The sequence below is a fragment of the Cyprinus carpio genome, chromosome A2, assembly GCF_018340385.1.
Source record: "Cyprinus carpio isolate SPL01 chromosome A2, ASM1834038v1, whole genome shotgun sequence".
Lineage (NCBI taxonomy): Eukaryota > Metazoa > Chordata > Actinopteri > Cypriniformes > Cyprinidae > Cyprinus > Cyprinus carpio.
Window position 1 is genome coordinate 4,164,679 of NC_056573.1, and position 129,480 is coordinate 4,294,158.

General features: G+C 36.3%; 5 protein-coding genes across 7 annotated transcripts; 1 reads left to right on the forward strand and 4 right to left on the reverse strand.

The window, feature by feature from the left end:
* Window positions 1–2,291: 2,291 nt before the first annotated feature.
* On the reverse strand, window positions 2,292–26,602 carry LOC109056777 (gap junction gamma-1 protein-like). 2 transcript variants are annotated; one of them, XM_042769702.1, is made up of 2 exons: window positions 26,363–26,602; window positions 2,292–4,543 (listed from the first exon to the last, which is right to left on the reverse strand). In XM_042769702.1, the coding sequence occupies exon 2, from the start codon at window positions 4,512–4,514 to the stop codon at window positions 3,270–3,272; it is 1,245 nt and encodes a 414-aa protein (XP_042625636.1). In that variant the 5' UTR covers window positions 4,515–4,543; window positions 26,363–26,602; the 3' UTR covers window positions 2,292–3,269. The 2 variants fall into 2 exon arrangements, with proteins under 2 accessions (XP_042625636.1, XP_042625644.1); XM_042769710.1 differs by lacking the exon at window positions 26,363–26,602 and adding an exon at window positions 8,933–9,248.
* Window positions 26,603–28,313: 1,711 nt separating this feature from the next.
* On the reverse strand, window positions 28,314–30,255 carry LOC109056779 (5-beta-cholestane-3-alpha,7-alpha-diol 12-alpha-hydroxylase-like). The gene has a single exon (XM_019073965.2). It carries the CDS (start codon window positions 30,188–30,190, stop codon window positions 28,658–28,660), a length of 1,533 nt encoding a protein of 510 aa, XP_018929510.1. The 5' UTR covers window positions 30,191–30,255; the 3' UTR covers window positions 28,314–28,657.
* A 5,488-nt stretch (window positions 30,256–35,743) lies between these two features.
* On the reverse strand, window positions 35,744–37,021 carry LOC109056780 (C-C chemokine receptor type 4-like). The gene is made up of 2 exons (XM_042714125.1): window positions 35,974–37,021; window positions 35,744–35,887 (listed from the first exon to the last, which is right to left on the reverse strand). The coding sequence occupies exons 1-2, from the start codon at window positions 36,307–36,309 to the stop codon at window positions 35,744–35,746; spliced, it is 480 nt and encodes a 159-aa protein (XP_042570059.1). The 5' UTR covers window positions 36,310–37,021.
* A 16,338-nt stretch (window positions 37,022–53,359) lies between these two features.
* LOC109056787 (GREB1-like protein) lies at window positions 53,360–95,694 on the forward strand. Of its 2 annotated transcripts, none has more exons than XM_042769736.1 (34): window positions 53,360–53,413; window positions 67,412–67,496; window positions 68,483–68,642; window positions 69,925–70,101; window positions 70,332–70,508; window positions 70,683–70,859; window positions 72,482–72,604; window positions 73,163–73,279; window positions 75,888–76,028; window positions 76,197–76,322; window positions 76,798–76,938; window positions 77,298–77,483; window positions 77,659–77,961; window positions 78,142–78,270; window positions 79,240–79,374; window positions 79,488–79,685; window positions 81,297–81,477; window positions 81,566–81,755; window positions 82,773–82,909; window positions 83,636–83,975; window positions 84,057–84,172; window positions 86,251–86,501; window positions 86,588–87,117; window positions 88,150–88,252; window positions 88,336–88,491; window positions 88,598–88,743; window positions 88,890–89,051; window positions 89,904–90,108; window positions 90,852–91,020; window positions 91,101–91,307; window positions 91,407–91,548; window positions 92,290–92,490; window positions 92,735–92,873; window positions 93,617–95,694. In XM_042769736.1, exons 3-34 carry the CDS (start codon window positions 68,486–68,488, stop codon window positions 93,778–93,780), a joined length of 5,826 nt encoding a protein of 1,941 aa, XP_042625670.1. In that variant the 5' UTR covers window positions 53,360–53,413; window positions 67,412–67,496; window positions 68,483–68,485; the 3' UTR covers window positions 93,781–95,694. The 2 variants fall into 2 exon arrangements, with proteins under 2 accessions (XP_042625670.1, XP_042625664.1); XM_042769730.1 differs by lacking the exon at window positions 53,360–53,413 and adding an exon at window positions 63,373–63,655.
* Window positions 95,695–104,083: 8,389 nt separating this feature from the next.
* LOC109051544 (phospholipase ABHD3-like) lies at window positions 104,084–121,253 on the reverse strand. Its single transcript, XM_042769742.1, has 9 exons — window positions 120,936–121,253; window positions 119,451–119,614; window positions 112,338–112,520; window positions 109,525–109,570; window positions 108,798–108,910; window positions 106,620–106,688; window positions 104,772–104,820; window positions 104,522–104,687; window positions 104,084–104,338 (listed from the first exon to the last, which is right to left on the reverse strand). The coding sequence occupies exons 1-9, from the start codon at window positions 121,095–121,097 to the stop codon at window positions 104,157–104,159; spliced, it is 1,134 nt and encodes a 377-aa protein (XP_042625676.1). The 5' UTR covers window positions 121,098–121,253; the 3' UTR covers window positions 104,084–104,156.
* Between the last annotated feature and the right edge of the window lie 8,227 nt (window positions 121,254–129,480).

A 129,480-nucleotide genomic window follows, 5' to 3' on the forward strand; every position in this document is an offset into this window, starting at 1 on the left:
GAAGACCGATCTTGGGCTTTCAAGATTCAAATCAATTCAAGTGAAATAATATATATATATTTTTTTTTTTTTTTTTTTATACACACCAGTAAAAATGCCACATTTATATAACAGTTATATAAATCCAGAAATTTAATAGAGGCTATATGAGTACTTTTACATTTCTTTCTACATTTTGCCAAAAATCCTTATTTAATTTTTTTAATACAGGTCTTTTATTTGTAGTGGAATGGGGTATTAGTAATTTTACTTATTTATATCTGAATACATCTAGTTTATCAAGAAAATAGCCTATTGGAAAAAAAACAACTGGTAATAAAGATCTAGTAGTAATTATGGTTGCCGACATGCAGGGTTGTTACACTAAAGCAGCGGTGTCAAACTCAATTCCTGGAGGACCGGAGCCCTGCAGAGCTTTGTTCCAACCCTACTCCAACACGCATACCATGTAGTTTTTAAATAAGCCCGAAGGACTTGATTAGTTGGATCAGGTGTGTTTAATTAGGGTTGAATCTAAACTCTGCAGGGCTGCACTAAAGCCTTCTTGATTATATTCGCAGACGGGAGACAGATTTGTTGTGCTTCCTTCAGGTTTTGTGATCATTCTTCCTAGGGGCAGAATAAAGCTAATATGTGCTTATCTAATGTTATTCATATGCTTATCCACATTATCCGTTTACGTTTATATATTTAGCAGATGCTTTTAGCTAAAGGAACTTGCAAAAGAGAAAGAAAAAAGCAGTTTGTTGAAGAGCCAACATGGAATGTTTATTAGGTTGTTTATCCATGAGCTTATCCATACATACCTTACCCAGGCGCAAAAGTAAAATATATATATATATATATATATGGATTTCTCAGCTACTGTATATTGATGCCATGCCACCACACATTAAGCTCATTTCTGACATGCTAAGTGATCCAGTTCTTTGTCAGCTGTCACACCATATACACTCAGAAAAAGGTACGGCAATGCCTTTCAAAAGGGAAACCTTTGTACCTTATTTACCCCTAAAGAGTACCTTAAAAGTACATATTATTTCCTAAATGATACATTTTAGCACCTTTTGAAAAGTTATGCAACCAGTGACAACTTTTGTTATTTTTTTCTGAAAGTGTTTGTGGATCTCTTGTGTCTTTTTGCGGATTACCATTCACACACGTGAATTTATAGTGTGTGTTTGTGTAAGGTTTAGATACTGTTTTCACTCCATACATGCTCTGTTAGATATTCATATTTATGCATATATATATATATATATATATATACACACACACACACTTTCCATAGTTTTCTAACAGTAATCAGTGAATCTGTGCTACTAATGAATTTACATGTTACCTGTATATTGTCTCTTCTGCAGAGCGTTATCACCTTTTGCTATTTGAAATATTTATAATAATGCACATAATAATGCACATCTCTGAAATAATGTTAAACTAAAAAAAAAAAAAAAAAAAAAAAAACTCAAAAGATAATTGCATAATTTAATCAACACCACCCACCCAAGGAACAAGAACATGGAAAATCATTCGAGTGAACGGTTTTTAAGATTTTCAGTGAATAATGCTTTGGAAAACTGCTTTGGAAGACTTGGAATATAACACACAAGTCATATGGATCAGTCCTCATTCACTGTCTGTAATCAGATCTTGTTCCACAGGAGAAAAAAAGTTGAGGGTCAATGCATTTTGGGGTGAACTGCTCCTTTAAAATACCTTTGTAAGACAATGGTACAACTTATCATTGCAGTCTCAATCCATCATTTTAGTGCTACATAATATAAATGCATATAGAATCTATAAATGCACAGTAATATTATATGCACATCCATGTTTTTTGATAAAGAAGAAACCAGGAAAGTCAGAATCATCTTTTTTTAGACTAATTAAAGGGATACTCCACTAGAACATCTCATGCCATTCTAGATAAGACTTTCTTTCTTCTGTGGAACACAGACAGAGATTCTAGAGAAATAGTTAATCTCTGCAAGTCCATGTAATGCAAGTGGATAAGTCCCTTAAAGTTGACACTTCAAAAAAAAAAATTGTCAGATGCAGGTCCTTAAGTTCACACTTGATGTGTGACGTAAGTGTGTTGAGACACTTGCACAAGAAGTGACACGGACCCATCCACTTGCACTATATGGACTCATAGATGGATTATTTCTCCACAGAAGAAAAGACAGTCATATATATAAATATATATATATATATATATATTATATATATATATATATATTATATATATATATATATATATATATATATATATTATATATATATATATATATCTGGGATGGCATGAAAGTGAGTAAATAATAACAGAATTTAATTTTTGGGTGAAATATCCTTTTGATTTAAAGACTCTGTTCTAAAACCTTGTGAGCTGTCTCACTTTCTACTGTCTTTTAAGCATCCTATACAAAGAGAAGCTACTTTACATAGGTAGTAACAATAATGATCAGCACAAATAATTCACAACTGATTGCAATTGAATTCAGCAAGCCAAAAATACATTTAGCATATACACATTGTGTGAAAGTGCTTTGATCATGTTTTCATCACAATGCATTCTGGGATTGCTTTATCCATAAGGTATGCATGTGGAGCCTCAAAATCTGGCCAAAATGAGGAATTTTATAATGCAGCATAACCTTGCTGCTTACTGACTGGAACAGCCTTTGAATCACCAGTATGCATATACTTTAACACTTAGGGATAGTTTGGCAGCTCACTTTGGTTTGGAACAGAGCCACAGAATAATAATAATAATAATAATAATAATAATAATAATAATAATAATAATAATAATAATAATAATAAAAGGAGAAGATAAAGAGGTGAACATATAGCTCTTACAGGTACAGTATAAGGATGGAGTTGATACATAGGGGTTGTTCTTAGTCAAATTAAAGCAATGATCCATTAAAGAATAAATAGTTTGACATACTTCCAATATGGTCAATACACTTGCATGCATTTGAATTTAGAGAAACGTCACACTTAATATATGTAACATACTGTATGTACAGAAGCACATAAAGAATTATTCTGAGAAAGGGAGAACACAGTAAAGCAATGTAAAGAGTTTCAGAAATGAATACTAACCTTCTATAATATATTTATTTTTCAGTATTTTTTTAATGTTTAAAATAACTTGGGTACATAATGTTCAATCATGCCCTCACTAACTGAAGTTTGCATTGGCTGGAAGAAAATGTTTTCTGAGGATAATGGTTCATGACTAGTCAGGTAAGAGTTTACCATTAAATCCACACAGATGTCTTTCCATTTTTTGCTGTTGTCCCTGCCCTCTCAGTGCTGGCTTTCGGTCGTGCACCCTGTTTCTCCTGAGCTGTATTGACCCGGTTCTGTTCTGTCATTGTGCCACCAGACACAGGGCTGCTAGCTCTGGAGATATGAGCACTTTTTGTGTTGCATGTCTGAAATGCCATGTCAAGTTGTTCCTGAGCTACTCGTAAATGGTGGTGCAGAGTAGCCAGGTCAGAGGGAATATTCTCATCAGGACTTGTGCAATGCTGTTCTGGAACCACTCTGGGCATGTTCTGGTCCTGTAGGATGATGCTGTTGGGAATGCGACCCGGTTTGTCAGATTTAACCACCAGGTTGTATCCAGGCGGAGAACTAGAAATATTCCTGGAGTAAGGGTAGCCGTATGGAGGTTGTTGACCATGGCTTCGACGTTTACGAAGAGTGTCACGGAAGGCTCCAATCCCCAAATGGAACATCTCACAAACATTGAGCAGCAGACAAAGACAGCTCACCACATACATGATGAGTAAAAAGATGGTCTTCTCGGTGGGTCGTGAGACGAAGCAGTCTACCTTATGCGGACATGGGATCTTGTTGCAGACATACGAAGGGTTAACACGGAAGCCATAAAGGAGATATTGACCCGTGAGGAACCCCACCTCAAAGACGGCACGGGATAAAAGCTGAAGCACATACATCCTCATCAAACCTTCTTGCATAATCCTACGGCGGCCATCATGCTTTGCTGGATCTTGGCCTTTGCCCTTGTCTGTCTCTGGTTTGACCTCCTGCTCATCCAGCGTGTCTTCTTCATAGATCATTGGCTCGGCGTCATCTTCCTCCAAGACCTCCTCTAGGTGGTGCCCATTTCTCCACCGATTGTGGCAGTTCCTCTTTTGATAAATCTGGTTCTTGCACCGTTCCTCCTCCGAGGTACGGGCGATCTTATGGATGGCGTATCCCAGATACATGACGGAGGGGGTGGATATCATGATGATCTGGAACACCCAGAACCGGACGTGTGACAGCGGGGCGAAGGAATCGTAGCATACGTTGTCACAGCCGGGCTGCTTAGTGTTGCAGGTGAACTTTGTCTGCTCATCGGAGTAGATTGACTCACCTCCCACTGCGGTCAGAACGATCCGGAAAATAATTAACACAGTCAGCCAAACTTTCCCCACAAATGTGGAGTGGTTGTGGATTTCCTCCAGTAGTCGAGTGAGAAAGCTCCAACTCATGTTGGTGACAGAGACTCTTTACTTATGTTCTGCAAATAGGAGAAAAATGAGCAATGTAAGCCAAATAAAAATTCTACATGCATACATATACAAGATATTGGAAAAATTACAGTTTTTGACACAAAAGACTTATTTGCTGAAGCTTTATTAATGAGGCAACATTCTGTTGATGTTTGCAGGGTGCAGCATTGTTAGATATACAAGATATTGGTATATATAACAAACACTCAAATATCTAAAAGATCTTTAAGATAGTTGATATTTAGATAAATGTGTCAAGCATGGCAAAACTGTTGGGCAAAATGAAACGTATCCAATTTACACACTATATGTATTGTGAGGGTGTTCCAAACAGGCACCATACACCCTGAAATCTCACTTCTACTTGTCAGCTTTCAGAGTAAGTAGAACTTAGTGATGATCCATTTTTTAAACGAGTCATGAATTGAGAAATCACATTTTCTCTGATCTTTTGAAATATAGGTGATCATTGTACTATAAAACCATACTGCAAGTTTCATTAGTCCAAAAACATTCACATTCACTCAAAAACACTTTCGATCTTCTGTTGAAGACAAAAGAAGATATTTTGAAGAATGTCCACAAATCTGTCTTGTGATGCAGCCTAGAATCATAAATCACACTGTGTTCATTTCATTAAGGCCAGAGGGGAACTGACCCCCTGAATGAGCCTGGTGTCTCCCATTCTTTCTTTTTTTCTCCATTTCTGTCACCTAGAAACAGTTTGGGTTCCTTGCCACTGTTGCCTCTGGCTTATTTAGTTGGGGTGTAAAAGACACTAAATATTTAGTAATATTAATGTTTTGACTGCACTAAGTCTATCGGATGAGAACAAAACTTGAACTGAATTGAGCTGAATGAAGACACTTTTGCTACAGTAAAGCTGGTCCCAGGTATGATGGTCCTGCAGTCCCAAGCCCGGTGTTCCTCTGTGGAGGTCTCCGTCTCTGTTTATCCCGTGATATTGGATTCCTTCATTGTGTAAATAAAGATTGCTTACAAACAGATCCTTGCCTTAACATCACTCTCTTCTGGACCAACCTGTGACTGGTGTAAAGCTGAAAGAACACCTCTACTTTTCTTTAAAGACTGATTGATGTCTGATGTGTTTGGGGTAGTGGAGAACGAACATAATGGACTTTGCTACAAGTATGTATATACAAAATCCTTAAAATAGCCTATCGTAAGTTAAATACAATAAGAGGTACAACATTCTTCGTATCAATCAAATATAGTGTGCAAAGGAGCACTGTGAATAATACAAACTGTACAAACACCTTATACTCATTATTAATGCACTTCGCTCTGTTTATTCCTGAGAACTCTTCTTGGATTAGGACGGTACCAATAGTTTCCTATGCATGTTGTTTTGTGTGATTTTTCTGTTTCTCAGGTAAGATAACAGCATGTGCAGTTCTTTGATATTGCCTGTCAGGCAATGGTGCAGCAAAATCTCTCACTACACACAAATCAAGTCATTTCCAAACTAGTTTATTTCAGGTCACAGATGAATTGTTCCTAAACAAGACCCTAAGGACAAAACTTGGCCACAAAATTTCAGTCAAAGCTCAGCCCATGGGTATGCCTGACAAAGATTATTCAGAACATGATCCAACACATAAGTCTTCAGCTCTTTGAAAAACAAAGCAATGTTATAGCAAACATTAATATTCATGATTCATGACATTTTTCATTTTAAAAAAGTTTTATACTATTGGAAAATTCAAGTGTGTTAAACATTTAGTTATTACAATTTTTTAACGTGCGCATTTTGAATGTGAAATGCTTTAAAAGTCGTAAAAACTGAGAGTGGTGCAAAACAAGCAAGACCAATAGAATAGCATAGAGTGTTTTTTGTTGTTGTTGTTGTTTTTTAATCATATGTTCTAGCAGTTTATACTATTCTATAGCACTTACTATTCAATATTTGTATTTTTTTTTTTCTTTTTAGGAATTATTTACTATTTAAATGATTTAAATCTAATTGATATATTATACTAACCAACCCCTAACCCTAAACATAACCAGAAACCCTTTTGAATTTTTTAACCTAATATGTTTTTATATTCCGGCTATTCCCTATATTCTGGTTTTACATTCAGTTTTCTTGTTCTATTCTATGTTTTCTACAAGAATTCTATTTTATTTTGTGTGGCATGGCACTTTTTGTCTGGAGTGTGACCAGCTTAAGTGCAGTAAGGGGTAAAACTGTTTGCACTACAACTTAGCATACAGCATAATGAACTGTTTTTGCACTGCCAAAATAACTGAAGAGGCTGAAAACAAAAGTTCTTGATCACTTGGAATCAAATTTGGAGCTGATTTAAATTTTTTTTTTTTTTTTTTTTTGGAAAAATATTGTGCAAGAAATGAAACTGCAAAACAATTAACAAACAGAATACTTTAACAATAGGAAATGGCGTTACCGCACTAGAGTTGTGTATGTGTGTGTGTGTGTGTGGGGGGGGGGGGTGGTGTGGTTCACATAAACTGTGATATCAGAAATGTTGCATTGTGATATATAGCAATAAACTAACAAACAGACTACTGTCTGACATATGCATAGACTCACTCCCTAAAAATGCCAGTTCATGGCAATTTCAAATTCATTCCTATCGGATGTAAAGTCTGAGCAAGCGAGATCAACCAAGGGGTGGAGCTTTAGCAAAGGGTTAATTAAAACAGATTTAAGTGGTAATGTTTGCAAAAATGTTTCTCCCTGAAGTCTGAACTGGCCCCTGTTCGTGTTTTCAACATGCCATTCCCTAATGTGGGATTTGCCATCTCCCATACCATCTGAACCGGCAGGAATGGCTGCCACAGGCTCACATTGTGTATCTTAGAGGAAAGCAAGGATAACTGGACACAGATGGTACTCACTATTCATGGAACCTCATAGCCTGAGACACCTCAGGGAAAATAGGTGTTTGGTTGAGTGGATACTTTCAAAGGAACATGTAAAAAAAAGTGTGCAATCTTTAAATGCAGTTGCTAAAAGCTCAGCAGGGATTTGAGTCTGAAATGAAATGATTCATTTAGCTCAAGTTTGCTCAGTTTAATTGATGGGATCTTTTCAGTTATCAGGTTGTGCACATGGGTTAAAGAGTACAGTCATATAACAACATTAATCCAGGTCAATTTAGGCAAGGTCATTTTGAGTTCAATTACCGTTGTGCATTATTGTTAGTCAATCTTTTGCCACTCAAATCATTATCAGTCAATGAAAAATAAGTCCCATTGTTAAAACTGCATTTTATATTACATTCGGTATCTTTCATAACCTTATTACTTCAATCTCATTCGTGGAATAAAATGAGAAATTACAAAGACTTTGGCATGCTGGCCCAAAAAGTTGTCTTCTATCACTTAAACACACTGTATAAGCCACCGAATGTATATGTTTAATAACTGCCTATAACAAAAACATAGAGTAAACGTGCAGATCATAAATATAAATATGTGTCAAAGGATGACAGAGGAGGCAGTCAAATAAAGACAAACAATTTATAGTGTTATAATAATTACCCCTTTCTCTTTTTCCAGAAGATAATATCACAGATTTGAAAAAGAGATTAGATGATTCTGTTGTAAATATTTACATGTCTGTGAACAGGGGCTACATCTTAGGCAGCTACGCTACTTTGTGAATCTGTGTGTGCTATCTGTTCTGTCCATAAAACTGCAAAACACAGACAAAATGAAAGAAAATCTGAATCACAGTGTGCAACTAAACACAAATATTTTCACAGCCAATTCAGTGAGGTAAAACATGTTTATTTGAAATATTTGCCCTTAATTAATGAACAAAATCGGATGGCAGTAGACTCTCAATCAGCAGTCTTCAATCAAGCAGCTTGAGCTCATTTTAAATTATATTTAACAGTACAGATAATATGTATAAAAATAATTAAAAGCTATGAATTTTGTGATAAAACAAATTTTATTAAATAAATGTTGGTTATCTACATTTCTATATTAACGGGCTATAATTATGATATATTGTACATTTCACACATTTGTTCATGTTTCTTCAAATATGACTTGTAATTGTTTTGTAATTAAGTCACTTAAAACATATTCTACTTGAACAGCTGCAAAATGTACATGCCAAATGTATCAAAGTCAGAGACCATTAAACCTGGAAATAAACAAACAATTAAAAAGTTTATTTTGAAAAATGAAAAACAGGATATTGGGGTGCTGTATTAATATGAAGGAATTTTTCGTATTGATATTTTTACAGTTTTTTTGCCCTTTTTTTACTGTATTTTGAACTTTAATATGCAATGCGTTCTAGAAATAAATAGGCCTATGTATATATATATATATATATATATAAAAAAAGATCGCAGATATCATTCGTCTCTCACACGTGTTATAGGAGATTACATACGGACCTTGGGAAGCTGCGCCGAGGAAACACCTCCCGAGGACGCGCGCTCCATCCGGTCATAACTTTCCGCCAAACTGCAGCGAACTCTTAGCTTTCCACTTCAGGTGCGCTCAGTGAAGCGGTCGCCTGTCCACAGTCAACTGGAATATCGTGCTCCATTATTATCTACCAGCCACAGAGAGCGCTCCGCATCCCGTGTGCCCTCTGTAGACAGCGCACGAGAGCGCGTCAGCCTCATTGACGCCTCACACTCATCTCTGACTCGAGCTTGTTTTGCACCCACCGCCGGGAGAGAAAGTAAAAAGAAAAAAAACTGCGAGAGAAAGTGTTCCTCTGGCTAATGGCCCTGAATCAAGGGTTTAAACTCCCAGACTGACCGCTGGTGTGTTCCAGCACAATTGCCATGACAACCTCATGCACTGTTATTATATAAAATCACCAGAAAATGGTACACAGAGTAGGTTTACTATAGAAAACCTAAAAGCGTGGCCTGTGTAGTGGCTCAGTGTTTTACATTTGTGAGGAGGAGGTCCATTATTATCCAACTATTGTTTAATTTACAGAGGAACAAAACCTATAAATAGAATTTAGAACACAATTATCTATTTTCAGTAAGATTTACTGAATATGAAGCATTTTGTGCCTGCCATGGTACGCTGTCATGTATGTCATACTGTAATATTTACATGTTCTGCCCAGGCAATGAGCAGGATAGAAAGTGTAGGATGCAAAGGATGCACTGGATGCACTGCACTGTGTCTTTTCCAATATAGTACTTAGATGTTTATTACGTTGTAATTATTTAAAAAAAAGGTTCAATTTTGGGAAGCGGCCTCAGCATGTACCGAATTGCATTTCACAGAGGCCAGAATCTTATTTTAGGTCAAATATTTATTAAAGCATTTATGTAATCAATCATACTGTGGGCTGTTATCGGTAAAATTTTATCAACATCTGTTGGAAAATTACATGTCATATTCTGATAGGCTACATAGACAAAACAAGCTGAGAAATGTTTATAATTTAGTTTATTGCTTTTTACCTTTAAAGGATCAAAACTTTACTTTATCTTAGCGTGAAAAACACAATATTAAACATTGAAGCATTGAACATTCCCCATCCCTGAAGCGCTCAATGACTTTAATCACGACTTTAGTTCAATATTGTGTGGCCTTCTTTTGTTGTAACATTTTTGTTCATTTTGGTGCCATTTTTGCCCCATTCCCAGTTTATTTCCAACACTGCAGATAACTTAAATTCTGTATACATCTGAAAAAATCATGTGAATATATAATAATTTTACTTTGCAGCACATCAGAAATGATGCAGTATTGTATTTACCTGTATAAACCTGTAATTCTAACAGTGTTAATTATTGTTCAGACCTACACGAATGCAGAAAGACTGAGCCAAACCTTATCTTCTTGTGTTGTGTAAGGGTTTTAATTTGTTCTGCTCATCACAGCTCTACAGAAGAAAGGCTGTTGTCTGGAGGGAGTGCCTTACTCATTCACAATAGACATAGTGCCGTGACAGAGCACTGTATGTTCAGTGAGCAGAAAAATATCAGTGGACTTCCATGGACGTGTGTGTTCTTAAGCCTCTGTGGACTGAATGCCCACTCACTCAGACGGGCCGTTGGCCTCCATCCTCCAGAGGCCATGCCTCTCTGCCCACTGACATGACAGAACACATCTCAAATGCCTTGAACCCCTCATAGGTCATTTCCAAGATAAGTGTCTGCTAAAACTTCATAGCAATTTAGGTACAGCACCCATTCATGTCACCTCTCATAGATACATCAGTCTACAGGTCTACAAAAATGTAAATATGCAATCCCCAAAATCATTAAAATCATTCTATATGCCATCAACAAACATCAAATATAAATAAATAAATAAATACTGATATTGTATACAAATGTATGTATTCTGTAAATACCCGTGGTTTATCATGATCAGAGAAGACATTTGCTAGATACCTTAGTCAATCTGTAATCATATAAAAATAAATGAATTCAAAATTCTTAAACTAATAGTAATCTGGAAAAGCTCATCATTTACACACTCTTTTGTGGTTCCAAAACTGCTTCTCTCTCTCTCTCTCTCTCTCTCTCTCTCTCTCTCTCTCTCTCTCTCTTTCTCTCTCTCATGTAACACAAAAGGTGAATAGTTGCTCTATTCCATGTAATGAAATGGAGAGTGGAGCTCAAAATGAATAAACAAGCACCATCAATATCATAAAAGTGGTCCATCAGTGACTCAGTATGCACATCACTTTCATCTGCAACTAGATCTATAAGTATAACACAACTGGCCGAGAGCAAATCCACCCTTCTTGACTGTTAAGTATACATTCATGACATGATCTACTGTAAAAGGTGGAGTTCAGCTTGACTAAATGATCACAGTCTCTGATAAATTGTGGCGAATTTACATTTAATTAATAATTGATTAAATTTGTAATATATGTAATGAAAAAAATTATTGTGATCTACTGATTTACAACATCATGGTTGTCAGGGACGTCATTTCATACTCCACTAGAATTCATAATATATTACTCAAACATTCTCTTTTTGTGTTTAATAAACAAACAAACAAACAAACAAATAAAGCAGGTTTGGAATGAAATGGGAGTGAGAAAATGATAACAAAATTTAGATTATCACATTAATTACATTTAAATTCATGCTATTTTGTATTCATTTATTTATTTATTTTGGTTGCTGCATCACAATGATACAGTTGGACTGGCTGGTGAAGTGAGCAACCAGTATTTGCTCTTTCTAATGTCAACTTTAGTTTCTCCAAAAATCTTAAGTTGATGGGGATGGTCTTAGGTCACAGATGTCAGGGTTTATGTAATAAATCAAGTTCAACTGAGAAGTGCCCTCAGAGAAACACTGACAGAAAACCCTCATCTAAACAACAGGCATGTATCTCCAAAGTCCTTCCAAAGAACCGCTTCCTTATATCATCTCTCTCTCAGTCACAGACAAACACACACACACACACACACACACACACACACACACACACACACACACACACACACACAACACACACACACACACACACACACACACACACACACACACACACAGGGTGGAACCGTCAGCTAGTGTGGCGGCTAACCTATAGGCGGTTTTTGTTGTGGCAGTCTCATTTGGTTACATCTCGTCATTGAGCCAGGCTTAGGGCTGCCTTTGGGTCAATGCCACTTACACAGAGTTTGATGAAAACATGAATCTACTGAGGTGACTTAGAACAACTGCCCAAAGGTTCATGCCAACATTGCCAGTGAAACTTCCCTCTGAAGTCTGAAGTCTCTCATCCGTCTAGCAGTATAATCAAGTGCAGAAGGACATCGCTGGAACATCACACAAATTACAAGATAATACATATCTACAGCTGCAGCCAACTCGGCATGCTGTTACAAACGCATTCTCATATCCAAGATCAGTGGGCTCACTTAAACTGGTTGTTTGAGGACAAAATGTAATAATAAGATATAAGATAATAATAATAAGATGTTTCAGAGACAGAGCAAGTTATTACATTTAAATGAAAGATTGCAAAGATACACTTTATTTCTCTACTGGATAGTATACACTAATGTACAGTTCACAATTAGTCTAAAAGTTGACTTTTCAGCACCTTAATCTGCATAAGATAAATAATTATTAAAACTTCTGTGTACTTCTCTAGTACCATCACATATAATTCTATATTTCAAGCAAAAGAAAGTCCATAACATTAATGTGGCCTAGAGCAAAATGAATCCATTTAGAAAGTGTTCAAGCACTGAGACACCGCTGCCCAACTCTGTCAAAGCACTCAGGGTGTCACGCTGCACTTCTGACATTTCAAGTGGTAAATGTAAATATTAAAAATACTTATGTAAACCCTGGAAATGTATAAAGCACAAGTAATAGTAATTCACTAATTATCCTCCAAAGCTTAGCTGCTGAAGGAAATTATTTTTCTGTCTGTTCAGTGATTCATAAAATGCTTCACTTTCCTTGCAAAGTGTCCGGATAGAAATGGTTTCATCATGAAACTGTTGGCCATATTTCAGACAAGACCTCTTAAAACATGTAAACTGTAAAACACATTTAAATCGCAGATATCTTACCGAACTTTGTTGTTCTGAAAGGCATCTTGCTTTTTTCATAACTCAACATCTGCAGATGTCAAATAACAGAAGGAAAAAAAAACATGTTTTCCTGGATAAGAATCTTTTTTCCATTTCCTTTTATCCAGCTAAAGTTAAAAACAATATTCCATAAACAGCAGTTTAGCAGACACAGGCTGTTCTGTTTGCCATAGCTAGATCTGATTTTAACAGTCACAGATAAGCATTGCATATAGTAAACACAAAACTAAATAATAGCATTAATAGATGAAACTTTTACATATTCTGAAGAAAATGTGAGTGTTTGCCCATGCAAAACTCACCGCCACAGGTTTACTGTGTTATATTTTGTTGCCAAGCCATTGCAATAAGGTGTTCTGAGCATGCTTGTATTCAATATTTTGGTCTCTGAACATGGCTTGGGTTCATCCTTAATTGTAAGTCTATGGATTTTCACTTTTTTTGTTTAAAACAGCCGTTGCACGCATGCCGACACAATCATAGACACTGCGCTCGTCATATGGAATTGTTTTTAACACTCAACTTCAGCAAGCCTGAGGTTATTTCTCTCTCACATGATCTTGTCAAAACTGCCCGTGTCATGTGGGGGGTGAGGCGAAGCCTAAGGTCTCTTCTTCACTCCCGGGTTCACCAGGGTTGTAATAGCAACAGAGAGCCAGATCTCCTCCTCAGAGGCCCAGCAGAGCTGCAGCATTCTGGGTGAACTCAGCCAACTCACACCGCAGGCCTCCCCACTTCAGCTCTGACAGCAATCACTGACCAAGATTATTACGCTCACGACTGCTTATCTTATATATCTCATGACATGAGCGGTAGATATGAGCATAATTTATGCAGTGATACTTCTGTGATACTGATAAACATATTGGAAGGCATGCTGGTCCCACAATATTTGGTAATAGTTCTTGAGAAACTAAATTTCCTGTAATCAGAAGGCTTGTGCACTGGAAAGTGCCTGTATCCGTTTTGGAATTGGACTTTAAAAACATGACCACTTCGTTGGTTAGATTTCCCTGATTCTATTGAAGTGCACAACATTCTTTTTGCAACATTTTAAACAATACTGGATAATATGATCTTCAGGCTTGGCACAAACTTGTGAAGTCCATGTCAGCTTGAGTGCATGATCATTAAAGCATTACATTAATGTTGACATTGTGGCAAATAATAGGGAAAAAAAAAGAATTATCTTTAAGTTATTTTTCAGTACATACTCATAAATGTATAAATAGTATCATAATTTGCAACTATACTAATTTGAGGCCACTAGATGGCAGGGCTTGTAAAATTTAGAGTGACTTTTAGGGAAGACCCCATGCACCATGAGCTTAGAGTGACTTTGTCGTTCCTTCATATACTGTATATTGTTTAATGGTTCCCATTTGTGTTCATTTAGAAAGATCCATAACCAAAAAAACTATTTATTCAATTGTACTTAACTAACTACATGAAGACACAAAATGTGTATGAAGAAAAAGTGAGACCTGTGCTCTAGAATGTCTCATCAGCAAATAACCTCAGAAACACTGATCAGTTCCCCACTCTTAGCCCGAATTAGTTGACTTTACTAGAAATTTGTGTGAAAACCTGTTGCATGAAACTTTTTAAGTTTTGACACAAATTGAAACTAAACAGCTTTAGTTGAATTAACATAGAACCTTAAGTTTATGCAGTAGACAAATCAAGTTTACATTAGTAGTCTTTACTCAAAATCTTAAGTTCACATCAATTATTACTTGGAGTATACTGTAGGTTGCATAAAATAACTATTGTAAGTTACAACTGCAGTTGTATATTTATGTTTATATTTTTAGTCTTATATATATATATATAATACACATATATATGTATATATATTAGCAAATAACCTTAACAAATGTTTTTAAGTAATGATAAATGTTATATTTATGTAATGTCAATGTAATTAGACATAGATTGAGATTTATTCTGTGAAACATTTTTTAAAATAAAAAAAAAACGAAGGAAAACAGATTTCAATGCACTTTTTTATTATTATTGTTTACCAAAGAAATGGTAAAATGACAATGCATGAAACTTATCAGCCACAGGACAAGTAAAAATAAGCTTCGAAAGCACTTACTAACAATTGTAACTCGTTTGTAGAAGAAACATGAGCACACAGTATTCAACAATATATGCTATATCCCTTGAAGAATTATGTGAACACACATTAGCTGAGCACTAACAGCACTAATATGCAGTGACAGAACACACTTTAATGTCTTGTACAGCAAAACACAAGTGGCTTCTCATGGCAGCTTCATGCATTTCCTTACATTGTAAGCGGTTTTTTCATGAGAAGATCTTGTTGGATGAACTGGAATGTGTTTTTCATAGATTTAGGGTAGTTGAGATGCAGTGTGTATGCAAGTCCATACAGAATGTACATAGCTTTTGGCAAGTCGTCAATATTGTCCATCACAACTTCTCCTTCAGTGATGATCTTCAATGAGGCTGGATTGAGATGGAGAGAAGATGAGAGCCTTTATGCTCAATGAGGAGGATTCCAATGTCATCAGTAATCGTCCTAACAACATTAGAGCACAATCATGAAATTTCTCATTACATAACCATCAATAATGTTAAGCAATTTGTTATGACTGCTGGAGTTCTGTCTTCACAATGATTATTTAAATTTTGGTAACATGGACTTTTAATGCAGGAACAGAAACTTATGATGTTCCATTAAAAACAGTTCACACAAAAATGAAAATCTGCTGGTAATTTACACATCCTCAGGCCATCGAAGGTGTAGCTGAGTTTTTCTTCAGTAGAACCTTAAAAGATTTTTAACTGAAACTGTGGTCCTTGGTGATTGATATAAAGCAGTCAATGGAAACTATTTTTGATAGTTAAAAAAAACATGCACAGGCAAAACAAAAGTAATACCTGTGGATACCCCTGACCATGCACTGAGTTCTTACGAAGTAAAACAATTGGTCTGAGAAACATCCACAACCTCTGCAAGCGGTCCTGAATGCATTCACAACAGTCATGAGTTTCCTGTTGCATATAATAAACTCACACATGAGCAATCTTCCTGAAGCTGACTGCACAAGCAAATCATTTTTAATTTGTATATAGGTTGTACATGCAAGTATCATTTTGATGATGACCAATACAACACACAATGCATGCACTCCAGACATTTGTAAACACCTCAGGACTGTTTGCCGGGGCTGTGGATTAAAGGTAATAATCCTGAAATTATTGTTCAGTTTGTGCACAGACTGATTGTTTTGCTTCATAACACCTCAATGTATATCATCAGGAGACACGGGTATTAATTTTGTTTTGCCTGTTTATTTACTCCAAGTGATGGTAGCCATTGACTTGCATTAAATGTATCACCGAGGACCACAGTTTCAGCTAAAAATCTTTAAAGTTTAAATTTTACTTAAATTAATTTTGTGTGTGAACTATACTTAAAATTGTATTTCAGAAATTAACTCTTAAAAACTTGAGTTTGTAACAACATGAGGGTGAGCAAATGTTGGATGAACTAAACCTTTAAGCAAGCAGATCACCCAAAGAGGTTAAAAGAGCTATTGTAATAATTTAATGGTTTTAGACTTTCTCAGAGGTTTTATAAAATACAGGAACTATCAATTAATGGTGAAATGATTATGTTTTTAATTTTTTTTTTAGATACTCTGAGAGAAAACAGAGGTTACTTACAAAGAATACTTTGTTGAAATCTGTAGGTTTGTGGCCAAGGATGATAGAAAGTCCTCTGAGCACCAGAGACATCAGTCGGCTCTTTAGTCTGTTAGGGAGTAAAATGAATCACTGATGAATAAAATGAAAGAAATGATCACAAGAAAGCAGAACCAATCAAACACAATTTTGATTGCATTCCCCAACCAACTGTAAACGTTTTGTAATACATTTTCAGTACTTAAGCTGTTAAAAACTATGCAATGCAAGTCTATAACTGATATGGACCAACCTTGTTTTGTTGTGAAAGCTGTCAACAGCTGCCAAACTTCCTCTCTCCTAAACTGAAATATCTCAGTTAGACTATGTCGGTCATTGATTTCATGCATGAGATTCTTGCTCACAATCCTGTAACATTAACTAGAACTCCATGAACACCTAAAACAGAGAAAAAAGTGTTACATTTCAAGACAACTGAAACTTTCAGCATAAACTTTTAGCATGTAAGCATAACCCTTTAAGCTCAACAACTCAGTTGCAGTTACTATAAATATTAGACACCAACAAAAAGCTAATTGATGCACACATGCTGATGTTAAAATATTGAAGCTAAGGGTAATGAAATGTTAATGTTACAGCTAAAATGAACATGCAAACACAGTTGCTGAACTTATCTTAACTGTGAACCAAAAGAAACACCGATTTAAATATTAGCATTATAGCTAAACTGTGAACCGACAGGGGAAAACCGTCGATCGGCACATTAAAACTACTTTAGATTTAACTACAGTAACACTGTCATCAAACCGGTCTTTTATGGCAAGCCGTTTTAACTTTTTTTCATTATCAGGATATGAATTCTTCATATCAACAATTAAATTTTCACTAGTTAAAGTGTTTATTCTTGATATCAGGAATTAGATTTCTTCTAGTAACAATTGCTATTTTTGATATCAGCAATTAAATTTCCACTAGTAACAATGTTAATTCTTGATATCAACAATAAAATTTTCACTAGTTAAAATGCTAATTCTTGATATCAGGAATTACATTGCAACTAGTAAAAATGATAATTCTTGATATCAATAATTTATATCCTGGGAATGGCAATGGGCAAGCTGTATTGACTTTTATTTATTCGCAGGATATTAATACTTGATATCAGCAATTCAGTTTTCACTAGTTAAAATGTTTATTCTTGATATCAGGAATTGGATTTCTACTAGTAACAATTAGAATTTTTGATATCAACAATTCAATTTCCACTAGTAACAATGTTAATTCTTGATATCAACAATAAAATTTTCACTAGTTAAAATGCTAATTCTTGATATCAATAATTTATATCCTGGGAATGGCAATGGGCAAGCTGTATTGACTTTTATTTATTCGCAGGATATTAATTCTTGATATCAACAATTAAATTTTCACTTGTTAAAATGCTAATTCTTGATATCAGGAATTACATTTCAACTAGTAAAAACTATAATTATTGATATCTGTAATTGTATTTTCACTAGTTAAATGTCACCATAGGCTGCCATTCAAATTTAATTGTTGATATCAAGAATTGATTTCTTCCAATTTCACATATCAGAAATACAATTCTTACTAGTAACAACCGTTGTTTGTGATATCAGTAATCACATGGTTACTAGTACAAATTCTTGATATCAACAATTTAATTGCCACTAGTGACAATGTTCATTTCTGATATCATGAATGTGATCGTTACTAGTAAGAAACCAATTTTAGATATCAGAAATTATATTGATATCAGAAATGCATTTTCAGATATCAGAAATAACAAATGTAACATGTTGAAATAGATTTACTGATATCAAGAATTCACATTTTTACTAGTAACAAAGTAATTATTGATATCAACAAAAGCAGTTGATATCTGAAATTGCCCTTGCAACTAGTGAAAATAGAATTACTGATATCTTAAATAACATTTTAACTAGTAAAAATACTTTTCCAGATATTTAGAAATGCCATTTTTACAGGTAAGAATAGCTATGGTAATGAGATCATGAATATTAATGAGATCAGGTTTTCCCACAATCCTCGTTTTACCATCAGCATTGGCCAAAGTTGTGGAAGAACATCCATGCGCAGAAACAGCTCCTTGAAAATTATATTATGGCTGGATTCATTTTTTTATTATTATTATTTTTTGCTAATTGTAAAAAAAAAAAAAAAAAAAAAAAAAAAGTAAATTTATTCTGTTTCTTTTTATTGGCCACCAAGTTTTTTGGATAATTAAACGAAAAATGAACAAGGCATTTAAACATAAAACATAAAAAATAACTTCATGTCATTTTTTCATGTGTTTATTTTGGGTTTTATTACACTTTCTTCTAAAACATCAAATGAAAAATACAACCAAAAGGAAAAATATAACAGATGATAATGCGCCATGCAAATGTTTTACTGGACCTTTTTTTTTTTTTTTTTTTTTTTTTTTTTTTGTAATATCGTTGGCTACATGAATGAGTCGTGTCCTAATAGGCATTATTTTTATATAACATGTTGTCCGGTTCTTGAAGTATCGGTGGACATGATGAATGATAAAGTCTATTGAACCTCTTTCTCATGTCTGTCTCAGCCATTTCAATGTTACGTTAAATATGGCACTGCACTGATACACTCTTCTGAAAGTTAAGACAAATCACTAACAGTCTCTCAATTGTAGTTGGTTCGGAGAATGGACAACGATTTAATTAGAATTGTGTAATCTTGCCCATCTGGTTCATTGCTTATTGTTATTATTATTATTATTAGGCTATTATAATAAATTGTATTATGCTATTTTATTGGTCTATATTGTTGTTGTTGTTGTTTTAAGTTTGTAACTATAAATGTGTTTACTTTAGACCTAACAACAATTGTATCATTAAATAATTAATAAATATTTTTTTCTGTTTTGGAAATGTGCTTGTCTCTACTATCCCTTTCAACATTAAGTGTTGTTTTGGCAAAACAACACAAAATAAAAAGCATGATCTAGAACCGTCCCTGTAGTACAGCACTATACAGTATCTCACAGAAGTGAGTACACCTCTCACATTTTTGTAAATATTTTATTATATCTTTTCATGTGACAACACTGAAGAAATGACACTTGCACCTCATTATTGTAGTAGGCCACATTATAAAACAGTGTAGGCTACAATAATAACATATTGAGTGTAAATTATAATTTTTATTTAAAAATTATTAAATGGATGCCGCCCCTACAACTAGCCCTAACCTTGGCCAATATCCACGTTATTTTCAACTTTTCGATAAATTCGTTAATTTTTATTAAAAAATTTATGCCTTTCCGGTTTTGAAACGGGTTTTTTTAAAGTTTTAAGAACGAGTCCGGCAGAAGGCGGAATTGAACCCGGGTCCAACGCATCAAAAAACAACTGCTTTGTGCTCTACCATCTGCACCACAAAATCTGATATTTTGTTCAAGTCTTTTTGTAGTGTTGAGTAACACTACCACACGTTGGTAGGCGGAGTTAGTGTAAGTAGTCTCTGCCTAAATAAAAACAAAATAATGATTAAAAATAGCCTACAGGAATGTTTTATTTTCATGAGAGGGCAATCGAGTGTGCCCGTTCTCTTTTGGGCTCTGTACCTTGTCGTCTATCCGCCATAAACATTCATAAAGGGTTGCACTCGCCATTAAACTATGTACATAACCAAAAAGAAATTCATTACTATGCACATATCCAAAAAGAAATTCATGATATCTTAAATAAACATTTTTACTAGTGAAAATGTAATTTTAACATGTAACAATTAAGTTACAGATATCAAGAAGTATGTGTATTACTATGTAATTTCATTTTTAATATGATAAACGTATTTCTGCGAGTGATGACGTCATTTTTGATATCAAGAATCTGTGTTGGTACTAGTGGAAATGTAATTCCTGATATCAAGAATTAGCATTTTAACTAGTGAACATTTAATTGTTGATATCAACAATTCATATGTTTAAATGTTAAAAGGGTGCCAAAACTATTACAGATATCAAAATGCATTTCTTACTAGTTAGGATTCTAAATGCACATATCAGTTTTGTATTTCTTACTAGCAGAAATATAATTTTTGATATCAACAATGACATTGTCACTAGTTGAAATGTTCATTTTTGATATCTGAACATGTGTTTCTGATATCAACAATTTGGGGGGTAATTTCTGATATCTAAAATGGCTTTCTTACTAGTAACAATCACATTCATGTTATCAGAAATGAACATTGTCACTAGTGACAATTAAATTGTTGATATCAAGAATAGCTGTCTGTACTAGTAACCATGATATTACTGATATAAAAAATAAAGGTTGTTACTAGTAAGAACTGTATTTCTGATATGTGAAATTGGAATTTCAACTAGTAAGAAAGTAATTCTTGAAATAAACAATTCAATTTGAATTGCAGCCTATGGTGACATTTAACTAGTGAAAATACAATTCCTGATATCAAGAATTAGCATTTTAACTAGTGGAAATTTAATTCCTGATATCAAGAATTAGCATTTTAACTAGTGGAAATTTAATTGCTGATATCAAAAATAGCAATTGTTACTAGTAGAAATCTAATTCCTGATATCAAGAATAAACATTTTAACTAGTGAAAATTTAATTGTTGATATTAAGAATTCATATCCTGAGAATGAAAAAAAAAAGTCAAAATGGCTTGCCATAGTCTTTTGGATAATCAATTTTTTCCAGAAAGATAAAGATATAGAAGTTAACACACTCACCATTACATGCTGCTTTCCAGCTCCATCGTGTGCATCATCAGCCGGAATCTTCAAACAATCGCGCGCTCACTGCTCAAACATGTTCGAACGGGGCTCCTTCCCTTGCAAAAACTCATCTCTAGTTAAGTGCATTCAACATTTCGTCTGAAAAGTTCAAACAACTAATTATATTTAGTAATGTCAACGTTTTTTACAAAAACAAGAAAGAATAATTAATGACTTCTAGAAATGCTTATTTAAAACAAAATCCGGGTTGGTTGAGTAGTTAATTGAAAACCATAATAGCATTTCACATAGCGGTCCTTTCATGTTGCAAATGACTGAATTCAGAACGCTTGAACTGACTTGTTGACTTGTCGTAGGACACTGTCTGGATATATTCCAATTAATGGTTTAAGTTCAACTGAGCTTTAAAGGAATCTTGAAAAAAAAAAAAAAAAAAAAAGAACGAAAAAAAGAAACTTAGTGTTAAAATAAGAATGTGTGTTTTCATTATATATATATATATATATATATATATATTATATATTATATACAAAGTGTGGTTCTACCACATGTACATTTACTTATCTGCATAGGCTCCTTCTACCTTCACATTTATTTAACACATTTGGCTCATTAACCTAATTTTCTATTTCATATTTCATTCTGTTCTGTGTGACTTCTTAACAGAATCTCAGCCTTTTGAGATTAAATTAATAACAGGATTAATAATATTATAATAATTTTAAAAGAGCTCTTCCAAAAGCACACACACACACACACACACAGATTTATGTACAGGAAACCTTGACTCACTTGTAGGTGGTTGTTGTTGTATGTTAACAAGAAATGCTGATATAAACCTTCTCTTGCAGATGTAGGAGCTATTCCAAATAAAGATAAGAACTTGTCACATGTTTTCCCTTGAAGAGGTCAAAGGCCTCATTTCCTAGTTTATCTTGTTTAATGTTATATAGCTTACAGAATATACAGTAAAGTCATCATTAATTATACAGTGGCCCAAAATATTAGGGTGTCCACTTAAGCCATTTCGCTTCATAAGACCTCAATATAGCATCAGGAGCCACGGGTATTAATTTTGCATTCCTTGATGTGCTTTTTTGACTCTCAAAGTGATGGCCACTGACTTGCATTTTATGAAACACCATTGACCATAGTTTCAGATAAATTTATTCTTTACTGTTCTACTGATGAAAAAGGTGACTTACATCTTGGATGGCCTGAGGGCAAGCAAATCAACAGCAAACTTTCATTTTTGGGTTAACTATACCTTTAAGAGTCAGAATTTTCTTCAAAACTGTCTCCAAATGTTCAAAAGGACACCCCATTAAACTTTTAAGACTATAGATCCCAAGAAAAAACATAAGCAAGATGGAAAGATCTCAGCCGTCTGGTGCTAAATACCTCCCCAAAGAAACACCATCAGTTGGTACATGTCCAGCAGTGAAACCAACAGAAATGCATTCAAAATGATCTTTACAAAATTAGCAAATAGGCAGGCCACAGAGGCAAAGGAAGAGAATGAGAGATCCAAAGGGAGCACTGTGCTGTCTTGCTTGAAGTAAAGGAGATCCACCTCTTCCCTTGCGGTTTGAGGATGCACCCTCCATTCTCCAGGCCTCAACTCATGCAGAAAGTGAAAATCTGCTCCCAAATTCAATTGACCTAGGATATGCACAGCCCTGAGTGACAGAAACTTCTTCTGCATCCAAAAAATGTGTGTGCTAACCTCCACATGAGGCCAGAACACATTTCCCCTTGATGGTGTCCTGACAACTTCTTAACACTCTTGAATGTCCTGAAGGAAATAGCTCAAAACTAGAAAAACTGCCATTGTTTCCAGGCAATTTATGTGCCATGTGAGATGATCGCCCTTCCAAACTCTGTAGGCTGGGCAAATTTCGTAAACAGCACCCCAACCTACTTACGAGGCATCTTTCGTAATCAACTTGTGTCGACAGATTCCACCCTAAAGTCAAAAACTGAAATTTTTCCAAGGTAACAGGGTCAGATAGCATCTGCATGTAACCCTCATTGTGAACTGAGGACGCAAACAGGGTTGAAATCCTCAACTGCTGACAACTACTGAACTGAAGGTCTAATGGCAAAACCTGGGAAACTATTGACATGAGACCCCAAAATCTACAACCAGACCTACAGGAATGTCTTGCCCTGTTCTGATTCGATCAAAGGTGAATAGACTGGAAACAAGTAGTAGAAAGCTGCATAGTGCATGAGTTCAGCTCCACACAAATGCATCATAACAGTTTGAGTGCCACATTTCATCAAAGACAGTTTTGTGATCCTGACACCAGAAATGTAAGAGGATATTATTGAATGACTGAGTAGTACAAATTATACTGGGTCTAACAGCAAACAAACTAGAATTCATTTACTTCTTTTTCAGTTGAGGCAAATGTAGGATTCTTTGCTTCTATCAGAGCATAGGAATCTTTCTTACCTAAAGTGCAGGAGGGAGTTTTTTAACCATGGATGATTGTCAGTTATATATGTATAGTGTATCAGTAATGGTGGCATATCTGGCTGCGTTATGTTTTGAGATTTCACTAGAACAGAGAGCATTGAATGTTAAGTAAGGGATAATGTACATCCAGCTGGTTGTTATCGCAGAATAATGGAGTGGAGGGGTCTTGTATCACACTGAAGGGGGTTATTCTGCAATAACAACCTGCTGGATGTACATCATCTCACTTCTTACAAGGCTACTTGGCACATAATTAAATAATTAGACACAAAATATTGATTTGAGTTTAAACATTTGAACGCAAAGCTTCTGTGAACACAGCAGTTGCAAGCAAGGGGCAAGTTCAAACTAGACGGACATTTAAGGGAAACTGTGCAGTCATACCACTTATTACACAACATTTTACAACATAAATAATTAAGGTAACAATAGCTTATAGGTGATAAACCAGGTTTACTGTGTTATCGAGTTGCAACTCGTAACTGACCAATCAGAATCAAGTATTCCACGGAGCCGTGTAATAATGAAACATTATCATCTGGTAAAACTGCCCTGGCAACTGCTGAAATAACAACACTGGAGAGCTCACATAATCCGACTATTTTAAGGTTGGTAAAATGCAAAACAGATGGCAGAAACCCTGAACAAAGGAATGGCATCTTAATGAAAAGAAGCTCAACAAGTAGTGTAATATGAACACAACACGAGTGAACACAGCGTGTTTAAACCTCTTTGAACCTGCTTAAAGTACACCCTGGGAATGATTGCTCTCGATAAGCCTTCAAAAAAAAAAATACCAAAACTGGTTGTAATACCCAAAGTATACCTCCTTCAAGGGATGTTGCCCAGCCACCATTCCCGGCCCCAGTATAAACAACAGTAAAAGCTCTGTTGTATTGCCATGATATTAGTTTACAAAGTGCTCATTAGATGTCCAAACACTGAAAATGTTTCTACTCTGATGTAATGTTTGGGTCTGCTCACAGTGGAGTCCATTACCCTCATGTTTGTGCCTGGCACTGTCAGTGGATCCAGGCCACACAGGAAGCAGAAAGGAGCAGCAGATGTTACAGTTTGGACTCCATTTTAGGGTACGTTTACACGCCAACAATGTACTAAAAATGGAAATGTTTTTCCATTGTGTTTTTGATCCACCCCACACGAGTAAACAAGTTCATTGTTGTTGTTCAAGACCACATGTGGCTACAGCATAGCAAATAACTAGGGTTACTTTAGGTAAAAATGTAAATAAACTTTATTAAATTACATGCACTTATTTGTGACACTGGACCACAAAACCAGTCTCAAGTGTCAATTTTCAAAATTGAGATTTATACATCATCTGAAAGCTGAATAAATAATCTTTCCACTGATGTATGGTTTGTTAGGAGGACAATATTTGGTTGAGATACAACTATTTGAAAATCTGGAATCTGAGGGTGCAAAAAAATCTAAATACTGAGAAAATCACCTTTAAAGTTGTTCAAATGAAGTTCTTAGCAATGCATATTACTAATCAAAAATTAAGTTTTTATATATTTACGGTAGGAAATTTACAAAATATCTTCATGGAACATGATCTTTACATAATATCCTAATGATTTTTGGCATAAAAGAAAAATGTATAACTTTGACCTATACAATGTTTTTTTGTTTGTTTGTTTGTTTTTGGCTATTGCTACAAATATACCCCAGCGACTTAAGACTGCTTTTGTGCTCCAGGGTCACATTTTTATAACATGGTTGTTAACTACAGTATGTGAACATTTTACTGTGTAGATTTAAGTGGTTGAAATGATGTACTGCCATAGTTTTATTTCATGTTTTATTGGCTGTTAAATTTTGAGTAATGAACATTTTTTGTAGTTTGATTTTCAGTTAATTATAATAGCAACAGACACTTTTTTCCAACTTCTGAACAGTTAAAGACTGTTGCAATGGAATCCTCTTATATACACCCTTAGATAACACATTTAGATTGCAGTTTACATCAACCAGGTGTGAATTGTAAAATATTAAATCAAGCCATTTGATGTCAAATACATCCTGTGAAAATAGACTTGGCACACTGCATCCCAATTTTTGTTTGGAAGACAGGTTGTGATCTGAGAAACATCCTCCGATATATAGCATCCTGATATTAGAATTATCTAGGTTTTTGCATAAAACACATTATCCTGATTATTTGACACTGGTTACAAGGAAACATAAAAAACAGAACCTTGTACCATTAAAAATATTCAATAATGTTATAAATGAAAATTATATTGTTAAAATAATACTCTTTCAAGAGTATTTTTCCATAGTGCATGCAGAATAAACACACTGAAAAGTTCACATACCTCCCCATAACGATGGCAGATCTCTTCACTGATTCTTTGTAGAATTAGCAGGAATTGATCATGAACCCACAACCTTTGACACTATCACACCAGTGAGAAGTAAAGAGACACAATGGATCATTTTCCCTCAAAGCCATTCACCACCAAGTACAGGCAGTGACACTCAGGAGCAACACCACAGGCCAACAGAGCCATTGTTCTCCCTTCTGTCTGTATGTCTCTTTTATTGTGGTTTCCGATGTGATTCAGTCAGAGAGCTCTCATCTCTGTTACATTCACACACTCTTTCAGTGAATTTTTTGTAGAAATTCTAAATGGGGACTGATTTTAACACTAATTATTGTGTATTGTATAGTTATGTCTTTCTAATTGTTTTTTTTTTTTTTTTTTTTTTTTTGCTTGTTTACAATGATATGAAGTATTATACAGTCATTTCATAATTCAAAGAAATAGCAATATTCTTGAAAAAATAAATAAAATAATTACGGAGCAGCATTGGGAAAATAATTCAAACTTGCGTGTGCAATAAATGATTGTCATGGCAAGTAATGTAGAAACATGAATGAGATGTGAGACCTGCAGCAGAGAAGAATAACAGCTTATTAAGAATAAAGGTGTGCCACCTTTGATTTGTGTTCAGAAGACATGGAATAACAAGTTTTTATTATTTATGTATTTATTTATTTTTAATGGTCATGGTATGTATTAATTGTATGGAAAAGATCGGCTTAGAAATTCTTCAAATTATGCTATTGGGTTTCATGAAAGAACAGCACAGGAACAGGTTTGGAATTACAAGGAGGAAGTAAATAAAAGGAGAATTCACAGTTTTATCTCTAACAAGATCTTATATTTTCCACTCCCATAAAAGGCAAAAAGAATGTACATGCTGTCAGGAAATAAACACTTGCAAGGAGGTAAAATGAATAAACACAGGGCAAACAAAAGATAAAAAGGTAAGAAGAAGTGCACAGTCTTGACCATGTAAAGTAATATTTGAACTGTTTGAAATAATTAAATTTGAAATATTATGCAATATAACACATTGGGGTATAAAACAGTTTGAACTCCACTAGCTCCCATTGGGTTCCACAAAAGAAAGCCACACATGTTTAGCACAACATGAGATTGAGTAAATAATGTTGGAATTTTCATTTCGGAGTGAACTATCCCTAAAACGTTTACTCTAAAAAGCATAGCCAGCTTTACCTCCCTTGCACACCAGGGTCATAAATGACCTTCAGAGGCAACAGTTAGGTGCATAATTATCATGTTGTCAATGACAATAGATTTAAATGATCATTTAGATGTATTTTAATTTGGTGAGGTGTATTTTATTCATTTTGAGTAGATTCAAGCAAATTTGAAGCACTACACACAAATCACCAGCTTGCCATCATGCTTTTTGCAGACTGGGATATTGCATTAAAAATAATAAAGCTGTTCATCTTCTAACTTGTACAGCTGAACAGCACATCAGATTCTCTGTTTGCACCAGGAGTGTTAAAGAGTTGTCTTTATATATATATATATATATATATATATATATATATATATATATATATATATATATATATATATATATATATATATATAAAAATATAAGATCCAGCTTAAAACCAGTTTAAAATCTTACAGCTAAGATGTAACTCTTGTGATATATGGTCCATGTGACAACTAGTCCCAGTCTGTCCTATATTACATTTACCAATAATATATGAAAACTTATATCTCTGATATACTGTGGATTAAATGAAGTGGACAGAACCAGTGTTTTATTTTCCCACTATATTCCACTATTTTCAGGCCTTCCAGACTGAACTTTTATGTCAAAGAGTTCTTTTTATGTTATAGAGTTCTTTGGTGCAAAGGTCAAGACGATAAAGTTAACCCTACAGTATATGAGTCTTATTCCCAGTTCAGAATCACAATAAGGAACAATAAAAAGACAAAGAGCTTAATATATTTATTTTATATATGATATATACCTCATTTATCTTGTTTTCTCTCTCTCTCTCTCTCTCTCTCTCTGAAATTGCACATAAGCAATCAGCACAATGTGTTGATATTTTTAAAAATATAGATTAATTATGCACAAAATTACCTTTTTACAAATATCTTGTTCTTATGTATGCTGTATGACTTCTGTTCGTTGCATAGATACAGTCTTTGGGCAAAACAGAGTAAATGCTAGCTCATTAAACAGTTGAGGCATTCAGGTTGTGAGATAAGTAAAAAAAAAAAAAAAAAAGCTGCAGCGTATGAGATCATAAAATAAAATTAACATGAAATGTTTTAAAATCTGAGTCTGTATCTAAACTGGACGTCTTTAGTTGGCTGCATGGTTCCAAAACCCCATCGTCTGATATCAATACCTGGAATCTCTTCATTTGGATTGTTCAACTCAAAGTCAAAGTAGGACAACATGAGAAAAACAAACTGCTTCAGCTCATTTGTGGCGAAGAATCTTCCCGGACACATAGTGGTTCCTGCTCCCCAAGGCATGTTGTAGTACTTGAGTTTCTTTCCACCCTTGTAGAAATCAGTCTTTTTGCTTCCATCTGGCGTGAGAAAACGGTCGTACTTGAAGGTGTAGGGATCTGGGTAAACTTCTGGGTCTACCTGAACAGCTGTGTAGGGGAAAACCGCCACTCTGTCGCCCTTACGGATCTTGTACTCTTGTCCGCTGGCCATGTTGATGGTCATATCCTGCAAAACAGCTCTTGTAAGGACCGGGGCAGCTGTCAGACGGAGGGTCTCCTCGACTGCGCTGTCTAGGATGGGAGTTTTAAGGAGCATATCCCTAGTCAGGTCAATCAGCGGCCCGTCTCGTTTCACCTCCTGTCCCGTTTCTCTGAGAATCTCCTCGACTTCTTTCTTAACGGCGTTCATTGCATCAGGGTGCTTCATCAGATACAAGAGCAGCCAGAATGCCGCAGGACCCGTGTTTCCTTGAGACGCCCACAGAAGCAGAAACATGAATCGATCCTGCATGTACTCCTGCATGCCCTGTTCGTCTCTCACCTGTTGCTGCTCACTGACCCAGCCGCTGATGTTGTCTCTGGATCTCATCTTCTCTACTGAAAGCGTGCTCCAGAACAGCCTCTTCAAACGCTCCGCCTCCATCTTCTCACTAAGTCCCAGGACACCATAAGCCAGATTCGGGAATAGCTGGTCATATTTTCTGAATTCCTTGAAAAGTTCGTCCGAATTCTGCCGGTCAATTTCCTTCGCTTTGTCCAAAGTTCCTGTACTTTTGACTGACTCGTTACCAAACAGAGCCAGATAGCCAGCGCGAAACACAATATTGTAGCTGTACGCAAAGAGTCCAGTTTCTTGCCATTGCTTGTCATCTCCAGATCCAACACTGTGGAGCATCAAATTCTGAAGATTGTACATCATGGCCTGAGTCATGACAACCAGACCATCCCCCATGAGATGTTTGGTACTTGTTGCCTGGAGAAACTTGTGTTCGCTTTCCACGGAATGATAGCCGAATACTCTTGCAACCAGTTGCTCTGCAAATTTAGTAAAGTCCAGCTTTGTTCTGGCCTCTTTGACCACAGAGCCAAAAGAGAGTGGATCTGTGATAAAATGGAAATAAAAGCCTCCCAGCTGCACTGTGAAAATATCTCCATGTTTTTCCTTCATCCTCTGCAGGAATTTGGCCGTGTTCTTCCTGAACTCCAGCACATGGCCAAGCCAGGGAATAGGGCCCTTATCTAGAGGTGGTTCTCCAGCTCGTCTGCGCCGAAATGACCCCAGAAGGTAGAGAGCACCTATGACAGAGATGCATAGAGCAAGCAGGATTTGGAGGAGGTTGGCCATGTTCCTCTTTCTGCGTTCTCTTGGCTGCACTCTGCTCTGTTTCTAATTCCTCTTTCTTGGCAGCTGTTTATGTCCCACCCCTGCAGTCATCATGTGACTTCATGCAGTCCAGGAAATGACTGTCAGGGACTCTCGGGATTTTTTACAATGTTGTTTTTGTGTCTGTACTTATAATTTTTATGTCCTTTTTATGTGTTTTTTTTTTTTCTCTCTATTTTACAACATCAGTTGACTATTCAGAAACGTTATGTAATCAGTTTTTATTCAACTTTTTGCTTATGTCACTGAGCAATAAGAAATGTTAGATGAATTATATTATTAGATTGCCATAATGTTTAATATCAGGGCTTCTCTAAATAAGGGAAAAAAGGAATCATGGTATAAAAATGTATCATTTATAAATATAATCATTTCTTTTTGCAAACTATTGCTATATTTAATAACAAATGGTCTGTAAGAAGGAGAAATAGGGGTAACACTAGTTTAGGGGCCATTTTTCACGATTAACTATTTGCTTATAATAATGCATATTACTAGCATATGGACTGTTTATTAGTGCTTATAAAGCACATATTAATGTCTTATTCTGCAGGACCATATTTTTGTTCCCTTAATCTACCCCATACCTTAATTTAACAACTACCTTACTAACTATTAATAAGCAACAAATTAGAAGTTTATTGGGGCTAAAATCATAGTTAATAGTTAGGTAATAGTGAGAATTGCTCCCCAAACTAAAGTGCGGCCAAAACCAGATTTAAATTACAAATTGTAAGTACAAAAAAAAATTATTAATTTATGAACTAATTTAATAGCTTAATACTAATTATTTACATATACTTATGTGTATTTACAAGTTGTTAGGAACTTATGCTGAATTCAGAATAGCCTGCATGTCTAGCTCCTATACATCACAGTCTGCAGATAATGTAGTGATGTAGAAGGGAAAGGATCAAGGCTATTCTTATCTATTATGATAAGAGAGATCTCACTGCAGTACTTATGACCTTGATGGTGCAATAAAGGTTACCTTAATTCATTGCCTTCCAGTAGCTGCATTTACTTTATATACAGCAGAGCAATAACAAATAAGCTGAATAATATTCACATTAGTCAGGTCTTTATCCAAAGTGACTTTTAATTGAGGAACAACACAAACAATTCACTAAGAGTCGACCATGTTTTCAGTATTACAGTGCCTTATAAAGACTTATAAAACTCTGCAAAATGACTAAAAAATTAATAGAATGCAAAAACTGTTAAGCAAACACTACCCCAGGCTCCTGGTTGTCCTGGTTTGGTTTAATGTTGTAGAACACAGTTGTATAGTGATGCTGTGGTCAGCTGATGGGTTGGCTGGGATTACAAGGAGCTGTCTTCAAAAGGCTGAAATGGAAGTTGTGTTCTTTGTCCAGGTGAACAGGGACAGGAAAAACACAAGCTGAAATGGTGGAGTTTTCAAGTTGTAACAACAGGTAACACTATAAATCATCTGTATAAAGAGTAGTTGTGTTTTAAACACTAAAACAGGTCATAAATGAATGCCTTATTTAGTAAGACTTTGCCTCCCTTTGCACAATAAATCATGATGGGTGGAGGACTCTAGAGTGTTTTTAAGCCCAAATTCAGCCTGCTTTGCTAATAAAATGTAAAACAAGTAAACAATATAATGTTGTCGGAATAAACCACTCAAAGTTCCTAGAAAGAGCGTAACTCTAGTTTGGTATCTGAATATAAACACACATTACTTTGGAAATACTTTAAGGGGTAGTTTACCCAAAAATGAAAATTCTGTCATTGATTAATCCATGTTCCAAACCTGTGAGTCTTTCATTCATCTTCAGAACACAAATGAAGATATTTGTAATGAAATCTGAGAGGTTCCTGTCCCCAGTGATGGGAGTAACACATTACAAGTAGTACAAAAGTATAAAGGGCCCTAACAGTTGCCAAAAATATAACTTATGGGTTTTTTCTTATTAAAAAACAAAAAGCAAGCCTCAAAAGTGATTGAAGAAAAAGTCAATGCAATACTTTCTATAAAAAGTAACTTTATTAAAAAACAAAAAGCAAGCCTCAAAAGTAATGCATCAATCTCTGACGTGTGTTTACGAGAGCACCATGTGTGTTGTGTTGATGTGAGAGCGTTTTCATGATACAGCCCGTTTTGGAAGTGCTGCACTGTTTACATGTGTGTTGTGTTGATGTGAGAGCGTTTTCATGATACAGCCTGTTTTGTTTACTGCTTAGGTCTTGGTTAATTTATTTTAAATTTTATTTTTTTTAAGTTCCCCAATCAAGTTTTGCTCATTTTAATGTTGGTCACTTAAATTCAGAGCACTGAGCAACAAAAACCTGCTTGGTTTGAAAGTGACTTCTGTGTGAACTGGACAAGAAACAGTGGACCTTTTTTGGCTCGCAAAATTCCACTGCAGTTTCGCTAGTGTTTTGTGCTATTGTTTACATTCCTCCTCTGTCCATCAGTTGGTCCGTCTGTATAACGCTGTGTCAGTACAGTCAACAGTCATCTGGAGAAACACTACTACCACTGCCTATAGGCTCTAAACTGTGCCTGTCATTGACTACGAGTGAGATTATGACCAATGCCTGCCCTTGATCTCGTCTCATGTACTGACGCTGCTTGTGGACTGATTGCACAGCTTTGACCTCTACCCACCTGACCACTATTCTGTCCTCCAATGAACCATCAGAGAAACGGCTTTATTTACCTTTTAATAAAAATTTACCAATAGCTAGCACCAGCGCAAATACTCTTTTGGCATTAAAAAAACTACTGTCAGGATTTACTAAAGACATGCAGTGAAACATTATCAATGCAAAGGCGTGGGCAGATCTTTTTGCCGCTGACCTTACTGTATTTACATTTGTAGGAGTTTCTCTTCCAGATGCAATATTTATGGGAGGAGAGTATTTAAATAAATCATGCAATGTGATGTTATGCAGTTACAGGCAGAATAGACTGGATACAAACCAATGTGTACAGGATACACATGTATTGCGGTTTGACTTTAGCATCCGTCCATTCTCCAAAACCTTTCATTCTCTGTAGGGGCGCAGGAATGCTGAAACCTAAGCCAGTGACTCGGGTCATAGGGCACACACACACACACACACACACACACACACACACTGACAATTTAGTGTCTCCAAATTCACATATGCCACATGTTTTTGAATTGTGAGGGGAAACCCACACAGACACAAGAACATACAATCTTCACACAGAAAGTTCTCCTGCCTACGACTTGAACTGGTGACCTTCAGAACAGACAGAAGAATTTGACAAAACAATTCTAGGAATTGAAACCCTTTTCTTAGAACTGGAAGAGCCTGTTAAGGAGTCTGACCAAGTCTGGTGAGTCAGTCCAGTAAAAAGTGTAAAATTGAAAGAATTTATGGAAGTGAGAGGAGACATCAATTATATGTGTGGGAGGAAGGTGTTGCAACACACCTTGTCTAAACCTTTGTCACTTTTGAAAACATTTACTAAACAATTACAACTATACAAATTTTACCTTCCTTAAAAATTCACCATTCACTGTACATTTGTGCTAGAAATATTCTTTGAAGGCCCTAATGATTGCCACATTAAGTTCTAATACAACACAGCTGATAAAAAAAAAAAGGGTAACACATTCATAGGTGGACTGCTGCCACAAACTGTAACCTCACTCTGTTTGAGCTAGAGAGCGATTATTTAAATAGGCCTTGAACTTTGCATTATCGATACAGGTTTTTTTTGTTTGTTTTGTGCGATGAGAGACATGACCATTAAACTTAGAAAGACTGAATTTGACATTCCATTGAAATTTTTAGTGATAAGACAAAAAAAAAAAAAAAAAAAAAAAAAAATTGTAAGTCAAAAAATGGTATGCCTTGGATCTTTCATTTGGAATTTAATGTCTAAATTTTCAACTATTGTTTATTAAAATAAATCCCAGAAAAGACTGAAGAAAATGGTAAAAAGGTGTGCTGCATAAAATAACTGTAACACACAATAAGCAAATTATTAGTCATATGAAGCAGCCTTCTTAAGGTATAAAGCAGGGGTGTCAAACTCAATTTCTGGAGGGCCGGAGCACTGCAGAATTTAGATTCAACCCTAAATAAACAGGAACAAGTCCTCCAGGCTTATTTGAAAACAACATGGTATGTGTGTTGGAACAGGGATCGAAACAAAACTCTGCAGGGCTCCGGCCCTACAGGAATTGAGTTTGACATCCCTGGTATAAAGGCTCATGTGGTTTGATAAATCTACTCCGGCCCTACAGGAATTGAGTTTGACATCCCTGGTATAAAGGCTTTTTTCGTATGATATAGTTTAGTTTGGATATTCTTTTTTTGTTATAATTTTGTCTAAAATGTATATTCTTTTTAATTAATAATTTGATGGATAGTGTATAATTTTTTCTTTTTGAATAAGAATGTTGGGGAAAGATGTTTGGGTGAAGTTTTTCTAGTTATCTTGGTATGATTGAGCTGCGAGTTCAACCCACCATTGAGATACGAGTTCAAACACACACATAGAGGGAGATTAACAGAAAAAAGAGGAGGAGATGGGGAGGTGGAGGAATGCAGGAAGAACTGACAGTGGCACGGTGCAACTGAGTGAATTATTAGGCTCCTCCTGAACCTATGCTGGGAACTTCATGTCAATTCATAATCATTTTAGTTTGACACCAAAAGGGTGATATATACAGTATTTTTTCTTATTTTTGGACACCTCACAGGGTCTAAGAAAATCAGAGACACATGCATGAATTTGAACTTTTAATGCATGGTTTTCTATTTGCTAGATCAACCATTGCTTATGGAAAGAACCTTAACAAATTTTATTAAAAGCATTATGTATTAGCATATAAAACCAAGATAACATAAACTGTACAGTGTACGTGTTGATGTCTGCCATTATATATTATATATTTTATTGTAGATACTTATATATAAATTGAAGTATAAACAGCATTGTTGGCATAACTATTAAACTGCGATAAACGAAACATGAGCTTTTACATGGGCTCAGGTAAGAAATTATTAGGTGGTTCACCACTAATGCTCAGGACATGAGCTTGATATCGCTGAACTGCCTTCAACTCAATAGCTCCCTCCTGACTTAACATGACTGGTGAACTGTTGGATTCCTCGAGCAGATACTCCCTTGGAGTTTTGCAGGCATTTCTGAGTTGTCTCCAGACTTTTTTGTTTAAGAAGATGAACAAAACAGGATTGATGAAAACATGCATGAAAGCAATACATTCTGTCACATGAATGGCAAAGTCAAAGTGTATGTTAATGGTACAAGCATAAAAAATGTGGAGGTCTTGCAAAGCATGCATGAAAATTACAACACTGTAGGGGAACCAGAGGAGAAAAAACATGACGGTGAATCCACATTCATGTCTAAACACCGTGAATGCTCTCTTCCCCTGAGCAACACATGATAGTCTGATGGAACAAAATAGGAGCACTAGGAACGGTACGACAAACCCAAGTATGTTCATCTGAAATCTTGTGTAGATTTTCCAACCGAATTTATCGTTGAAGTGATAAGTGCAAATTAACTCTTCGTGGAACTTTTGAGTCTCGACAAAGCTGACATGAGCAGCTGCTGCCAAAATTGAGAAAAGCCAGACCAAAGCGCACATAACAGTATTCCTCTTTGGTCTGTTGAAGATGCTGGTGGTAGAAATAACACATACAATGTCCATAAATCTCTGCAAGCTCAGACAAGCAACAAACAGGTTGCTGCTATACAAACTCACCATGTAAACCAATGAGATTGCCTTACAGCTTTGATCACCAAAGATCCACTCGCTGCTGGCATACACTGCCCAGAAGGGAAGGCTCAGTGTGAAAAGAATATCTGATATGACCATGTGCAGAGGCAACACCTTCCTCAGAGTTTTGTATTTGATGAACAATGTTAGAAGAGTAAAATTAGCAATAATGCTCAACACACAGGTAATGGAATAGAACACAGGTAGAAACACATGGCTGAATTCCTTTACATGTGTCTTCTTGCAGGGCCCAAATTCCTCAAGTCCTTCTGAATTATAATAGTCCTCATAGCTGTCGTCCTCTGGGTTTAATACATCCATGGTTTCGAATCAGCTCCGAGTCTTGCAAATTTCTGTTACTGAATGTGTATCAGTTCCCTTTTACTTAAGAATGTACACCAACGCCAGCCCAACACTCCAGGACACTTGCCATTAAGCTTTATTCATTTCATTCTTCTGGAAAATCCCAGTTCCAAGAAACAAAACAAAGTGTGGAAAAAAACTGGTATGCAGTGAACGTCGCCTGAACTTCTGATTCTAATTCAATAAATCAGAGAAGTCTGCTGTGCAAAAGCACTTTTTTGGGGTAGACCTTTATCAACGATAAGAGAGGAAATGAGCTGAGCATTGGGAGGAGCAGGAAAAAGTATATTACTCACTCACACAAACACTTTCTGGCCCCCCTGAACAACATATTGGCCCCTCACTGTAGAAATCACGTTCTAGGGGGTTGTTTGCATCGGCCCCCTCTCTGTTCAGGGCCCTTGAAATTCCCCTATTTATTATTATTATAGCCTAATTTATTATTTATTATTTTTTTCCTTTTTTATGGAATGTGTTACTGTGCTTTGTATTGTGGCTTTTTTATTTTTTTTTTTGTTTTATGTGATGAAGTGGTTGGTTTTTTGACCCGAAGACAAATTGCCCTCAGGGACAATAAAGTATACCTTAACCTTAACATTAAAGTGTTTACTCACCCTCAAGGCATCCTAGGTGTATATGACTTTTTTTCTTACAGACAAATCCAGTCGGAGTTATATTAAAAATTGTCTTTGATCTTTCAAGCTGTTTAATGGCACTCTGCGGGTGATGCATGCATCAGTCCAAAAAAAGTGAAATTAAAAGCGCCCATCCATAAAAAAAAGTGCCACACACAGCTCCGGGTGGTGGGGGATGGGGTTTGGTGGGGGGGGGGGGGGGGGTGAAGTCCTTCTGTAGCAAATCAATGCATTTTTGTAAGAAAAATATCCATATTCAAAATGTAATAATCACTTGAATCTAGCTTGCGCCACACAGAAGCAGCTCTGGGAGGATGACGTATGAGGTCAGCTTTGCGCATGTGCTGGTGAGTCACGTGAAAACCAACGTTTGTTAACAGGAGCAAAGGAAGCAAAGATTCCTTACTTTAGCAAAGGAGAACCAGTCTCGTCTTGGCTTATATAGAAATCCTCTGACATTCTTCTTTACAAATCCTAGATTTTTACTTCTAATTAGTGACTGTTGTTTGGTTTTGATCTCTCCCCTGTGCTTCTGCATTCGTCACTTCTGAGTGGCGACTGCACAAAGCTGACCTCATATGTAATTCCCCCAGAAATGCTTCCATTTACAAAAGTGAGCACAAGCTAGATTAAATTGATTATTCCGTTTTAAATATGGTTATTTTTCTAACAAAAACTCATCGATTCGCTACAGGAGGCCTTTGTTCACCCCCTGGAGCAGTGTGAAACACACTTTTTTTTCACTTATTTTGGACTGATTCGGCTGACTGCCATTTTTGAAATTTCACTTCTTTTGGACTGATGCGAATCTTCTGAAACACCAGCTGACTGCATTAAGATGCCTTGAAACAGCTTGAAAGATCATTTTTGGGTGAACAACCTTTTTTTATATAACATTTAACTGCAACGCTTTTCTGAAAGACTTACAAATGAGAAAGTAAAAACAATACACCGGTAGATGCCTTGACAAGTCTCAGTTAGGGTGACGTAATTTATTTTTTAATTTTTTTTTTTTGGGTGAACTAACCCTTGGTCAAGTGCAGTTTCCAGGGTTAAGCTTTAAACTTAACCCTGGAAACAGGGAACTCTAATTAAACAAAAACACAACATGACAAGCATAAAGGGAACTCAGAAGAAAATGGAATACATCTTGAACCTATGGACTGTGTGGTGGCTGCATCATGCAACAGGGGAAGTCATGGCCTAATAGCTAGAGAGTTGGACTTGTAATCCAAAGTCTCAGTACTGGTAGGGATTGTGCTCACTTTCACCCTCAATACCACAAGGCACCAACCCCCGACGGCACCCTGGGTGCCACAGCAAAAAAATGGCTGCCCATTGTTCATTATTCACTGCTGTGTGTGTGCACTTGGATGGGATAAATGCAGAGCACAAACTCTGAATATGGGACACCATACTTGGCGTCACATCATGTCGCTTTCACTTTTCAATAGAGTTTCTTCCACAGGCTTTTGGCTCCGTTATTTTTACTAACCACCAGATGGTGCTGTTTTTACAACACTTTGAATCTTTTACTGGAACAGTCAGGGTAAAGCCTTAGAACTTTATGAAGCTTGATTTCCCCATCCATAACACAAGGCTTTAGTCTCCTGTGACCCTGCAGAGGATAAAGTGGTTTGTAAAATGGATGGTTGGAATTTAATAATATTAATATAAATTTAAAGCACCCTTTAACATTGGCAAGAAATTGTGCTTTCACGTGAGTGAAATTAGATAAACGTATACGCAGTGTTGGGCAAGCTACTTGGAAAATGTAGTAAGCTAAGCTTTGGCAGTTTTACTCTTCATTAAATGAAGCTTTACTACACTAAAGCTACAGCCCTGTGAAATGTAGCAAGCTAAGCTACAACAACACGGCAAAAGTATGTCTACATCTAAGCTATTTAAAAAAAAAATTTAATCATTTTTATATTGAACCAACATCATACCAAGTCAATGCTCTCTCAGTGATCAATACAACTGTCAGTCAAGCAGATAGACAGGCATAATAGTTCAGTTTAGTTGTTTATTCAACAGCTGTTCCAAATCAGTTTCAACTAACACTTGCCAAATCAAAACACTTGCTTCTCTAATCTTTTTGTATTCTAGCTTTGTTTCTCTTTTTATTTATTATACAATTAACAAAAGCAAAAAAGGCCTCTAAATTAAAAAAAAAAAAAAACCTTGCTACATGTACTGCGTTAAGCTAACTGAGACTTTTTATAGCACTTATATATCATTGCTCTTTTGTTGATTTTGATTTCTTCCATTGTGCTCATTTGTAAGTTGCTTTGGATAAAAGTGTCTGCTAAATGACTAAATGTAAATGGTAACCCTTCACAATAAGGTTCATTAGTTAACATTAGTTAACTAGTGTAGGTAACACAAACTAAGAATGAACAATACTTTCAACATTTACTAATGCATTATTAAAATCAAGCTGTGTTTTTTGTCATTAATTAATGCACTGTGAACTAACATGAACTACAAATGAACGACTGTATTTTCATTAACAAAGATGAATAAATACTGTAATACATGTTTTGTTCATTGTACGTTCATGTTAGTTACATTAGCTAACATTAATTAAATCTTACTGTACTGTATTAGTGTTACCATACAGATGTATAGGCCTACAAATAACTTAGGCTACGTTTATTTGCATTGTTGCATGTGTCATTCATTATTTTATTAACGTTTCACCAAAATCAAGTTTCGAATGTTTTCCCCCGTCATTAATGCCACATTCGAAGGCAGTACGGGCATCTACGGGCATCATGAACTTGCAGGTTGTACAGTTTTCTGTCGCTATGTGGGCACTCAGTTTTTTTCTGTTATTTGGCCAAAGTATCATATTATAAAAGATTCAGCGCTTCTCACAAGCTATCTGACTGTGACTTCACAACAAATACTATTTCGTTCCCTCGATTTATAAATTGTTTGCACAATTTACTAATTCGTTCCCTTGATTTGCTAAATCGTGCACACAATTTATAAATCGAGAGAATAAATTAGTAAATTGTGCATAGGATTTAGCAAATTGAGGGAACGAAATAGTATCGTCTGCACGTTTTAGTACATCGAGGGAACGAATTAGTGAATCGTGTGCACGATTTATTTATTTTTTCTTGCATGTCATGTGCGGGGCTCCGTAGCTATATGTACAGCGTCCAAGCGAACACAAAAATTGGGCTGCATGTGGATGGTGTGCATGGACTTCCAATAGTGCACAATCCATCGCCTTATTTTTTGTGGCCACTTTTTCAGGTTCCAGAAGCATTTTTTCTATTAATTTCCATTCAAGTCTTTATTAAAACATTATAAGCCATGAACCAAACCAACCAGCTAGGTAAAGGTAAATCACAAAATTACAAACTTTTATTTTGAAGAAAAAAAATTATTGAAAATCATACAAAAAGACAATGGTACATGACTGTGTACTTAAAGGCAGGGTAGGCAGTTTCTGCGCTACTAGTGTCATCTAGTGGAACTACAAAAACAAAGCATGTTTTCAAACAGGCAAAAGTAGTCTACTTTCAAAAAAAGCTCAACATATTAGGAATGCATATTAGGAAGAAACTATAGTTAGCCATATTGACCCAAACAAACACACACATACACACATACATACATACATACATACATACATATATGTGTGTGTGTGTGTGTGTGTGTGTGTGTTTTTTTTTTTTTGTGTGTGTGTGTTTTTTTTTTTTTTTTTTTTTTTTTTTTTTTTTGTGTGTGTGTGTGTGTGAGAGAGAGACAAAAAATATTCTTGTTAGAAAATGTAAGAAAATGTTTTTAATAAACAATTATAATAGGGTTTGATTATTTGTTATTTATTATTTAATACAGATAACATTTGAATGTGAATAATTGACATAAAGATACCTAACATTTTGCTTATGTTTTAGACACTAATAACAGTGAATCGTTTCCTCCGTCTGTCTGAAGAACACAGAGTAGCAACTTACACTGACACACCCCAGCATTACCCTGTACATTCCGACAGATTTGATGGTTGTGTGCAGGTCTTGTGTAGTGTGTGTGTGTGTGTGTGTGTGTGTGTGGACCCTGTTATTGCGAGGTTGAGAGGAGTGGAAGCAATGGTGTGTTTATAGCAGTGTCATGTAAGAGCATCGGCAGGAAGGGATTGCTTAATGAGTGTGTATTTGGATGGAATAATAAGTCCTGTGGTTTGTACTGCTTTCCTTCTAGATAATCATTAATGCAAAATAACATAAAGGCTGAACATGACACAATGACCCTCATCCACAGAATCCAGACCACATTTATCGAGCCTCTCTATCCTGGATTTGGGTTTGATACTGGATCATCAGTGAAACTGTGTCATCTAACAATGTAGATTAGAGATTCTTTGTATGTTATAGAGAGAGAAAAAAAATCTTATAAAGTCTTTTATGTTGTATATAATGTCAGTTCAAAAGTTGTGTTATATAAAATTGTATATTAGAGATAAATATTTATTTACTAGGCAGATACTAGTAAAATATATATAATAGATAATTGATTTTTTTTTTTGTTGGAGTTCTGCGGTCACTTGAAAGAAAACATTTAATAAACCTTCATTTAAACCTCCAGCAGGGGGAGCTAAATTACCGTCTGTATTAATGATCCGACCTTCTTTTTATCAAGCGGCTCCTAAGAAATTAAGCTATTTTTTGTTTTCAGTATCATTATGTTCACATATATCACGATGGTTAGATGTTTGTATCTCTTGTTAACATGATTCAAGACCCATATAAAAAGTGTTTTTAGCCCATGTCTCGGTCAAGGGTGTATGAACAGGATTGATTTATTTGTTTGATTTGCCTTTAATTATAAAGGCAATTGGAAGAAGCTGTAAAAGGAGCACCACCCGAAATAAAAGACTTTTACAGTTTGTTAGTTGAGAAATAAAACACAAAGCCACGAGAATTTGTCTACTCTCATGATTTTATATGAGATAATATAAATGAGATAATGATAATAAATGCATCACATTTATTTTTCACATTCCTAAGTAAAGCCTGGTACTGTGCTGGTGCTGTGCACATACTAAAACATTTCTGTTACAGCAAGATGGGAATCGGGAATCGTTGTGGATAGCTAAATTATGAAAGTTGCATTATTATTTATTTTACTTTAATGCACAATCAAGAATAGTGTTTGTTAGAGAATATTAGAATTTTTGAGAATGTTTGAATATTTGTCAAGTTTACTGTGATTTGTTTTCCCATCCTTGGAATAATAGCCCTTATAAGATCGCAGTTTGTCCGGAGCTGGATGTTTTGGGTAGATCATAATAATATGCACAGGGGAAACTAATGGTCCGTGACGTGACAGAGCGTACAGTCAAGTCAATCATATCGAGCTCCAGCGGCAGACAGTCAGTGCGCGAGAGATAAAAAGAGGTTAAATCTGCTGAAGAAAAAGACGAGGTCACACATCTGGACGAAGCCGCTTACCTGCTCACAGAATTCGGTAAGTTATCATATTCAGCAACTGATGTATTTAATGTTCTCGTGCGTAATACCTACTTTGATGGCAAACAAATCGAGTTTGGTCAAAAAAAAAAAAAAAAAAAAAAATCATGCATATATATTTTGTATATTTATTGACAGGTTGACTTTACTATTTGAGCTTGGTTTACTAAATTTCCGCAATATATTTACTTTACTAGCAATGAAGTTTGACAGCACATCATGCGGCTTTAACTTTATCAGCATTATATCTGCCTAAAAACACTACTATTTACAGATGCTTACGGAACCGGAATTTTGAAAAGATAAAGATAAGATTAATATAGCTTAACGCAAACTTTACTTAAATGCTTTTAATGTTGTTAAAATTGTGTGCTTTCTAAATGAAATAATCGTGACGTGAAACGCATAGTTTGTAAAACGATCATGTGTTTAGGGTGTCAAATTAAACCACACTGGGGGTCATAAAGTTGTTGTAGAAAATAAACAAGTCCAAACTTGTCAAAACTTGGACATTTTACTGAGGCTCTGTTTGTTTTGGTTTGCTGCTGTCATTAATAAATGGGTGAGTTTTCAATTAAAAAGCATAATTATTATTATTATTATAAATATAAATCGTTTTAAGTTTAAAGAATATATTTAGATTTTTATTTTATTTATATTTTATTACTTTTCCTATTTTTAAAGACCATTGAAAGTCTGTAAACTGAAGACTTTGACAAAGAGCTGACTTTTTTAACACCAAGGTCAAACTTGTATGACTGCCTAACTTGAAAAGTTCAATGAAGCATGATTGGTTCAGTGAAGAAGCTTTAACATCCAGGGTCTTTATAGTGGAAAAAGGTTCTTCAGATCATTAAAATATTTTTCACAGTAAGAAAAAAGAAAAAAAGTAAGAAAAAGAAGAGGAAGGAAGGTTCTTCGAGAAGCTCAAAATGGTTCTTATACTGCATTGCTATGAAAACCCCCTTCTAGGGGTGTATTTTAGCTGTTGTGACTGGTCAGGATTTCATAAAATAAAACTATTTTTATACCTTTTAGCTCTCACGGCAAGGTTTCACTTTTTTAAAAATGTCAGCTACTTTCGTTTGAGGTTTTGCAACACAACACTGATGATGGTCTTTTTATTAAATCTTTTATCAGTAGATTCAGGATCATTTGAGTGGATTGATATTTAGTCAGCTTTCTGTTTCTCTAGTTAGCTGTTAGCAGATAATCATGAACTGAATTATATCTTGTACATAAAGATTTTCAAGTGTCATATTCATTCAATGATCCTCAGGGAATCCTAGGTTGCATTCTTGGTGCAGCGTCTATAAACCAGTCTATCTTGATCACATTCCCATCTAAACTGGACATTCATCTGATGTCCTTCAAGGTCCCACGACCTGAAGGTTTAAAGGCAATGTTTTGGTCACATTCCTGTGTCCTCGTGACCTCATTCTTCCCCACCCCCTGATCATTTCTGCTCAGTGGCTTTAGAGGTCACAGACACGTCGGAGCCTAAGTCAAAAGCCAGCTATGAGAAAGCTGGACTCCCAAACATGCATTTGGTAATGAAAATGAAAGTACACCTCAGAAAAGGAGGCAAACTGTTAGCTGTTGTAGCTATGACAGTTGACTTTGGTCTTCTTTATGACGTTAAAGTGAAGAAAAATCTTAAATTTTTGATGACCTAGCTGAAAACTCTGATGCAGGGGCGTTGCACAAGATCCCGGGACCTATGCACAGGCAGTCCTGATGGGCCCCCATGAAAATATCCAGGTAAAATAAAATATATTCCAGACTTTTCAAGGGCCCTCTCTTCCTTTGGGGTCCTGGTAATCAGTACTGGTTTTACCCCCAGTCCGACGCCCCTGCTCTGATGCAAATACAATAAAAATAGTAACTTTTGGTCACATCTGCATGAAACAACATGAGCAGTTAGGTTTCCATAATGTAATATTTTAGAGTAAAAAAAGCATATTCATGATATAAAAACTGACCATTTTTTCTTAATGTATATTTACTGGTCTTATCGTGACAAGTGTATGGGAAAAATATATATGCACACACATAGAAACATACATACATAAGTGTAAATATATTCTAGTCAAGTTTTGAATAATTAGTTTTTTTTTTTTTTTTTTTACGTTTTTGAAAGAAGTCTTAAGTTCACCAAGGCTGCATTTATTTGATCAAAAATACAGTAAAAACAGTAATATTGTGAAATATTATTACAATTCAAAATAGCTCAATTTAGTAATCCATTCCTGTGATGAAAAGCTGAATTTTCAGCATCATTACTTCAGTCTTTGGGTGTCACATGATCATTCAGAAAATATTTTTGTGGAAACCATGATACATTTTCATTTGTTTGCATCATATGACATATTTTATTTTTATATATTTTTTTCTGACAAATTAACGGCAATTAAATAGAAACAGGTAACATGGAGAAAGACAATGTAACAATAGAAAGCTGGTTGAAAATCTGCAAAGTTGTCCTTCATTCACCCTCATTTCATTCCAAACCTGTATGAATTTCTTTCTTCTTCTGTGTTCTGAAGAAGAAAAAAGTCATACAGGTTCGAACATGATGACTAGACCAATTAAGAAAGCAAATGTTCTCTTTAAGCATGATTGCTTTATAGGTTTTATACTTAGACCGCATTCAGTCAAATCATTTTAAAAGACACATTGCAAAAGATGTGCTCGTTGTACCTGTTAAAGTGGTCAATTTATTTCACATTCATGTAATTCATTCACAAGCAGCTTTATAAAATAGTCCTTTACAATCCCCAGCATGCAAGCTACAGTACTTTAGGTAGACCTCTCCGTGGGGTTTCGGTCAGTTAAAGACAAACATCATGTGAGGAACTGAAGCTCAAGTGAGGTCAGGTTTAAATCAAGATGGCATTGGTCAGGTATTATGTTCTACACTCTCAATGCAATCAGGCTTTAGTGGTAATTCAATCTGATTCCTCCTGCTTCTATTTACCACTCTGGGTTGATTCGTAAGCCAGACCAACTGTCTAAGCTGCTACTTTATCAGCACGAGCTTAGAGCTTATGAAAAAGTGTGAATCCTTGTTTGATTGGCTGAAAAGACCAGGTTAGCTGGGTGGCCTTTCGGTGCTGGAGACATGTGCAGTTGTGTCCCCTGGCGGAGCCTGTAGGTCAGGGGTCTTGGACAGTGACCATCTGGACCTTTAGGGGGTGGTTTCCTAAAATGCTGCCTTTGTTTGCCCAAAACAATTGGAAGTTAATCTAAAGGAGATAAGAATAGCCTCACGTAGACATCTCTTTCTGCTTCTTCATGTCTCTTTCTTGAAAGAGGTTTTGACTGGCTGGCATCCCGGAGGAGGTGTTACAAAAACAGTGCTTCTTTCCAGGAGTCAAGGTTCTGATCTGATGCTGCTATTTAAAGGGTTGGACTACCAACTATTGCTGAGTGATTTAGCTAGAAAATAATTCATTGACAAGTGGTGATATTTTTAGACCCTTTGCATTCACTCTGAAATTATTTTAAATGGCACTATAGCCAAATAGATTCAAGAAGTTTGAAGTCAGATTATTTCAAAAACGTAGGGCGGAGACTTGGTTCTATCTACCACTGTTTATTGGACGAAGGCAGATCTGAATGTGAGTTTGCAGTTGATTAAAGCAGGAATTAAGTGTATTAAATAATTGGAGAAAATCTGCTTATGTCACCAGAAAGCTTGACATTTCAGCAGAGGATCAAGTTATGGTATTTTGATTAAAAATAATGAGGTCAAAAAAATGTTTCAAAAAATGAAACACCAATGAATGGATAATTTGTTCACTGTATGATCAATAACATGAAATGAAAATTCACTCTATTGAGTTTCTTTTGCTGTTTGTTGATTGCCAGTGAGTCCTTCACTCTAAAGCTCTTGTCCACTGTTATACATGAGACCCTTTGTCTCTGTGGGCCAGAAACCTGCAGGGAGGACACAAAGGTTCTGCTGAAAGCTGCTTGACGTCTCCTACACAGATAACACAGCTCAATGTGACTTAGACACTTCATTGTTGATTGATTTCTTATTTTTAGTTTTCCTGTTACCATGGTAACTGTTTGGTAAGTCCTTCTCCTTGGTGATCTTCCTTCCTTCCTCTCTTCCTTCCTTGGTCATGTGTCATTACTCTAATGTGTTTTGACATGGCCATGCGTGTGCTAAACTTCTTTCTGTCATAACAGAAGGGGTTTGGAAGATAATCGAATATAAACTGTATTGGATATCAATAAAGTCAAGAGGGGCTGGCTTTCAGTATCCAGTATTGATCTGTGTAACACGATAAAATCAATCACTGAACAAAGAAGAGCAAAATCAGCATACAATTAAGTTGCTTAAATGACCATTAAACTTACACATGCTGTTTTTCTCATTTCTTCCTGGTGTTGATTTATAATATCACTTTTCAGTCAGTTAATCAGGTGATGATGAAGTCTTGGTGTTTTTGTGCATTTATGTTGATAGTGGTTACTGAAATCAGCATATTATAATCAGTTATTTAGTCCATACAGAAATGCAATGATTTTGCAATGCAATGATTAGTGTAGGACAAATACTGTATATTGGTCTAGCAGAAATACCCATGAGATTTTTGGGGGCCATTAAGTTTTATTTTTTTTAATTAGTACTGTAATTTCAGCAAAGATGCAATAAATTGATCAACAGTGACAGTAAAGACATTTATAATGTTTCAAAAGATTTCTCTTTGTTTCCACAAAGATATTAAGCTGTTTTCAAAACTGATAATATTGGGATTTTTTTCTTGGGCAGCAAATCAGCATATTAGAATGATTTCTGAAGGATCATGTGACACTGAAGACTGAAGTAATGATGCTGAAATATACAACATAATCAAATAAATGCAGCCTTGGTGAGCATAAGACAAAAAAAAAAAAGGTCCCCCAACATTTTGAACAGTAGTGTATTTTAGCAATGAATGCACTTAAAAGAGGTCATTTAAAGACCTTATTCTGTTGTTGTCCTCTGTGCATTTGTTGTCTCTGTGTTGCAGAAAAGCAGAAGGCTCCTTTGGCCACTAGTGACTTTTGTGGTTGTATGTGTATATGTTTTCTCTTTTATGTGTTAAAGTAGATGGTTTTTTTTTGGACTCTTGGAATAGATTGACCGCGACTCAGGCAGCAGGTGCTTCTTTCTCTAGACAAACATCTTGGTCTTTCTTAAGCAGCCTGTTTCAGGGGATTTCATCCGAGATGATAATAGCTACATTGAGTCCTACAGTGGCTAGTGGCTTCTTAAAGATAGTAGTGCTGGATTGAGCCAATCAGGGACCAGTTTTGCATTTGTTTCCAAACCTATATCTGTTTTGAAATATAAATGTTGGACATAAAAATCTTGTCTTGAGATAATTGTAAAAGATAGCAGATCTCAAGGAGCACACATATACTGCTTCGTCTTCCTGTGGCCATGGTTACCAGGTGAAGGTCAGAGGACGAGCTTCAGCGTTCAGCTGTGAGCAGGAGAAGGGTATTGATCATTGCAATTACGCTGTTAGTTAATAAAAGTTATTTGAGATACTCCATTGCTTCTCTGAACTGCTTTTATTAAATGCCATTTTTATTATGATTCTGTCAGCTGCTGCAGATTTTCTGTGTTTATTGCTAACCAAGAAATTGCTAATAGATTTCTGGTGGAAGTGAGAGGTTATAAATGACATTACTGTGGTGCAGTGTGTGGTGTTTCTCGGGAGGCAGAAAGTTTGGAAGTCCATTTGAGTAATTGTGTGTTTATATAAACCTGTCAGGACACGCTGTTCAGTCTGAATAATTCAGTTTCTATGACGTTATCCTGAGAATTCAGTGCTCCTCCTCCCACCTGGCAGCTCTGGGAATCTGCGGTGACCCCAGTCCTGTTTTCACCTGGCTGTCTTTTTGAGTGGTTGGTTGTAATCTTTTAAGCTGTGCCCTTCTTTAACTTGAGGGGGAGAATGTGTGTGTCTTTTGTTTGAATTGTTTTTATCTTTTGTGCGTAAAAATGACAGAAGGAATGAGAGCTGGGATACTGAATGACTTTAAAAGAGCCAAAGTTTCATGATGTTCTTTCTCATTAGTTGTATTAATACCACACTTATAGTGAAGAAACAAAAATAACAAGATAGTCTTTGAATATAAATTTTTATGTGTATATGTTTATGTGCATTCAAACTGAAGAGTTTTGGTGTGATTATTTAGCTCTGAAAAGACAAATTTCAAAGAAGTGTCTGCCGCACAGTTTGGGCTTGGATTTGACAATATCACACAATTGGATCAATGTAGCTAATTTTACAAAAGATCACGTCCCCTCCCCCCTCTGAATAGACATGTCAAAGGTTGCTGACCTCTTGCTTTCATGTGCATTGATCATCTCTCGGGAGGTGGGCTGCTCCCCTCCAAACCCCTTCCAATCAGCTAATATATCTTTGTTAGGACCTGAAAGCTGTTTTCTTACATTTTGTCACCCGGTGGTATTTTTTTTCTTGTTGTTGTTGTTTTTTTTTTTTTTGGGGGGGGTGGGGGGGGGGGGGGTTCACATGGCAGATTTTACTGAAGAAATAAAGCAGCACCAACAGTAAAATAAATTATGTGCAGCCTTGGACAGAAACTGTTTTACTAAATCTTATGCTTTATTCTAAAAATGTAACTTTTAATAGTAAAAAAAAACAAAAAAACAACAACAACAATGTATAGATAATGGACATATAATATGTCTATTACTTTTTTTTTCAACATTGAGATTGTTTTTTTTTAATTGTTTTTTTTTTATTTTATTTTTTTTTTTTTGGAAAATCTTCATATGTTTTAGGAAAAGTATCTAGTAAAATCTATAGTTTTTAATTTTTTAATAACTATTTTTCCTGCATGTGTGACAAATTATTTTATTTATTTATTTATTATGTTAAATTATGCAAATGCCATGTAGTCTCAACTTTGAATTGAAAAGATTTTCTTTAAAATAGTTTTACTAACTGGACACGTGTTTGAAATGTCATGTTAAGTACCTATATACTAAAACTATAGTAAAAATGATTAAAAAAATGATTTAAAAAATTAACTAAATTTAAAGTTTTATGTTTAAATCTAAACCTTTAAATAATAAATAATTAAATATTAAAGGATATTTACAGGACAAGGATCCCAGTATTAATATTTAATATATATATATATATATATATTATATATATGATAGATATAGATATAATATATATACACAGTACAGACCAAAAGTTTTGGAAACATTACTATTTTTAATGTTTTTTGAAAGAAGTTTCTTCTGCTCATCAAGCCTGCATTTATTTGATCAAAAATACAGAAAAAACAGTAATATTGTGAAATATTATTACAATTTAAAAAATAATTGTTTTTAAATTTATTATACTTTAAATTATCATTTATTTCTGTGATGCAAAGCTGAATTTTTAGGATCATTATCACATGATCCTTTAGAAATCATTCTAATATGATGATTCATTATCAAAGTTGGAAACAGTTCTGCTGCTTAATATTATTTCAGAACATGTGATACTTTTTTAGGATACTTTGATGAATAAAAAGTAAAAAAAAAAAAAAAAAAAACTATGTTTTTTTAAAATATAAATATTTTGTAATAACAATATACACTACTGGTCAGTAATTTGGGGTCAGTACTTTTTTTTTCTTTTTTTTTTTTTTAAATAAAAAACCAATACTTTTATTCAGCAAGGATGTGTTAAATTGATAAAAAGTGATAGTAAAGAAAATATATTATTAGAATATATATTATTAGATTTTTTTTTTAAATTTTGAATAAATGCAGTTCTTTTTAACCTTTTATTCATCAAATATATTAGACAGCAGAACTGTTTCCAACACTCATAATAAATCAGAATATTAGAATGATTTCTAAAATGATCATGTGATAGACTGGATGTTACATGTGACACTGGAGGCTGGAGTAATGATGCTGAAAATTCAGCTTTGCATCACAGGAATAATTATTTTTTTTTAAAGTATATTCAAATAGAAAACTATTATTTTAAGTTTTAATAATATTTCACAATATTACTGTTTTTTTCTGTATTTTTGATCAAATAAATGCAGGCTTGATGAGCAGAAGAGACTTCTTTCAAAAACATTAAAAATAGTAATGTTTTCCAAACTTTTGGTCTGTACTGTAATATATATATATATGTATATATATATATATATATATACTATATATGTATATAACTTATATATATACCATATACTGTATATGTAAAGTAAACAAAATAGGCTTGAAGGGTTATATATATATACACTGTATATGTAATGTAACCAAATATTGAAAGCTGAGTCCTAAGTGTCTATAGTGGCTGTGACTGTAATGTTGAGTGCCAGTCTGTGAATATGCTAACTTTATGCTCCAGCGTTTATGAAGACATTAGATTTCAGGCTTGAATCCCAGCCCAGTTGTTTTAGTGATTATACTGAGTTTGTACAGTTTAAAGGGAAGGAAGAGCACAGAGGAATGTGTTGATGTGATAGTGTGCTTGGACTTGGCACAGATGGATGTGCGTCTCCTCGTCCTGTCCTGGTTATCCTGGGCGCTGACGAGCAGGACGGCCCTTATCTGGAGCACATGGGGTCTGGACCTCTTCCTCCACCACTCCTTCAAAAGGCTGGTGTTTTCAGCACACTCATCTTTTGCTAGGAAACATGTCTGGAAACAAATCCAAGGGGTTACCGGCAGCACGGCTTGAAGGAAGACATGTCACATTGAAGGACGAGAAGACTGTGTGTGAGCGCTGTCCCACATAGCTACACTTCAGCACTTCATTAGCAACGTTGAGCTCAGTATTTGAGCCAGGAACTTTTAGATAAATCATAAAATATGTATCTGTGTTACTATTGCTCATTTCAGTTAGTGCAGTGGTTCTAAAAAAAAAAAAAAAAAAAAAAGTGTTGGACCTATGAAGTCACTTTGTAAGCCCTTCTGGTTCAATCACCCCAAAGTCAATGTTTTTTTTTAATAGGATTTTGGCTAAATCCCCTAAAATAAGGTCCATGGTTAACACAATCTCACGTTTAATTCTATGTCATAAAACACACCAGTTTCACCCCACTCATGATTTTTTTCTCGGTTGCTAACAAGTTGCTAAATGGGACTACAGGCATTGGCAGAGACATTGCTAACAAGTTGCTAAATGGGACTACAGGCATTGTATGAGTAGTTTTTTTTTTTTCCAGTTGTGGTATTTTCGCATTTCTAGTGCAATTAATTTTAGAATAACCAATGAATAGTAAATGAATAATAAACCATTCGACAATGGTTTTTTGCTTTCCCCCGAAATGCAACTACAAGTCTTTGGATGGAAGATGCACGTTTTATCACTTTCCTACAGATGCAGATCTGGGTTCGCACCATGAGGTAAACTCATATTTCGATTATTCAGTGTAAACACTGGCTTTACATGGTCACGGTGATGCATAGTGCTTAAAGCCACGCTAAAATTAAATGTTTACAACCACATGAAGCTGTTAGAAAACAGAAAGATGAGGATTATCTAAAAGCAAAGAAAAAAATATATTTTGTATAACCACCCTAACAAAATGATTGATGAAATACTTTATTCACTAAAATAAATTTAATCTTACCATATCCAAAACCTTGCTCACTCTCGTTATTTAATTGATTAAAGGCACTAGATTTTTTATTGAATACTATGTGGAGACACGTTTTTAATTAAAATATTCATATTAATCAAAGATTTATTGACTTTTAATGCATCTGATTTCAAAATATATCACTCTCAGAAAAAAAGGTACAAAGTCTGTTACTGGGATGGTGCATTTTCAAAAGGTACACTTTTGTACCTTTTAGGTTCTAATATGTACCTTTATGGTACCAATATGGACTCTTTTAGTTTAGGGACCAATTCTCACTGTTAACTTTTGCTTATTAGCATGCATATTAATATTACTAGCATATTGGCTGTTTATTAGTACTTATAAAGCACATATTAATGTCTTATTCTGCATGACCATATTCTACATCTCTTAATCCTACAACATACCTACACTTAACAACTACCTTACTAAATATTAATAAGCAGCAAGGAGTTTATTGAGGCAAAAGTCATAGGTAATAGTGATAACGTCCCCAAACTAAAGTGTGACCATAAAAGCTTATAACTCTGCAGGCAATTTTATATTGAATATAATTTTTTTTTTCTAGTTGTGCCAAACTTTTAATATCTTATCAGGTACAAATTGTGCACAAAAATAATAATAAAAAATATATATAAATATTAAAAATCCTTATCTAGTAATTTGAAACATAAAAGTAGACAATTTACTTGCATTTAATATGCTTTCTGTGTACAGTATATAAAACCACTTTTGTAAACTGAATTTGATTCGGACACCAAAATGGGACGTCTCATCTTTAACCCATATTTGTTATAAAATTGTATATTGGTTATATTATTATTCAATCTGTTTAATGACCCTGTGTGTTATGGTTGAGGTAGTTCTCTGGTTTACCAGTATGTAATTCTTCTCTCCCTGCAGCCGTAACCTGACTTGCCCTTTATCTGGGCTTGTCAGCTCAAGTACATGCTGTTCACTTCAACTCAAAAATTACAGGCAAGAGTAACTTGATTTACTTGTCTTAATGGAGTGTAGAGTGTGTTTTTCATGAGCTGTACCCTTTCTGGAAACCTGCTGCTAACATGATTTAATGCTTTTTATGTTATTACTATTATTTTGCAGGACAGTTTAACTTGTTAGTATTTTTATGACTTAAAAAGCACAAATTTACTGTAATCCTAAGAAGAGCTGTATCAGCCGCCCTGCTCTCTGCGTTGATATACCCTCTATTATCTATTTATTAATTATTTATTTTTTTACATTCTTTTGGAGGTACTGAATGAACCGGACAGACTTGGAAATGCTTCAGGAGATTCCTTCTCTAAGGTGATGAACCGCATAAAAATCACACTCTGTAACTGTTTCTCTCTCCACAAACTGTTTTGTTTCAACCTGGAACTCTGTCCAAATGTTTTAGCATTCCTCAAACTCTTCTGTGCTCTGCACGAAGCCGGTTAAGCCCAAGGTCACCAATAGCGGCTCAGGGGAGATGGGGAGATGGGGTGAGGGGTGGGGAGTGAGAGCTAACGGGGAGGGCTTGCCAAAGTCACGGTGACCATGACCCAGTGCTGGACTCCACATTCTAGCTGAGAGAAAAAGAGAAAAGACCACTGGCTCTGAATCCTTGCCTGATCTCAGACGACTACTGACTGCTTGCATAAATAGATTCTGGACGAAACAGAGATCAGTCTTACCAATGAGTTCAGTGCCACAGCTTTCCTTAGACTCCCACGAACAGTAAACACAGATTATCTTCTCTTTAAAATCCCTTTTTATTGGAGGAATTTATTGCATTGTTATGCTGCTGTTTTTGATAACATTGATACCGTTTCTTACAGATAATATCATGAGGATCATTGCATTTGTCTTAGCAAATGTGGTGTCCTGTCAGCAATAAAGTGCCTGTGCTCTCTATGGGCTTTTTTGATCATTGTTGGCAATGCAGTTTTGCCAGGTATTGCTACGGCAACAAACAAAATCAGGCCCCCAAAATAAAATAAATCAAAATGAGTTGAAATCTTTTGTTTTGGAAATAAGATAAGCATGTCGCTTTAGCCTCATCGTTTTCACATCACGGACGCTGATCAATCTAGGCAAACCGTCTAAATTGAATTATAAATGCGGAGACTCATAGGAGGAGTTTTAAAGGATAGTTAGTCATTCAGAGAACTTAAAATGTTATTCTTAAATATGAAGAAAGGTCCGGACCTTGGTGAACTCATGACTCATTATTATAGCTCTCTATATGAAGCAAACAGACTTCATTGATGCTACAGAAAGATGAACATTTTGCCTTACAAATGCACAATACATTCCAACAACCACTCAAAAACAGCTACCTCATACATAGCAACCCCTTGACAAACACCCAGAAAACTCTAGCAGCATCATGACGATGAGTCCTACTAAGTGTGATTTGGTGAGGGTTACCTTTACTGATGAATTTTGTGATTTTTCTTTTTCCTATTTTGTCAAATTTATGTGTTTATCCTATTTTTTACCTTTTTTAAGAATATATATATATATATATATATATATATATATATATATATATATATATATATATATTTTATCTCTGAGAGTTGAATACAGTAAATACAAATCCAATGGACTCTTGGAGCTGCTGTGTTTTGGCTGGACCTCATCTGACCTCCGGAAGCATCCAGACTCGTGGCCCTGCTGCTCATGATAAGAGAGAGGGCAAATATTTACCCATGAGGAACATACGCTACGGTCTTGATGGCCGCATCTCCTCAGATAAACTCTCTATATGTCACAGACTTCTTTAGACCTGCTGCTGCCAGATAGTTGAGTTTAATTGGATAATTGAGTTATAATGGTGTGCGGAAAATGCAGTAGGGCAAGTGCTTGATTTCTTTAGCTGCTCTTTCACGTGTCTAAAGTCTGTGGCACGGTCAATAGTCTTTGAAAGGTTTGTTCACCCAAAAAAGAAAATAAGATTTAAGTTAATCTGATTTAATCTTTGAAACACAAATTAAGAGATTTTTAATGAAACGTGAGAGATTTCTGTCCCACCATTGAAAGTTTGTTCACTCAAAACTTTGACACTTTAATTTTTTTTTAAAGATATTGTAAAATTACACAACATGAATTGAGTGTCTTAATCCAAGTTTTCTGATGAAATGGGGTAACTTTATATGATGAAAATATTTACTTTAAGCATTTATATAAACATTGATCGATGCACATGCATTGAGCAACACATATGGTCAATGACTGCTCAAACAAGCTTCATTGATGCAAATGTTCAGTAAATATATTATATAAATACTTATAAAGGAGATTACATATTGTTGCGTTACCGCTGACAATAAAATAACTGTTTTAAATTTAGAGTTTTGTCTGAAACTTTTGACCAGTGTAACATGTCTTTATGATCGATTACAGTAACTCAAATCATCACAAAACACATCACATCAGACCTCAGATCTTTGAGGTCTGATGTGAGAGCAGTCTGACTGTTCCCAGCACAGCTGATTTGTAAGGGACGGGGTTTGTGTCTGTGTCAGCACTAGACAATAGTTTGAACCTGCCTTTGTTAAGTCACAACAACAAAAAAGAAGCAAGAGGATTTAAATTGTCAACCCTATCACCGTGGGCAACTCACTCAGCTTTATCAGCATGACGCTACAGTTACCCACCACACACACACACACACACACACACACACACACAGCAGTCCTGATGCGGCAGAGGCTGCCTGGGGTCAGGAAGAGGAGCATGAGGGATACAGTTGAGTGCTCTGCAAGGAAGTGGGGAGGGGGCGAGGACAGGGGTCTTTCCTGTGAACATTAAAGACCCTCATTGTTCATTTGTCACTCACTCATTGAAGGTGGCTTTGTGACTCTGAAGAGGGGAAAGCACTGTTTCTTCGCTCTAAGTTACGAACGCTTTAATTGAAATTGATTACAGGTTGATCTGCCCAGTCATACAGTTGTTTGGTCTTTTTGGTGGGATTTTTATCTTACTCTGGTTGTCATTTGTAAATCCTTTATACATTAAGCAACTAGTCATGTCAGGGCCTGTAACTCTCGGTGTTGATGTCATCATCAGTTGTTTTGTGCTGTGTTCACGTCATGTCAGAAATATTGGGACTATTCTGAGATTCTGCTCTGAGCTGTTAATTGGAAATTATTTATTTCTGTGACAGTGATTAAAATGCATCCATGTATTGTTGAGGACAGCAACATACTTCATTTCATATAATTCATACTCAAAAGCAAAGAATATGCACCAGGTGACATTAGTTATAAGAAAATTCCACATTAAACTGAAATTTCCCATTTGTGACCCTGAACCACAAAACCAGTCATAATAGTCAGTTTTTTTTTTTAAATTAAGATTTATACATCATCTGAAAGCTAAATAATCTTTCCATTGATGTATGGTTTGTTAGGATAGTACAATATTTGGCTGAGATACAACTATTTGAAAATCTGGAATCTGAATATTGAGAAAATCGCCTGTAAAGTTGTCCAAATGAAGTTCTTAGCAATGCATATTACTGATCTAAAATTAAGTTTTGATATATTTACAGTAGGAAATTTACAAAATATCTTCATGGAACATGATCTTTACTTAATAATCTAATGATTTTTGGCATAAAAGAAAAATCGATAATTTTGACCCATACAATGTTTTTTTGTCTATTGATACAAATAAACCCCAGCGACTTAAGACTGCTTTTGTGCTCCAGGGTCACATTAAGGCTATAATGCCATCAGAGGACTAATGAAAGATATAAGAACTGTCATAAAATGCATAATTTTATAACTTCCAAAGATTCAAAAGTTAGAGCATTGAAATTATGAGTTTGACTGATGTAAATCGTTTTGACTCATTGGAAACTGCAGTTTGTTCCAATTTCATACATTCCAACAATGTATCAAAACTATATCATTAAATTTAATTGGTTTATGTGTTTTTAATTGTTTGTGCTAATTTCCACATTTTTACATTCAGATAACTTCAGCTGACATCTAATGGCTACAAGTTCATCTTTAAAATGAAAACACTAATAATTTAATAACAGTCTTAATAAAAGTCTCAAAATGAATACCTATTTTTTTATACTGTACAGTATGGAAAATGGATATCATTTTGTGATGCCTAAAATCATGAATCTAAAACTGATAGAACAAAGTTTAGTTTTTATTATTTTATACAAAATAGCTCAGAATTTAAATTTTATCAGTCAATTTGATCAATTGAACAGTTTTTGGCCATATTATAAAAAAATAATTATCAGCTGATCTGTTTTGACCAGATTTTTTATTTTGGTGCACCTCTAACAGGGATTTCTAATTTAAGTTTTACCAACGAAAATTCAGCATTAGCATGTGGTACCAACACTTTGGCTTTGAGGAAAAGGTGTAAAACTTTGGTTGACCTTTTCCACTTCACTAGATGCGCAAAATCAGTCAAAGATTTACTCAAACAATGCTGGAAATGCTTTTCCATTGTTGTGTTTTATTTTATAATAGATGAGATGGAATAGCCCTGTATTGTAATGTTTTGTTTTTTTTTTTTTTGAAACTATCACAAACGTTAAATGACAATGCAAGACTTCAGTCGCATCTGGTTGAACAACATGGTGTCTTGACCAGCACTGCCATTCCTCGCCTGAATAATGATGGATGAAGCGTCAAAGCAGGAGGAATTGTGTCAGGAAGCACATCTGACCTCTCTTTGGCCCTTGTCACCTGATAAGGCTTGTCTGTTTTTATAATATGTGCTTCATGTGACACAGGGCTATTAAACAAGACCCCTTTTTACACTGTAACAAAAATGTCTGCCTGTAAAGGCCTTTTAATCCTGAGAATAAGAGCAGGACAAACAAACCATTAGGAACCAGGAGTGAATGTGTGAGCTTACCAAATGTTTAAGCCAAAATGAGCACTTGTGTTGAAACATAAACACTTCAGTTTGTCTGTTTCCTAATGTCAGCCAGCCATCAGTGCATATCAGCAACCGATTAACAAACCATACAGCAAAAAAAAAAAAAAAAAAATGCATTTAACCCAGTCAAACTATTATTGTCCCTAGTGAATAACAGCTGTGTTCTGTGTTGTAAAATGCAGGGTTGGGTTCATCGGCAGGTCTCCGTTTTATTGGCCAGAGCAGCCTTGCTGTTCTTCTCCCAGATTGAGCTCTTTATTTGTTGTCATGGTTTCAGGATGCTTGATTTTCCCATGGACACCAAAGATTTTGGAATAAGATTTAGCTCTCATTGTTTTATTGTTAAGAATCCACTCCCTATAAAGAAAAACTTGTCATGTTGGTACACATAAGTCCCAAATTAGTGTCATCATTGGCTGTTTGGGCATGTGACACCTACACTTTGGCTTTGAGGTGTAAAATTGTAGTTGACCTTTTCCAGTTAGCCTGATGTGCACAAAAGATTCACACATGAGTATTTATTCTTGTTCAGATCAATTTGATCACCTCCTAAATATAGCCGCCTCAGAAGTTTTAATGCTTCTCCAGTGCAATTCCAATTATGGTTGATAATTTTATGATCTGGCCAATAAAATGATATGTGGCTGATGTTAAAATTCTATAATAATTTGTTAAAACTTTTATGCAATTCCAATTATGGTTGTTAATCACATCCAAATATAAAAGTTTTGTTTACATAATATATGTATGTGTACAGGGTATATTTATTATGTAATATAAATACACACACATAAATTATATATTTAGAAAATATTACATGTATATACATTTATATATTTATATTCTTATATTTTGATTATCTATAAATATATTTAATATATAAAAAAATATTCTTCTTAAATTATACATGCATGTGTGTTGTATTTATTGATACATAATAAATATACACAGTATGCACACATATATTATGTAAACAAAACTTTTATTTTGGATGTGATTAATCATGATTAATCATTTGACAGCCCTATGGCTGATGTTAAAATTCTATAATAATTTGTTAAAACACTAAAAACTAAAATTTGTCATTTTAAATTATTATTTTTGAGATTTTATGAAAGTTTAATTTTTATTTTTTTATTAGTGTTTTTAAAGATGAACTTTAAGTGAACGTCGCATGATGGCAAAGGTAATCCAAATCTAAAATGATAGAAATGAGTATTCGCTATTAAATATTAATATTGGCTGAAAAAATAAAAATAAGAAATCTCTAATATTGGCTAACGACAGTTATATAGTCAATCCCTACTTTTCCAAAGTGTTCTTGCTTGTATTTTTGAATTGCACTAATAGGAGGTTTTCCAATGGGTCTTTTGGTAATTACTGCCGTAAAGCATTTGTCTAAGTGCAGGATTTAGTTGAAGGTTAAATTAAAGCCATTTACTCCGGCTGAATGTACGCCAAGGTCAACACTCTAATTAGGGTCTCTGTCACACAAAGGCCAGTTTTGACTCTAATAAATGAGCCCAGCACTCCCACGATCCCACCCCGCTGCAGTCTGCTGGTTGCCCTCTTGCCCCTCTCATTTTTCAGTCACTTTTATAACTGGACAGTAAACTTCCAGTGGCTTAATGATGATGACTTCTTCATCTGCCCAAATACTCCTTTTGTTGATCCTCCCAGGCCTCCACCCCCTTAAACCCTGGCTAACCTTGGCCCACCACTACCCCTGTCCACTGCTGGACTAATCCCCCCCCCCACAAGCCAATCCCTGACTGACCAGTCAGGGATTTCTCTCTCTCTGCCGATTTCAGCTTTGGCTTTCAGCTTGTCATGTTGTCTCCCCCCAAGCCTCCCTTCCCCCCTTTATTTGTGTGGCCAAGTGGAGGAGGTTATCTCCACAGCCCTGGCTCATATTGGCCTAGCTGGAAAAACCCCGATTTGCACTTCAGGACCCCAGCAGGAAGTCTGTGAGAGGCCTTTAATAGGCAAATGAGCGCAGGGCTTAGGGAACAACAACCTGTTGGCAGTGTGACAAGCAGCGTGAGACCCCACGCCTCATGCCCGGAATAGCCCTTACGTGGTCAGGGAGGCTGAACATTATGGGGCAGCACTGGCTTTCACGTGATGGCGACATTGTCAGGCTATATTGGAATTGGCCTGTGTTAGGGTAGATTTGTTTTTTCTGACGCTGAGTAGATAGCTCCTGAAGACCTCGATGAGGTGTGGCAATTGCCACCTCGATCTATCCCTCCTACCCAGCTGATGCTCATTTGTCACTGTGTTAAAATCACATTTGTCACTGTGTTAAAATCACGTTCTGCTCTCACCTCATCTATGTGATTCTTTCATTGCACTTCTAAAAACACACTCGATAAGGCAATCAAGCAGTTCTTACAAAGAAGCTAAAGCCGCTCTTTTCAAAGCTTACAGCTCTCAATAATTGTGCACTGGTTAACCCCAGCCTGGGCTTCAGTTTGCCCAAATTTAGAGCGAGTTGCTCCATTTGGATTACATTTGTGGCATTGGATCTGAATTGCGTGTTTTCCCAGAAAGAAGAAGAAAACTAGAGTCACACTTCTCACAGCTTGCATTTTGCATTCATTGTTTCTGCTTTGGTTTTCCTACATGTTTGTTTGCCCAGATTCAGATTAAGTTGACTATATTTGGATTACGTTTGTCCCATCGGATTTGGATTTAGGGGTTCTCAGAATAAAAAAAACGTACTCTGGAATAAGAGTCATACTTCGGTAGTTAAATTTATGTTTTGAGTTCTTATGTTCTGGTTTGGTTTGAACTGTTTTGTTTTATTGGCCCAAATTAAGTAGCCACACTTGGATTATGTTTTCCCAGTTGGATCTGGATTGTGCATTTCTCCAGAAAGAAGTGAGAACTAGAGTCACACTTTTGAAAGGTTGCATTTTGCATTCATTATTTCTGCTTTGGTTTTCCTAAACATTTGTTGGTCCAGATTCAGAATAAGTAGGCTATATTTGGATTTAGTTTGTCCCATTGGATTAAGATTGAGCACTTTCTAAGAATGAAAGTCAGGAACACTTCAAAAATGAACATTCTGAACTCAACTTATGCTCTGATTTGCCCCAAATTATGATTTTGTTCTAAATTTGGATTAAGTAGCCTCACTTGTTTTGTTTTTTTCCTATTGGGTCTGGGATGCTTTTCTCCAGAAAGAATAAATTACTTTTCCAAAAACTTTAATTCTGTACTCAATGACTCTGCAAAAAGCTGGCCTTTTGTTGGTCCAAAGATTCACCAAGTTGTATTGGTCTCAATGGATCTAAACAATGATGCTGTCTGTCAGGAATGAGGCAGTTTTCCTGTACCTCGAGAGAATGGAGCACTTCTCAAAAGGAAGTAGGGAACGAGACAAAGCAGAACTCCTAAAGATGTTGAAAGAGCCTCAACCACATGACTCATCTATTCTCAGGTGGCAGTGGAAAAGATACTTCCCATTGTCAGTTCCCATGGCTGGAGACTCAAAGCAGTGCTGAAGGATGGGAGAGAGGAGGGACAGCTCTCTCACTGACTCTTTTGTTTTACCCACAAGCTCAATTGAGCAAAGGAACCCTCCGCTTTGCTCTCTTTCTCCTTTTCCAATGACCCATTAAGGTCTGATAGTGTTAAAGCTAGAGACTTGAATCGCCACTTCGGTTACCCAGAAAATTGAACTTGTGCTGCATTTCATATGCATTTTTTTACAATCTTAACAGACAAAGAGTCGGTCAAAGAGTCTTTCCCATAAATAAAGGTACATTTCTGATCAAATATCAAGCTTTTGTCGATCCCAAGTCCTTGCACATTCGGGGTCCTTAAAGTGTTGTCCTTACACATTGTGTGGTCCAAATGGTATCTGAAGGAGAAACCATGCAATTAAAATAAACAATGTTTAAACAAAGCCCCCAGATTAACTGGAATGACTGCATTAATGACTCTGGGAGGCTAATAAAGCCCTCTGTTTAAAGCTGACTCCCATACTGCTTAAGCCCCTATCTACAAATTCTTATTAGGGTGAGAAGTATATGGCTCGATTTAGACCAACTGTTTTGTTTTTGATCAAAAATTACTTCCTTACCCTTCGGTCTACAAAAAAAAAAAAAAAAAAAAAAAAAAAATTGAATAAGCCCATTTTTATCAATTTGTGTACATTTCCTGCAAGGTTATTTAAATGTTTTTAAATTTTCTCAGAAAGCACGTGCCTGTAATGCATTATTTTGTTGACATGGCTGTTTTGTTGTTTGCTTGACAAATTCTTTGTGTCTTTAACTTTGACAAATGCATTTCACTGTTGCAGTTCTCAGCACACTCTTTGAACCATTGCATCAAGTCACCTTTTTGTTCCACGGACAAGGCTGTTATCAATCATTAACAAATCCTACTACTCGCTGTAGACAAAATAGGATCTTGGGTGTGTTGATTAAATCTACTGTGTCTATTTACCCTCTAAAGTCATCTGATAGGGTTGAGCTGATGAAACTTGAGGTAAGACTTTATGCCAGAAGAGTGAGATTATTACTATTAGAGGGGCATTTTTGGATACAGAATGAGTTGTAATGAATGGTAACAGTTCACAAATGGAACAGAACTGGTTTATACCGTTCCTGTTTTCCAAGGTCCTGAAACAATAGGGTCAACCGAGTGACAATATTTCACCATTATCTTGCGAGATAAGAAGAGAGATGGAGTCATTGTTAGGGAGAGCCTGGAGCACCAGGGGAACCCGATCCTCCTGTATTTGCGTTCAAATCTCTTTCACTTCCTCTGAGTCACTTCTCCGTGGCACGCTGTAGGAAATAATCAATCCAGCAAAGTGCAAAACGTCAACCTCCTATCAAGTTATTTAGACCAGATGAGTCCCTGCCACTCGGCTATTTACAATGGGCCTAAATTCTCAGTTTATCGTCAACCTCCAGCAACAACAGATAAAATGCGACCCCACATTCTTTAGCAAGTGTCCCTAGTTTGCCATTGGTGTGCCCTATCAGTAAAATGGCCCCAGTAATATGGGGAGCAGCAGCAGGGAAGGAACACGATCCTTCACCTTACGTTGTACCCCCATCTGCGAGTGTGGCACTTAGCGGTCTCCGGTGTCACGTTAAGAGAGGGGCATCTGCGCATGGTGCGTGGCGAACGCAGCACGCGTCTGGCGCATGGAGGCGCCTCGCCTCTATTGTGCCGTGCTCAGCGGTATGGTCCTCTCCACAACAGCATCTGTCACCTTAGGGGGTCAGCAAGGGCCAAGATGAATGAGTCCTGAGAGAATGCCCTCTCACACCACAGAGCAAATGGCCGAGAAGAGGGAGGGGGCAAGAGGAATGGGGGTAGGGCCTGCTGTTTGTGTATGTGAGTGTTGAAGGGTTTGTGTATCCAGAGCCACTGAGAACAGGACAGAGAAGGTGGCTCTGCTGGAGTTCCTGAAATCAGGCATTGCTGACCCAACTCTGGACTATCATGAGCAGGGAGCTGCTAGCTCGCAGCAGGGACAAGGAATACTGTCACGTCACGCTTAGCCTTGACGCTGCTTTTGGATATCAGAAGGACGTTTGCTATGGAAATAGGCTGTTTGTGTTTTAGTTGCTTTAAGGTCTTCAGAGGGATTTGAGGCACACTCCACACCCTGGCTGCTTATGAAAGGTACAGAAGCGTCATGTTAGTTTCTTTGACACTCACCGGCTCCTGCTAATACAGTGTCAATGGCCATGGCTCTTAGCGCCCCATTGATTTAAAGATATTTGCATTTTTGCATTGGCTAATTTTTGTCCCATCCCCCAGCTTGAAGTTTTGCTCTTTAAACTCTCTTTCCTGTGGTTAATGTCTCTGAATGTAAAAAACAAAAAACAAAAACAACTAAGTGTGAATTGGTCAGTGATGAGTGCCGAGTCACAATTTAAGTAACAGAGTGATACTCTTTATGTTCAGATGAAATCATGCATTGTGTGTTGCTTTAAGGGCTTGTTTTTAGTCTAAATGTTTGTACCTTATAAAGGGTCTGTTTTTCTAAATTCCACCAGACATTTTTTTTGTGAAACAAATGTAGAATTTGTTCATTGAATGTGCATTGAAAGCAATTTGTCCTCTCCCATTGTGGTCAGTTTCATGTAATTATGCAGATAAGGAAGGAAACAAAAGAGGGAGTGGATTGAGAGAAAGACAGAAAGGTATTTAGTGGTACAGTTCAGTGTGACTTGTGGCACATTTATTTGGCCTTTTATTTAGAAATATAACAGCACTCTCTCAGCAATTTCAGGTGCTGAGGCAACAAACTTTTACAAGAATAAGAAATCAAAAGATCTGCATTCTGAAAATATCCATAAAATTGCAAAGACATAAATATATTTATTATGTTGCTCATTTTTGTTATGAACCAGACAAATCTCTCCACCAACTAAGAACATCCTTGCTAAATGTTTTTGCCCTGGTTGCTAATAATTAAAGAACCTTTTATATGGACGTATTCAAATCTACTTTACAAAGTTAGGTCAAGAAACTAATGCGTCAAACTGCATGTGGCACCCAAACAGTGACTGAAATCTCCACATGTTGCGTCTATTGGACAACATAAGTGTAAAATTGTTAATTTGAGACAAAACAAACATTACCCACAAATCAAACAAACATGTAGCTTTACCTAATTATCTGTGTCTGTGGTTTGGTTTGTTTTGGCTACTTAAAGTGTTGTGTTTCCCTTCTTGGTTATTTCAGGATCCCCTAGTTTATATTTGTACAGCTTTTGGTTACTTTAGTTGGGATTGGACATCCTTGAACACACCATTTGCCTCACACCAAGTCCTTGCTTGTTGGTACAATTGTTTTGTTCGATGAAAGAGGCATGTTCATCGTCTACTAGTGTCATATTGAAGCTTCAGTGATTGATTTGTTTTTAGAATGAACTACATTCTTTCTCTTCAGTTTCTTTTTACTTGGTGCAATTTGAGATTAATTTAGATTTTTAGTGTCTTCTTATGGAACAAACTGGAAAATATAATGTGATATATTACGATACATTTCCATATATGAGAAACTAGTGCTTATATTTTTCAATAAACTGCAATATATGCATTGATCATGTATGGCTTTATACCGATACATATAAAATATTTAGAAATAAAGAAAAAAAAATAGCATTACATGTAATATTAATAAAGTTTTATCCTTTATTGTGCACATATATTGCACACACATGTTCCCGTATAAATGTAAATATATGTACACACATGTATACACACATTCACAGAATGAGTTACAGCATATTTCAAATTCCCAGCATGCTTTGCTTCTGACTGTTAAAGGAGAGTTAATCCTAAAATTAAGTGTTATTTCATGTGTTTTGCTCAATATTAGTATGGGGGATATCTGATTATTGTTCTATTATTTTGGAATTTAAAAGTGTTTCTTGGATGTCTGAGTTTTTGGGGTTACCATTGTGCTAAAGAGTAGAGCCTGGGGTTAAGATGACGGCTGGCCTAACATCGGTTAGACTATATAGTATTTATTTAAAAAGTAATGGCTGTGCACTCTTCAGTATGCTGATAGTATCTGATAAAGGCTTTAGTTTATGCAGGTGTGCTTGTGCTGTTGTTAACTAGCTATATATGAAAATATGAAACATATATAATGTAAATAATTATAAAATATAAGAAATATGTTATGTATGTCTATATGTAAGTACCTCATGAGTAAATATATCTGCAATATATTTATACACATGCAGCACTGTGTCTTATCACATGTACATCTAGATGTTATGAAGTGAATTAATAAATATAAAATTACATATATTATAATATGTAATTAAATATATTTGTTGCATATTTTTCAATGTATAAAAGCAGCAATTCTTTATTTATTCAATATACTGTAATATATTAACACAATATATTATTCTGTATATTTTCAATATACAATTAAATGATTTAATATATTGATCATCCATATATATATTTTTTTGTGTGTGTGTGTGTGTGTGTGTGTGTGTGTGTAAGGGTCATGACTGCTTTTTTTTACTTTTTATTTTTATACATTGTAGATAATCAGTCAGAATTAGAGAAACAAATTGAAAGCCTGTATGGAAGCAGTAAGAAGTGACTGGAGCTGAAACAGCTCTTGGCCTAAAGGCAGGGCCCTCTGCAGGCATGTCCACATTAGCATTTAACACCCTTTGAATGTCATTAGCAGTCAAACTGGACCCTGAGAGCCCTGAAGGCAGGACAAAACTATGCTCAGGTGCTGCTACCACACTTTTCTTCTGTTTATCACAGTATCAAAATGAGTGATAAGCTGAAACTTGGCCCAACAGGCCTCCGGTGAGCTGTTTGCAAAACAGGGTGTGTTACTTGTTTTTTTGAGATATTCAGTGGTGGCATCAATCGACATGACCCATGCGTCACTCCAGCAGTTTTCCATGTCAAACTGCAGAGACTTTGCTGTTTTTTTGTTTTGTTTTGTTTTGTTTTGTTTTGTTTTGTTTTGTTTTGTTTTGTTTTGTTTTGTTTTGTTTTGTTTTGTTTTGTTTTGTTTTGTTTTGATCTAAAACAATGGATTTGCTGATCCATATCCATTGGAGTTTCATAGAGCAAGCTTTTCAGTGATTCTGAGGGTGAAATTTCTCAATTATATCCGGTTTTTCTTGGCAATCATTCAAAATTCTTACAATATTCAAAGAAATGCAGACATCTAATACTATATTAATTGTAGCTGCAGTATTTATTGTGCAGCTAATCACATCGTGTCACCTGGTAGAGATCAGCGTATTTACTTAAATCTAAACAAGTCCATTTTATAACCTAGGCTTTTAAAAACTAAAATTATTCACACAGTTGTTAATTTTCTGATTTTTCTTAAGTATATATAGGTATGTAGGTCATATAATCTTTGCAAATTTGGGATACTTTTGACAGAAGTATTTACTGACTGATTGATGGCTTTACTGCGTTTCACTCTTGTTTTAACCAGGCCAAAAGAACAAAACCTGTCCCATCAGTCTTTGTGTAAGCCTGAAAGTAGGAGACATGGAGATCCTTTCCTCTGTGTGTTCCACAAACATTCCCTTGAGGTCATAGTGTCATATAACTCATCCCTCAGTGTTATCAGTTAACAGCTACATATGTTGAAGATCACCGCGATCTGTTCAACTTTACAAAAAACTCTCTGATCTGAGATAACGCATGGATTAATACTCACTACATATGATTCTTACTAATCTATACGGCGATAAATTCTCCATTCAGTGCTTTTAAATCCCCATTGCAAATTTTGAATGCTGCAATAATATTTAGATTCAATTGTGCAGTTCAAGCAACTGTTGATCCCAATGGATTGCCCTATCAAGTTATTTATCATATGGTATTTATACTGTAAATGAAGCTCTGACTCTTTGTCGTATGTCTGTAGGTGCAGGAATACTGCGGTTCAACTTTGATACACCATGGAGAAGAGGTGATCCTGTCCTTCTGCAGCTAAAGAAATATAATCAAAGGTATAGTGGTAAATATTTTCCAAAATTATTTTTGTTTATTGCTACAGCCGTATTATTGCATAGTAGTAGTTAATAATCAGATATGAGAGCTGTCTCTGAGGGTTTTTTCAGTGAACTTAAAGCGGCAGACTCATTTGTCATCATTTGCTGTCTACAAACAGAAACCAATACTGAACTTTTGTTGTTTCACAAAGCAAACAGAAATGCCAATTAAAACGTCAATGCAGAGCAGATGGTCTAACAGATGAGATGGTTAAACCTGATGTGTAGCTCAGCGGTATGAGTTTTAGCATGCTAACGGCTGACTGGGACTATTTTTAATAAATGGGTACAGTTATTATTAATTATTTTTAATATCAGTATTCATTACATGACTCTCTGGAGTACCTGATTATTACTGGTCAGTTGTTCCTTTCTGTAGTCAAATATTTCTGGGAATGAGCTTAGTTGTTATTGCTAAATAAACCCCTTAAAGTTGATATAAGAACTGGGTCTTGGTCATCCTGTCAGGATTTATTGGTTTGTAATGACCGACTGACTGTACATTACCCTTTTGAGCAAAAATAATTAAAGGAGCTTGCAAAAAAGTCATAAAGATGTTTATTTTGGTGGTTAACATGGTATTTTATTGGAATATTGTTGATCAGGCCTCCCTTCTCATTTGATTTGTGTGTGAGGCATTGTAACTGTCCTGATGAAGTATAGCTGTTGACTCGTTCAGGTACGTTCTGCACATGCTCAGGACTATTTGTGCTAGTAATACAGCAGAAACAGATTCAAGGTCTATTCTACAAAAGACTAAAAATAGGCCTGGAATTAAAATCTCATCCATGCAGTTCATTGGTTTCATTATAGATTAACCCATGAAACTGAAAAAAGTTCTACTGTGTGAGTTCAAAACTGAACTAATCATGACGTGTGTGTGGTATTTATGCAGGACATATTTAAACACAATGACTATGTGAAAATTGTACGTTTTGTTTCAGATCATGGGGAATTCATACGCGGGGCAGCTGAAATCCGCCCGCTTTGAGGAGGCTCTTCACAACTCCATAGAGGCTTCATTAAGATCGAGCGGCGGCGACCCACAGCCCGTATTCACACAGCTGTATCTCCAGCCCGATCAGTATCCTAGCAACCTGGAAGGTAATCATTCGCCTTCAAACAAAATTATTTTGATTTGTACTTCATCATAAATTGCATTTTTTAAGGAGAAACCTGGTAGAGATTTTCTAAATCTAAGTCAAAGAAGCTCTATTACATCCATCAAAAAGCTTTATGTATGGGTCATTCCATCTAAAATGTAGGGTACATTTCATGTCCATTGATGATAATTGTTTTTCTCTAATTAATATCATATTTTATCCAGTATAAAGAAAAATGCATACTATAATCTCACACATATATTTTGTGCACCCTGTTTTTCAGTTTGTTTGAAATTGTCTTCATGTCACTTTATTAATAATGTTTGCAATGTCCGCTTTTTGAATGAGTCTTGAGTTCAAAATAATTTTAAATTAAAGTTTATCTATATTAAAAAAAATACAAAATCTACAACCGAAATACCATTAGAAAATCGTTTAAATTCAGTTTTCTTTCAAAAAAAAAAAATTGGTTTTGTTTTACTAAAAAATATGTCTGTTGTGTTTGTTACTAAACAATCACTGAATGATATTTTTTTTTTTTTATAAATAATTTGTATGACCAGCATCATGTGATTTTCTGTCATTTTCTTCTGCGATGGACTGTTTGAACACATTATGGTAATTTTTCACATTATAGGTTTTCTATATTTGATGTCCAGTGACCTATTGCCATGGAGTCTATTGAATGCCTGTAAACAATGTTGGGTTCATTGTTATAGTTTGCAATATTGTTTTGATTTTAATTCAAATGCATAGTACATTTTGAGTTTAAAATGATCAGGAAAATAGCCTTTGGTTGGCCAAACAAGGCCTGCCATTGAAATTATGAGTCAAATGGTGAAACTAAGTTACCTGTAAACCCGTACAGTTTGTACATAACATAGATGACAAACTCACCAACAGGGAAAAAAAATTTGTTAACCTAGTAATGGATAGTGTGTCCTTTATATGTTTAGGTTTGGAAATTGGTTTTGTTAAATTTTTTCAAATTGAAGGAATTGTTTTTTTATTTGGGAAGGAACTTACATTTTTTTCTTGATATGAAATGAACCCCTAATTATAGACTTGTTGATTATCAAATATATATATATATATATATATATATATATATATACATATATATATATTCATGTATATATATATATATATAGACCACTATATATATATATATATATATATATATATATATATATATATATATATGTGTGTGTGTGTGTGTGTGTGTGTGTGTGCATATATGTATCAATGGCAATAACACACCTGTTTCTGGTTCTACCCTACAGATATTAAGCCCAAAATGGACCTGAGCATGAGGTCTGACCTATCCAGCCATGTGCTGGTGAACTGCCAGTCCTCCAATTCCATTGATGATATGGATGACGAGGAGGATTCAGACACCAGCAGCCCACCGTTGCCTTACCTGCAGGGACCCCCTCCTGATGGCTGCTGCACTATAGACGGTAGGGAAATTGATAGATGATTTTAGGTGATTTTTAGAGTTTTTTATAGGTTTTTTTTGAGTTTTTGTGGAGTTATGATGTGAGGTGATATGTAGTTGTAAGTGAGTGTCAAAGTGAAATGTATTTTAATGACTTTGGAAAGTTTGATTGAGTGTTATTGTGTAAACAGTAAATCATTGTGCGTTAAGCTACATCACTGTGGTCGGTTTTCATTATATTATCTTGCCCAGGGTTCTGTCAAGCAGGAAAGGATCTGCGCCTAGTTTCCATGGCAACAGAGTCTATCGAGGTTCCCGCGGGGTTTAAGCTGGTTGGTGCCAAATCTCCCAGCATCCCAGAGCACATCCTCGTTTGTGCAGTGGACAAGCGCTTCCTGCCAGATGAGAATGGGAAAAATGCACTTTTAGGTTGGTTTTGCCAATACAATTCCAGGGAGTTAAACATATAATCTACAAAGCTCACTGTGTCTGTGAAGTGTTATGTTAAGTAGCAAAATCAGCCATTCAGAAAACAATACTGAATATAGTTTAGATGCAGTGTAAGTCTTGGTCAGAAACCTTTCTTTGTGTGTGTGTTTGTAGGGTTTTCGGGGAACTGTGTGGGCTGTGGTGAGAAAGGGTTCCGCTACTTCACTGAGTTCTCCAACCACATCAACCTGAAGTTATCCACTCAGCCGAAGAAGCAGAAGCACTTAAAGTACCACCTGGTGAAGAACTCTCAGGGTGCTCTGTGCAAGGGAACCCTCATCTGCTGGAAAGGTACCACACTTACAATGTGCAAAATGCCCCGTGGCACAGTGTAAAATACTGTGAAAATTTGGATGACATTCTTTGTTTAAATTCATATGATTAACAATTAGCAAATGGATTTATCTGCTGGAAAGGTACCACACTAATGTAAAAAAAAAAATATGTTTTTGTAAATATTTGCTACATTTCAGTTCAAATGTTGAATAAGTTCAATTTTGCTACATTTAATTTTAATGTTGAATAAGTTCAAATTAGAATCAGAATCAGAATCAGAAAGAGCTTAATTGCCAAGTGTGTTTACAAAAAATAATGCTGCAGACATATCATTTAAGGTAATAAAAACACCAATAATAAAGAGAATAGATAATAAATTATAAATAACAATATAGTAATAAAATATGGATTAAAAGGAAATGTCAGTAGACAGAATTGTGGATGTATTGCATTATAATTGTAAACTAATACTGTATTAGTTGAAAATGTATCAAATTAATTTAATTGGCGATTCAAATGTATACGTGTTTGAATTCTATTTTTAAATTAATTAATTAATTAATAATTGATTATTTATTCCATAAAAGGTAAATTATTTACATAGAATATAATATATATAGAAGTTGAAGAAAATTTCAGTGTAATTATCAAGTGTAATTGTTTTATTCTGCAAAAAAAACTTATTTTATTATAACATATTTTGTGATATTTTGCTACATTTCTAAACATTAAATAAGGTAAAATATTAAAATAAATTTTAATGTCTTTTTAATAGCAATTAAAAATTATTTGGAATTGTATATTATTTTTAAATTAATAAATTGATTATTGATTATTTATTTCAGAAATAACATTAAGACCTTTTTACATAGAAAATAGTATACATAGAATTAAAGATAATTTCCAATTTAATTATTATTGTTTTGTTTAACAAAAAACTAAAAATTGTTAAATATTTTGCTGCATTTATAAGCATAAAATAAAGTAAAATATTAAAGTTAATTTAATTTAAATACAAATACATTTGCAATTGTATTTTTAATAAATAAATTGATATAATTATTTGTATATAATTTCCAAATTTAATTATCATTGTTTTATTTAACTTTTTTTTTTTTTTGTATTTGCATTTTTATTCTATTTTTAAATTAATAAACTGATAATTAATGGTTTCTTCCATTAGTGTTAGAATAAATTAGTAACAAGGAATATAGTAGACCATGTAATACAATATGAATATAATTTCCTAATTTAATCATCAGTGTATTATTTAACAAAACTTTTTTGTTAATTATGTTGCTGTATTTCTAAACGTCAAATAAGGTAAACTATTAAAATTTAAATGTATTTTGCACTTGTATTCTATTTTTAAATTCACAAATTGATAATTGATGATTATTTCCATACAAACTATAGAAAAGAAGTACTGTTTAAATTGGGAAAATAGACCTGTAGCAATAAAAAAAATAAAAATAAAAAAAAAGAATGTCCCCGATATGTTGTGCATCCTTTCCATCCACATTTTATGCATAAAGTTGATACTGAATCTGTTTGATTTGAACAGATATTCACTTGATATTACCTGTGCGTTTATTTTTATTATTATTATTATTATTATTATTTTTTTTTTTTTTCAGATTGTAAGACAAGGCCATTATCGAGCAGTGCTTCTTCATCCAAACCTAGTTCCTCATCCTCACTAAGCAGCAAAGAAAATGGAGACACAAATGGCCACAGTCCATCTCCCTTCCCCCTCTCAGGTGAGTGTATGTGTGGACCATCAAATATCACATGCCTTATTTTACAAAATTCTCTGTTTTTACCACCCAGAGTTGTTTCTCATGTAAAAACATGCAATTTTAAGCCTCACAACTGAAGCTCTGGAGCACATAAGAGGAGCAGTGTGTGGAGGATGTCCATCTTCTGCTGGTTTCTGCATGCACAGAGGTCATGTTCTGTCCTGGGGGAGGGTACATAAGGGGGGGAAACCTGGGGTTAAAGAGGTGTGGGGGGCTACTCAGCATTTGGTGACATCTGGCTGGAGGCCACACCGTGTTTACTCAACAGTGTTTGGTGAAAGAAAGCAAGTCATTGTCTCATTCTTCCTCATTCAGCAGCTGGCAGCAGAGTGCATCCATTAGTGGCAATAACAGTCTTTTACAATGCACAAAACAGGTTTAGGAGAAGGACTCATTATTGTAAACCAAATGAAATGAATTTTGGATTTTCGACTAATTTAAATGCCATAACTTCTTCATTTTCCATGAAGAGTAGAAAAACAAAGCTGCAATCACAATAAGTCATTCTTTGATCCACAGACTCGCCTCCTGCCCGCGTGCAATCTGGCTCATCCTCAGGGATTTTCGGACCCCCGGAGCTGGGCTTCCACAAACCGCTGAACACACCGACCCACGGGACCAAGACTTTACCGATTGGTACCAGATATTTGTCTCGTTTTGAATTTCAAGTAGCATTGATTGCTCGTAATACCAAGCTAAAAAGCCCTAAATAATTTTGTATGGAAGTACAACTCGCTTTTGTATTGAAACGCTCAGTGCAAGCAGTTGTTAAAATGATTTTGATGGGATTTGAATTTAACAATTCAGTGTGCTTGTTAATAAGTGGTTTTTGCTAAAGAAAACATCACTATATTACTATTCCTCATGCTTTGGAGTAGAAATGTAAACAAAACATTAAGCCTTAAGAAAACACAATTTATTAGCACAGTTATTAGATTTGTGTTTTTAGTGACTCACCCTCATGTCGTTCCAAACCCGTAAGACCTCCGTTCATCTTCGGAACACAGTTTACACAACAAGATATTTTAGATTTAGTCCAAGAGCTTTCTGTCCCTCCATTGAGAATGTATGTACGGTATAATGTCCACGTCCAGAAAGGTAATAAAAACATCATCAAAGTAGTCCACATGACATCAGAGGGTCCGTTAGAATATATTGCTCGAAATAAGCATCGAAAATACATTTCGGTCCAAAAATAACAAAAATTATGACTTTATTCCGCTTTTTTTTCTTCTCTTCCTTCCGGGTCTGTTGTGAACGCGAACTGCTGTGACTGTTGACGTACGACGCTGCTGACGTGTTATCTTTGTTATTGGACGCACCAGAGAACACGTCAGCAGCGTCGTACGTCAACAGTCACAAGCAGTCGCGTTCACAACAGACCCGGAAGAGAAGAAAAAGCGAAATAAAGTCATAATTTTTGTTATTTTTGGAAAAATGTATTTTTCGATGCTTTCAATTCCAACGGACCCTCTGATGTCATGTGGACTACTTTGATGATGTTTGTTATTACCTTTTTGGACGTGGACAGTATACCGTACAAACATTTTCAATGGAGGGACAGAAAGCTCTAGGACTAAATCTAAAATATCTTAAACTGTGTTCTGAAGATGAACGGAGGTCTTACGGGTTTGGAACGACATAAGGGTGAGTCTTTAATGACATATTTTAATATTTGGGTGAACTAACCCATTAAGCAGCCGACTAATTATTATATTAAAGACCATTTCAGAATATAATTATCCTATAAAAATATGTTTTTGTTAAATATTTTAACATGAAATAGTTTCAAATATTAAAGTTAAAAGTTTATCAAATTGATTTAAATATCTATTTAATTGACAATTCAGATTTGCATATGTATTCTATTTTTAAATTAATAAATTGATAATGATTTCATCCATAAAATTAATAGATTGTTTAAATAGAATATAATATACATATAATTATTTGTATATAATAATTTTCAATTTTAATTATCATTGTTTATTTTTATTTTTATTTTTTACAAAAACACATTTTTATTAAATATTTTGCTACATTTCTAAACAATAAATAAGGTAAAATATTAAAATGAAAATGTATTTACATTTGCATTTTATTTTTACATTAATAAATTGATAATTAATGATTTCTTCTAGAAAAGTTAGATAAATAATTTATATATAGTATACATAGATTTCTTTGAATATAATTTACAAATTTAATTATAATTTTTTTATTATTATTATTAAAATGTATTTGCATTTGTATTCTATTTTTAAATTAATACATTGATAATTAATGACCGACCAATAATGATCAACTTTGTGGTTCACATGTTGTTAGCTGTTTCATTGGTTGTTTTTCTCCACACAAGGATAGAATGAATCAATTCTCTGAAGGTCATTTGTTTTGGCTGCTTATGTAACCCTTTTGCAAACACACACACACACACATACACACACACACACACACACACACACACACACACACACACACACACACACACGCACACACACACACACGCACACAAACACATTAACTCACTCCAAATCATCAATATAAGACCAGAAATTCTGTATTAAGGATTTTAATGTCAGCCCATGCTTCACTTTCCCTGCGATTGACATTTAACACATATGTGCTCTATTTACGTGTGTGTCAGGAGTATTAGACGTAAAAGTGGCCCAGCAGTTCATTATCAATACATCATCAGTTAAAGGAAATCAATAAACTGTGCCCCACAGGACTTATTGTCCTTCAGAAATGAGCGAGAATGCTTTCCTCCCTATTGAATTCATGTGCACTGGTGTGGTGTTTGTATAATTTCTCACCAGAAGAGTGGACATTAGCCATTAATGTGTCAAACATGACATATATCTATATATATATATATATATATATATATATATATTCACCAGAAGAGTGGACATTATATATATATATTTTTTTTTTTTTTTTTTTTAATATATATAAGCATAATAGAATGATTTCTGAAGGATCATGTGACACTGAAGACTGGAGTAATGATGCCAAAAATTCAGCTTTGCTTCACAGGAATAAATTACATTTTAAAATATATTCAAATAGAAAACAGTTGTCTTAAATTATAATAATATTTCACAATATTACTGTTTTTACTGTATCTTTGTGATTAAATAAATGCTCCCTTGATGAGCATAAGAGACCACTTGTGAACTTGTGAATATCTATTTGTCTACACTGTTTTATTTACTTCAAAACTTATATTTTTGTTGTTCAGTTCCAACTGCCCTGCGAGTAAATGGTCTAACTAATGGTCTAAGTATGGACGGACGGTCCAGTCTACTGAGCCCACCACATACAAACCCACTCGCCACACCTACTCATGGCTATAGGACCACAGAACCAGGAGACAGTCCAGGTAAGCATTAAACCAGCCAATCACAATGCTGTCTGATGCATATCATTAGTTGTCAAATCTGGCTGATGCAACAGTCTGTTTTTAGAAGGCATCATCAAATGCAACTGCAAACTATGCAATGATGCTTGACGCTAACAAACATTTTCCATCCGGTACTCTTTTTTGCAGCATCCTCTGCTATGTCATCAGGTCCACCTAAAAAGCGTCACCGCAGCTGGCACCCCACCGCTCTCATCCCCGTCCCGGCCACGGCTGTCCCTGTGCCAGCCATCCATCCGCTGACGTGCAGCTCTGGTGGGTCTCGACTGAATCATCCTCAGCCTGCTGTTTGTTAATGTGCTTTTATGTGCTGTTCATCCAGACTGTTTATGCATATCCCTGAGCAGAACACAGCCATGAATTTGATTACCTTCGCTTTTATTTTTAACATGTACCAAGGGACGTGACATTTTCCATCCACAAGGATGATTTATTCATTGTTTTCATAGAAATAGGGGTGAAAAGTCACTACTAAAGTAGGTCCTGAACTGTTTAGCAAGGTTTTGCATTACAACAGCTGAAAGAGTGGAGCTTGGAGATCCATCCTCTGTGATCCTGTAGCTTAGGTACCTTGTCCACAACATTGATTAGAGTGTCACGTTAACAAAGCGTGAGAGACTGAAGAGATCCATCCAAAGTATTATTAGGTTTCCACAGTGGCTTGACAGCACATGCTGTATGTTCCAGTATAAAAAGTACATACATGTAATGTTTTGCTCTTTCTTTCCAGGTTCTTTATTGTCCCTGTCCAATCAGCAGCCTCCATTAGTGTCAGGGGTCATACAACCCCAACCAATCACAGCGGGAGAAACGGTCATCATTCCTGACAACCTTCTGAACTCCTCTGGGGTCCGGCCTGTGCTTCTCATTGGTCAGTACTCTGTCTTCATAACAGGCTTATATATTAAAAGCTCATACATATACAACTGTGTGTGTATGTATGTGTATTTATATATAAATTTCTGAATATATATTTAGATATTTTTAGTGGGCTTAAAGTAAAAACTGTCAGAGTGATGAAATATAGATATAGATGTGTGTGAGTGTATGTGTGTGTTTGAATGTGTGTGTGGGGGTGGGGGTGTTTGAATGTGTGTGTGTGTGTGGGGGTGGGGGTGTTTGAATGTGTGTGTGTGTGGGGGGGGGGGGGTGTTGGATGTGTGTGTGTGTGTGTGTGTGTGTGTGTGTGTGTGTGTGTATGAACTTGTTTATTTGAATGTCTCTGTCCAGGTCAAGGCACTTTACCGTACTTCTTTGGCAATGTGGGTGATCTAGTGGTGAGCCCCCTGCTGGTGAGCTGCTATAAGGGCCGAGAGCTCAATGAGAAGACCCTAGCCAGTCTGGGCATGTCAGCAAACCAGTTACTCACCACAGAGACCATGATACTGCTCACACTGCAGTACCTCGCTCGGCTGGGTAAGTTTTAGTGCATCAATAACATGAATGTATCTGTACACTTATGACATATAGATAAGAGTGCACAGCTTGTTAAATGTCTTACTTCAAATGCATCTAGCTCAAGTATTATGCAAGAGCAGTGAGTATTTGTTCTATAGTGAGATGACCATTCCTTCTCCTGTCTTTAATGCAGGTATGGAGCAGATCCCGTTACGGGAAGAGTTCGAGCAGATTGTACTGAAGGCCATGCTGTGCGGTCCGAATGGCCCTCCCGTGTCCCCCGCCCAGCTTCCCTGGTTAGCTCGAATGGAGGCCAGTGTGTCAGGGGGCGGCGTTCAGGTGCTGGTCAGCCACGGCTCTCTGGGCGAGGGCATCTCTGAGTCACTGCGCTCGCTGAGTGAAACACCGCCGCAGCAGCAGCAGTGTCTGCCCAACTACGTGCTCATCATCTGCACCTCCAAAAGTGGAGCTAATGAGTTCTGCGTGCTAGTGTTGGGTACGTTCTGCTGCTCTCAAAGACTTCTTTCTTAGTTTAAAGTTTCATTTACGTCCATTTATGGCCTTTCGGTGATATAAGAATGCATTTAAGGAGTTTACACTTAACTCACTAAATTAAGTTGAAAGGTTTGTTTTTGTCACTGTCGTGTAAGTGAACCCGTGCTGTTGTTTTTCTCAGGTAAATATCAGTCTCGAGCCTTGGCAGAGAGCATGCTCACTACCAATGAGTTTCTGAAGGAGATCAGCTATGAGCTCATCACAGGGAAAGTCAGTGTGCTCGCCTCGCACTTCCAGAGCACCTCATTAGGTGAGTCTCAGTGCAACAATTTACTGGATCCATCAGTTTTCATCAACCTTAATCTAGAAATTAATTTAAGAACATAGATGAAAGCAGCAGTTTTGGGGCCAAGCACACGTTACAAGGTGGAGTAGATTAGTGTGGTTATTGCGCCCTCTTTGGTGATTTTAGGAAGTAGTTCAAAAGCTGAACATAACTTAGGATGAGATGGTAAATTATGTTTTTGACTATTTTATTTTTTATTTTTTATTGTGCAATGAAATGACTGTCTATAGTACTTTTTTTGTTTAAAAGTTTGTGGTCGATTAGTTTTTAATGCTTAACTAGGGTGCATTTATTTGATAAAAAATACAGTTATTATTACGATTGAAACTAATCTAAAATATTCCTGAGAGCACAAACCTAAGGTATCAAGGAAAAAAATAGCTTCTAGGCCACACCGTCTGAAATTTATAAGCCGAACGTTTTTTTTTTTTTTTTTTTTTTTTTTATATTATTGTTTTGAAAGACGTCTCTCATGCTCACTAAGCAAATATTTATCAAATATACAGTAATATTGTGTAATATATTGTGTAATAAACAGTAATATTGTGAAATATTATTACAATCTAAATTTTTCTGTGTTATTATGTTTTAAAATATATTTTATTCCTGTGATGGCAGAACTGAATTTTCAGCAGCTATTACTCTAAATATGCTGGTTTGGTGCTCAAGAAACATTATCATAAGTGTTGAAAACAGTTTAATATTTTGTGGAAACAGTAATATATTGTTTTTTCAGGATTCTTTGATGAATAGAAAGTTCAATAGAACACCGTTTATTTGAAACAGACATTTTTTAACAGTTATTACTGTTACTTTTGTAATGTACTGTGTCCTTGCTGAGTAAAAGTGTTACTTTATTTCCAAAAACTTTTCAGATTTTTGAACTGTAGCACATGCATGTGTCTCCTTTTCAATTTGATTGTGGCGCTATAGGTGACAACATGGATAAACAGCTGGTTCGGTACCAGCGCAAGCGCAAAGACCGTGTGGTTCAGCCCTTTCAGGGACATCTGACCGAGTACATCCACTCCCAAGAGGCCGCAGCCATGGTACCAGAATCAGGGCCAGGTGAGCCTTTCCTGTCTCTGTATGTCTCAAACCCTTCATTTGGCCGCCCTGATTCATGATAAAACTTTATATTTGGCACTTGGAAACACTAAGTGACTTTTGATGTGTTACAGATCTGCTGCGTGATGGCTTTCAGATACACCCTCCTCAGCTGAGTGTTGCACGCAGCCTTTTGTCGCAGGTGTGTGCTATCGCCGACTCAGGGAGCCAGAGCTTAGATCTGGGCCGCTTCTGTAAAGTGGACTTCCTGATTCTGGTGCCGCCGTCCCACGTTCTGGTTCACCAAACAGTCCAGCGAATACGCCAATCAGGTGCGTCACAGCAGAAGCGACAGTTTTGTCTATTTCAAAAAACATATTCAACTTGTTCTCAATATCAAGCCCACTGTTTTAAGAAACTGACATTTTCATAAAACATTTTCACAAAACATTTTCACAAAAACTTCTTGCCTGGACATTTAAAGTTGCACTAAGCGATGTTAATATTTGAAAGCACCAAAACAAACACGCCCAAACCCCAATAGGACCTCGCCCCTATTTTGCTAACTCCGCCCCATACATACGTTCACACCCCTGGCAGCGACTATGGCGGAATCTACTATGCCTGCCAGCCGCAGCATATTCAAGCAAAAGCCAACACAGATTAGTTATGTGAAAAAGCAAAATCAGCTTTGCTCACTTATCAAGAAGAAACAAAGCAACCCCTGCGTCCAAATCCAGGCCTTCCCTCTCCTTGAGTTCTCTCCACCGCGGGAAAGTTACTCCAAAATTAATTCGGGTCCTTTTAAATGTTTTGTTCCTCCTAAATTTTCCTCTTTTTTTTTTACCTGCCATCTCTCTATCTATAGTCTGTCAGCTAATATCCGTCCTGTGCGCTCACTGAGTGCTCTCTTCTCCCTATCATTACTAGACACGCCCCTTACTGCTGATTGACAGCAAGTGTGTTTTGGGACTCGGTCCGACACTGTGGTCAAAAGCGTTTTTCAAATACTGCTTAGTGTACTTTTAAATGGATGGTTCACCAATGGAAATTCTGTCAAATGATGTTTTGAAGAACGTGGGTAACCAAACAGTTTTTGGTCCCTATTGACTTCCACAGAATTTTTTTCCATACTGTGAAAGTCAGTGGGGACCTACAACAGGTTTGGAGTAAACGACTGGGTGGACTATACCTTTAAATTTGATGAAAGAGTCATTGCAACAATGTTTAGGGGCCAAGCACCGAAGGTGCAAAGGCACTTCTTGTATCCGTTAGTTATGAAATTTGTCACACAGGTAAAAAAAAAGAGTCTCAACATGAACCATAACAAGTTTGTTGTCTCTTAACTCAAACCCTCTAGCGCCACCAACAGCTCAAAGTTGCACTATGCTTATTGCATTATGTTTATGCTAATAACTTTTGAACTGTGAAGTGTAGAAGCAAAATAATTTTTTTACTCTGTTGAATACATAATGAAATTTAGATTTCTACAGGTCAAGATTTTTTGCAATTTTGAATTATTTGAAAACAGCAGCCCTTTCTGGTCAAAATGTATAATGAAATTTTTAAAAATGTTAATAGCTTTCAATTTATTTTGCCTATTTAATCATTCTGATCCTGATGCTGCAACACATTGTCAAATTGACACCAAACTTTTAATGTGTCATTGTCACCTCACACTGACCACACCATAATTTGATAAAAGCACCTCCTATTGTTCAAAAAGTGATAAGCATTTAAATCAAATTATAAGTGACTGTATTTGTGATTTTTCAGCAATTTCGACTAAATTAATCTAAAAATGTCTTTAACCCCTCTTTGTTGCAGTTGGTCTGATGCTCCCAGCAATGCTTAGCTCCTCATTTTGCCTCTGTTGTGCTTGACCCTGTAATTGCTGCTTGCAGCTATATTTTACATTGTTGTTGTCCTAATGTCTTTGCTAGGCATACTGATTGATCTAGGTATAGAGGACGCCTCGTTAGCCCTGCAGAAGTCTGAGAAGTATGTGGTGCGTCTGGACGCGGAGGTCCACACAAAAATGGAGGCCTTCATGAGGAAGGTCAAGCAGAACCCTTATACACTCTTCGTCCTCATTCACGACAACTCGCACGTCGACCTGACCAGGTAAGAAAAACAATGACGAGTGGTTTGTAAAAGGGACTGTCAGGAATGTCAGTGTTAAGACGTCTTGTCTTTATTCTCTCTCCATCAGTGCTCTGTCAGGGTCGGTTTGTCACGGGGAGTTGCAGGGATTGGCCGACCGCGTGGTGAACTGTCCGGAGGTTCTGGAAGCAATAAACCTGCTGGTTCTGCAGGTCAGCTGCTTCCCGTTCACCTTGCAGAGCCGTCAGTCACGCATCAGTACCCAGAATGAAGTGCACTGGCCCAACACTGACGACCTGGTGAGTTTCACTGACCCCGAGAAGAACTGTAAATGAATTTATGGAGGACAGATAAGACTTCAGCTAAATGAGATCATTGACAAGTATTTTAACACTTGTGTACACTACTTTTTTTCTTTTTTTTTTAAGAAAAACATACTTTTATTCAACAGGGATGCATTAAATTGATCAAAAGTGACAGTAGTAGACATTTTTAAGTTAACAATATTTAAAAGAAATTCCAACATTTAAAAATATATTCAAATAGAAACCAGTTATTTTAAATTGTAATACTATTTCACAATATATTACTATTTTACTGTATTTTTTTTAACAAATCAATGCATCCTTGGTGAGAAGAAGAGATTTTCAAAAACATTTTTAAATTTTAACGACCCCAAACTTTTAAATGGTAGTGTACATAAACACAGTTTCATGCACAAATTTAGAGGCACATTAAATAATGCAAAATTTAATTGAAGATGATCCATTTACTTTGAGTTTTTCCTCATGTTCCTTTTATTTTTTTATTTTATTATTATTATTTGTTTTTTTATGTTTTTTTATGTTTTTTTATTTATAGATATATATATATATATATATATATATATATATATATATATATATATATATATATGGTTTTGATGTTGGATTGTTCAAGTTTTTTGGTTTGTCATTTTGGGTGTTTTCACAAAGGTTAGTAGCCATTAATATTTTCTTTTCTTCTCTGTCAGTAAAGTCTTACCAGCACACTCTGTGCTTTGTGGTTCAGCTTGGATCCCAGGAAGTTTGTCACTTTTAAAAAAATCTTTACTACAGCAGTTTCAATCTAAATTCACACAATCACAAGCAATCCCATTTTTAACACATTGTGATATGATATTAATGTCAGAGATTCCTATTCATCAGACACATTAAAATGAATCTGGATTCTTGTTATTTTATAATGACCTAGACATGTTCATAGAGTAAAAATAGAACAACACTGTGTTATGCTCAGTAAAGTAAAATGAGCAGATTACTGTTTGCATGTAACAGCAGGCTGAGGCTTCTCCCAAGGACCTGGTCTACTTTGGGCTGAAGGACTACAGCAGGTCTCTGCAGTGGGGAGTGGCGAGTCCGATCCTTCGCTGTGACGACGCGTTTGAGCGGATGGTCAAAACCCTGCTGGAGAGGTCAGCCCCATTTTCATATTCACTTCTTCTAAAATAACATTACGAGTACAAAATGAGGATTTAAAGCAAGTTACATTCCTTTTTAACTGCTTTTTACACTGTAAATGCATAATTAAATATTTAAGTTCATCCCAGACCACTGTTATTAGAGTATTAATGAAATCGGTTTTTAGTGTTTATCAGTATTTTTATTTATTATTTTTATATTTTTTGTTTTTATTTTAATTTTTGTTTTTTCGGTTTTTAGTGTTTATCAGTGTTTTCTTTAGTTATTTTTTTTTGTCAGTTTTTTCATTGTTAGTTGTGAGAAACATTTTCTTTAGTTTAACAATATGATGCTTATTGTTAGTTAGTTTAATTGAGTTTTTTGAGGTAGGGTTAAGGGTTCAGAATATTTAGTTATTTTAGTAGTACTAAGGTAAACAGCTAATACGCTAGTAAAATGCTAATAAACAACTATTAATAGTGAGTAGTGTTCCCTAATGTAAACTTTAGTATTTCCATGGAAACTAGCTGTAAATAAATGTTTTTTTTATTTTTTTATTTTAAGTTAAATTTCAAGTAACAAAAAAGAATTTTATTGTTTTAGTTTAACATATTTTTCCATAAATATGTCTCAGACTTAGATCCATGTCTAAATTGGCAGTTTTTGTGCATTTCAAACCATATGCATATGCTGTATCTTTCCATTTATATCCCTGATTGTGTCTCCCTCATTAATTTCAGGCACCCACATTTGCACAGCATGGTGATCCGCAGCTATCTGTTGATACAGCAGTACACAGAGGCCCTGATGGCCCTCACAGCGGCCCCCTCTCTGCGGGATCACGTGACCCCTCAGACCCTCGCCATGGTGGAGGATCTGCTGAGCATCCCGGGCCGCAGCAGGCATGGGTGTGGGCACATGCTGCTGGTGCGCGTGCCCTCGCTGCAGCTGGCACGGCTGGCACAGGAGCGGCTGGAGGAGGCCCGGGATAAGCTGGGTCTACAGTACCGCTTTGCTGTTCTGCTGGGAAGCCCTGCTGCCGAGATCAGCCTTCCGGTCCACTTCTGTGCCCGTCTGCGGGTAAGAACCATATCCTCTCATGAATATGGGCTCCTTAAACTCACCAGAGTAAGCTTGGAATAAACAATCTGTGTATTTCAGGCTTGGAGGGGCTGTAGGAATGAAGAGTGGGTCCCGCATTCATATGAAGATCTGGAAGGACTTCCATGCATTGTCATCCTCACAGGAAAAGATCCTCTAGGAGAGACATTCCCAAGGTACTCATTGTCATCCTCACAGGAAAAGATCCTATAGTTGAGACATTTTGAAAATGTTCAGTTTCTCTGGAATTCTAGATTTACTAGGTATGGGTTTGAGTAAAATGTTAATATTTGTTTTATTCTGTAAAGGCCTCTAAATTTCAAAGAAACATATTATAATTCAGAGCCTTTTTTCTTCAGAAAGTGACAGTTGGTCAAAGTAACAAATGTTTTTATTATTGGTTTCCTAACTCTCCCAAAGTTAAAACATTGGTATTGTGTTTTCTAAAAATTTATATAAACATGTCTGAAAACATGGCTTTTTTTCTTTCTTTTTTTTGACCACTTTTGACCAAAAAATTCTGTAAATAAAGTTTACAGAATAAAACAAACATTATGTTTTACTCAAACACATAACTATAAATCATAAATCCAGAGAAACATTATGGTAACACTTTAGCCGAACAAACTCTTAATTTGCTGCTCATTAATAGTTAATAAGGTAGTTGTTAAGTTTAGGTATGGGTGGATTAAGGGATCTAAAATACAGTCATGCAGAATAAGACATTAATATGTGCTTTATAAGTACTCATAAACAGACAATATGCTAGTAATATGCATGCTAATAAGCAACTAATTAATAACAATAATTGGTCCTTAAAATAAAGTGTTACCAACATTATTTATATATTAACATTTATCACAGGAATAAAAAACATTTTAAATTCTATTTTAAGTAGAAAACACTTTAAATTTGCCAGGGCTGGGTTAAGGAATGAGGCGAGGCAGATATATACATATATATTTTTCTGGTTAAAAAAATATATAGGTCTATATTTTATTTCTTCAATAACTTTTATGTAAAATAGCTAAAACAAATATTAATTAACTACAACTATTAATATTTTATCATTTTCATGTGAAAATTTTTATTTTTAGATTAAATAATAATAATAATAATAATAATAGTAATGTATTGTTTTTTGCTTTAATGACAAACCTCTAGTCAAGTCACTTTTATTTATATAGCACTTTATACTGTACAATACAGATCGTGTCAAAGCAGCTTTACAGTGTCAAACTATAAATGCACAAGGACAATAGAAAACAGTCAGTTATTCAGTTAAAGTCAGTTCATTGATGATTCAGTGATGTCATCATCCAGTTCAATTCTCTTCCAATAGAATTTGTGCAGTCAATATTGCCAGACTAAGCAAGCCAAAGGTGACAGTGGCAAGGAACCAAAACTCCATCGGTGACAGAAATGGAGAAAAAAAAAAAACATGGGAGAAATCAGACTCAGTCGGGAGGCCAGTTCTCCTCTGGCCAGACGAAACCAGCATGATGTGGTTTAATTCCAGGCTGCAACACAAGTCAGACTGAGCAGAGGACTCGTCTGATTTGTCGTGGTCTTGTGCCGATGATTTCTAGTTGAGAAGGTCTTCACAGGGGATCTGTCTCTAGGGCTTATCTAATTTCCGTGGTCTCCACTAACATTCAGGGCTGTAGAGGTTGGAGGTGCTGATCCACCATCAGGAATGGATAAGGACTGTATCCAGATGGCTGCAGTTGCATCGGAATAAGAATAAAACAGACTAAAATTAGCATAGATGCCATTCTACAAAAGCGTGAAAAGCAGTGGTCCTAGTACTGAGCCTTGTGGTACTCCATTCTGTACTTAACTTAAGCTCTACCTGAAATCAAACCTGAAGTTATACATGTAATCTTCAGGCTTAAGCTATGTTTTAGTCTAAGACAGATGTTAATGATCTGACATCATATGATGGTCTTGATTAATAAAAATGCTGCACAGTGACTTCCAATATTTTGGTTTCCTCTTTACTTTGTTAAAAAGAGCACCACCTTGTGGTTACTACCGTTGTTACAGCTACAGTTCTAAAATCTTTCCCATGCACATGTTTTCTTTTAACTGTTCAGTAGCATAATTTCAATACATTTCATGCTTGTCTTTTTTAAAGACTATGCTGTATCTAAAAGATCAAATAACATCTGCTGGATAAACTAAAATTGACAGTATTGTTTTCTTCTAAAAGGACACATGAAGACTGAGCATGTTTGTGTGTGATTTTGTTCAGGTCATTGAAGTACTGTGACTTGCGACTGATCGACTCCAGCTACCTGACGCGTACGGCACTGGAACAGGAAGTGGGTTTGGCCTGCTCTTATGTGACACACAGAGTAATACCCGAGATGAAAACAGCAGCAGGTAGAGAAGAGAGACCAACAGATGATGAGAGGAGCTCAGGAGAAACGGCAGACCATGACGAGCTCCAGATGGAGCTGGAGAGGCCACCCAGCAATGCCAGCGCTGCTACCAGGACCTCTGGTGAGGGACACTGAACACAATCTGGGCCTGATTCCTGTCTTGTGTGGTCACATGATCTAATATAGTTCATCTTAATTATCTTTCAGGCTCTACCACAGAAAATGGCGTCAGTTCTTCAAGTGTACTGGACAAACCATCCTCACACAGTGACCCATCCAGCAGCAGAAATATAATGGACTCTTGCTCCTCTCCCATTCGCTTTAAACAGGAGTGTGACTCCCAGGCTCCCTCCTCTTCTGCCACATCCTCGTTCTCCTCTGCCTCCTCGTCCTCTTCCTCTTCCTCCTCTCCGGGAGCTCAGAAACCAAGCCAGTCCACGCAGGCCCCACGTGAATGTAACAGGACGCAGGTATTCCCCCGGACAGTGGTGCTCTCCCGGGCGGCATACGCCCTGCTGGCCCCTGAGATGCTGGGTCAGCCCAGTTCAGCGTCTCTGTTGCCTCACGCAGATGTGGTGTGGAGCAGCCCGCTCAGACCACCTGTTCCTCACGCTCTCGGAGGGGCAGAGCAGTCCCTGTACTACCGCCAGTGGACCACAGCCAGGCAGCACCATGCGGATTATGAAGGGCCAGCTATGCCCCATTCCAGAAGACTGCTGTTGAGTGGACCACCACAGGTAAGCAGTAGCTAAATGGTTAAAAAATATTTGTTTGTTTCTTTGTTAAGGCAAGCATATTACTGGTACTATGGTGTTAATTGACAACCCAATGATCATAAATACAGGTAGAATATGAGAAAAATGCAAAAATGCAAAAAAATAAAAAAAAAATATTTTATTAAATAGATAAAACTAAAATGACATACGCATTTAAAATACACAAAATATTTAGAAAGATATGTTTTTTAATGATTAAAATATATTGAATATGCAGTTAAAATACACAAATTATACAAAAATATTTAAAAGATTAAATATATAAAATATAATTAAAATGTACAAAATGTATAGTTTACACAATGTACAAAAAAATAAAAAATTAAATATTAAAAAAATAAAATATACACAATACAGTTAAAATCCACAAAATATTCACACATATTTTAAAAAGTTACATATTTAAAAAAAAAAGTAAAAATCTACAGAATACACAGATAAAATACACAAAATATGCAAAAATATTTACACATTTAATTCATAAACAAATATGCAAAATACATAGTTTATGCACCAAAATTAAATATTAATAGGATAGTTAAAATATACAGAATACATAGTTAAAATACACAAAATGTGCGAAAAAAATGTTTTTAATTAAATATGAAAATTATACAAATTTATTTTACATATAATAAAACATTTAACATTAAACATAATACAAAATAAATAACCAATATAAAAATAATATAAAACAATTAAATTAAATTATTTTAAAATAGTTAAAATGCAAAAAAAAAAAAAAAAAACCAGAACACTTAAAACATACAAAAAAAAATGTACCATTAAAAAGAATTTTAAACATCAAGTATTAAAATATTAAGAAATAGTTAACATTTACAAAAATACACAGAATAGGAGAATTATTCTTTATTGTGTCTGACCAGTCAGGGACGATGTCTGTTACTAAGCAACATCCATTTACAATGACCTCTGCTGATTGGCCTCTTTGCCAAGCATCCAGTGTCTCATGCTCTATTTTGGCTGTTTAAGGTTGGAAAAACAGGTGCGTATCTGCAGTTTCTACGGATCCTGTTCCGTATGCTGATTCGTCTTCTGGAGGTGGACGTGTATGATGAAGAAGAGCTGGAGGACGGTAAGAAAGCAATCTTCGTATTACTTCACCCGATGGGCCTTCCCTTGACCTTTTTATTAATGACCTTCAATTGAAATCTCTAGATGTGCAAGACAAATCAAAGGTTCCCGCTGTCAGTGGGCCGCAGTGGCCTGATGTGGAGGACGTCCGCAAACTGCCCTTTGACCTCTACCCCCATGACCCCAAGTTCAGATATGCGAGTCCAGTGTATGCAGACAGGATGCCAAAGTCACTGAATGGTACTGAACTGCTCTTTTATTATGGTGTGCCTTGTTTCAAAGCAACTTTAAAATAGCAAGTGTGCTTACAGTATGTGCTGTTTTGCATCCTCGTGTGAAAACTCAGGGGTTAAAACAGAAAGACTGGAGGCAGAAGAGGAGCCACTGAAGAGAAACACGGTGTCGGTTAGACTCAGCCTGTTTGCGGCCCATAATGCATTTCACCACTGTGAGCAGTGCCATCATTACAGCGAGCCTGCTCCTGCCGCTCAGGTGAGGACATATGTGATTGATCACGTGATGCATCAACATCTATTGACATATTTTTAAATTACATCATTTCAAAACCCTCAGTAATGCAATAGCATGTCTAGAAAGGTATATGACTGCTGTAAGATGTTCTGTGTGTGTGATTCTAGCTGTCCGACTGCACCTTCCACGCTTTCACGTTCTGCTCATCCATGCTGGGAGAGGAAGTCCAGCTGCACTTTATCATTCCTAAAGCCAAAGAGCCTCATTTTGTGTTCAGCCAGCAGGGCAGTCATTTAGAGAGCATGCGGCTCCCACTGATCTCAGATAAGGTGATTATTTACTCACCCTCATGTCATGTTGTTTGTTTGTTTTTGTTTTCGGTGGAACATTAATACACAAATGTTGACCATCTTCGTGTTCAAAATAACACCCAAAAAACACTGTAAAAATAGAGCATAAGACCTCATGTCTTCTGAGGGCATATGATAGTTAAGAAATAAAAGCACACAGGTTTTGAAACAATATAAGGGCAAATAAATGATGATAGAATTTCTGAGGTGATTTTTTGGTTGAAAGATTTTTTTATGGAAATTATTACTTTTATTACTTTTGCGCAATTTGATCAAAAGTGACAGTAAAGACATTTATAATGTATATTTCAAAAAAACATTAAAAACGTTTGCATCACAGAAATAGTTTATAATTAAAAATATATTACAAGAAAAATTTGATTAATATTTGATAATATAATATTTGATAATTTAACGTTTTTTAAAGCATACTTTTTAAACTAGACTTCTTTTCTAATTAGCTATAATCATATTTAGCATATAATAGCATAATTAGTATCATTAGCTATAAGAACAGCTGAACAGTGGACACAAGATGAAACTGAAAGACAGAGATAAACACAGATTTTTAAAGGATACTGTCTAAAATGACACTAAATAAAAGCTGACCACAGTCAGTGTTTAGTTTTTTTGGAAATACCTTGTGTTCAAGTGCAGTGCAAATCATATGGAAATTCATCCTGATGTCAGGAGCACCTGGATACCTGAGCAATGCAAAAAGTCCCGCTGGTTGCTGAGTCGTCGCTCGTTTTTTTTTTTTTACATTAATGTTTTCTTGTCATATTGCACAAGTTGTCTTAAAATGAAGCGTTGCTCTGTTTGCCGACTCAGGAGTGCAACATGCTGAAAAGTCCCATCTTCACACCCACCACGGGCCGGCAGGAGCACGGCCTTCTCAACATCTACCACGCCATGGAGGGAGCCGAGCACCTGCACATTTTAGTGGTCAAGCAATATGAAATGCCTCTCTACAGGAAATACTGGCCCAACCACATCCTTCTAGTGCTGCCCGCCATGTTCAACAACTCCGGAGTGGGTGAGTACTGGCCAGAATTATGAATAAGATCGCATATTACTCACAATATTGTGACTGAAAAAAACTTAGGGCTCACACTTTGAGCTGTTAAAATAAGTTTTAAGATTGTTTCAATAATAATAATAATAATAATAATAGAGAATGCTGCCTTACATTTAGCAATTTATAGTACTTTATTTGTATTTTTTGTAAAAATTAATTGTAGTTTTTAGTGCTTGAATTTATTTAGATAAAAGAGCATACTATAAAGCGCATTTATTTGCTATCAGCCAATGCAGGAGACTAATTGTCTGACTTTCTGTTTTTTTATTGCATGCATAATCTAGAGTAATATTTATGGTTTTGTACTGGGAAATTCAGCTTGTATGTAACACATACAGTTCCTTATGGAAGCCCATTTCCGCAACTGAGTAAAAAATAAATAAAATGCTGAATAAATCTAACAGTTCTAACTTTGTTTGAGTTACATCTCAAGTTAGAATTGTGAAATATGAACTGCGAGTGCAGGATTTTTATTTTTTTTATAATTGTGTGATATAAAACTTGCAGTTGCGAGTCACAAAGTCAGAATTGCATGATGTAATGACTTTTTTCTTGCAGTTGTGAGTTTATATCCTGAATTCTGAGAAAAAATGTGGAATTGTGAGGACAAAAAGTTGCAATTCTTTTTTTAATTCAATGGCGGAATCAAGCTTCCGTAGTTCCTTCTTGTTGTGATTAATTGTATTTATGTGGCGTTTCAGGAGCAGCTCGATTCATGATCAAGGAACTGTCCTACCACAACCTGGAGCTGGAGAGGAACAGGCAAGAGGAACAGGGCGTCAAACGACAGGACGTGTGGCCCTTCATCGTTATGATGGACGACTCCTGCGTCCTGTGGAACACCCATCAGCCTGGACCCGAGGGCAACAGGTATGTAATGATGGATGGATCCGTGGATGGATTTGCTGGAATGTCTTCACTGTCTGACCTCTCTGGAGTCTCTCTCTCAGCGAGGTGATGAACGTGTCACTGAAGAGTGTCCTGCAGCACGTGGAGGCCACTTCTAAGATCTCTCTGTATGCCATGTGTGGCCTGCGCAAATGGAGCAGTAGTTTTTCATCTCGAGCTCCCACAAGCCCTTTCTCTCGCTGCCACCTCCACGACCTCATCATGCTGAACGTTGACCTCACCCAGAACGTCCAGTATGACCTCAACAGGTGAGCGTTTGCCTTTTGAGGGGGAAGATCATGTAGTTTTTGAGTACTGGTGTTCTAAGGTGTTTTATGTTATAAATAACAGTATAAATGTGTGTGTAGGTTCACATGTGAAGAGGTGGACTTTAACCTGAGGGCAAACAGCAGCGGTCTTCTACTCTGTCGGTTCAATCACTTCAGCATCATGAAAAAACACATCCCCATCGGAGGACATAAAGACTTCCTCATCAAGCCCAAACTCATGGTGAGCTTCATAATGTCCCTTCAATTACATCCAAACACTGATATTAGCTTGTTAGCATGGAGTTAATGGAAACTGCAGTTACACAGTACATTCACTAGTGGGCGCTCTGAAACCAGTTATTATGATGGTGGCATTTTTGAACATTTCATGCATTTTAAATGCAGTTTAAAACTCTTACAGACTGAAACAGTTGACCTTTATATCATTCTAAGATTTACATTCAAAATGTATACCTGCATATGTGCAATTTCTATAATTAAATATAGATATACAGTATAAATCAATATAATGTGTTATATTACACTACCATTTAAAATTTTGGGTTCAGAAATTCATAATTTTATTCAGCAATTGTGTATTAAATTGATCAAAAGTGACAGTAAAGAGTTTTACATTGTTTAAAAAAAAATCTATAAATGCTGTTCTTTTGAGCTTCCTGGAAAATTTTATCACAATTTCCACAAAAATATTAAGCACCTCCATTGATAATAATAAAAAAACAATGTTTCTTGAGCATCAAATCAGCATATTAGAATGATTTCTGAAGGATCATGTGACATTGAAGACTGGAGTAATGATGCTGAAAATTCAGCTTTGCTCAAAGGAATAAATGACATTTTAAAATACATTTAAAATACAGCTAGAAAATAGATATTTTAATTTTTTTTTTTTTTTTTTTTTTTTTTTACAGTTTGTAAAGAGCAAGTACAATTGTAAGAGACTATCTCTTTTGTTCTGCAGAGGTTGGAGACCCCGGTGCGTGTGTGTGCGTCTCAGTATGTGTGCGCTCCGGACAGTGAACACACACTGCTGTCGGCGCCGGCTCAGTTCCTGCTGGAGAAGTTTCTGCAGTCCTGCAGCCACCGGCTCTTTCCTCTGGCCCTCTGTAACAGCGCTAACCCTGTGCTCTCCATAGACAGCTACCTCAACCTCGGCCCACAGGTACAAATAAACACTTCAAGGGATAGTTCACCCAAAAGTAACGTTTTGATTATTTAATCACCTTAATATCACTCCAAACCTGTGTGACAACAGCTTAAACCACAACTAACTATCAGTGAATAAGTACTGACAGTCAGAAAATGAAAAGAATTACTTGGAGACACAGATTGACAGTTTATATTCTGCATATTAGTTCATTTGGTAAAAACTTTGTTAATTTGTTGGGTTTTCTTCGTGTTTATAGATTCAGACGTGTTACATGAGCTCTCGGCCGCACTCAGTGAACGTGGATCATCAAGGGGTGCTGTTCGGTGGACTGCTGCTCTACTTGTGTGACTCCTTTGTCATTTCAAGCCTCCTGAAGAAATTCAACTTCCTCAAAGGTGAGTCCAGATCCCACACAGCTTGAATATATCTATATCTATATCTATCTATCTATCTATCTATATATATATATATATCTATATATATATGTATATGTATATATATATATATATATATATACATATATATATATATATATATATACACTTACACTATCAAAAAAATCCAAAATGTTTGGGGTCAGTAAGGTTTTTTTTTTTTTAATTTTTAAATAAGTCTCTTCTGCTCACCAAGGCTGCATTTATTTGATAAAAAATACAATAAAAACAGTAATATTGTGAAATATTATTACAATTTTAAATAACTGCTTTCTGCTTGAGTATATTTTATAATATAATTTAGTCCTGTGATGGAAAGTTGAATTTTCAGCATCATTACTCCAATCTTCAGAGTCACATGATCCTTCAGAAATCATTCTAATATGCTGATTTGATGTCTTACTATCACTTTTGATCAGTTTAATGAATCCTTGCTGAATAAAAGTAACTTATTTCATTAAAAAAAAAATCTTACTGACCCCAGTCTTTCAAATGTCTATCATTATAAACAGAATCTCAAACACAAAACCTTGCATATTCTAACTTGGACACAGTGTAATCTCAATAGTCCAAAATCCCACCCAATATAGTTATTTAATACAAAAGTTCATCAGAGCCATCAGACCAGTAATAGCACAACTCTCTAAGCACATTGTGGTCCTATAAGAAGCTTTAAATCATCTTTTCTATCGCTCATCTTGCAGGCGCCACGCTGTGTGTGATCTGTCAGGACCGCAGCTCTTTGCGTCAGACTATTGTGCGTTTGGAGCTGGAGGACGAGTGGCAGTTTCGTCTGCGTGATGAGTTTCAGACGGCCAACTGCAGCGAGGACCGTCCCCTCTACTTCCTCACAGGCCGCCATATCTAACCTCCACCTCTCCCTTTCCTTCAACTTTTTGGCCAACGCAAAGAGAAGATGTTTTCCAGCATCATAACTCTCCCACACTGAGAGTTTCTGCTTCTGAAGAGAATAAGACTTGAGATTCTCAGGCGTTCTGCATCACATCAGATGATGTTTGAGGACAGATACTGTGCTGGATACAGATGTTGTGTGTTTCCTTTTTTTAAAAAAAACTTTGTTTGTTAGGGTTGTGATTTTGTGTGTCCTAACACACAAGGACATTGTGAAGGATATGTCCTTCTACATATGATCTCAGGGTTATTTGTCGCAAGACAAAATGACTTACTACTGCTATTTTTTCCTTTATGTCTGCTTTATGTATTGCTTATCATCAACGCCATCCACCAAAGACTTATAAACTCCTCAAGCTGGACGCTCACACAACAGCACAAGATGCGTTTAGTTGTGTCGTCTTGGGAGCATTTCATTGGGCAGTCCAAATTTATGTCATCAATGCAAAATCTTTTATAATCTTTTGTCTTGTCAAAGATATTGCCTGACGTAATCCAACCCATTCCAAGCTCCTCAGAGCTGTCAGTCGTTTAAGTTTGGGCGTTGCACTGGACCCACAAGGTTACAAAGTTCAATTACTGAAGTCAACATCTGCTATAGCTAAAGAAAGCCATTTATGATCTTCTTGATTCCGCCCTGAATCAGCCGATGTGTGCCAATGTTCTTTATGATTGTAAATGCTACTTGGTACATATCTGAGGTGTTAACCACAGAGTTAAAAGGTCATGTTGTCTAAAGTATGCATCTATTAATCATCATATTTCAGCGAAACGTTCCTATTATTGAAGTCGCTGGGAATGTTTTGTAGTTGCACACTGTAAATGCCTTAAGGGACCCTGATGATGATGACACAATCCCAAATTCCACTCCAGAATAGACTATTAATATCAGTGAAGCAGTGACAATGAGACAATGACCATTTCATAAAGATGGCTAGATGAATGTTCTGGATTGGTTTATCTTTTGATGTTGACTTTTTGGATGTTAAAAGAAAAAAAGCTTTGTTTACATTTTAAGAAATGCCGATATTAATATATATGACAGACTTTTTGTCACTTTGGATTCTGGCTAGTTTTACTAAAGAGTCACTTTGAGCCGTATGTGTCACGGATCAAATGCGTTCTTTTATTTTTCCATGGCACAGAGAATCTACCTAGGACCCATTAGTTTCTAAATTAGAAAAATGGATTCCTTTTTTGAGGGATTGTTTTATTTATTGAAAAAGCTTCTTGGACTGATAATCACTGAAATATCAGGAATGCTTTGTTAGGTCAAGTCCTTGAATTCATCACCAAAAGCTTTGCACACTTGAAACTAATTACAGATGATGTATTAGAAATGAACTAATGTGAACAAAAAAAACTAACAAATATATGGTTTACATTATTATGAACCAACTGAAGTGTTTAGAATTAAACACATCAGTTCCCGTAATGATACTGACTGTAATGATGAAGAAAGCCAAATACCCACTGGACAACGAATGTGTCTCATTTGTAGATAATTTGATGTGCACATAAATTATGCAATTTGCTTCTCACAATCTTTGCATCTTTCCTGTCAGCTGTGAATACTCTGAACATATGTAGCACCGAACCATTTGAAATCTTCTACCTCGTGATCTACTGGCCGGCTTTGGTTTAGTAAACATTTGATTTCAGAAAAATGTTCTTATTGCTGTTGAGATAAATGAATGTAATAAAGTGTTATCAACAACCTTATAGCGTTTGTGGGAAACGTCAAAAATGTGAAAAGCTTAACTAATCATGTGACCTTCTCACCTTCACGTAATGGCTTCTGTATGTGCTTCTTGTGAACTAATTCAAATGACAAAATAGAATTTCTAAATAAACCTGAGTTTGTCTCTCACATTTGTTTGGATGAATGGGGTTCCAAAAACTCTAACAAATGAATCATTCACTCAACTGATTCATTCAAAAACACTAACTTAGCATCATTACTGTTTGATACTCAGAGAAGGCAATGGTTGATTCAGCTGTGTTTGTAATTGTTTGAGTGGCAAAGCAAACCCTGATAGCACACATACATCCCGGAGACATCTATTTGACGTCTGTATTACATCTGCAAGATGTATTTTTAGAGTGTTTGCTCATCTGCAATACATCTATAGGACATTTCCTATCAGATGTCAAATAGACGTTTAGAAGATGTCTTGAAGATGTTTGTGATTTAGAATGTATGTAAAACTGACATCTTAGAGACGTCTATCAGATGTTTGTACACAGCAGATGCTTTCCAGATGAAGCGATCTTTAACAGATATCTTGCAGAGGTAACTGTGCTTTCTGGGAAAATTGTCACCTTAACAAAACATATTCAAAATTTCACAAGGTAATGAGGAGGGCTTTTGGTGGAATTTAAAAAAAAAAAAAAAAAAAAATCCATCGCCTGACGGTTGCATAGCGATATATGAAGAGCATCTCACAGAGAAGTACATTTCATACCAAGCAGCTTTCTCTAGGTCAACATGGCAAATTTGTGTGACAAGTTTAAACCCCCTGCTAAATCTGCGTAGGGAATTTTTTTTTAATTTGTAATTATTTATTATTGAAGTATTGATTTGGGGATTTTTTAGATCTTTAGCAATATGATATAATTTGTTTATTATTTTTATGTTTTTATGTTTTGATGTTCTGAGACTTTTATAATGCCCTGTTTCCATAACATATTCTTATATGTCTGCTGTGCTTATTTGCTGAGTGAAACTATCAATCATCAACCAATAATGAACCTTGTATGCAGTCACCTCTGTCCTCAATATTGTAGGATTCTGTATAAAATCACATCACGGTTCAACCCAAGAGAAGTAGTGAACTTTAACCCTATTAAAGCAGTGTGACACTTAATCAGGCCATTCAGGTTGTCAAGATATCCTCATGATGACTGTCAAGGGTGAAAGCCTGTGTGTGGATTTTATGTGGTTTTCGAGTGAGGCGCTCTGGTGAAGTGTGAAACACAGAGTCCAAAATAAATCTGGCAGGCGGTGTTTTGATGTATTGGTACATCCTATTATAGTCAGAAGAGCCCAGATGCCCTACTTACATGCCTAAACGCACACAAATTCACACAGTTTCCTCACTTTAGTACATCTGAGATGCAGACATGTGCTTTGTTAGAAACAGACATGATGGCAAAAAATAAAAGGCTAAAATATATGCAGCGAAAGTAAAAAGAATTGAAGATAATTCTTTATTACAAATAGTAATAAACAATGACTGTGCAATGCTAAAGTATTGGAATCAGATGGTAATACCATGGTACTTTGCTTTATTTAAGGTAATTCAAAGAATATTATGGTAAGTGTATTTCCAAAGAACAAGTCTAAAAACATAGTAGTACAATCGTACATTTCCACTTGTTTTCTTTCAGTGAAACTTATTTGTTTTAATTATGTTTTAACTTTTTTGTTTTTGAGTTATGTTTTTTATAAAAAGTTTGATTTATAAATATTATGTAAAGATAATTTTATTGTGTTATTGTCAATCTGGTTTTATTTTTATGGTCAGATTATAATTAGGCTGTAGATATGCTATACATTCATGAGTTTAGCAGTCTGTCTTCTAGTCTGGATGAGATTTAAAACTGAAAAGGACTTGGTAGGCAATGTGGGTCAAAGTTCCTCCAAACAATGTCTGTATCGAGCTCATCTGAAGTTTATCAGCATGGATGTAGATATGTGAGTCATGCTCACAGCTGTTCAGACGGCATATTTGTGTTTGAGTGGAGACACTTCAGGCAAAAACATTGTACTTTCAAGCACCGGTCCGAGTTGGAATTTTGGGCTATTTGACTTCTCATAACATGTTGCTTCAGAATAGTGGAAACAAAACATCCAAAATGCAATTTATCTATCTTATCCACACTTCATAGTTTTATTCCAATCTACTGTATTTTCTGAAGCTTTTTACAGAAGGGTTTGTTCATACAACCCCTGATTTCATAGAACCTTTTATTCCTAAAAACACTGTAAAAATGTATTTGTTTTTATGGCTGTTGGCAGTATTTTCTGATTTATGGAATGATAAAAACAGGTCCAAAATCCCCTCTGTAGTAATATTTTAACAAAATAATACAAGAATTTTGAACCTGGCTTTATCCAATGTTCAGATCTCTGTTCTGGAAATGTATACAACTTTATGCATATTTATTTAGATAATACATAATTTGTATATTTAAACATATATGCCATTCTTTATGTAATCCATCAACTGGGGAAGTACGGTAATATCTATTGTTAGTTATGGGATGCCTTGCCTTTGTCATGATACACTGCCGGAAGGAACGAAAGGAGCCGTGGATAAACGAAACTGTCATTTATTAAATCCAACACACAGGGTAAATCCACACTTGAAAGGGAAGGAAGACACATGTACACAACTGGTAGACCTGACAGAGGAAGAACACACAGACTGGAACTAAATACTGTACATGACTTAAAGAGGCAATTGGGAGGAACACAGTTGAACAGAATGACTAATTAAGAGACAATGAGGACAGGAACGATCAAATAAGGGCACATGGAGAAAACATAACAAAAGACAGTCCAATCCTGACATTTTCTCCCCCTCCTGAAAGGTGCGGACTCACACTGTAGAACCAGAGGAAGAGAACAGGTGGGAACTGGGAGGAGGCTCAGGAGGAGGACGGACACCCAGGAGGGGGCCAGCAGACAGAGTCCAGGGAGGTGATGAAGAGAGGAGCCAAAGAGGAAACAGGACAAGTCAGATCAGATGGAGGAAGGAGCAAGGGAGATGACAGGGACTTGGAGCATGCAGCACCAGGTAGGACCCAGGCCACAGCCATAATGGCGACCCACGATGGAGCCGATGGAGGAGGAAGGGCTGCCGACTGCAGTGGAGCAGGTGGCGAAGGAGCCAGAGGCGGAGAGCCGATGAGCCATGGCGACTGGGAGGATGGCTGTGGCAGAGCTGTGCCTGTGGCGACCGAGGCAGAGGTGGGGATCCAGAAGGCCGCGGTGGAGCCGGAGCGACAGAGGATTGAGGAGGAGCCAAAGGGATGGAGGAGCCTGACAGAGACGGAGGGACGAGGCACAGCCAGAGGAGTGGAGTCCCTAGGGTATGGATGGTCGATGAGAGACCAAGGCGGAGCATGAGGGAGCCCGGTGGAGTGGATGGTCGATGAGAGACCAAGGCGGAGCATGGGGTAGGCTGGGTCAACAAAGTCAATTAAGTTTTCCTCCGCTTTGCATTCTCCCAAATCCCTTTTCATCTCACCCTCAGCCATGGCACAGGGGCATTTAGTTTTTCTTCTCTTTGTATTCTATGGAATCCCTTTTCTCTCTCGTGGCGGGCATTGTGGGTCTCATACCTGGTCTGGGCGATCCGTGAGGCTCTGAACTTCATGGCGATCCTCAGCTCTGTTGCAATCCTATGCAATGGCTCATCGGTCATGACAGGCAATATGGCTCCCCGTCAGCAGTGGCTCTCAGGCTTGAGCTCCCACAGTCGGGAGATGGGGGGCTGGGCTCTGGGTTCAGCTGGGCTCTGGATCAGACGTAGACACTCTCCAGACACTGGATGATTGCTTCCCTCCAGCTCAGTCCGGTGGTCTCTGGGATGTCTACAGGACGGTATTAATTAGCTCTGATCCAGAACAACGAATTCAGCGCAGCATCAAACACCGTAACCACGGCTAGCTGGCTGAACTCAACTTCATACTCCAACAGGGAAAGGTCTTTGCGTGTGACACACAGAGTAAATCCACACTTGGAAGGGAAGGGAAACAAACTTACACAACTGGTAGACCCGACAAAGGAGGAACGCACAGACTGGAACTAAATACATGACTTAACGAGGCAATTGGGAGGAACACAGGTGAACAGAATGACTAATTAACACAACTGGTAGAGGACAGGAATAGGAACGACCAAATAAGGGCACATGAGGGAGTAAACACAACAAAGACAGTCCGATCCTGAAAGTCTTCCATTCTTTTTTTCTAAAGCATGACAGGATGAAGTAAATAATTTAGTAAATTATAAGTAAATAATTTCATTTTCATAGGTTTTGTCCAAATTGATGTTTTGACTATATCAAGCTCAAATATTCAGCTCTGTTACTGTGAGAAAAATGAGCAATCAAATATAATCAATGTTCATAAATAACTAAAAACCAAGATTTAATCTTAAACTAACTATTCTCTAATGAGTCACAGATTAATTTAGAAAAAAAATTAAACCGTTACTCATTGTTGTTTTACAAACCTGATTCCAAAAAAGTTGGGACACTACAAATTGTGAATAAAAACAGAATGCAATGATGTGGAATTTTCAAATTTCAATATTTTATTCAGAATACAACATAGATGACATTAAATGTTTAAACTGAGCAAATGTATCATTAAGGGAAAAAATAAGTTGATTTTAAATTTCATGGCATCAACACATCTCAAAAAATTTGGGGACAAGGCCATGTTTACCACTGTGTGGCATCCCCTCTTCTTTTTATAACAGTCTGCAAACGTCTGGGGACTGGGGAGAGAAGTTGCTCAAGTTTAGGAATAGGAATGTTGTCTAATTTTTGTCTAATACAGGCTTCTAGTTGCTCAACTGTCTTAGGTCTTCTTTGTTGCAACTTTCCTTTTTATGATGCGCCAAATGTTTTCTATGGGTGAAAGATCTGGACTGCAGGCTGGACATTTCAGTACCCGGATCCTTCTTCTATGCAGCAATGAAGTTGTAATTGATGCAGTATGTGGTCTGGCATTGTCATGTTGGAAAATGCAAGGTCTTCCCTGAAAGAGACGACGTCTGGATGGGAGCATATGTTGTTCTAGAACTTGGATATACCTTTCAGCCTTGATGGTGCCTTTCCAGATGTGTAAGCTGCCCATGCCACACGCACTCATGCAACCCCATACCATCAGAGATGCAGGCTTCTGAACTGAGCGCTGATAACAACTTGGGTTATCCTTGTCCTCTTTGGTCCAGATGACATGGCGTCCAGTTTTTCCAAAAAGAACTTCAAATTTTGATTCGTCTGACCACAGGACAGTTTTTTCCACTTTGCCACAGTCCATTTTAAATGAGCCTTGGCCCAGAGAAAAACTTCTGGATCATGTTTAGATATGGCTTCCTTTTTTGACCTATAGAGTTTTAGCTGGCAACAGTGAATGGCACGGTGGATTGTGTTCACCGACAATGTTTTTTTGAAGTATTCCTGAGCCCATGTTGTGATTTCCATTACAGTAGCATTCCTGTATGTGATGCAGTGTTGTCTAATGCTGCCTCTACCAAATGCAAATAGAGTGTCAATTCGCAGATCTAGTTGCCGGTTGAACATTTTGAATCATTCAGTATGAGCGAAATTTCGCGCGCGCCGAGGCGAAACCCTTTACTGTTTGCACATGAGATGTTCCGAGCATTCTCTGCAACGTCCTCTAAATAAACACATGATATTGTTAGCACTGTATATGGGGGAAAATAGTTGTGTAAAAAACGGCGGGAAGGCCCGCGGGTCGATAAACGTGTACTCTCCAAAAGTTGCAATTTTATTCCTCTCTATAGAAATATGACTTGTGTCATATAGCTCCGGGTGACTGCTGCTATCAGTCGTTACTCCATGTTGAATTTTTCAGGCCTGATTGGTTAACAGCGAATTGACGGTTCAAATTTTGGTGACTCCTCTGCAAATTCACGTCCCACGCTAAATGCACAAAAAGCACCTGAGCGTAACGCACTAGACACTCAATTTGCGTCAATGAGGCGAAGGCTCATCTTGCGCCGTAAGACCTCCAGATCGCGTAAAACGCCAATTGACCTACATAATCATTCGCGCCAGACGCTCTATTCGCGTTTGGTGTGGCATAAGAGCCCTTCACGGGCATCCGGTTTTCCGGCCTTGACCTTACGCACAGAGATTGTTCCAGATTTCTGAATCTTTTCACGGCCTCTTCAAACTCTTTGCAATTTTTCTCTGTCCTTTCATATTGCTCCACTTTTTTTTGGAATGTGTAGACTCTGCCATGAGAGGCTCATTTTATCCAAAATTGACCTAATAAGTTGCAAATGTCCTTATCCTTATATGCATTTAACTTTTCCGGAAATCCCAAATGAGCCAATATTTAGCAAGACATGTCTGTCTCACTTTCAACATTTGATATGTTATCTTTATTCTATTGTGAATAAAATATAAGTTTATGAGATTTGTTAATTATTTCATTCCTTTTTTACTCACAATTTGTACAGTGTCCCAACTTTTTTGGAATCGGGTTTGTATGTTGTTGTTTTTTTTTTTTTTGGGTATGTTTTTCTTTTTCCTTTTGTTAAACATTGACCTGCAAGGTTTGTTTATACTTTTTTTCATGGAACCTGCATTCATTAAATATTTGACTTTGAGATTCAGATTACATGTCTTCCTTTTTTCCTACCTTTTAATAATTAATAATTGTCATATCACTAATATATTAAGAAAGAAAAACTGTATGGTTTAATTTCATAATTTATTTAAGACCACAAATGCACTTATAATCCATACAAGTACATGTGCATATATTTATTCTACATAGACATAGATCTTGTATTAAAATTTTATTGCTGCACATGTTAAATACACAACCCTTTTATAAATCTATAAAAGGAAAGACATCTTCATGGAAAAATATGTCTGTTGTGCTACAGGTTATATGATGCATGTCAGTACAGTTACTCGAGACACTTAGAACAGTGACACATGCTACTCAGTCAGGAACAGGGTGGACAGGAAGCAGAGAGGAAAGCATTTTTAAAGTCTACAGGAGCAAATGCAGTTGACAGTTAGAAGCGCAATATGAAGCAGCACTGTCATAAAAACAGACAAAGGTTAATATACAACACATGGCTGGGCGGTTTATTATAAAGAGCTTCCTCATAAAATCACTGCCATCACTATTCATGTCATTCTCACATAATTATTTTTTTTTTATTGTTTTTTTCTCATTCTTTAGATTATTTAAGGAGCTATTAGTAGGATTTCAATGGCACCATCATATAAAAAGCAATTCAAAGCAAGCATATTTTAGTTTAGACAAAGAGTAGCTCAAGTCATTTTCACATTCACAGAATCCTTGAAGCCACGTCTGTTTGTTTGTTTGTTTGTTTTTTTGCCAAAAAATCACAAACTAACAGGAAACAAAGAAGGTTAGTCCTTGAGGGCTACAAAGCTACGGACATTTAAGATACTTAAAAAAAAACATCAAGTTATGATTGGAAATATACTCTCTGTAAATACATAATAGCTAAATCTTCCTTTCTTAACTCTATAGGGACTGAACTGGAGGCCTGGGTGCAGTGCATCAGTTGCAATGGAAACCAATGAATTAAACCTTTATGTTAACATGAGAAGGTGAATGTGTTGCTGGACTGTGACCTCTTTGCTTGGACGTGGTATTACTGCATCATAGGTCATTATCAGACTTCTAGGTAAAATCTCTAACAAATTTTTAGACTTGCACAAAACAACTGCACAAATTCCCTCCAACAGTCTTGGCTACAATCTTTTCTACAGTAGTGCAATTTGACAAAATCTCATAAAAACATGTCCATTTCTCAATCAAAATGGAGGTGGAGGTGGGGGGTTTGGGGGGGGAACATATTTTTCTTCGATTTGATCTTCGATCTTACAGACTCATAGGGTCACGGTAATGTGACATTTATATATATATACATTTCTAAAAGCAAAAATTTTATTTTTTTCAATTTCTAATGTGCATTTACTGTTATAAGTATACATCATGGCACTATTTGAAATTAATTAATGGTGATCTATAATAATAATGCATTATATGCAAAAAGGATTAGGGGAAATGTACTTCATTTTCTTGAGAACAATGTCAAAAATGAGTATTTCTAAAATGAAGATTCATTTTTCTTTATGCAAACATATATTCTATTTTTTTAATTTTGATTTAGTGGTAAACCTGGACATTTCTTTTTGACATGGCCCCAATAGGATTTTTGATGTTTTTCTGGACATTCTCACTCTCATGTGGATTCATGTTGAGTAATATCACCTTGTGAGTGATTCAGTGGTCCAGGTGGATGTTTAGTCATATTTAAAAATACATAATTAAGAGAGTCATATACAGACATGCAATTAAGAAACAATGTTTGATTATGTGTTATTGGTGGATTTTTATTCATATTTAAAAATACATAATTAAGATGAATGCAAATCAATGTTTAGTCATATTTAAAAATACATAATTAAGAGAGTCATATACAGACATGCAATTAAGAAATGAACCTGTGCCTTTCATTTTGGAAATGTATGCAGATTTTTTTGCTCATGGCTGTAGAGGGAATGGAAAGAGAAGTCAGTGGAGATCATCTAGACTTCTGCCGTTCTCAAACACGCCCTTGGTGAACTGGCGAAAAACTCGGTCCATGTAGGTGCTCTGCCGTGGCCACAGACCCTCCAGAAAGCCAATATGGCCGCCGTGATAGGTAATGAGCAGGGCCACATTGGGGTTTTGCTTCACCGCCTCCACTGGAAAGGCTGAAGAAGAAAGACCATTTTTAGCTCAGCATGGATGGGATAAAGTCAACAGGCTGGGCCACACTGAAGTTTCTTTTACTTCAGCCCTAAACTTTAATGTCACATTTTCTTAAAAATAAGGAATATATACTTTCTAATGGGCTTTAGTCTCTCACGCAGCCCTAATAAATCTGGCCGACTCACCATGATTGGGGGAAAAGACATCGTCCGCCGCATTGAGGCACAGCATCGGCACCTGCACAGACTTGATCTTGTGAATGGGGCTCGCGTCTCGATAGTAGTCATCATTGGATGGATAACCGAACATGACCGATGTGAAACGTTCATCAAACTCTCGGATTGTTTTAGCCTGTGGAATGGAAGCAATAATACCATTACATTAACATGTGACAAATGTGACACAATATTGTGTAAGTAAGAGTTAATAACTCACCTTCATCACATGGTCTATGTCATATTTTTTTTCAAGAATGGTTCTGTGACTGCAAAAAGAAAAGTGGAAAATGTCACAATGAGGATTAGGATAATCTTCATATAACAAGAATTATTCATAACTGTATTCATAATAATGATATAACTAAAGGAATAGTTCAGCCAAAAATTTAAATTTGTTGAAAATTTTCTTTCACCCAGACCATCCAGGATGTAGATGAGTTCGTTTCTTCAAGGTACCAGATTTGGAGAACTGTAGCATTACATCATTTACTTGCCAATGAATCCTCTGCAGTGAATGGGTGCCGTCAGAATCAGTCTGTGGATTATTGTGATGTTTTAATCAGTTGTCTGGGCTCTCATTCTGACGGCACCCATTCACTGCAGAGGATCCTTTGGTGAGCAAGTGATGGGATAATAGATTTCTCCAAATCTGTTCCCATGAAGAAACAAACTACATCTACATCTATTAAAGCGATACTCCATCCCAAAATGAAAATTACAGTTTCTACATGTATTTAGCTTTGATTTGAAATAAAACAGCGCATCCTTGTGGCACGGATGACACAGAAGAGCATACGCAGCATACGGTGATAATGAGAGACAGAGGAGACAGTTGACAAAGGAATTATTGAATAGTCATTACTTTTGTTTTCTTAACTTTTAGTTCCCGTCGCTTCATATAACCCAGATTACACGTCTGATGGTAGATGGAGTATTCTGACGACGACTTTCATACCTTTTATGGACCTTGACACTGTTATTTATTTGGCAGTCTATGGGACAGTCACAAGCCTCCAGGTTTTTTGTGTTCGAGGACAAACAGAGCTTTTACGGGTTTGGAACAACATGGGGGTAAGTGATTAATGACAAAATTTTCATTTTGGGATGGAGTATCCCTTTAATACAAGATCTATCTACATCTTTGATGGTCTGGGGAAGAGAACATTTTTAGCATATTTTCATTTTTGGGTGAACTATTTCTTTAAGCATATTATTCAAATACTGCAACCCTACATAGTACAGGCAATTTGGAAAATGGATGGACACCTTTTTTCCAGGTATTTTAGATTTGGAAACTTTTTTACCATGTAGTAAATATGGTTCTTCAATTTTATTCTGTGCAGCATACACTGTACCGCATTCTAATTCTTAAAAATTGTATGTGAAACAGTACAAACTATGCAGTGAGAAATGTTACAAAAATCATATTGCAAATTCAATTCATAGTTGTCATCCCTTACAAAAGTTATTTTACACTTTGAATTGAATTTTGTATAAAAATGTGTTAAGCTGCAAATTTGTGGTTGATATTAATTCTGGTTGATCCATAACACTGGAAATGGCAGGTCAAGTTGTGGGAGAGCATACCCAACGTAATGTGCAAATTCGGTAGGTTATTTGGTTAATATATGCATACTGATAATGTGCATACTGTGCACAGTATACTGCATACTACATATATAGTTAGAGTAGCACACTAGTGTTCTATTTCAGACAGCAATTCAGTAGTATCATGGTATATATATCAAACACAACTGTACCATGGTACCGCAATTGCATTTTTTTTTTTTTTTTGCATTGCAAGTTTTTGATAAGCTGATTAAGAGTTAATTAAAGTAGAATAAGCCCCTTATGTGCAAAGTGTTCATTTCATTTCAATAGCCTGTTCTGAAACTGAAGCAAAATACATAAATTCCATTTAATCTTATTTGGCTCATTTGGTAACACTCAAAATGAGTTCAGACCCAAAAAGAGGGGGAGTCGAGGACAATGCGACATCATTACACACAAACACACTAGACTACGGTGAATTAAGCCGGGTTTATCCCCTTCTGACCCCACTGACCGGTCCACGGATGCCTGCAGGCAGCTGGTGAGGTAGGCAGGCCCTCCCAGGTAGTTCGCCAGCATCATCCTGCAGGGTGTCAAGATTAGTTCGCCAGCATCATCCTGCAGGGTGTCAAGATATGAGATGTACTCATAAAGATGCTCAGGACAGTTGATGGACTTTGTTGCATGTCGTCACGAAAGCTTATGCAAGGGTCTGCACCCCTCTCCCATCTCTCAAAGCTGCAAAACTGTTAAAATAATCACCATTCACCCCAGACCATCTTTTCACTTTGCCATCTGGTAAGCGTTTCCGTAGCCTGATGTCAAAAACTGAGAGACTTAGGAGGAGTAGGTTCGCTAAACTCAAAACCAGCATCATCTTCATGTCTCCACTTAATATTCAGGGTGTCAAGATATGAGATTTACTACCTCATGACATACTGAAAGTGATTTGCTGTACAGGACAGTTTTGATGGACATTATTTTCCACTATATATTTAATTTGCATGTCGTCACGAAATTCTTATATTTTTTTTTTTTTTTTTCATTCTTTCATAGCTATATTTATGTATATTTTCAGATAATTGCACTGTTCTCACATTTCACTGCTGGTTATAAGCTCTATATAATTGTGTATGTCAAGTAAAAATCTTGAATCTTGAATCTTGTGAAAGCAAACATTCAAGAGATTTTAAAGCATTCAAGTGCAAGAAGACGTGAAAGAACTTATTTAATTTAGTACTTGCATGCTGTGCGCAACCACAGAATCGAGTTCTCTTTTGTTTATTATTTCTCTTGATACCCGTCTTGATGAGTCTCCTCGAAAACTGTTGGTTATGTAATAAATGAATATAAACAGCTTATAAAGATGCGTTTTTATTATATATATATGCAAGTGACTGCGCCTAATTAACTAGCTGCTGTCTATATCGTTAATGTTAATCCAAGAAAAAAAGAGAGAGAGAAAATGACTCACAGCTCTCAAATAACTTGAATTTTGTAGCTTTAACAAGGATTAATCTATATATCATTTAAACAGTAAAGACCATGCAATGCTTTCACATTCGTTGATTAAATTTCTGTACCTGAACACTGCCAAACCTGAAAAAAAAAAATATTATTTAATCTGCATCTTTGTTCTATTTATTTATCTGTGGTAGCCTATTAGGGCCCACAGGTACAATCTACACCGGGGCCCCGCATACCTCAGCTACGACCCTGCACACACACACACACACACACACACACACACACACACACACACACATACTGTACATAAGCCGTATGAAGCTGACCCTTTTCTTTCTGTAAGACGGAGCGGATTAGAGCTCTGTGCTGCCAACTCAGCTTTTACTTAGAAAGAGTTATAAATTAAGGGTGAAATGATGCTGTGAGGATCTGGGAATTTTCATCTGCATCACATGACGGGAAAAAATGCATGAACTGGGAACACTTTATAATACAAGTCAGGAATGAATATATTATATAATGCTTTTTATGGAAACAGCAATGTATAAGTTGTGTATGGGTTTATTTCCTTTGAGGGATTTAAAAGTATTAGTTGGGAATGAATATATTATATAATGCTTTTTATGAAATACAAGCAGACTTCATATTTCAAACAGTAGTTCAATAGTAGCACTAATCACGGTTTGATTATTTGTACAGCCCTTCTTTTGATTTCAATCCATGTTACACGGTAAATTTCATTTTTGTGATTGGATTCTATGATTTTGTCCATGTTTCTCACTTCGCAGGCCAAATTATAGTTCAATCACGATTTCCACAAAAATATTCAGCACAACTGTTTTCAGCATTGATAATAAATGTTTGATCAACATATCAGCATATTAGAAGGATTTCTGAAGGATCATGTGACACTGAAGACTGGAGTAATGATGCTGAAAATACAGCTTTGATCACAGGAATAAAATAAACTTTTAAATATATTACAATAAAAGATAGTTCATTGCTGTTTTAAATGCAGCCTTGGTGAGCAAAAGAGACCCCAAACTTTTAAATAGTAGAGTATTTCACAAAGACAAATGCATGCTGCCTCTCTATTTAATTAAAGGCACTATAAATTTCAGATCAGGGGGAAAAAACAGTGCTAGAGTGTCCTGGTGTGTGTGATCATAGCAGCTGAATTCCCATTTAAGGGCAGGATAAACCCCTGTATGTGTGTTAAACTCACCCGCCCATAGAAACCCCAGCCGCCATGAGTGGAGCTTTGTCAATGGTCCGCTGGACATGTTCAATGACCACCTCCAGATCCTCTGTGTTCGCTGCACAGTAAGTCCTAGGCGTCTAGAGCACAGGATATATACTCATAAGAGACAGATAAAGAGCTCTTAAACATAAACACTCCAAAGCTCATATCATACTTAATTATCTTACAGTCTCAGTGCATGAACGTGGTTTATATAAAGTCTACAGTATGAACATTATCTCAAAGTGTTATCTTAGTTTGCAACTTTACACTGTACAGTATATGCACTTGCACTAATATACTATAATATAAACTCATAAACCTAATTTTATTTTAAGCTGTGTGAGGTTATTTCAATGGGAAAACATATGCATTTGCATAGGTTTCTATGAACACATTTCAACTTGTTCAAGCACATGAAGTGTTACTGCAGGGATTTTAAGCCTCTCCTGATGGCAAATACATACGGAGAAACATTATCATCTGAATTCCAACAACGTTCATGAGTCAGAGGAAAGGATTTATCGACAGGCTCTTGTATACAAGGCTTGTTCACACAACAAATATTACATAACTTTGATTCGAATGACTCAATCTCCATAAATTAATATAATATTCATGCTGACAGAAGTGTGTGTCACCTGTGCCAAAGTTTAACGTGACAAAATTTGGTTTAAATTCAATAAAAGAGGAGATAAACGATTGTCCTTACCAGTAACTTTTCCCCCGAAACTCCTCTATTATTGAACACTACACATCTGAAAAAAACACAAGAGAGGATATATAGAAATGGTCCATTTGACAGTTTTTGTACTTAGCGCAATTATTGATTCTGATTGGTTCTTAAAGGCAATCCATTTATTTAAATAAAGGTACTTCCAGTTTTGTTGACTGTATTATAGTTTTGAATCACTACACCACACTCTTACTGACAAGTTAAAAAGAATAGAACTTGTCTGTATTTCTAAACAAGATATTTGATTAGTAGTTTAAGGAAGTATGTCACTCATTTGTATGTCGCTTTAGATAAAAGCAACTTATAAAGTGATCAGCTAAATGAACGATTGCAAAAATGTAAATGGTTCTTACAGTTCAGAGACAATTCTTCTTTCCAGCTGAGCATAATTTTGAACTACAGAACAGAACCAAACAGTTTCTGGTTCCCACCGACTTCCATAGTATAAATATACTATTAGAAAATTGTATTCAAAGAGCTATACGTGTCTTTCTTGTTTAATTGCTACCTTATTTGTTTTCAGAAAGTACCTTGTGTTTGCATTTGTTGCCCACGCCTATTCAGGTGAAGTACACATTTTAAGTTTTATTGTTTCTGACTACCTGACAGAGACAGAAATGGTTAATACCATGTTTAAACATATTTTGAGAGCATTGTGGCAGTGTTCTGTCATTTTGTTTTTGTTTAGTAGATTTTTTGTATTCAACAATATATTATTAGATTTGTCTAAATATTAGAGTTAAGTGTGATTTATAATAGCATAAAGAGTGTCATTTAGGTACCACTGATATGCTATTATAGTTTTATGAATATTTTAGAAATATGTTTTTCTGTTTTAAAGGGATAGTTCACCCAAAAAATGAAAATGTTGTCCTCATTTACCCACCACTTACTTCAAAAAAAAATAAAAAAAATAAATAAAAAATAAAAAATCTTCTTATGTTGAACAAAAAAAAAAAAAGGTATTTTGAATAATGTTGGTAACCAAACTGTTGCCAGTAGCCATTCAAACATATCTATTTATTAGTCTTAAGTTTTCATTATTTTAGTGTTTCAAATAAAATAAGTTAAAAATAGGTTATAAAATATAATTTTTTTTTATTATTATTTATTTTATGGTTTTAGTTCTCAATAGCAAACCTGTGGTGTTCTGAGTTTGTACATAAGGATTGTAATAAATGGCAAAATGGTCAACTCTGTAACCTTTCTAAAAGCGTCCTAGAATATAATAATACATATTATTACACAGATCTGTGGAATGCTTGATTTTGATTGGTCAGTCAGGGTATTCAGAGGTCAAATATTGTTGTGCAATGACTGCGAAACTGTATAAGAGACCGCTGTGTCTGGTTTTTTTTTTTTTTTTTTTTTTTTTTTTTTTTTGTTGTTTTTTTCACAACTCTCATATTACTCCACTGTCTCTTTCTTGTCATGAATTAATTTGTTGCTTATTTGTTGTGTAATAAGTGCTGAATCGTATCTGCAATGATTTTGAATGCAGATTATCACTTCATTTAGCTTAAGATGCCACAACATAATTTATAAGCACTTTATCTGACAAAATTATAAAAATGTACTTTAAACTTTGCTTTTTGAGATTAAACAGTAGAAATCCCCACATCCATCAGTCAGCAACAAATGACTCCTTTAAACTTTCAGAGGATAAAATACAAAGCTGCAAAAAAAAAAGTTTACATCTACTAACATATGTCACTGCTTATGTGTTAGTGTACCTTTAGCGGCTGGTGGGCTGTTTTCTGCTGCGGCATGGAAAGTCTTAGCTAAGCTGCAAAGCTGGTCAAAGCTGCAATTCATTAAGCAGAGAACAGGCAAAAGAAAAATGCTGAGTGAGCTGCTATAGCCCCCTCTGCCTCACGCCTCTCGAGGTTTACAAGAATGAGCTCCTGACAGATGCCCAGAAGGAGAGAAAGTGCCCATCTCTGCATCCCTGAAGGCTTTAATACAGAGCTCAGCTGTTTGTTGACTCTCTCTCTCTCTCTCTCTCTCTCTCTCTCTCTCTCTCTCTGTCTCTTCCTCTCTCTCTCTCTTTCTGTCTACATGGACTAGTAGCTTCAGAAGTGGAGTCTGACAAAGATGTTCCAGGGTTATTGTAAGAACGCATACTGCATGGATCTACAACACAGCTACATATGTTCTGGCGCAGTTGTGGCATAAAGCTTACAAAAGCATCCGCTCGAAGCCTTTCTGAAACTTTCAGTACAAAATATGCACAGCTAATGGAACTTATGTTGCTTCTGAAGTGCACTACATGTGCAGGTAGAGTTCAAGTTGAAGATGAAGGAGAACACAATTGTGCATTATTGAAACTGAGAAATTGTAATGGGATGACTCAGGTGCAAAGATGTTAAATATCTGGTATAAGCATAGCACACATCAGTTTATCTATATTAATGAGCTTTAAAGAATTGAGCACCATACACATATCACAAGTATCATAAAAGTAGTCTGTTCAACTTGCTTCTGAAGTCAGTGGGTCATTATGCCAATACACAGCTAAATTCAGTCTTTGTTTTTTTAGGTATGGGAGTGGCAGAGTTTTGACTATTTAGGCTAGTTTTGTTCATGGATCTGGCAACCCTAGATGTGCTATTATTTTTCTCTGTGACTGGAAATTGCTTAATTGTGATGTGTAAATGTGGATTTTTCAGTTCAGTTTTTCAGGAAACATACAAAATTACAGTATGTTTCCATAGTATAACAAACATTCTTTGTCAAGAGAACAAGCATGACCCTTTTCTAAATTAAAGGCTGTGAACCGGGATGCTCACCTGTAGCCCAGATCCCGGCTTTGCTGTACCATATGTAAAATGTAGGATTCGCGGCTTGTGCCTGTCAGTCCCGGGAGCAGCAGCACAGTGGGGCGCGTGGACTGGTCCGGGTGGGACGCACTGTCATCATTGTCAAACCAATCCAGAGAGATCTGGCCTCCATCTGGTGCTGTAATGAGCTCACTGCCGGACACACAGAACAGCTTAATTCAGCTAGAGAAACATTTATACAGAATGTGGAATTGTGTGTTAATACTAGCTTAAGTGATCATGAATAGAACAAAGAAAAACTGTTATAGGAATGTTACTCAACTAACAAAAGTACCATAAAGTAGCATGGTAGTACAACAGTTGCATAGCAATCCGTATCGCACCACAGCAGCCTCTTAAGCCACTAAAAATGTACAATATGAATGAAATTGGATTGGACTGGAAACAAAGTAATGTGCTTTGTTCTTATGTGCAAATGCCTTTCAAAACAGTTTGTGCTTTTATATGCAAGCACGAGCCCCATTAAAAATGAATCACTCCGCAAATGAAACACTAATTCGATCTAATCTGGCAGGTCTAAAAGAAATTGTTCACCAAAATAATAACAGGATATTTTATAAGACAGAAAACAAAAAGAGCACTGGATGAAATAGATATTTATGTACAATTCACTGTAAGAGACAAAAATTAAAATAAATAAAAAAATATGGGCACACTTTTTTTGATGGGGTGGGGGGGTTGGGGCTGTACCATAGTACTGATGCAAGGCTAGAAAATGTTTTCCACAAAAATGAAGCAGCACAACTGTTTCCAACATTGAAAATTATCAGAAATGTTTCTTGAGCTGCAAATCAGCATATTATAATTATTTCTGAAGGATCATGTGACACTGAAGACTGAAAATCAGCTTTTTCATCGCAGAAATAACTTACATTTTAAAATATATGAAAATAGGAGACAATTATTTAAACATTTTAATAATATTTCACAATATTACTGTTTTCAGTGTTTTTATCTAATAAATACTGACCCTGTGAGCATAAAAGACTTTTTCAAAAACATTGTATTTGTATCTAATCATAGTATATGATGTGTAAAAAAATTTACTGTTTAACACTTATTTGACATGCCATTTACTCAAAATTACTTTAAAAAATTAAGTCTTCTAAATCAAGGTCAACTTTTAGATACAGTAGGTTTATATTTACAAAATTGCCTTAATTCACCCAATATTGCTCATGATGCATTTACAGTGGATGGACTCTTCTGTTGTTTTATTTGGCCTCATCATGACTCTGCTGGTAGTGGCCGAATCCTACAGAGACGCTGTGGAGAGAATCTGTGTCAAAGGGCTCTCGTGTTGTCTTACAGCTCTACACTAAAGCCAGCTTTCTCAGCGAGAAGACGACATGCAGAGCTACATGTGTGCGATGTAATTTCAGAGCCATCATGAAATATGCACTCTAGACCAAGTCTGTCTGTAGTCACTGCCGTCAAGAACAGCCTGCACTCGGAATGTGGGAAAGATTTATATAGACATGTAAATCCCACCTTTCAAAATGCCAGACAGAGAGTGAGAGACCAATCTGGCAAGTTTACCAATGACAATCTATCGACTTTCAGAAATATTTCTGCAGAAGAATAAAAATATAGTGCTTACAATTTGGTACAATTTGGCCAAAAATGTTGTGATTATGTATAAAGATAAATTAAAATATAAAAGAAAATAGGAAATATTACTATAGCAAACATATTACAATTAAAACAATTATTTAATGATAATAATAATTATTATTATTATTGTTATTATTATTATTAATTATACTTATAGGAAATAGGAAATATTACTACTGCATAAATACTATTTCGCTTTAAAATAAAACTGTGCATTTAAGAAAAAAAGGCTTCACTTTATTTTGTACTGTATTTTGTAACTGTAAAATTATATTAAATATTTGTCTTCATTATTTATGTTCAATTGAATTTGTGTCACAATCTCCGGTCTTTTTCTCAGTCACATCTGCACTACAGTTCCCAGCATGCTCCTTGATCCACACCTGCACTCGTTCTTGAACCACAACCAACACCATTCACCTCGTTAACTCACCCTACTTAAGCACACAGCTTACCCTAGTTGTCCAGTCTCGTTTAGAGTTAAGACTGTATTCTCCAAAGTTCCTGTCTCCTTCGTTTCTCCAGCATTTCCTCCTGTGTTATCGCGTCTCCCTGTGTTTCACTTATCCTGGATACTTACCTAAAAGAAGATGAGATGCGTGCATTCCTGGTACCTCATCTCCACCTCTATGATCTCTCCAACACCTGAAAAAACAGTGAAGACCAGTTATCTCTCCATCTATTCTCTGAATTGCTATTACCTTAATTTACCTACCTGCATTACTCAGTTTGCTCATCACTGCAATAAAACTGAACTGTTGTTGAATTGTCCATCTGTCTAAGTCTGTGATCTGTAACAGAAGACCAGACCTACACTGATCGCACTTCAAGCATTGCTCCCCATCATGCTGATCTGATATACTCCCTATCACAAAATGGCCATCCCTTGCCAAATATGCAGAGGAATTCTTGGAGCTGGCCTCCTCCATCTATTTGGAGGATGAATTGCTTATAACATCTTCCATGGAGGTTTTTATGAACCATTATACTCAGTGATGCCCTGCGATACAAACAACTGCTCATTGGAGCAATATATCCCTTATGCACTCTTGCTCAGTCGATCTTCCTCCAGAACACCACATCCTTGCCTTCGAGCCCCTGAGTCTGCTCCAGCTTCGGCTCCACCCCCTGAGTCAGCTCCAGCATTGGCTCCAGCCCCGGAGTCTGCTCCAGCATCGGCTCCAGCCCCGGAGTCAGCTTCAGCCCCTGAGTCCACTCCAGCATCAGCTCCAGCCTCTGAGTCCGCTCCAGCTTCGGCTCCAGCCCCTGATTCCACTCCAGCATCAGCTCCAGCCCCTGAGTCCGCTCCAGCTTCGGCTCCAGCCCCTGAGTCCGCTCCAGCTTCGGCTCCAGCCCGTGAGTCCACTCCAGCATCAGCTCCAGCCCCTGAGTCCACTCCAGCATCAGCTCCAGCCCCTGAGTCCACTCCAGCATCAGCTCCAGCCCCTGAGTCCGCTCCAGCTTCGGCTCCAGCCCGTGAGTCCACTCCAGCATCAGCTCCAGCCCCTGAGTCCACTCCAGCATCAGCTCCAGCCCCTGAGTCCGCTCCAGCTTTGGCTCCAGCCCCTGATTCCACTCCAGCATCAGCTCCAGCTCCTGAGTCCACTCCAGCTTCGGCTCCAGCCCCTGAGTAGTCTCACGTTGCCAGACCTTCAAACTTACAGTAGAAGGTCAATGAACTGCTGAAGGTCTAGGACCGCCCAAGAGGCCATATGACTGACAGGCAAAGCAACCAATCATGTTTCATTTTGTGCCGTGTGTTTATGGGCATGGAAACTCTTGGGACGTATTTTAAAGTGTCTATGCTGCGAACTTTACATATTTCAGATACTTTGAAAATCCAACACTTAGTTGATCCTGATAAGCGCTCATTGTCACAGTTGTAAACACAACAGCTTTCTTCTTACATGAGGGTGTTTGGTGACAAGGCATCTTTGTTTCCAGGTGGAACATTAAAAAAAGCGACACACACGTCTCCCAGAAATCCTGTATAATTCAACCAATCAGATGACGACTTCGAAACTCCTGAAGAGTTTGCAATTTTGTGTGCCATATGCATCAGATGTTCAGCCAACAGTGCATGGGTATGATGTCTGAGGCTGAGACTAGCTCCTGAGTCTGCTCCAGCATCAGCTCCAGCTCCTGTGTTGGCTCCAGCATCGGCTCCAGCTGCTGAGCACAGTCCAGCATCGGCTCCAGCCCCAGAGCTCAGCCAAGAGTCCACTCCAGCCCCAGAGCTCATCCCAGAGTCTACAACGATGTCTGTAATGGCTCTTGCAATTATTTGTGTTGGGGCCGCTCTCTCCCAAGAGCTCAGCCAGGAGCTTGCTCTCACCCCAGAGCTAAGCCAGGAGCCCGCCCTCACCCCAGCGCTCAGCCAGGTGGCCCCGCTTGCCCCAGAACTCACCCGAAGCCCACTTTCACCATAGAATTCTCTAACTCCATCTGCGCCATCTGTGCCCCCTGTGTCTCCAGTATTCCCTGATTCTCCAGTACCCCCTTCCTGGTCTCCTTTGCTGCCGGCACCTCCTTGGTCTCCTGTAATGCCAGCACCTCCCTGAGCTACCAGCACCTCCTTGGTTCCCTGAGTTACCGGTGCCACCCTGGAGACACTCTAGTTTGCTGGCACAGCCTTGCTTACCTTCCAGCAGCTGCCACGTGTCCAGGGCACCTACCCTTCCTCCCCGGTGGTCCTCTTCTTGGCACGAGGACACACCTTCTGGGAGGGGAAGTATTGTCAAGATCTATGGTCTTTTCCTTGGTCACATCTGCACTACAGTTCTCATCATGCTCCTTGATTCACACCTGCACTCAGTCAGCCTTGAACCACACCTGACACTATTCACCTCGTTAACTCGCCCTACTTAAGCACACAGCTCAGATACCCCAGTTGTCTGGTTAAGACTGTATTCTCCAGAGTTCCTGTCTCCTTCGTTCACCAGTGTTTCACCTGAGTTCCTGTCTCCAGCATTTCCTCCTGTGTTCCCGAGTCTCCCTGTGTTTCACTTAACCTGGATACTTACCTAAAAGAAGATGAGGTGTGTGCATTCCTGGTACCTCATCTCCACGTCTATGATCTCTCCAGCACCTGCAGAGACAGTAAACACCAGTTACCTCTCCATCTATACTCTGAATTGCTATTACCTTGATTTACTTACCTGCATTACTCCATTTGTTCATAACTGCAATAAAACTGAACTGTTATTGAACTGTTGAAAGTCTGTGATCCGTAAAATTTGTTTTATATTTTAAGTATTTTGTAATGTCAATACTGTTTATTACAAACTTTAAACAAACTGTAATGTATAAAGCACTAAATAAATGTGATATAACTTTGCAAATACATTTATCATTTAGTTTTAATGTTTATCAAAGCCTTACCCAATAGACTTCTATTGCAAGTGCTGTAAAGCAAACACAAATCAAAATACTTTGATTATTTAGTCAAAACAACTATCTGTGACATTCAACAACCTAGATTCCTTTGGTGCCAATATTTTAGACAATATCTCTGAATAGAATGCTCAAATATTGCTGGTATTTGATGTCGCTCTCTCGTTTGGATTTGTACTCCTAGAACATTCGGTTTACAAAACAGAAGCTCCTATTTCACACCTGACTACATGGCAATGAAGCTCGTCGGCAGTGTCAGAGACGGATGGCATCACACACAAGAGCAGTCAGTCCCAGCATGCATCACACCCTTCCGTCCTAATGGGAATGTGCAGCTGCTGGGACGGTCAAACTCAGACGCCCTTGACTTCAAACATTGCATACAAACAGCAGGATCTGTAAGCAGATTTGCTCACTCAGACACATGTGCATCTCTCACGACCGCTGCATATTGAGACGGAGGCAACAGATTAACTATTGATTACAATTCTGCTAAAACCAATGCAGGTGACGAGTCGAAACAGAACGGTGGATGCTACTGTTTTTGCGTGCATGCATCTTCTCTGATCACAGAGCAGAAATGCAGGGGCCGTTTAAGCCTCTAAATTGGTTTTGTAAGAGATACACTGCAGCACTGAATCAGTTTAACCAAATCAATAACTGACAGTTTATACATGCTGATAAACATAAACACGCCACCATTCACCACACAATACACTATTTGACCAACAAACTGAGTTAAAGCAAGTGTTGAGTATTTTTTTTTCTTTGAAAACAATGTTCAAATCTCAGATGCTTTAAAGTTGCGATGTAACAGAAGTAGCAACATATTTTTTTTTCCTGTATTGTGATGGTAAAATTATGATATTTCTTATTATTGAATTAAAACTATTAAACCGAACTGAAAATATTATTATGGTAAAAAAAAAAAAAATCTATGTAAAATACAAAAGATTATAATAATGACTTTATTTTACAGTACAACTGCAACAAGACTAATATTAATTTCTTAATTTTCAACTGAATTTGTTTCATAATTGAATAATTTTACAACATTAATACTACTATTTTCATGTTTATTACTGTAAAGCTGCATTGAATCAATGTATTGATTGGATGTAGGCAGAACTGAATGCAAGTTTGCAGTCAATTGTAAGAAAGGGTAAAATTACAAAGTTAAAAAAAATCCAATATGATCGAAAAAATACAATAAATATATAATAAAATATAAAATAGACTATATATTTTCATTTCATGCATTTTTTTAAAAAAGTACTATAAATTTCTTTATACGTACTGAATGAATTTGTAAAATAGGTTTTCTTTCTAAAAAACAGAATTTCTTTTTTTTTCACTTTGGTTATGGGGTGAAATATGACCCTCTATACTTGCCCACTCTACTTGCATCAGTGTTGATTCCCATAACATGCAATCATCAGAAGAGGAAAGCTGATATAAGCTACACCTTCTCTTTCTTTCTTTGAGAACGGGAGTCCTCTGAACATTAGAGCTACTCTCCTACTGCATCAGACAATCAATGAAATGAATGCTGAAAGGAGCTCTCTGATCATCTACCAAGGGCACTTTCATATGTTAAAGAAGGCAAAACAAGTCTTCAAGTGGAGAAACGGTGGCAACTTCAGCATAAATGCGAAACCTGCTTTGATTCTGAATTATCTTACAGCCTAAGGAGACCCAGCTTCCGGCAAAATTAACTTCAGAAGGACAACGTCTGCTATTGTTGCTTAACCTTCCTTGCTCCTGAGGACTGTTAAAGAACCCCAATGGCAAATATTGTATGTCTACTTATAATTAATATAGTAGCTACATTCAGAGTAAATGCTCATTTCCTGCCTAAACTAACCTGCCACTGTAAACTCTAACAGCCACTTCCTCTGACATTAAGACTTTGAAATGGTTTGATTTTGAAAGATGCCAGAATACCAATAATTGTGCATTTCATCGAAAGTATTTATGGGCTTTGAAGAGTTAAACAGCCATCCTGCCACAATCACAGCACTAAGCACATTCTGACTGTGAGGGAAATGCGCTCACTTTCTGTAGTTGACCCAGGGTTTCGCCGTCACGAAGGGTCTGAGCAGCGTTTGCACCCGGCTCTCCCAGCACCAGAACGTTGGGTAGTATGTCTCTGAGACCACGGGGCATTTGTCCCTCAGGAACTGATGAAACTTCTTTCCTCCAGCTATCAGTATGGGTTTCTGCAAAACAAAGAGCAAAGGGATTGGTGATTATCTCAGAAAGCAAAACTGAAACAGTTCAAAACATTTGAAGAATAGAAATGTATTTATTATATATTTATTTAAAGAATACTGATACTTAATAATTGAAACTACTTTTTAGTAAACGTATGATAACAATCATTATCATAATCATAATATACAAAACACATTTATTAATTCTATTACAATTCTATATGATAAAATAAATATAATATTATGACAATAATAATAAATATAATATAATAATAGCAATCATAATATATAATACATAATTATAATAATTATAATAATTATCATAATAAAATAATATTAATAAATAATACAAATTATGTAATACATTTTATATCATATTATAAATATACTGTATTGTTTAAAGATAAAATATATTATTAGAATAATAACAATCATAATATATATATAATTATAATAATTATGATTAATAAATAATAAAATCAATAAAATTAAAAACAAATCATTTTATATCATATTAAATAATATATTGTATTGTTTCATTATAATATAAATAGAATGAAATTGGGACATACAATTGCAAAATATTTTTTGATCAAACTTCAAGAAAAGAAACTTTTAACCCTAAAGAAACCGAGTGACTTGATAGAATAGCCTATGAATATGTTTTAATAGTAGTTTTAATAGTTTGCTAAATAAATTATAATTATATAGTTTTATATTTCTGTGTGCACCATTCAGATATATTTGATTTATATATATATATATATATTTATATATATATATATATATATATATATATATATACACAGAAAGTTTTGTCTAGAGACAATCGCCTACATTCTATCTAGGTGAACAATTTAATTTTTGTCCTTTTAAACGTTTATAGTCTATCAATCTTAAAAATTCAATCAGTGTTTTGTTCTGTGGTGAAAATTAGAACACTAGTGAAATATAATAGAATATGCAGAGTCACTACCTTAAAATATATTTCCCTGTCTTAGCTGTAAAAATTGGGAAATATGCTTTTAGGGCACTGTTTTTATCTGTGTATATGTTTCAACATGCCGGCAAGAGAGCAAACATGAATTATTTGACAGATGAAAGCTTTAATAGCTACATATTCCAAGGCGCATTATGACATTATTATCCGCTATGCACTCGCGTAAGCTTACATCATGCGGACTGACTGAAAATAATTATACTGACATGCATTATGACATCATTTGCCGGCAGTTCTCTGCAAATATGACCCAATCGCGTGCACGAGCATCCGAATCGCTCCATTCATTTGGACATGAATGTGAACGCAGATTTACAGTCCCCTTACCTTGGCCACAGAGATCAGGTAGTAGCAGACATAAGCGGCGCTGAATCCGAGCACTACTGACAGACCAACCCCAGAGCCGAAGAGCCCGACTTTAACTTGGTTTTTGAAGTAATGTGAAAGGTCACTTGTAAATAAATTAAAATTAAGCTCCGGTGAGATCATTTCCTTATAAAGCCCACGGTTCCGGCTGCTGAGAGAGTCGGGCTGCTGCTGATGAAAGGATGCGCGTCCAAATGCAAAGGTGAACGGAGCAGGAGTTTAAAGATGGGGAGATGGGTGGCGCTCTGCGAGGAAAGTCAGTGCTACCCGGAGAAATGCAACCCGGTAGAGCGGAAAACAGAGGGTAGTCGAAGTGGGCGGAGCTTAGGATTCGGCATTTCTTATTCTTTATATGATTGGATTGATCATTAAAAGCCACACGGCTGATGTAAACCTGGCCGAAAAACGACACCTGCACATGAAACGTTTGTTTGCTGGTATGTTTGTTTTTGCCAAATATTATTAAAAAGTATATAAAAACAGGAACGACAGAAGGGGGAATAAAAATACACAAGAAAACAAAACTCAAAGTAGCCTAAAATACACAAATTATTCAAATAAATACTCTGGAAATCTTACAGATATTTAAAGTCCTTTTTTTATTCAAATTTATATGCTGCTTTTTTCCATGAAGGTGGGTTGATTTTAGGTTAATGTGCATGTAATGTACTTAGAATTTGTACAGTAGCATTGTCAAAATAAATGTAAATCAGTTTAGAGTAATTATAACTAAAACAGAGCCTGTATATTTATATATATATATATATATATATATATATATAATATATATAATATATATATATATATATATATATATATATATATAATTTCTGCAACACTTACTGTAAAGCGGTGTTACTTTACTCAACATAGAAGCAAGTAACCAATCAGAATCGTTTGTGGTTGCTCGAATGCGCATTTTACTGGGACAGCTTGAGCGGATTTCCATTTGCATGTCATTAAAATGTTCCGAGTTTCAAATGCGGTTCAGTGATGGATGTACAAATCCTACTATGCTGTGGCCTTGGTCATGAATATTAATGAGGGTGCGTGAGTGGACAACTAAAGGGGTCATATGATGTGATTTCAAATTTTCCTTTCTCTTTGGAGTGTTACAAGCTCTTGGTGAATAAAGAAGATGTGTGAAGTTACAAAGACTAAAGTCTCAAATCCAAAGAGATATTCTTTATAAAAGTAAAGAGTCAACCACACCCTCCTAAAATGGCTCGTTCTAACACGCCCCCACATGTCTATGTCATGATGTGGGAAGATTTGCATAACGCCGCCCAGATGTTCACACAAAGAAAGAGGGTATACCTTTTATTCTCGTTGTAGTATTGTTGTCGCCGCCACCATGTCGTATAGACGGTGTGTGTTTCTCTGTGAAAGAGAAACTACTTTGTTTGGCCTTCCAAAAGAGGATGATATCTGCTTCGTCATCCCTGGAGCTGATCCGTGCTGGTCCCTGAGGAAATACATCAACTTTGCACTGTGGATCCCTGAATCAGCTTTCACCGTGGATGAAGCGTCGTCCAGCCCGGGGTCGTCACATGTGGTCGCCGCAAGACCAAGGTACGCTCCTTTGTAGAATCCACCTGGCGTACTGTTCTCAAGCCGCCCGCCTCTGCTCACTCAAGGCCGCGGTGTGTGACATTGTTCCGTTGAGAAAGCGAAGCTACTTTGTTTTTGCCTTCCAAAAGAAGACACGACTAGAAATCATGTTTATATCACGTTTATAATGGGTTTCATGTTTATGTCTCGTCGCTCCGGCCGGACAAGGCATCACAATATGTTAAGAGGCTTAACATTTATGTCACACGCTTGAGGCATTCGGCCAATCACAATGCACTGGGTAGCTGGCCAATCAGAGCACACCTCGCATTTCAGAGCGATGAGCTTTGTTTGTATAAATGTGTTTGTTTAGGAGGGGCATGGAGTGTAAGAGATAATGTAATGTATGTTATGTGTAATGTTTTTTTTTTTTTTTACCTTAAACCGCATAAACACATTTCATTATACCAAATACACAAAATAATGTTATTTTTAGCAGCATCATATGACCCCTTTTAAAGAAGGTTACTAAGCAACGTCAGTCCAACCTAATTAATATTCAATGTCGTAGCCTTTTTTTTTTTTTTTACCTTAAACCAGGACTATTATTCATTAGCATTAGCCCTTCCACTCATTTTAGCTCGTTGGTCATTTTTATATGGAGTACCAGTGAATTACTTTTTCATTTGCTGCACGCATTAATGTGTATATAAGCAGACTTGACAATTGGTTTACTCAGAGAACTGGAAAGCAGTGATATAAAATGCGATTGTCACTTTATTAATACAGTATAAAATAACTACAGCAAATTAATGAGAGCTTGTCTGCTCAGTACAGATGTATGGTTTTTAATGGAAATAGACAATAAAAGCTGCAGGATAGCGCCCCCTAGTGAACACAGGATCCAGTCGACGCGGTCGCTTTTGTTCATGCAGTACAATCAGTGAGTTTTCTTTCTCGTCTGTTGTATTTTGTTGGTTATTTTACCTTTTTTTTCTGCTGAACTTAGATGGTTTTACACTGAGTAGTTCTCGTTTCTTGTAAAACTAAATTAGACTGTCTTTTCATCATAGAAATAAATAGGTAGAGAGGCGAAGTGTGGATCATAGCGATGTGATGACGCCTATCATGTGCGACATGTGGACGTTTTTATTTATTTATTTATTTTAGATCCATTACATTCAAGGCAAAAAAGTGCAAGGCAAATATAAGGCAATGTTGTTTAAATGCAGTTTTAAAGCATGTAAAAATGTTTTTTTTTTTTTTTTGCTTTTGTTATATAGAAACAAATAGAACACAAAAAGCTAGTGTTGTTTTTTTTTTTAAAGAAAACAATCAGTTAGTAAATGAATAGAGTGCAAGTCTAGAAGTATTTTTTTTTAAGAATGGAATTAAAATAGAGAGTGCTAGAGTTAAAGGGTCAAATAAAGATGGAAGAGATGTGTTTTTAGCCGATTCTTGAAGATGACTAAGAACTCAGCTGTTCGGATTGAGTTGGGCAGGTCATTCCACCAGGAGGGAACATTTAAGTGTGTGAAAGAGATTTTGTGCCTCTTTGGGATGACACAATGCGATGTTCACTTGCAGAACACAGGCTTCTAGAGGCACATAAGTCTGAAGTAATGAATTTAGGTAAAGGGGTGCAGAGCCAGTGGTGATTTTGTATGCAAACATCAATGCCTTGAATTTTTTTGCGAGCAGCTATTGGTAGCCAGTGCATATTGATAAACAGAGGTGTGACATGCATTCTTTCTGCTCATTAAAAATTAATCTTGCTGCCGTGTTCTGGATTAATTGTAAAGGTTTGATAGAACTGGCTGGAAGACCTGCCAAGAGAGCCTTGCAATAGTCAAGCTGATCAATCATAACTCCACGGTTTCTGGCTGTTTTTGGAGGAGTTATGGTTGATGTGCCTAACTGAATGGTGAAACTGATTGAATGTTTCTTTTAATACATTTAATAAAATGTTAAATAAAAATAAAAAGTATAATGGAACATAAAAATAAAAAACAATTAAATACACACACACACACACACACACACACACACACACATATAAAAGCATATTTATAAAATAAAAAAGTTTCGTCAAGACAAACTTTAAGTTGGCTTGAGAAAGCCTGAACAGAAAGTTTGAAAAGTTTAGAAAGTTTGAAAAGTTTGAAAAAGTTTAAGAAGTTTAATAAAGCAAGTGACTAGCATGTCATTAGCATGATTAGCAAAGTTACTAGCATGTTTCTAGCATGATAAGCTAGTTACTAGCACATGTCGCTAGCATGTTTCTAGCATGATTAGCGATTGACTAGCATTGTTTTTAGCATGATTAGCGAGTGACTAGCATGTCGCTAGCATTTTTCTAGCATGATTAGCAAGTGACTAGCATGTCGCTAGCATGTTTTTTAGCATGATTAGCAAGTGACTAGCATGTTTTTAGCATGATTAGCGAAAACTAGCATGTCGCTAACCTGTTTCTAGCATGATTAGCAAGTGACTAGCATGTCACTAGCATGATTAGCAAGTTACTAGCATGTCGCTAACATGTTTCTGCATGATTAGCGAGTGACTAGCATGTCGCTAGCATGTTTTTTAGCATGATTAGCGAGTGACTAGCATGTCGCTAGCATGTGTTTTTAGCATGATTAGCAAGTGACTAGCATGTTTCTAGCATGATTAGCAAGTGACTAGCATGTCACTAGCATGATTAGCAAGTTGCTAGCATGTCGCTAGAATGTTCCTAGCATGATTAGCAAGTGACTAGCATGTCGCTAGCATGTTTCTAGCATGATTAGCGAGTGACTAGCATGTCGCTAGCAAGTTTTAGCATGATTAGCAAGTGACTAGCATGTCACTAGCATGTCATTTCTAGCATGATTAGCAAGTGACTAGCATGTCACTAGCATGATTAGCAAGTTACTAGCATGTTTTCTAGCATGATTAGCAAGTGACTAGCATGTCGCTAGCATGTTTCTAGCATGATTAGCAAGTGACTAGCATGTTTTTAGCATGATTAGCGAGTGACTAGCATGTCGCTAGCATGTTTTTAGCATGATTAGCGAGTGACTAGCATGTCGCTAGGAAGTTTTTAACATGATTAGCAGTGACTAGCATGTCGCTAGCATGTTTCTAGCATGATTAGCAAGTGACTACATGTCACTAGCATGATTAGCGATTGACTAGCATGTCACTAGCATGTTTCTAGCATGTTTAGCAAGTGACTAGCATGTCACTAGCATGATTGCAAGCTACTAGCATGTCGCTAGCATGTTTCTAGCATGATTAGCAAGTGACTAGCATGTCGCTAGCATGTTTTCTAGCATGATTAGCAAGTGACTAGCATGTCACTAGCATGTTCATGTAGCATGATTAGCGAGTGACTAGCATGTCGCTAGTATGTTTCTAGCATGATTAGCAAGTGACTAGCATGTTGCTAGCATGTTTTTAGCATGATTAGCAAGTGACTAGCATGTCACTAGCAGGATTAGCAAGTTACTAGCATGTTTCTAGCATGATTAGCATGTGACTAGCATGTTTCTAACATTATTAGCATGTTGCTAGGATAGATAGATAGATAGATGATAGATAGATAGATAGATAGATAGATAGATAGATAGATAGATAGATAGATAGATATATATATATAGTTAGATGTTGTATGGTTATAGATAGATAGATAGATAGATAGATAGATAGATAGATAGATAGATAGATAGATAGAAACAGTCAGATAATAGATAGATAGATAGATAGATAGATAGATAGATAGATAGATAGATAGATCGATAGATAGATAAATATAAATAGTCAGATGATAGATAGATAGATAGATAGATAGATAGATATAAATAGTCAGATGATAGATAGATAGATAGATAGATAGAAATAGTTTGATGATAGATAGATAAATAGAAATATAGATAGATTAGAAATATTATATAGAGAGTTTTGAATGATTTCAAATGGATTAGAAATAGTACATAGAGGCGAAGCTTGATTGAGTTCTAATGGGCTTCATTTGTTTGATTTGATTTGGAATTTTGACAGTTGGAGCTTGGCTCATCTGAACATTCCGTCAATGAAAGTCTGTGGGATTTTTATGATTTTTAATCTTCATTTTTATGAAACCATAAGTCTGATCAGTTAGAAAAGATATAGCACCACCCGGCGAGATCAGTTTGAGCTGGGCTGAGTTTGAAGTCTGTAGAGTTAAAGCTCTAGGAGGAGATAGAGTTGATAATTTTAGTCTCAGAAGAATAATAATAATAATAAGTTTAAATAGTAGATCAGTAGTCTGGCTTTCTCAAGCCAACTAAATAAAATAAATCTTTATAGAGAAATCAGTTCCTTTATATAACCCATTATGAGAGCATTTGAGATTTTGTTACTGGCTACAGTTCGCAAATAAAACATTTTCCATGGAAACAAGTAATTTCGTTTTTATTAAATCAACATTAAATTCTCTTTGGACAAACAGAAAACAAACAAGCAAAAAAATTTCCTACGGATGTGTGGAACGTTGTCTTGGGCTGTGTTTCAAAGCCTCGTGAGTTCCCTACATGGACAGCATTTTAGAGCATTAGGAGGCGCGTTCCGAGTCAGAAGAACTTGCGTACGACCTCGCAAAATACTTCTAAAAGTCGGAAAACTCCAAAACTCACTTAAAAGTTGCAGATCTCATTCAAATGATCTCGTTGCCAGTGATGTTGAGCACAGAGAACACAGAGAACAGGACCACTCCAGAAACCACAGAGAACATCAGTCTTCCCCCAAGCACAGGACTACACAACACAGTTGTTCAGCTACAGCACAGCTTAGCACTGCTAGAAGTGGAAATAGTGGAACTGAGTGAGCAAGTCCACACCCTGACCACTAAAGACACTGAACAACTCAGAGAACAGCTGGACCAGATAATAAACCAGCTGAAAATGCTTATCCAAGAAATTAAGAGGGAAATGGACACTCTGTATCAGGACAGGGAAACACTCAAAAAAGACCTCAAAGAGCTTCAACAGATCATGGGGAAGGAACTTTCCAGAAAAGAAAGACTACACGGGGAGGGAGGGAGCATGCTTCAGAGTTGAGCTACAACGAAGGGACAATCAGATGGAGACACTAACAACACAGATGAGGAGTCTCTCTACCCCGGCAGATGCCCCAAAAGTCCCCCAAAGGGAAGCAGAAACACCTGCAGCCCCCAGAAACCCAGAGACCCCTCAGAAAAACACTACAGCTACAGTACAACCCCAGCTGAGAAACAGCCAATGAAAACAGAGGCTGACGTTGCCATTCTCATGGACTCCAATGGGAACGTCCTACAAGGAGAAATACTGTTTCAAGGCCGTAAAACAACAAAACTCTGGTGCCCCAAAAACAGGGGATGCCCTCAGAATACTTTCTGACTCCAGCTTTGGCACACCATCACATATCATCATACACACAGGCACCAATGACCTGAGAAGGGAACAAGAGAGAGAGTTGGGCAGCTGATCTGCAGAGTAGCAGAGAAGGCTACTGAGACCTACCCCAACACAAAGATCACCATCTCTACACTCCTACCCCACAGAGACATCCACCCAGACACCATTCAGAGAGTCAACGCTGACATCTCCAAAGGATGTGCTCGCCTGCCCAATGTGCACCTGCCTCTTCACCCCTCCATCACAATCAGAGACCTATATGATCATGTTGTGTACAAGAAGTGTGTAAAGAAGGACAAAGTCAATGTGTTTGCAAAAATACTGAGAGACGCAGCGTGGGGCAGACAAACCACCTACAATTAGCAATCAAAGATAAACAAAACCCATTAGATTTCACAATAACTGATAAAGAACTTAAAGAAAAAATCTAAAACCTCCAACTCATAAAAGCATCTGGACCTGATGGGGTATTAAATGAAATGATAAAACACACAAGCAGTAAATTTCAATTGTCCATTCTAAAACTATTCAGTGTGATTCTGAGTGACATCTGGAGTCAAGGCTTGATCACACCAATCTTTAAAAACGGAGATAAATTTGATCCTAACAACTACAGTGTGAGCAGCAACCTGGGAAAGTTATTCTGTAGCATAATAAATGCTCGACTATTAGACTTCATCACCACACACAATGTACTGAGCAGAAGTCAAATTGGATTTTTACCAAATTACCGTACATCTGACCACATCTATACATTACATACTCTAATTGAAAAACATGTTAACCAAGATAAAGGTAAAACATATGCATGCTTTATTGACTTTAAAAAAGCTTTTGACTCAATTTGGCACCAATTACTAGTTTACAAACTTATTGAAAGTGCCAAACAGTAGGAGGTAAAACCTATGACCTTATTTAATCAATGTACAATGAAAGTAAATGTGGCACCAAATGTATGAGGTATCTTTCCCAAGAGCGTGGAGTGAGACAGGGCTGCTGCTTAAGCCCAACATTATTTAACATTTACATCAATGAACTGGCGAGCAGTCTGGAGTGATCTGCAGCCCCTGGCCTCACCCTACACAACTCACAGATCAAATGCCTGCTGTATGCAGACGATCTGCTTCTGCTGTCTCCCACTCAACATGGTTTACAGCAGAACCTGGACCTGCTAGAACAATACTGCCAGACATGGGCCCTGACAGTCAACCTGAAGAAAACCAAAATCATGATCTTTCAGAAAAGATCCAGATCCCAGGGAACACAACACACATTTACATTAGGCACTAACCAGATAACACACACATCACACTACAGCTACCTGGGTTTGAAAATCACATCCACAGGAAACTTGAATCATGCTGTGAATGAACTGAGAGATAAAGCACGCAGGGCCTCCTACACCATAAAATGGCAATGTCCTATAGAAATCCCTATTAGAATTTGGATGAAAATATTAGAATCAGTAATTGAGCCCATTGCCCTCTATGGCAGTGAGGTGTGGGGTCCACTGACAAATCCAAATCAAGATTTCACCAAAT

What these genes read in the sequence shown, in the direction of transcription:
- LOC109056777 (XM_042769702.1), bottom strand. Translation starts at nt 4,514, where the DNA reads ATGAGTTGGAGCTTTCTCACTCGACTACTGGAGGAAATCCACAACCAC.
- LOC109056779 (XM_019073965.2), bottom strand. Translation starts at nt 30,190, where the DNA reads ATGGCCAACCTCCTCCAAATCCTGCTTGCTCTATGCATCTCTGTCATA.
- LOC109056780 (XM_042714125.1), bottom strand. Translation starts at nt 36,309, where the DNA reads ATGGATGTATTAAACCCAGAGGACGACAGCTATGAGGACTATTATAAT. An exon ending in CAATCTCATTGGTTTACATG is followed by an intron (nt 35,888 to 35,973) that starts GTGAGTTTGTAT and finishes TTCTACCACCAG; the next exon opens with CATCTTCAACAGACCAAAGA.
- LOC109056787 (XM_042769736.1), top strand. Translation starts at nt 68,486, where the DNA reads ATGGGGAATTCATACGCGGGGCAGCTGAAATCCGCCCGCTTTGAGGAG. An exon ending in TGAAGAAGAGCTGGAGGACG is followed by an intron (nt 88,253 to 88,335) that starts GTAAGAAAGCAA and finishes TGAAATCTCTAG; the next exon opens with ATGTGCAAGACAAATCAAAG. An exon ending in TCATCAAGCCCAAACTCATG is followed by an intron (nt 91,549 to 92,289) that starts GTGAGCTTCATA and finishes TTTGTTCTGCAG; the next exon opens with AGGTTGGAGACCCCGGTGCG.
- LOC109051544 (XM_042769742.1), bottom strand. Translation starts at nt 121,097, where the DNA reads ATGATCTCACCGGAGCTTAATTTTAATTTATTTACAAGTGACCTTTCA. An exon ending in CTGCAGGCATCCGTGGACCG is followed by an intron (nt 104,821 to 106,619) that starts GTCAGTGGGGTC and finishes TTCTTTTTGCAG; the next exon opens with TCACAGAACCATTCTTGAAA. An exon ending in ACATAGACCATGTGATGAAG is followed by an intron (nt 104,688 to 104,771) that starts GTGAGTTATTAA and finishes TCCATTCCACAG; the next exon opens with GCTAAAACAATCCGAGAGTT.